The sequence below is a fragment of the Anomaloglossus baeobatrachus genome, chromosome 8 (genome assembly GCF_048569485.1).
Source record: "Anomaloglossus baeobatrachus isolate aAnoBae1 chromosome 8, aAnoBae1.hap1, whole genome shotgun sequence".
Lineage (NCBI taxonomy): Eukaryota > Metazoa > Chordata > Amphibia > Anura > Aromobatidae > Anomaloglossus > Anomaloglossus baeobatrachus.
The window spans coordinates 209,888,595-210,032,773 of NC_134360.1; the positions used below are offsets into that span (position 1 = coordinate 209,888,595).

At 47.4% G+C, this 144,179-nt stretch overlaps 3 protein-coding genes, 1 long non-coding RNA gene and 10 other non-coding genes across 14 annotated transcripts; 12 read left to right on the forward strand and 2 right to left on the reverse strand.

Annotated features, from left to right (window-relative positions):
* Nucleotides 1-27,420: 27,420 nt before the first annotated feature.
* ZBTB37 (zinc finger and BTB domain containing 37) lies at nt 27,421-41,139 on the reverse strand. The gene is made up of 3 exons (XM_075321082.1): nt 40,201-41,139; nt 37,577-37,676; nt 27,421-29,331 (listed from the first exon to the last, which is right to left on the reverse strand). The coding sequence occupies exons 1-3, from the start codon at nt 41,127-41,129 to the stop codon at nt 28,804-28,806; spliced, it is 1,557 nt and encodes a 518-aa protein (XP_075177197.1). The 5' UTR covers nt 41,130-41,139; the 3' UTR covers nt 27,421-28,803.
* Nucleotides 41,140-54,616: 13,477 nt separating this feature from the next.
* On the forward strand, nt 54,617-64,701 carry LOC142248826 (uncharacterized). Its single transcript, XR_012724948.1, has 15 exons — nt 54,617-54,660; nt 55,142-55,179; nt 57,219-57,249; nt 57,455-57,497; nt 58,420-58,448; nt 58,628-58,680; nt 59,944-59,988; nt 61,003-61,042; nt 61,226-61,301; nt 61,679-61,727; nt 62,554-62,582; nt 62,765-62,790; nt 63,625-63,678; nt 64,036-64,085; nt 64,621-64,701. It is a non-coding gene; the product is annotated as an uncharacterized LOC142248826 (long non-coding RNA).
* Nucleotides 54,941-55,021, forward strand: LOC142250214 (small nucleolar RNA SNORD74). The gene has a single exon (XR_012725148.1). It is a non-coding gene; the product is annotated as a small nucleolar RNA SNORD74 (small nucleolar RNA).
* LOC142250206 (small nucleolar RNA SNORD79) lies at nt 57,287-57,366 on the forward strand. The gene has a single exon (XR_012725140.1). It is a non-coding gene; the product is annotated as a small nucleolar RNA SNORD79 (small nucleolar RNA).
* On the forward strand, nt 58,268-58,350 carry LOC142250216 (small nucleolar RNA snR60/Z15/Z230/Z193/J17). The gene has a single exon (XR_012725149.1). It is a non-coding gene; the product is annotated as a small nucleolar RNA snR60/Z15/Z230/Z193/J17 (small nucleolar RNA).
* LOC142250205 (small nucleolar RNA SNORD79) lies at nt 58,483-58,562 on the forward strand. The gene has a single exon (XR_012725139.1). It is a non-coding gene; the product is annotated as a small nucleolar RNA SNORD79 (small nucleolar RNA).
* On the forward strand, nt 59,795-59,877 carry LOC142250217 (small nucleolar RNA snR60/Z15/Z230/Z193/J17). Its single transcript, XR_012725150.1, has one exon. It is a non-coding gene; the product is annotated as a small nucleolar RNA snR60/Z15/Z230/Z193/J17 (small nucleolar RNA).
* On the forward strand, nt 61,075-61,152 carry LOC142250218 (small nucleolar RNA snR60/Z15/Z230/Z193/J17). The gene has a single exon (XR_012725151.1). It is a non-coding gene; the product is annotated as a small nucleolar RNA snR60/Z15/Z230/Z193/J17 (small nucleolar RNA).
* Nucleotides 62,425-62,487, forward strand: LOC142250188 (small nucleolar RNA SNORD78). Its single transcript, XR_012725124.1, has one exon. It is a non-coding gene; the product is annotated as a small nucleolar RNA SNORD78 (small nucleolar RNA).
* Nucleotides 62,623-62,699, forward strand: LOC142250213 (small nucleolar RNA SNORD47). The gene has a single exon (XR_012725147.1). It is a non-coding gene; the product is annotated as a small nucleolar RNA SNORD47 (small nucleolar RNA).
* Nucleotides 63,056-63,117, forward strand: LOC142250191 (small nucleolar RNA SNORD75). The gene has a single exon (XR_012725127.1). It is a non-coding gene; the product is annotated as a small nucleolar RNA SNORD75 (small nucleolar RNA).
* Nucleotides 63,807-63,882, forward strand: LOC142250212 (small nucleolar RNA SNORD47). The gene has a single exon (XR_012725146.1). It is a non-coding gene; the product is annotated as a small nucleolar RNA SNORD47 (small nucleolar RNA).
* Nucleotides 64,702-69,611: 4,910 nt separating the features above from the next.
* Nucleotides 69,612-89,510, forward strand: CACYBP (calcyclin binding protein). Its single transcript, XM_075321083.1, has 6 exons — nt 69,612-69,720; nt 72,751-72,961; nt 75,546-75,642; nt 76,467-76,566; nt 79,625-79,719; nt 89,022-89,510. Exons 1-6 carry the CDS (start codon nt 69,700-69,702, stop codon nt 89,182-89,184), a joined length of 687 nt encoding a protein of 228 aa, XP_075177198.1. The 5' UTR covers nt 69,612-69,699; the 3' UTR covers nt 89,185-89,510.
* Nucleotides 89,511-92,022: 2,512 nt separating this feature from the next.
* Nucleotides 92,023-110,081, reverse strand: MRPS14 (mitochondrial ribosomal protein S14). The gene is made up of 3 exons (XM_075321085.1): nt 109,973-110,081; nt 105,606-105,773; nt 92,023-92,276 (listed from the first exon to the last, which is right to left on the reverse strand). The coding sequence occupies exons 1-3, from the start codon at nt 110,015-110,017 to the stop codon at nt 92,094-92,096; spliced, it is 396 nt and encodes a 131-aa protein (XP_075177200.1). The 5' UTR covers nt 110,018-110,081; the 3' UTR covers nt 92,023-92,093.
* Between the last annotated feature and the right edge of the window lie 34,098 nt (nt 110,082-144,179).

Genomic DNA, 144,179 nt, shown 5'->3' on the forward strand with positions numbered 1-144,179 from the left:
CTGCTTCGTGGTCCTGGGGGTGGGCCAGGATGCGATGGCTTCCACTTTCTCAGGCTCGGGCTTCAGTGTTCTCCCACCTACCCGGTGACCGAGGTACTGGACCTCGCTCATGGCCAGCTGACACTTTCCCGGCTTGATGGTCAAACCTGCCCGGTGGATCCGCCTGAGCACCTGTGCTAGATGCTCTAGGTGGTCCTCCCAGGTGGGACTGAAGACGGCAATGTCATCCGGGTACGCGGCCGCGTACCCTTCAAGTCCCTTGAGCAGGGTGTTGACCATCCGCTGGAAAGTGGCAGGGGCATTCCTCATCCCGAATGGCATCACCGTGGACTCGTACAGTCCAAATGGGGTAATAAAGGCAGAGCGTTCCCTGGCCTTGCGAGTCAGGGGGATCTGCCAATATCCCCGGCTCAGATCCATGATGGTCAGGTACTGAGCCCCGGCCAACTGATCGAGCAGGTCATCGATGCGTGGCATTGGGTACGCATCGGCGACCGTGACCGCATTGAGCCCCCTGTAGTCCACGCAGAACCGAGTGGTTCGGTCCTTCTTAGGGACGAGGACTACAGGCGAGGCCCAAGCGCTGTTGGATGCCTGGATCACCCCCAGCTTCAGCATCTCGTCAATCTCCTGGCGCATGTGTTGCTGCACCTCCAGGGAGACCCGATATGCTGAACGCCGGATCGGGGGATGATCCCCAGTGTCCACGTGATGGACAGCCAAGTCAGTCCTTCCGGGCTGGTTGGTAAACAACCCCCGGAAGGGGTGTAGGGTGGCCCACAGCTGGGACCGTTGGTCCTCCAAGAGCTGGTGGCCAACCTCCACATCCTCAATGGATCCACCTGCCCTAACCTGGGCTAGCATATCCAAGAGGGTTTCCGCTTCTCCCTCCTCGGGCAGGTTGCACACGGGGAGCGCACATGCCTCCCGCTCATGATGTGCCTTCATCATGTTCACATGGAAGGGCTTCCGCCTTCCACGGGCAGGGTCCAGGGTGACCAGGTACGTCACAGGGTTGAGCTGCTGGTACACGAGGTATGGGCCTTCCCAGGCTGCCTGAAGCTTGTCCTGTGGTACGGGGACCAGTACCCACACCTCTTGACCCACTTGGTAGGTCCTCTCACAAGCGTTCTGGTCGTACCAACGCTTCTGATCGGCCTGGGCTTGAGCCATATTGTCGTGTACCAGTTGCGTCAAGGCCTGCATTTTGTCCCGGAAGCGCATGACATACTCGATAACCGACACTCCAGGGGTGGCCAAATCCCCTTCCCAAGCCTCTTTCACCAGAGCCAGGGGGCCCCGCACACGTCGCCCGTACAGGAGCTCAAACGGTGAGAATCCTGTTGAGGCCTGTGGAACCTCCCGGTAAGCAAATAACAGGTGTGGGAGATACCGCTCCCAGTCACGCCCATGGGAGTCGACCAACATCTTAAGCATCTGCTTTAAGGTGCCATTGAACCGCTCGCACAGGCCATTAGTCTGTGGATGGTACGGGCTGGCCACCAGATGTCGCACCTGGACTTGCTTACAGAGGGCCTCCATCAGCTGGGACATGAATTGGGTCCCCCGGTCAGTGAGCATTTCCTGGGGAAAACCCACTCGGGAGAAAATCTCCAGCAATGCGGTGGCCACCTTGTCAGCCCGAATGGACGACAAGGCCACTGCTTCTGGGTACCGGGTGGCATAGTCCACTACCGTCAGTAGGAAGCGTTTCCCGGAGCTGCTGGGGATGGCCAGCGGGCCGACCAGATCCACAGCCACCCTCCTGAAAGGCTCATCGATGATTGGCAGAGATACTAGTGGGGCTTTGGGGCGTGGCCCCGCCTTCCCCACTCTCTGACAGGTTTCACACGAACGGCAGTAGGCAGCCACATCGGCCCCCATTTTTGGCCAGTAGAAATGCTGGTTTAACCTGGCCTTGGTCTTAGCGATCCCTAGGTGTCCGGCCATCGGAATCTCAGGTGCGATCCGCAACAACTCCGTCCGGAACGGATAGGGTACCACCAACTGTCGGTCCCTGGGCCACGCCTCCGGTGAACCCTGCTGGACCGTGGCCCGGTACAGCCGTCCTTGGTCCCAGACCACTCGCTCCGGGTCCGAGTCCGAGGGAGGCTGTGCCGCCTGCTCCTTAAGAGCTTTCAGGCTGTCGTCAGCTTCTAACGCTGCCTGAAACCCCTGACTAGATGTGGCCAGAATCGACGAGACTGTCACATCTTCAGTCAGTACCCCGGGACCTGTGTCCTGGCCTCCACCTGACTCGGCTGCCACTTGGTCAGAAGGGGAAGAGCTAGCGGACCTCCGGGAGGCCCCTTGGCTTCCAGCACTCCCACTGCGGGTGACAGCGGCCACAGCCGCTGCGACCGTGGGTCGTGCCTGCTCCTCCTCCGTTCCTGACCAAGTCGCCGGTTCAGGCAGACCTACCTGGCTTCCTGACACCCCGGTTGTGGGGGAACCATGCACCGAGATCTTACCTGGGAGCACTTCCGCTCCTGGACCGGCCCCAATCTCACCTGCCTGTTCCCCTCCTGCAGCAACAGAACCCCGCTGTGAAATCTCTGGGGACCCCACATTTGCTGTGGTAGCCCCCACCCCACACACTGGTCCTCCCCCTGCAGCACCCTGCTCTCTGCTTATCCCTGCAGAGGGCAACAGATCCCAGCTCACAGGCTGATTACTTGTAGAGGCATTGTCACACCTTTCTCTGACCCCCTCCCCTGTCACAGCTGCAGCCGTGTGTGTGTCTATGGTGTCTATGCAAGCAGAAATATCAGAGTTCACTCCCTCCTCCCTCACATCATTCATAGAATACACATTAACATTGTTAGGAGTCATGTCAGTACTGGCTGAAGGTTCAGCCCTTGGTTGGGGCCCAAACTGGGAGGTTATCTGCCCCAAATCTGTCCCAAGTAGCACGTTTGCAGGGATCCGATCAGTTACCCCCACCTCCCTCACCCCTCGCCCTGCGCCCCAGTCCACATAAATGTCAGCAACAGGCAGCGCCGGGTCAGTGCCTCCAATCCCGGAGACAGCGAGGGTTTTTCCAGGGATCAAGTCTTGGGGGGACACCATCTCAGGCCGCACCAGAGTCACCTCCGAGGCGCTGTCTCGCAGTCCTATGGTCACAGACCGGCCGACGGTGACAGGTTGGAAGCTGTCCAGGGACCTACCACCACCCCCACCCACACAATACACCTTGGGCGGCCCTTGGGACGGGGATGGAGCCGGGGCCTTGGGACGCTGAGGGCACATGGCCTTGAAGTGTCCAGGTAGGTTGCACTGGTGGCACCGTCTTGGTTCCGCCACGGGCCTGGAGAGGGGAGTTGAGGGGGACACCCCCTGCAGTCTAGGGGCAGGTGGGGCAGTCGCAGAATTCATCTTACCCCCTCTCCAGGTGCTGCTGGTGGCCGCTCTCCTGGCCTCAGGGGCCCGGTTGTTGGTGTAGTCATCGGCAAGGGCAGCTGTAGCCGTGGACCCCTTTGGCTTCTGGTCTCGGATGAACTGGCGGAGATCCTCAGGGCAGTTCCACAAGAGTTGCTCCGTGATGACCAAGTCCAGGATCTCTGGTCCGGTGGAAAGCTGCAGGCCTTGGGTCCAGTGGTCGGCAGCTCGGGCAAGTGCCCGCCGGTGGTCAGCCCAGGAGTCCTTTGGTCCCTTCTGTAGGCTCCGGAACTTCTTGCGGTAGGACTCTGGAGTGAGGTTGTACTGTTGGATCAGGGCCCGCTTGATGGTGTCGTAGCCCTGATCTGCCTCAGCAGGCAAGTCCCCAAGGATATCCAGGGCCTTACCCCTTAAACGGGGGGTCAGGTATTTGGCCCACTGGTCCTTGTCCAGATGGTGCTGCAAGCAAGTCCGTTCAAAAGCAGTCAAGAAAGAGTCCAAGTCTCCATCCTTCTCCAGCACTGGGAAGTCCTCAACACGGACCTTTGGAAGTTTGGTGTCTCGAAGGTCACATGTGGCTGATGAGGGCCGGAGCTGAGCTAGCTGCAGCTGGTAGTCACGGTCTGCCTGTCGCTCTCGCTCTTCACGCGCTGCCTGCCGCTCTCGCTCCGCAGCCTCACGCTCTGCGTGCCGCTCCGCAGCCTCAGCGTCACGCGCTGCCTGCCGCTCTGCCCTGCGCTCTGCCAGGAGTTCCTTGTAGCCCTTCTGGTCTCCAGCCTGGAGAAGGGCCATAGCCATTTGAAGAAGGCTATCCGAGCCTCCCAGGCTCGGTGGAATGGCACGTGGTGATCTGCGGCACGCTGCAGAGCTAGGCGATTCACTGTCCCTTTCAGAGCGGAGGGCTGGCATCTGGCTCGTTGAGGAACCTTGGGTGAGCTCCTCCTCATCTTGTCCAGCAGTGCCAGGTTGCGCAATGTCCTCGGCAGAACGGTTTTCTGGCGTCGAGCTCCTGGAGGACTCGTGGGCAACCTCCTCATTGCTGTCCACAGCACCGTCCTCCCTCTCTTCGGCTCCTGCCTTAGCATTGGCCAGTTGCATAGCTCTGCTCCTGGTGCCATCAGCCATTCTTGCAGACTTTTGGTCACTGACACAGAACTGACACCTGATGCCTCCACACACCTTACAGTATCTGCACTCTGACACTCTAGTGTTGAGCTAGTCTGAAGACCCCAGCAGCCACAGCTGCTGCAGGCAGTCTTTAGTGTCTGGGAGTATGGGTCTCACACTCACACACACTATTATCTCGATCCCACCGCTATGCCACCAATATGTCACAAACCACCGGGGGGGTCACTCAGAAATCCCCCGCGCTGGCTACCAGTACGTCACAATCGGGGGGTAACAAGTGGGGGTCACCCCTCCTTTATACCTCCCGACCGACAGACAGAGCACGTGACGCGCTCTCTAGCGCCCCTCTTATAGTCAGGCCAATTATGGAATTGCCCGACAATAAGCAAGGAGGCCGCTATACTACTTATGCCGATTATTGAAGGGTCCCCGGTGAGAGTAGGGTATATATTCCCCCGACCTCCGCGGGCGGAATATATAAAATCTCCCCGAATCTCACTGGCCTCCCCACAATAATCCTTGGCACAACTCGCTGCCACCAACCGCTTCACGGTAACTATTAGCCGAACACACAGACGTGGGATTCAAGATCGAGATAACAGAACAGCCCAAGATTAATTATATAATTTAATCAGCCTAAAGCACACTAGAAACTACAATATATACAATAGGGAATCTACAGAATATACATATGTCAGAGTACAGTTACAATCAAAGCATGGGTTACAAACAGGCATACACAGTTCCAGCAGTTACCTTGTTGCGTCTGGCCACAGGGGGGCGCTGTAGGCCAGGTTTCTAGGATCCTTCCCACAGATGTTTCCTACACGTGCCCCCAGCGAAAAGAACACTGGAAAATGGCCGAAGTAGGGTTATCAACCTGGGCAAATCCAGGTCCCCTCCTACCTTCGTGACCTCACAGGGAGCACTGCTCCACCCCTGGCTTGAGTTATGGACAATCCACAACATGGAATATGGGCCATAACTTTGCCTGGGAGCGTCGTAGGCGGACGCCAATGCTCTCATTGTGACAGTTATGAATTTAGCTACAGAACGAGGGGACTCATGACCTGTCTGCCAGTTCCCCATTGGCTGATATCACGCCTGGGGCATTTCCCAATGTCCTGCTCCCATAAAAAGGGTGTGCCGGCATCGTCCGCATGCGGAGACACCATTTTTATGGTTGCCATATTTATCGGAAATATGGCTTGCGAGATATGAACCATTTTTTACTGGAGTCGTTCTGTCTGGCTATTTCCATAGCCTTGCTAACTAGCTAGCAGCCCCCACTACAGGGTGACGGCAGGGAGTCATCCTGTGTCCATTGTTCCCACACCACCTCATCTCCATATCACAGGACATGGCCATGGAGGTGTAAGTGGAACACTGAGAACAAGAAGGGAGGGGGCACTGCCAGGGAGTGATGAGGGACTATGACTGGAGTCATAATTCATAGCAAAAACCTGCTGATTCTTTTGAAATATTTATAGAAACATAAAGGGGAAAATAGATACACTGTTATGTGTAGTCCATGGTCCGCGGGGGCGGTAACATAGGATTTCTCTCCTTTCCCCCCGTGTCCCTCCCTCTGGCCCCGCATTAGCCATGCACTGTATCATTTGTATTTGGAGTGTTCCTGTCAGTCCATGCATCTGTACTGGGGGAGGGAAGAATTTGCAGTTTAATTAAAAAAAAATAAAAAAATAATTAAACGAGACAGCAGAGGTTGCACTCACATATATCTTTTATTCAGTTTTTTTGTGCCAATTTAAACCCCTTGTGAGACGCCTGGATACAAAGCTCCAAAATAAATGTTAGGGGGCAATGAAAATACAGTCCCCACCCATTCTAAATGGAAATTCAAACCACATCGTCCCCCTTCGGATAAGCCCGGCATCCTAATGTGTGGAGTTATTTTCTTACAAGAAAAAGCATACATTTTTCACAGTCGTAGAAGAGTTAAAGAGTCCAATAAAAACCGTGTTCATTATAAATAAGTGATAAATGGAGGTCTGGATCTTACAAAATGTACTCTGTACTCAAAAAAACACAAAAAGCATTGGTCAGGCAAATAAAAAAAATAAAATAAAATAATAAAATAAAAATCAGGTTTTAACTTGAGTAGTCGTATGCGGCAATATAGGAAGTCCTGAATAAATTATTCTCATTTCTCAGACTTGGCATGCAAATGTCAATATAAAGAATAAAGGTTATTCACTATGATGAGGCAGTACCAGTTATATAAGACCTGGAAAAAATGGGCTACAGCTAAAAGTAAACAAAAAAAAAAAATAAAACGCTCTCAGCTTTTTCATAATGGTTCTGCTGTGGAGAAAGGAAGAACATTCGTAAAGCAGTTCACCTGCAGCATACGAGAGAGGAAAAATGATTGTATCCAATGGATGTGTATGCAAATGAGTATGCAAATAAGTAAAAATGGACATGCCCCTTATCTAGTCCCGCCCATGAGGTTCTCTTGTGTGATTTTCCTGCTTTATTTCATATGCACTATTAATAATCTGACTATCAATTGCCAGTACTTCAGTCCACTATTAAAATAATGAGCCTGCTAATAAACAGACAAGGCCAGTAGCCTTTACCCCCTTACAGGCCACACGTCATGGATATACCATGGTTCTAATCAACCAAGTCTATATCAGCATATCAAGATACAAGTTTGGTTTAGGAAAACTGTGATGGTCCAACATTATGGTCAGTGTCTCACTGGGGTCCTGAGTTCGAATTTCACCAAGGATAATTGCTGAATGGAGTTTCTGTGTTTGGGTGGGTAGTCACAACCCACCCAACATACTAAAAGGTTAGCCGGCATAGGGTAAGTCCCAAATACAGTAGATTGTAAGCCCCATTGGGGACAGAGGTTAATGTGAATGGTGAAAACAGAATCTTTGCACAACACTACAGAATATGTTGGCCCTACATAAGGAACAGGTAAAAAAAAAAAAAAAATCATAAAACTGGCTTCATGTCTTTGGCCAACTTAAAGGGGTTGTTCACTAATTTTACATTGATGACCTATCCTAAGGATAAGCCATCAATGTCTGATTGACTGGGGTCCAACACCCCGCACCCCCGCCGATCAGCTGTTCTTGGTCTCTGCAGCAGCAGGTAGCTAGAAATGCTCAGTTCCGGCGCTGCTGCGTCTTCTGGCTGCAGCCGGGTATTGCACATCCATCTCCTATTGATTAGCCTTGACCGCTATCAGAAGCCAGAGCAGCTCCAAAACTGAGCATTTCCTGCTGCCGCTGGGATCGAGAGCAGCTGGTCGTTGAGGTTGCGGGGTGTCGGACCCAAGCCGATCAGACATTGATGACCTATCCTAACAATACGCCATCAATGTAAAAGTAGTGGACAACTCCTTTAAGTAGGACGGGTGTATAGAGTTGAGTGAAAAAGTTTGCTGGACCAGTAGCTGTGTTGATAGTCCGTGTCTGATGAACCAGAGCACGGAGAATCCCCGACTTACTGCTAGTATTCCCAACATAGCGTCATGCCGGACCCTTGGGTATACCGACAGGTAAAAGAAGGTTCGCAGGGTTCAGAGCTACGGACTACCGGTATGGCCTTATGGGACAAGGTCCAGTGAATCTTTTTGCTTAACTCTGCCAGTCATCTGTTTTACAAGATAGGGTACTTTCTTTCTTCATAAGATGTGATGTTCTTCTGTTATCTGTCCTCAAAATTTGTGAATACAATGGATTTCCATTTTCAAAGGGGCTTGTACCTGCACAATATGACAAGGTCAGCCATGATTGGGACATTGTGAGTTTGTAGAGAACCTCCATATTGACAATAGGAATGGTAACACCCAGTTGTCAATTTATTCACACATTTCCAGGAAGACAGAGGAAGAATTCGAAGATCTAAGGGAAATCCAGGTACTTACCAAAATAGACCTAGGAGTTGACCGGTCTTTTAATAATCAACAGAAAACCTTTGATTACCATCAGCATTAAACTCTACGGTGACCATGAACCAGTAGACTGATAGCCACCATTATTGGTATCCTTTTTTACTTACTGGTTTATTCAGACAACCCATAATAATATAAGCTAATATTGGAAAAATCAAGACGTTTCCTCAACTTACAAGTTATTCAATTCGCATCCCGTATCGTGAGGACGACCCTGTCCTACAAGCTTCATTTTTGACTTCCCAACTGGATCAATGACCGATGTTATAGATTGAGGCCTAAGATGGATCCAAATAGAATATTATCGGCCACGTTCATCATATGATGGTCACTTACAAATGTCCCCAAAAACAACTGACTTTTTGGATAGAGTTGTTCATCATATCCCATTATTTTTATGCATCAGTTGGCTAAAGATTGGTAAGAACCTCAATCCGGATCGGTAATGGACCGTTGTCTATGGAAATCTACAGAAAGAGAAAGGCTAAAACAGCGTGAAGAGTACAGTAATACGAGACCATGTACTGCGTGGCCAGAAGCGTTATAATCTCATCGACCCAAGCGAGGATGCTCGTCACGTGAATATTATACAGATATTTTTTGTAAATAGAGCAGAAATGGTCACAGATTTGCTGAACTTACTAAAGCAAGAAAGCCAATGTATGAGTATATAAGCAGCGTGAGGTCAATATTGCAGGATCAGTCCCTGAATTTCCCTAATTCTAGGTCCATGCAGGTCCCACACTGGTTCATCACCACATAAATGCTGAGGTTGAGTCGCACGGTCTGTGACACTGACTCTGCTGCATCCGCGAAGCTCTAAGGAAAGGTCGGTCCAGCAAAATGTCCATTGACTCCTATGAAGTCGTACATATAAGATACTGCACACAATTCATTTTGCTCTCTGTTGTGGTCTTTTAATAGTCAGCGATGCTCATTCCCTTTGTATACTCAGCTGACGTCAATGTATTAATGAGATTGTCTTAGATTAGGAAAAAAGAATCAATTTATATTACAAAAATAGCACCACCCATGACCACAGGCTTGGTCTGGTACTGCAGCTCAGTCACTTTTAAATGAATAGGACCTGGGCCAGATGGCTGTATCATAATGCGTCTCTGTGTGTCTGACCATATACCACACAGGTGTAGACGCTGCCTTCTATTGCATACCAGAACAGTGGATGCTGTGGGGGGTTTTTTTTTTGCATTTTTTTTGTAGTCCACATGGAAAAATATTGGCTACAATTGGATTGTGTGCTGTCCTTGTGTGGTCCGTCTCACACACAGACCTAAAACACACTCCTGAATGAGCGCTAAGACTGAGCTGCAGTACCAAATTTAGCCTTATGTATGAAGATGGCGCTATTTCTAGAAGAAAAAAAAACGAACCTTTTTTTCTAATTTCAGATAACCCTTATTAGGCTATGAGTGCACATTGAGTATTTAGTGCAGAGATTTCCTGCATCAAATCTGCATCTTATGGCAGAAAATGCACCAAAAATGTGGTGCCTTTTTTGCACCGTTGTCAGTGCATTGTTTGCATGTGTTTTTCATAATGAAGGCAATGGGTGCATTTTTCAGACTAAATATATATATATATATATATGTATATATATATGTATATATATATGTATATATATATATATATATATACATATATATATACATATATATACACATACATATATATACACATATATATACATATATATACACACACATACACACACACAGTATATACATACACATATATATATATACATACACACACACATACAGTGTGTGTGTGTGTGTGTATATATATATATATATATATACATATATATATATATATATATATATATATACTCGCACACACATACAGTATATATATATAGACACAGTATATATATATATATATATATATATACACACACACACACACAGTGTATATATATATATATATATATGCAGTATATATATATACACACACACACACACACATATATATATATATATATATATATATATATGTATATATATGTATATACATACACACATACAGTATACACATACATATATATACATATATATATATATATATACATACACACGAGCACATATATATATATATATATATATATATATATATGCACATATACATATACATACATATATATATATATATATATATATAAAATCATCTAAAATGGTCTGAAAAAATGCAGGCACAAACGCCCCGAGAATTGACATGCTGGAGATTATTTTATGCACCAAATCTGCAAGTAAGCAACATACGCACAACACTTCAAAATTCTCATTGACTTTGCTGGCAGAAGTATAGACATGCAGATTTGTGGCAAATCTGCACCAAAAAATGCATCAAAAACGCAGTGTGTGCACATGGCCTTACATAAAGACATTTAAGGGTATGTTCACATGTTACATTTTTGCAACTTTTTTTCCTGTACCAAAAACCAGAATGTTGGCAGTAAAAACGTTGCATAAAATATGAGTTTTGCAGTGTTTTTTCCCCCCAATCATTAGAATAGATGACAAATGCTGCAAAAAAACACTGAAAGAATTGATGTTATGCAGATTTCAAAGAACGCCCAGGAGCCCAAAAAACACAAGGAAAGAAAATGGTGTGCACGAGAGTTTTGAAATCTCATTTACTTTGCTGACACTGCAAAACTCTGCAGAAAAAAAAAATCTGCAAAAACGGCACGTGTGAACATACTCTTATCTGGAAAGATCACTTCATACAGAAAATCCCTTTAAATCTTGGAGCTCTTTCCTCCTGCCAAGACCTTAAAACTCAGTGATCAGAAAGGGAGAGGTAAAACAGGAACCGGATCCAGTGTATTCTGGCAGAAGGAGCGGAGTTCCTTTCCACTCCAGTGAAATGTATCTGGATTATTAAATGTCACAGTGGCTAAATTCACAGATGAGAAGTGCTACAAGTTTTGCAAATGAAATAGGATACATCCAAAAATTCCATACAATCCGCTTCCCTATTCTAGCTTAAAAACCCCCACACTCTTATAGGCCTCAATGAGAAAATATCCCATGAGCGAGCCGGCCCCCGAGGACTGGATACAATGTCCACCTCACCGTATCGGGCAGACGCCTCCATTTAGTGTCACATGCATTCCAATCCCCCCAAAAACTGTTCAGAAGTGAGAGCTGAAAACTTGCTGTACATGGTGCATAAAAGCAGTGGAAAGCTTAAAGCCTAGGTACCTGTTCACACAGAACCTTTATTTTTATTGTTTATTTGCTTCCTAAAAGTAAACTTAAGCAACTTTGTAAATAATCTTTAGTAAACATTTTCTACCCTTTTGCTGCTGCAGAGAGTCAGAAAGTCCTTTATCTAGCGGAGTGCTCTGTAAAAATAGATACAAATATGTCAGAACTCTCTCTTCTCTCCCCTTTCTTGGGGTTACAGCTATAAGGAGGGAGGGGGCTGTATACACATCTGCAGGGGAGAGAGGAGAAAGGATCTAAAGATTTATGGAGAGGAGAGAAAAAAAAGGCAACAGACAATGAACAAAACAGATGATGGATGAAGTAAGTGCTGAGGATAGAAGCTGTGCTGATATATGGAAGTAAATGAAGACCGCAGCATCCTGGATACACATAGACCTCACATCCAGCCTGTGTTAATGTGAAGGGCACACAGACATCACATCCTGCCTATATTACTGTGAGGGACACACAGACATCACATCCTGCCTATATTACTGGGAGACACACATAGAGCTCACATCCAGCCTGTATTACTGGCAGAGACATGCAGACCTCACATCCAGTCTGTATTACTGAGAGAGACACAAAGACCTCCCATCCAGCCTATATTACTGGGAGAGACACACAGAGCTCCCTTCCAGCCTATATTACTGGGAGAGACACACAGAGCTCCCATCCAGCCTGTATTACTGGGGGAGACACACAGAGCTCCCATCCAGCCTGTATTAATGGGAGAGACACACAGAGCTCCCATCCAGCCTGTATCACTGGGAGAGATACACAGACCTCCCATCCAGCTTGTATTTCTGGGAGAGACACACAGAGCTCCCATCCAGCCTGTATTACTATGAACCACACCGTTGAAGATTCCTTGAGATATTTTTATTGAGCCATTCCAACGCGTTTCAAAGGCATAACCGCCTTCTTCCTCAGGGAATAGAAATATGGTTCATAGCGCGGCTGAAAAACCCGTCTTCTTTCACCCCCGTTTTTACAGTAACCATTTCTGACGGGGCCGCTGCTGGAACCAGCTCAGCACTCCCATACGCTGTTATAGGGGTTGTGACTATCCCAACCAGACCAGGTGAGTGCATCTCTCCATTTTTCTTATACCCTAAATATCGGGTAAGACCCTATTGCGCCCTTGTTTTTCCCTACCACAGATCTAGCCTGTATTACTGGAAGAGACACACAGACCTCACATCCAGCCTATATTACTGGGAGAGACACACAGAGCTCACATCTACCCTGTATTACTGGGAGAGACACACAGACCTCACATCTAGCCTGTATTACTTGGAGAAACACACAGACCTCACATCCAGCCTATATTACTGAGAGAGACACACAGACCTCACATCCAGCCTTTATTACTGTGAGGGACACACGTCACATCCAGCCTGTATTACTGGGAGATATACACAGACCTCACATCCAGCCTGTATTGCTGTGAGGGACACTCCCACAGGACATAAATTTGAAACCTGGATCAGGTTACAAACTGCATATCAGGGGGGTGACTGAAAAGAAGTGAAGGAATGAAGACTGCAGACTGAATCTTAGTGCAGTTTTACTAAAGGTAACCACCAATATATGTAAAAATTATGTCAAATGTGACCACAGCCTTTAAAAGGAATGTCCTCACATAAGGTCAACAGTGCAGAAAAAAAATCTGCTATACAATCTGCATACATTACATGTGAATTTACAAAGTGGATTTTTGTTGGTGAAAAAAAACTGACATGCGCTGATGGATTCTGCAGTTTGTGGATGAGATTTGGTAAATACCAGCTCACTTACCATTTACGTCCTGTTTGCATTAGTACTATTTTTTTATGAAGCCCGAGAAAGGGCACATGTCCCAGAAGACAAAGTGACATTTTTAGAATGAGTTTCCCTTTTTTTTCCTCTTCTAGAATCTATTCTTATTTTTGGTTATAAAGCCAAGAATTTAAATTACAGTATAACACTAATCCCGTCAGTGATCAATGACGAAATATCAAAAAGTAAGTGCTCAATGCTATTTATTATCTTCAGGCTGCAAACTACATTCAATTTCATAGGGGGGGGGCTCAGTAGGAAGAAACTTGAATTGCTGCAGCCCTTTACTTCCTCCCTGCCGCTGTCTGATATACCTGATTTATCTTATTTAGGCTGCTTCTGTGTTTGTACAGGGAATTTTCGAGCTTATAAAGTCCTGTTATTACTGCACAATTGAAACAAATCCTGTATTTGCTCTCTGGGGGTCTACAGGCGTGTAAGTGAGAGGGGAGTGTGGTAATTTTGTAGAAATAGTGACCGAAGACTGGACTGCAATGCCACATTAGCCGTAAACTTTTGTGTTTTTTTTTCTCTGCGGCACAAACTGCTCAGCTCTTAAAAGAATGGTAACGTTCTTTTTTATTTTTCACTGGAGGCATGCATTGTTCCGGTTAAGCTGCAAACGCATAGGAACGATGACTGTGTTTATCCCTTTATGCACAAATAAAAGGCAAAAATGAGGTTTAGATTCTTCAGTAAAGGAATCCTGTTACATAAAGGGAATCTGTCAGTGAGATCAACTCCCAAAAGCCACATATATTCAGATCTTTAAAATGTACATTCATCAACACCTTTATTTCTTCTATCTGCCGCTGCATTTCCCAATTAGTGTTTTAATTCACACGTATATAGGGCGTTAGGTGTTTAAGGAGCCACTGCTTTGTGAGGTTGTTTCCTTCCCTGCCCAGCACCAGCCTCTTTAGCTTGATAGTTACCTGCCTGTGTGATATCAGGTGCTAGGCAAGGAAATCAGCTTGTAATGCCTCATTTGCATATACATTAAAATGCTAATTACTTGTGAATGCAGCAACAGATAGAAGATATCAAGGTGTCCTCTGATTTGTATTTCCAAGACCTGAATGTCCATAAATGCAGTTTGTTGAGGTTTACTTTATGGAAGCTAACAATTAACAATTTGGGAGGAATCAAAAAATTGGTTAACAGAAAGAAATTTCTAAAACTTACAAATGTATTAAATATGCTTTAAAAACACAATAAAGCAAAGATATCATTGAAAAACTCCCATTAAAAAGGTAACAGAATGTTTTAGGGTGCCAACCTTCGCAGGAAGGTAGGGCCATCCCTTTGGGGCAGAGATCCTAATTCTCTGTGTTTTGCACTTTCAATAAAATTGGTGTTTTATCAGCAGGAGGTTATCAGTACATGACTAGGTGTCTCATACCTCCTGGTCCAACCATGCCCACACCACTGATTAGCAGCTTTCTGTCAATACATTGTCAATATACAGTGTAAAAACCTCCACAGCAAGGTAGGGCCATCCCTTAGGGACATTCATAGGGGCCTGCAGTATTTGTATATTGTATATGTTTACTCTCACTCCCTTGTATCGTCTAGTTTCCTGTCCGTTACCTTTTATAATGGAGTTTTTCCAATGATATCTTCACTTATTGTGCTTTTAAAGCATATTTAATACATTTGTAAGTTTAACTTTATGGACATATTATATTTGCAAAGTAATCTCACAGCAGCATGATGTAGGGACAGAGACCCTGATTCAATCTATCTGGGTGTACTGGTTGTGATACAATCACAGTTTTCTCTGCTGTATATCTAGGACAGTACTGAATGCTGAGCCCTGTATAAACTTACCCACGTCTCTGATTGGCAGCTTTCTGTGTACAATGTATATTGACAGAAAGCTGCTAATCAGTGGTGTGTGTGTGGTTGGACCAGGAGGCATGAGACACCTAGTCATGTACTGATAACCTTCTGCTGATAAAACACCAATTTTATTGAAAGTGCAAAACACAGTAAGTGAATTAGGATCTCTGCCTCTACATCATGCTGCTCTTAGGTTACATAGCAAAAACCTGGTCACTGATTCCCTTTAAGACTCTGGTATTTATACAACACTATAACAAGGGGATTTCTGGTTGTGTGTAAATGAATTAAACTTTTTAATATAGTTTATAGGTCTATATGTCTGTGCTTGTGGTGAGTGAATAAACATATTGCTTATATTGTATCTCAGAGGACTGGCTAAAGTAATGGCATATCCTACATCCGAAGAATGGATTGGCTGCAGCGCTGATTTAAGGGTGCACAGTTTTGCCCCGATCACTGGGGTGTATTACCCAGTACAAAGGGTGGCCAGATAAACCAAAAACAGTGAAGGAGCTACAGTGCTGTCATTTTTTTTCCAGCAGAAACCACTTTTTCAGGTAAAGTTTGTGGAGTAGTTTTTATTTTATGGAAGCAATTTTCAGGAAATTTATAAGAAAACTCATCATAGGAACAAGTAAATGGAAGATTCCTATAGACACGAATTAGAAGAGTTTTCCATGTGATTTTGATGAGTTTTTTAGGAGGATTTTGGGAGTGGATTTGTTTCAAAAACTCCTAAAAAAACCCCCTCTGTGTGAACAAAGCCTTAACGCAGCTTTACACGCTACAACATCGCTCAAGCGATCTCGTTGGGGTCACGGAATTTGTGACGTAATCCGGCCGCTTTAGCGATGCCGTTGCGTGTGACACCTATGAGCAATTTCGAATCGTCGCAAAAACGTTCAAAATCGCTCATCGGTGACCTGCCCCCCTATTCTCGAATATCGCTGCTGCTTGTACGATGTTGTTCCTCGTTCCTGCGGCAGCACACATCGCTATGTGTGACACCGCAGGAACGAGGAACCTCACCTTACCTGCAGCCGCCGCCAATGCGGAAGAAAGGAGGTGGGCGGGATGTTACGTCCCGCTCATCTCCGCCCCTCCGCTTCTATTGGGTGGCCGCATAGTGATGTCGCTGTGACTCCGAACGAACCGCCCCCTTAGAAAGGAGGCGGTTCGCTGGTCACAGCGACGTCGCTAGGCAGGTGAGTAGTGTGACGGGACTGAGCGATGTTGTGCGCCACGGGCAGCGATTTGCGCGTGTTGCACAACCGATGTGGGCGGGTACGCACGCTAGCGATATCGGTACAGATATCGCAGCGTGTAAAGCGGCATGTAGGATTAATGGAGATCCCAGAGATATATTGAAAAATATCACTTTAGAGGATTGGAATAACCTTATAAACGTCTCATGAGGGCTATAAAAAGGGAGCCTAGGTCTTTTCACCAGTGTTAAAAGGAAGCGGTCTCATGGGAAAGCTATTTAGGTGGGTGCAGATAGCCCCCCCAGTGTTACGACAGTAGCATTAATACATAGGGGCCTGTTACAGTGTTAGGTTTCACATTTGAAGCACCAATAAATGCACAGCCGTCTTATAGGATTCAGGAAGACGTATGTATATAATAACAGTACCTACATTCTGCATTTCAGGTTTTGCACCCATAGTTAAAGTCATGTCAGAAGTTTTAATTGCGAGTGGTCAGAGCGATAAGACCCCAAAATGATCCCTGAAACGAGGAGTGGGCACAGCTCAGCTATGCTCTTCTCCTCCTTCATTTTAACCATCATGTGTCTATCTTAGCACCCGGACCTCCAGCAATCAAAACTTCTGATATTAAAGGGACTGTGTCGGTAGGATCAACCCTCCTAAGCCATCTATACAGGAATGTAGGTCATAAGAAGCTGAATAAAATGACACCTTGATATCTTCGATCCGATGAATGGTTCCAGAGTAATCCACGTTTTTCTCAATATGTAAATGAGCTGTTAAGATCTCTGGGCGGGACATAGATCTCCCTGAGAATCTGCCTCTAGAGCTTATTTTATAGGACCACTGTGAGTTATTTTGTCATTTTATTCCTGAAGTAACTAATCCATTTAAACTAGGTGTAGTAAAATACTTACCGGCTGCCATCTTTTGCTATTCCTGGTGCCGCTCTGACCCTCTTCTGCACCACCTGGAGTCGTGACAGGCGAGATTGCTCCAGTGTTTGTTGGGCAAACTGGAATTCACTTCTCAGAACGAGGCTCACATCCATTAAAAAAGATAGCGACTGTTAGCAGTGACTTCTGGACAATTACAATATGGCGGTGAAGGACCAGAACCAGTAGAAGACGGCGCACGTTAAGCATTTTACTATATAAAAGGAAACATACATTACTGATGCCACTCCGGTGGTGAAATAAAAAAATACCCTTGGAGCGGTAATTTGAATGAAAGGGGGCGTTACCAGTGTAAGACATGTAATGACTGACAGTCTGCTCTCTGGAGCTCACTGCAGAGCGGAATGCGATGACAACTTACCCTTCTTCAGCTTCCATCTTAGAGGCAGACAGTGTTTGTGAGGAGGTGGGGTACAGCTGAGAAGACAGCCCTATGACAGGAGAGCTCAGATGTGTTTGTACTAAGACAAAGCTCAGCACTGCTGTACTGTGTTAGTTATAATCACACTCAGCTCTGCAGTCAGATCAGGAGAGCAGACTGTCAGTCATTGCATGTCTCCCTCTTTCATTTATAATAAGCTCTGGAGGCAGATTCTCAGGGAGATCTATGTCCGGCCCCTAGATCTTAACAGTTCATTTTTAAGAAAAAGGTGGATATCTCTGGAATATGTCATCGGATCGCCGATATGAAGGTATCATTTTATTCATCTTCCTATGGCTAGTTTCACACTTGCGTAGGGCAAAATCCGCTGGGTCGGTTGCTGCGTCGTTTTGACGCATCCGTTATTTTTGTGGTGTCAACGGATGCAATGGATCCGTTATTTCACAGTAATCCATTAGCTGATTCCTGTGAAATAACGGACCGTTGCATCCGTTTGGCATCCGTTTGGCGTCCGTCTAACGAAATCCGTCAGCTCTGTTTTTTTTCTTTTTTCATTTTTTTTATTCTGGGCATGCTCAGTAGAAATTAGCGGAATCCAGCAGCGGATTCCGTTGTTAAGCACTTAGCAACGGAATCCGCTACCATAAGGAACCATTATAAATTTTAACGGAATCAACGGAATCCGTTGGTCGGCGTCATTTTGACGCAAGCATTTAACGTTACATTCTGCGTTGCTTCCGCTCGGCGGAAGCAACAGAGCGTCGGCCAACGGAAGCAACGCAGGTACTTTTGGCACAATCCGTCATCAATGCAAGTCTATGGGAAACAGCGGAATCCGTTAATGGATTCTGCTGTTTCCCAAGACAGCGGATTGCGCCAAAACCCCCCAAAACAACGCATGTGTGAAAGTACCCTATGACTTACATGCCCATATAGATGGCCTAGGAGGATTGATTCTTCTGACAGATTCCCTTTAAGAGTTACTGCACCTGTAAAATACTTGCGACATTACATATAAGTCCTTTCCCCTAATAATTAACCTGGGATCCTGTAGAGCCTCATCCTTCACATGCAGGAAATAAATCTGAAGTATCATTAAAAAAAATAAAAAATGAACCATATATATTGATCAGTAATAAACAGTGATACCTGAAACTACAGTACGTCCAAAAGACAAAGCCCCTTTTGCGGAAGAAACAGTTTTCTGATACGATTATTAGACACTACTCTCAATCACCAAACTCAGAAAGGTGTAGACTCAATTACTCCGTAAAATTACAGGATATACTTATATTAAAGTTGAGTAAAAACATTTGCTCTCCCCTGGTTTGGTCGTCCATTGCAGCTGAACGAGGGCAGCCTTCCCTGGATGTCAATCTTGGTCCAGCATCCTGGGCACCTGGGTGTTTACCGCAATGTGGTGAGGCTTACAAAGGACAAGAGGCTCCCATGATACCGGGCACAGAAGTGGACACTGCCCTAGTCTGGCTGCAATGGAGGACCAGACTGGACGCCAAACCAGGACAGTTTTCCCTTCTGTGGATGGCAATTTTGGCCCGGCATCCTGGCCACCTTTTGAGTTTACCGCAATATGGTGAGGCTTATAAAGGACAAGAGGCTCCCAGGATACTGGCCTCAGAAATGGACACTGCCCTTCTCCGGCTGCAATGGAGGACTAAACTGGATGCCAAACCAGGGCACTCTTCTGTTCTGTGGATTGCAGTCTCGGCCCGGCATCCTGGGCATCTTTTGTGTTTACCGCAATGGGATGAGGCCTACAAAGGACAAGAGGCTCCCATGATACCGGGCACAGAAGTGGACACTGCCCTAGTCTGGCTGCAATGGAGGACCAGATAGGACGCCAAACCAGGGCAGTCTTCCCTTTTGTGGATGGCAATCTCGGCTTGACATCTTGGGCACGTTTTGTGTTTACCGAAATGTGGTGAGGCCTAGTAAGCACAAGAGGGTCCCAGGATACCGGCCGTAGAAGCGCAGATTGCCCTGGTACGGCTGCAATGTAGGAGCAGATTGGACGACGAACCAGGGCAGCGCCAATCTTTTTGCTCCACTCTAGTATAATATATATATATATATATATATATATATATATATATATATATATATATATATATATAGGGAAAAAAATAATAGAGACCAACATATTGGATGGAGTGCGGAGCTTTTTCATTCTTTCCCTTTATTAACATACAAATAAGGTGGCCATTGCCAGGATTATGGTCTGCTGAACTGGACCTCCTGAGTAGTGATCACCAACCTTCTGCTCTCCATAGGGAAAAGTAAATGGCAACGCTTTTTACATGGAGAGTGTTCAAGATTATTGGAAGTGCTTGATATCTCACCCTTCGGCCGGTTTCACACATCCACGTTTAGTGGACAGCAATGCACGGATTGTATAGCCTCATATAGATGTGTGACACGGGTCTTGAAGGTCTAATTATCTTGAGCGGTATATGGCCATCATTAGTCGACAGCTCCCAAAGAAACACCGTGGACAAGATGACATCTACATATTTCCGATTATATGTGCTCTCTTTCCAAGCTTGATCTTTTCCATTCTCTGTCAATTAATAATTAATTAAGGCCGCTTTCAACTGCATTATAACCTCCGTGGGCGGCATGGTGGCTCAGTGGTTAGCACTACAGCCTTGCAGCGCTGGGGTCCTGGGTTCAAATCCCACCAAGGACACCATCTGCAAGGAGTTTGTATGTTCTCCCCGTGTTTGCGTGGGTTTCCTCCGGGTACTCCGGTTTCCTCCCACACTCCAAAAACATACTCATAGGGAACCTAGATTGTGAGCCCCAATAGGGACAGTGTTGCCAATGTATGTAATGTATGTAAATAAAGTGCTGTGGAATTAACAGCGCTATATAAATGAATAAATATTATATTATTATTATATATTCACTGGTCCAGTTGGAGCTTCCGTCCGAACCCCCAGCAAAACGGGTTTTGGACGCATGCGCCGACGGGGCCATTGACAATAATGGTACAGACGGAGTCACACAGGCCCTGACTTGCACCATTTTTGGGTGTAAACACTTTCTGCAGGCAGACACCAAGACACAGTCTACTACGTCTGGTTGTCCGCCTGCAGAAAGCGTATACGCTCAAAAATGGTGCAAGACAGAGCACACAGTGACTCCATCTGCACCATTATAGTCCATGGCCCCATCGGCGCATACGTCCGAAACCCCTTTTGCGGGGGGAGTTCGGATGGAAGCGCTGACGGGATCGGTGAACGTAGGTTATAATGCAGTGTGAAAGCGGCCTTAGGAGTACGGGGTAAGGGGCTTCCACCACTGACCTTCTCTGGTGGCTTTTTGGTGATCCTATTTAGTGAAAAAAGAAAAGGAGAGGTGACCATGTTTGACCCTATCTGGAAATGAGTAAGTTGCCACCTTGGCTGTCATCATACCTCCAGTGGAGAGAGCCATGCACATACATGGGGCTGTGATAGGGGGTCCAAAAAGAATGGGGGCCTTCACCAACTTTAGTATGCTGCTGAGGCCGCTCATTAACATTACGATTCCCATCTTATTGCGTGGACCTTATCTAACCCCCAAAATGTCCTATCCCCCTATAGGCAAGACTTTGGGTGGGGGAGAATAACAACATAATATGTGAATCATATTAATTTTCTCCATGTGTCTAACACTATAAATACCCCTTATTAACCTTAATTAATATCTCGTTATGGGTTAAGTGCCATTTTACGTGCCTTCCATATGCAATTTTGTACATACACTGAAATGTGGTAGGACTAGCACCCCAGATTCATCCTGCAGAAACACCCGGGTATTTCTGCAGAGAAATCATTACATGACCACAAAGCTTTTCGCACATAAGGAGAAAGGCTATTTTCCATTTAAAGTGCTTTTTTTTCTTTTTTTTTTTACAAAACGATACAAGTTTTTTTGTTTTTTTTTTGCATCATTATAAGAAATTAGCAAAATTAGAATTAGGAAATTTATTTTTTTCCTTTTTTTTATTTAATTGGATTGAGCTTACTTTATGGATATTCTGGAAATACCCATTTCTAAGCCCCAAAAAGTAAACCCCCTCCTCTAATTCCCGGACGCGGCCATGTAACGTGCGAGGAGAGAAGAGGCTGTAAAATATCCATCCATACAACCTATATCTTCCCATTGCATCACGCCAAAATCCAGGACCTAGAGGAACGTGGTAAATAAAGGAGTCAAAACCCTGAACTTCCAGGGTCTATTTTTTTTTGGATACTACCACTTCATATACACTCTAGATAAAGCCATAGCGTCCGCCATTTTTTTTTTTTTTTTTTTTCACTTGGTCGTAGCGTCAAACAAAAAGGAAGACGTAAAAGAGAAATAATTCACCTCTAAGGATAAAAGAGCACAGAAGAGAAAAGCCATCACTCCTAGATGAGTTACTTCTAGAAGAACCGAATACTTTGACAGAACCCATGGCGTACATGACAGAGGCGTACATCATGGTGTGACCAGTGACAGCCATTCATGGATTATCCTTACATTAGGTAACCATTTTGGGGTTCACTGACCACAGTGTACAGAGCAAGAACCCTACAGCCCTGCACACTGTGTAGTGACCCCTCTTCGGTACTGCGGCTCTGCTCCAATTCAAGCTGAACTGCAGCAACCAAGAATGGCCACTATACAGTGTACAAACTTCATTATCAAGCCACCCTGGTAATGGTGGATCGATGGGAGGTGTCATACATCAATAGCCCTGAACAACCCCTTTAATTATAAAGCTGCTTTTTGAAAATTGGAGCAATCCCTTTAAATGGTTATTTCCCATCTTCATGGATAGATATTATCGGATAGTGCTTGTAAAAAGTAAGCATTTTCCCAATTTACTGCTTCTTAAAATTTGAAATCGTTCCTGAGATATTAACACTTTTCTTTTGTTTACAGCTCGTTGCCTAGGAGACCGACCACCCCACCGCTGCTGTCTTGCTTGTAAGTGCTGCACTGAAACTGGCCGGGATTAGCAAGTAATGGCGTCCGCTAGTGATCTTGACCTAATCGCATACTCCAGTGATCCTCACCAGCTTCAAAATGGTGTTTGCAAGCTCAGCAGAAAAGAAAACACTGCATATTCTCCTGTCTTATCAGTGGTGGTAGCGCAAATTCTGCTGTCTTATTATCAGCGGTGGTCGGTCTCCAAGGTAACGAGCTGTAAGCAAAACAAAAGAGTTAATATCTCAAAAGCGGCTGCAAATTTTAATAAGCAGTAAATTGCAAAATTGCTTGAATTTATAAGCAAAGACGGGCAATACCCATTTTATGATGATGGGAATAACCCTTTAAGCAAAAATATACCTAAACTAGAGTTTTTAAAGGGAACCTGTCAGATGCAATATGCACCCGGTACCACGAGCAGTTTTGGATGTATATTGCTAATCCCTGCCTAACTGTCCCTGTATCTAGTAGCATAAATAAAGAGATCTTTAGAAAAAGTATTTCTAAAGATCCTTTATGATATGCTAATGAGCGCAGGGACTAGTCCCTTGTGCGTTACTTCCTGCGCTCATTCCGCCCTCTTTGCATGGTAGCACATTCACAGGGGCGTGCTAACATGCTCTTCAATGCAGGATTATCAGCGGTGACGTGCGTACCTGTGTCCGCTGTCACTGCTGATCCGAAGTCCTGGCACTTCCGGTCATGCGCAGTATTAAGTCGGGTGTACGCGTCCCGGCTTCAGAAAGGTCTAGTGCACATGACCAGAAGTGCTGAGACTTTGGATCAACGATAACAGCAGACACAGATACACGCGTCACCGCTGATGATGCTGCATTGAATAGCAAGTTAGCACGACCCTGTGGGTGTACTACTATGCTAAGAGGGCGAAATGAGCGCAGGAAGTAACGCCCCTGTGACTAGTCCCTGGCCTCATTAGCATATAATAAAGGATCTTTAGAAATACTTTTTCTAAATATCTCTTTATCTACGCTACTAGATACAGGGACGGTTAGGCAGGGATTAATAATATGGACCGAGAACTGCTCATGGTTTTGGGTGCACATTGCACCTGACAGGTTCCCTTTAACAAAATAAAGAGGAGAGTTAAAGTCTAACTGCACTTTCAGAAAACTTTTCACATGTCATAGAGACACGTCCAAAGTTATAAGTGATCTGGGTGCAGTTGCCGTGACTGTATCAATCGCTAAAACTAAAAGGTGCTGAAAATTGGTCTTAAGGCCCTGTCACACACAGAGATAAATCTGTGGCAGATCTGTGATTGCAGTGAAATTGTGGACCGTGGCTGTGTACAAATGGAACAATATGTCCATGATTTCACTGCAACCACAGATCTGCCAAAGATTTATCTCTGTGTATGACGGGGCCTTAAGGCTACTTTCACACATCAGATTTTTGGCATCAGGCACAATCCGGCGTGTGCCTGATGCAACGGATCTGGTGCAGAATATGCAAAAACGGATGCGCCTGAGCCTTTTTTTTTTTGACAGCTCTGGTATACCTGATCTGTAAAAAAAAATGGATCCGGATCATCTGGTTTTTTTTTGCTGGGTCCGTTTTTTTTCAATAAATTGAAGCATGCTCAGTTTACAAAAACGGATCCGGTGGCCACATCCGTTTTTTGACGCATTACGCCGGATCCGGCATCCATTGCAAATCACGTTATATCGCGCCAGATCCAGCGTGAGGCGTTTTTTTTGTCAGAGACAAAAAACGTTACAAGAGACAATTCATCCGGCCGCCACATTAGCCAATTACGCCGGATCCGGCAGAAGCTGGATGCAATGCAAGACCATCAGGCACAATCCGGCACTAATACAAATCAATGGGGATAAAATGGATCCGGCGCGGGATCCGTTTTAACCGTTTTTTTTCTAGATTGTGCCTGATGGAAAAAACCTGATGTGTGAAAGTAGCCTAAGTCAAGTGTCTCAAGGAGACAATTCCAAAGTTTTGTGAAAGTGTAATTTTACTTTTAAGACTTTTAAAGGGGTGATCCTGTTTGGACAACCCTTCTGAGTGTCCTGCTGACAACAGTTTTGACGATTTTTATATGTTACGTCACGTAGTCTATTGAAATAGGATTCTCTACCTGCGGTTCTCCAGAACCAGACATGGCTGATAACTGCAGTTAATAGAGCGCAGTCAGAGCAGGTTTGGTTCAAGCAAACAACCCATTCACGTTCTGTCATTGTAGGTTTCTGAACATTGCAAAATCCTTTGCCGGAAAAATAAAAAAAAAAAAGCAGTTGCACATTATTGTCATTATTCTTGAAATAAACAAAAAATTAAATACAAATGTAACTAATAACGGTACAAAAAAACAACTGATACTCGGTAATATAAACTGTGTGTTGTAGGTAACAAAATAAAATAATAAAAAGAGAATAAATAAACATATGAAATACTGTCGCTGACCTCGTACGTGCCAGGAGATCGGCGACAGACCGGATGTACGCGCCCGCGGCATATAAGGGGCGCGATGGAGAAGTGCACTGAGAAAACGGCTGTGTTAAAGCGTATTCACTCATCAGGGTCGATGGCGCGCATCTCCCCGGTTCACGAAAAAATAAAAAAAAAAAATAAAAAAGTGCGAATGGAGCATGGATCATTTATAAATAAGCATCCAAAAAAAAATAAAAAATGGAGGGCCTTTCCGACAAAAACATGGCTCTGTCCTGCCGAGTTGGTGCCTCCACTTTATGTCTAAAAGTAGCTTAGTTGCACCCATGAAGCAGGCAGCGGGTAAGGCAATCGATGCTGGGGGAAAAAGAAAGGCATCGATTATTTTACAACTCAGTGGAAGGGCTGGATTTATCATGGGGCGCAGAAGACGTAGGACAAGTCAATCACCCAGGAGCGAAGGGGGGGTGAGGGGGGGTGTGAACGATTATCTCAGCAAGGTAAAATCATATATAAAGTGATTGATGAATGTTGGGGATTCTCCCATTAAAGACACAAGAATGGGGGTCCCGATCCCCCGTTATGCCTCACTGTGGTCAGGCGAAAAATATACAGCGTGGTGGTGCATGACTGTCGCCGCTTAGTGTCTTTACTTGCGTATGGAATGGGGGTACAGATCGGGACCCCATTCTTGTGATCGATGAGAATCCAAAGGATCAGACATAATCGTGGGGAATAGGTTATATATGTCTTTAAAGAGAATCTGTAAACAGGTTTTTGCTATGTAATCTGACATCGCCATGATGTAGGGACTGAGATCCTGATTCCAGTGATATATCATTTAGTTTACTGGGTGCAGCAGTTGTTATAGAATCAGTTTTCTCAGCTGCAGATTCCTGTATAACCTCGCCCACAGCACTGATTGGCAGCTTTCTGTGTACACTGTATATTGACAAAAAGCTGCTAATCAATGCTAGGAGGCACGATTGGACCAAAAGGCATAAGACATCTAGTCTTGTAATGATAATCTCCTGCTCATAAAACACTGATTTTATTAAAAAGCAAAAATTAGCCCAGTAAGGCCTCATTCAATCAGTATTTGTCTACCAAACACAGAAGAGTTGTTAATCTCTTAATTATAGTTTTTTCTCTGTAAGTTTCACTTCTGGCTTTGGCATACAAGCACCGATGAAAAATATTGACGTGTGAATGAGGAATAAGTGGCGCATCACTGGAATTAGGCTCCCTGCCCCTATATCATGCTGCTCTCAGATTACATAGCAAAAACCTGCTGACAAACTCTTTTCAAAGAGGTTGTCCAATCTTCTTTGTTCAGAAGCGCACACCGATCCTCTGCCTACCAGGTTCCCATTGCGCTCCTGAAAATTGAGAGTTTGGATCAGCGATATAGTGTGAACAGTGCACTCACTTATGCTGCTAGCGGAGGCATCACAGAAGCGCAGGGCGACTGAAACTCGCTGAATCCAGAGATCTGGCCAGCTTCAGAGATGAGACTGGAAGTGATAAATTGCAATCAATTCGCTCCTTGCTTTGGAAACCAGCCACCGCTGACTGACTACAGGGGTAGCCTGTAACCAAGTCAGCAAGCACTAAACTATAACATGAAAAATCCCTCCGTACTCGAGAACGGACAGGATATTTAATAAGAAGTAAATCGCAAAGATGTAATTTTACCCATTTAAGAAATTGAGACAATTTCTCCTCTTTAAAGGGAATCCATCAGCAGGTTTTTGCTACCTCATCTGAGAGCAGCATGATGTGGGTAAAGAGATCCTGAATCCAACGGTGTATCACTTAGATTACTGAGACATTCAGAGTTTTAGATTTAGCAATGCAGCAGAGCTCAGAAAGCTGCTCTCTATGTACAGTGTCTATTCACAGTGAGCTGCTAATCACAGCGGGGGGGGAGTTTGTGACTATCTGAACTCTAGCTGACCTAGTCTGGCAATGATAATCTCCTGGAGCTAAAACAAACATTGCAGGTAAACAACAGCACACAGTTTGATAAGAGATGCCAAAATCTTTGTGTTAAGGCCCCTTTACACACTGAGACTTTCTAGCAATCCCACCAGCGATCTCGACCTGGCCGGGATCGCTGGAAAGTCTCTAACAGTCGCTGGTGAGCTGTCAAACAGGCAGATCTGGCCAAGAACACAGCAGCGATACGGACCTGCAGAACGACCTCGCTGGAAAGGGAACGCTAGCACATCTATGGGCTGGGTTGCTAACGATGTCGTTGTAACTGTGTCAAACACAACGATACATGCTGCGCAGCGGGAAACAAAGGACCAAAGAATGGTCCTGAACGACTTGTAGCGATCAGCGACCTCACAGCGGGACCAGGTCGCTGATGCGTGTCACACACTGGGGAGGTCGCTATTACGTCACAAAACCGGTGACGTTACAGCGATATCGCTAGCGATGTTGCAGTGTGTAAAGGGGCCTTTAACCCCTGCTGTATTCAGAATACATAGTAAAAACCTGCTGACGGATTCCCTTTAATCTCCAACCCCTAGAACAAAACATGTTGGTAAAACCAATGAGACTGGCAACAGTTTCTGAAAAAAAAAATTACCATCGGCAGAGGAAAATTTCCCAACGTATTGGACCATTTTGATACCATAAGAGCTGGAACTATTGGCACGAACGCTCGTTACCATCCTTTTGGCTTGATTAAGTGGGCGTCTATGGCATCCGGTTCTAGTTATGTTCTGCAGCGTGGAAGGATTTGGCAAAGCTTCATCCCACTAATTGGCAACTTGTGGTCGCTGCATTGGGTGGATATTGGATGGGGGGGGTAAATAAAGCATAAATCCAGCCCTGCTCAGAGGGGGGTCTCCAAAAACAGTCGAGACGGCTCCGGCATCTAAAAAGGGTTACTTATTGCATCACTGCCTCCTAATCTCGCATTTCTGAGAGTTACCTAACGATTCACACTTCTCGCACATGCACAGGAAGAGTCTTTGACTCTGCTACAGAAGTATCTTTAAGCACCTTACTAATGTTCCTAGGACAGCACCATCAAGCTTCTTTAAAGGCCAGACCGGACCGTCTGATTCCGAAAAAAAAATAAAAAAATGCTTCATTGATAGGTGCCACGTCACCCCGAAATCCTCCTGTATACCATGATCTCCAATAGTCACCGACTGTACGTGATAAAAGGAAAGGGCGTATTCACCTAAAAAAAAAAAAAAAAAAGTCGCTTCTTTCCTTAGCGGATGAGATTGTTGTTTCTTTTGAGGTCTAAAAGGAAAGGAGCACGAAGGAAGCTAATTCAATCTCTCGGAATTTTGGCAATAAAATTTGCAAACTTCCCCGAAAATTCTGCATTCAGCAAACGCCCCAGGAGCCGATCTCATGAGAACTCGACTGGGAAAGACGGAGAGAGGAGCAGGAGGGAAGGAGAAGAAAAATGGTGTGAAGTTTTGCTGAGGTAAAAGGGAGGAAATTAGTCAACTTGTGTCCTCCTGTATATATAGATCTTTTTGTTTTTTTTTGTTTCTCAGTCTGGTCCGGTGGTGGACACAGAGCCGTGAGCCGTCTCACCGCCATATGCCACCTCGGCGGTTGCTGAAGGTGCCACTCCGCCGGCTTCCTCGTGAGGTGGAGACTCTTCTCCGGCGGGACCTCTAGAAGTAACAACTGTGGTGGTCTCGGGGGAAATGCTGTGAGGACCCTCAAGAGGAATACAACCGGGGTGGTTCTTCCGAAAGTGCTGATTGAGGATGGCCTGGAAGGGGAAGCTTTTCCCACACACGTGGCAATGGAAGGGTTTGTTGCCTGTATGCTTCCTTATGTGATATTCCAGCTGATCCTTGCGGGTGTACTTCTTACCGCACATCCGACACACAAAAGGAGTGATACCCATGTGAAGCCGCATATGGCGGTCCAGACTGCCCTTCTGGTTGAAAGATTTGGCGCAGTAAATACAGGTCAATCGTGGGTTGTAGCGAAACCATCGCTCAGATACCTCTTGCTCTCGGAGATATTCTACGTAACCGCTCACTCCAATCACCCCGCCTTCATCTCCCTATATGAGAAGGGGAACAGAAAGAAGGAAGAAAGGGGGTTACAATACCATATTTCTCGTTTTATAAGACGCACCCCAAATTTAGATATAAAAAAAAGGTAAAAAAAAATATGGGATCTGTTTTTATAATCCGGTGGTGTCTTACTGGGGCGGCAGCAGTGGTGTAGCAGGGTCCCAGAAGGCAGGGGTGGTGCTGGAGTACAGCAATTCTGCGGGCGGTAAACACCACAGAAAGAACACTTGGGAAGGTGCATAACCTAAATATATTCTTTTATTTCAATTATTCCAATCATAAAATTCCATATACAAACTGCACATATGTATACAACTGGGTCCAGTTCGTGATCACACTGGACTGGCTCCTATACCGCATTAGTAGGTTTCAATTGCTGCATAAACTGTTTATGTGCAGTTTGTATATGGAATTTTATGATTGGAATAATTGAAATAAAAGAATATATTTAGGTTATGCACCTTCCCAAGTGTTCTTTCTGTGGTGTTTGCAGTTATTAGGTGTTATTCCTACGTAATGTTGGTTCTAGAGTTGGACAAATGATGCAATTAATTCTGCGGGCGGTGCAGAGGGGGGGTCCAGATGCTCACTGCAGCGCTGTGCTGAGGCATCTGGCGCTGCTCTGTGCTGAGGCATCTGGCGCTGCTCTGTGCTGAGGCATCTGGCGCTGCTCTGTGCTGAGGCATCTGGCGCTGCTCTGTGCTGAGGCATCTGGCGCTGCTCTGTGCTGAGGCATCTGGCGCTGCTCTGTGCTGAGGCATCTGGCGCTGCTCTGTGCTGAGGCATCTGGCACTGCTCTGTGCTGAGGCATCTGGCGCTGCTCTGTGCTGAGGCATCTGGCGCTGCTCTGTGCTGAGGCATCTGGCGCTGCTCTGTGCTGAGGCATCTGGCGCTGCTCTGTGCTGGTGCTCGCTGCGGGTGGTGAGACACTGGCCATTCTGAAGATGTCGACGGTGGGGGCTTCAAAGAAATGGTGGCTGGAGTTGGTGCGTGCGCAGATGAGAGCTTGAGCCGAGAGCTCCATCTGCGCACACGCTGACTCTGGGTACCATTGTTTGAAGCCCACACCGCCGACATCTTCAGAATGGCCCGTGCCTTGCCACCCACCGCACAGAGCCTCGCCGCCGCCACCCGTGGCACAGAGCCTCGCCGCCGCCACCCATGGCACAGAGCCTCGCCGCCATCCATGGCACAGAGCCTCGCCGCCCGTAGCACAGAGCCTCACTGCCCGCTGCACAGAGCAGCACCTGCAGCACAGCATTGCCCCTGCCTCCTGTGACCCCTCTCCACAACTCCTCGGTAATCTACATTAGTATTTTAAGACGCACCCCTCATTTTCTTCCCAAATTTTTGGGAGGAAAAGTGTATCTTAAAATGTGTTAACACTAGAAGTTCCAGAAACTTCGAGCTCCCCCCTGAAGTCCCGAAAGAGGGTCAAATGACCAAATACAATAAACTGAATAGAACTAACTAGAAACTAAATGGCTAAACTCAATGGAAAACAACAACCTCCTGTGGTGCGACAGTAATGGCCTTAATTACAGAACAATAGACGGTGATTTTAGGATGTTAAGGTCCAGTCACACTAAGCAACTTACCAGCGATCCCAACAACGATAGGGATCGCTAGTAAGTTGCTAGGAGGTTGCTGGTGAGATGTCACACTGCGACGCTCCAGCGATCCCACCAGCAACCTGACCTGGCAGGGATCGCTGGAGCGTCGCTACACAAGTTGCTGGTGAGCTCACCAGCAACAAGCCCCCAGCGCCGCGTGGAAGATGCTGCGCTTGGTAACTAAGGTAAATATCGGGTAACCAACCCGATATTTACCTTGGTTACCACCGCACGGAGCTACACGGGTTAATTACCCGATGTGTGCTGCAGCTAAATGTGCACAGAGCAGGGAGCAGCGCACAATGCTTAGCGCTGGCTTCCTGCTCTCCTAGTTACAGCACACATCGGGTTAATTAACCCGATGTGTGCTGCAGATAAATGTGCACAGAGCAGGGAGCAGCGCACAATGCTTAGCGCTGGCTTCCTGCTCTCCTAGTTACAGCACACATCGGGTTAATTAACCCGATGTGTGCTGCAGCTACATGTGCACAGAGCAGGAGCCGGCACTGACAGTGAGAGCGGAGGAGGCTGATAACAAAGGTAAATATCGGGTAACCAAGGACAGGGCTTCTTGGTTACCCGATGTTTACATTGGATACCAGCCTCCGCAGAAGCCGGCTCCTGCTGCCTGCACATTTAGTTGTTGCTGTCTCGCTGTCACACACAGCGATCTGTGCTTCACAGCGGGAGAGCAACAACTAAAAAATGGCCCAGGACATCCAGCAACAACCAACGACCTCACAGCACGCTAGCAACGTCACAAAAGTTGTTCGTTAGCAGCGATGTTGCTAGTGATGTTGCTTAGTGTGACGGGGCCTTTAGCTAAACTCCTTCAGGTCATTCGACCCGTCTCTAGGTTCCAAAGGTAGAAATGTTAAATGACCCCTCTCTGGGACTTCTAGTGTTAAATACAGTAATTGTCATGCAACATGAAATGGCTCAGAACTTAAAGGGGTTGTCCGACATAACAAAAATGTTTGAGTTTAAGCTAATCTGTGCTGTATTGTCATATTAATCACACCTACATTGTTATTTTTTGTTTTCTAACTTTTGTTCCTCTTGAATTATACCTTTAGGCTATGTGCGCACTAGGCGTTTTTTTCACGCTGCGTTTTTATGTGCGTTTTTGTCTAAAAAACGCACCCGCGGCTAAAAAAACGCGGCAAAAACGCATGCGTTTTTGCCGCGATTTGGTGCGTTTTTTGCTGCGTTTTTGCTCACTGCGTTTTTAATCAGTGCACAATGCCATTAAAGATTGTTGATGAAAAAAAAAAAAAAAAGGTCTGATGTCATTTCCTTCTTCAAAATGTTCATTGTATGCAGGAGAGCAGACAGCTGCAGAACTACAAGTCTCAGCATCCTCCATTCACTAGTGTATGCAGGAGAGCAGACAGCAGCTGCAGAACTACAAGTCTCAGCATCCTCCATTCACTAGTGTATGCAGGAGAGCAGGCAGCAGCTGCAGAACTACAAGGCTCAGCAGCCTCCATCCAGGACTGTATGCAGTTTTTTGCCCAAAAAGAAAAAAAAATGACATGGGCTTCGCCATATTTTTGTATGCTAGCCGGGTACAGCAGGCAGATACGGGCTGCCCCCAACCCCCAGCTGCCTATTTGTACCCGGCTGGGAACCAAAAATATAGAGAAGCCCTTTTTTTTTAATTATTTCATGAAATAATTAAAAAAAAAAAATGACGTGGGCTCCGCCTAATTTTTGAGTCCAGCCGGGTACAACTAGGCAGCTGGGGATTGGAATCCACAGTGCAGGGTGCCCATGCTTTCTAGGCACCCCCACTGCGAATTGCAGTCCGCAGCCACCCCAGAAAATGGCGCTTTCATAGAAGCGCCATCTTCTGGCGCTGTATCCAACTCTTCTAGCTGCCCTGATGCCGGGTGGCTAGCTAGGTAATAATGGAGTTAGGGCTAGCTGTATATTATCAGCTAGCCCTAAGCCCGAAATTCATGGTGTCACGCCAATATTAGGCATGGCCACCATGAATTTCTAGTAATGATAAAAAAAAAACACAACACACAGAAAAATATTTTTATTAGAAATAAAACACAACACAATTAGTGACTCCATATTTATTGAAATAAACCCCCCTCCGCAGTAATCCTGGGTCAAGGGTCCCGCGCCGTCCAATCAGGATCCAATATCATCTGATCGGTTTGCTGGAAGGCAAAGCGATCAGATGATGTGTCAGGATCAAGTGCCTGAATCCCATCACACATCAGCTGATTGTATAAAAGCCGGTTATACAATCAGCAGATGCATCAGTAGAAAAAAAAAAAAAAAATAATACTCACTTATGTGCTGTGGTGATTACCGGCAGCTCCTGGAGCGATCGATTGGACAGGAGTCTGATCCTATACGATCGCTGCCGGAGCTGCCGGTAATCAGCTGATGAAGTCCCCTGACGGCAGGATCAGCTGATAGCCGGCCGGGCGCGAAAAAGCCGGCGACACCGCGATCAGCTGATGCGTCAGGTGACTGCATCAGGTGATCAGCGCCAGGTCCTGCAAGCAAGGTCCTGCCCCGGGGAGACTGCACACAGCCAGAGCGGCGGTACCGGGAGGAGCTGGGAGCGGGCATGGCACCGGGACCCTGCAGACAGGTGAGTATATGACATTTTTTTTTTTCTACTGTTCACTTTGGTTTTCGCCGCTGCCTCCACCTCCCGCCCAGACATGGCGCCGCACGGAGCTGACATGCACAGGACGGGAGGTGGAGGCAGCGGTGACGGTACCGGGAGGATTCATGCTTCTGTGTTTACCAACAGAAGGAATCCTCTTCCTGTACACGTCACTGTACTGCCCACCCCTTGCGTTTATAGCTGCGTTTTTAGTCATAGAAACGCGGCTATATGCGTTATTCATTGCGTTTTTAACATCTCATTGAATTCAATGAGTGAAAAACGCAGTGGAAAACGCAGAAATAATTGACATGCTGCGTTTTTGTGGTCACCACAAAAACGCAGCTAAAAAAAAACGCTGTGTGAGGACAGCACTTCTGAAAACCCATTGACATTGCTGGGGAAGCAATGTCACTGCGTTTTCAGCACAAAAACGCGCTAAAAAACGCCGCTAAAAACGCGGCAAAAACGCCTAGTGCGCACATAGCCTTATTCTGTGCAGCTTCTTGTTTCCATTCAGATCCAGCAAACATGACCACTTCCTGTGCAAAACCTCCCAGTCACAGCTGGCACCGCCCGGCCTCAGTGTCCAGCCCCACCCCAGTGTCCAGCCGCACCCTCTGCCCGCCCCCTGCACACACATTCCCTGTCAGTATATTCTGCCCCAGCACTGACCTCTCATCACTACACGGCAGGACACTGCAGGGCAGCACATTACAGGACACTACAGGACAGGACACTACAGGGCAGCACATTACAGGACACTACAGGGCAGCACATTACAGGACACTACAGGGCAGCACATTACAGGACACTACAGGGCAGCACATTACAGGACACTACAGGGCAGCACATTACAGGACACTACAGGACAGGACACTACAGGGCAGCACATTACAGGACACTACAGGGCAGCACAGTACAGGACACTACAGGACAGGACACTACAGGGCAGCACAGTACAGGACACTACAGGACAGGACACTACAGGGCAGCACAGTACAGGACACTACAGGGCAGCACAGTACAGGACACTACAGGACAGGACACTACAGGGCAGCACCGTACAGGACACTACAGGACAGGACACTACAGGGCAGCACATTACAGGACACTACAGGACAGGACACTACAGGGCAGCACATTACAGGACACTACAGGACAGGACACTACAGGGCAGCACATTACAGGACACTACAGGGCAGCACAGTACAGGACACTACAGGACAGGACACTACAGGGCAGCACATTACAGGACACTACAGGACAGGGCACTACAAGGCAGCACATTACAGGACACTACAGGACAGGACACTACAGGGCAGCACATTACAGGACACTACAGGACAGGACACTACAGGGCAGCACATTACAGGACACTACAGGACAGAACACTACAGGGCAGCACATTACAGGACACTACAGGACAGCACAGTACAGGACACTACAGGACAGGACACTACAGGGCAGCACATTACAGGACACTACAGGACAGGACACTACAGGGCAGCACATTACAGGACACTACAGGACAGCACAGTACAGGACACTACAGGACAGGACACTACAGGGCAGCACATTACAGGGCAGGACACTGCAGGGCAGCGCACAACAGGACACTACAGGACAGGACACTACAGGGCAGCACACTACACGGCAGATCACTACAGGACACTACAGGGCAGGACACTACAGGGCAGCACAGTACAGGACACTACAGGACAGGACACTACAGGGCAGCACATTACAGGGCAGGACACTGCAGGGCAGCGCACTACAGGACACTACAGGACAGGACACTACAGGGCAGCACACTACACGGCAGATCACTACAGGACACTACAGGGCAGGACACTACAGGGCACTACAGGGCAGGACACTACAGGGCAGCGCACTACAGGGCAGCTCACTACAGGGCAGGGCACTACAGGGCAGGGCACTACAGGGCAGGGCACTACAGGGCAGCGCACTACACTACAGCATTGCAAATAACAGCCCCACATCGGGCTCTGCACCCCACACCACATCAGGCTCTGCACCGCATACACACACATCGGGCTGTGCACCGCATACACAAACATACACACACACACACACACACATCGGGCTGTGCACCACACACACACACACACACACACCACCCCATAGGGAGTACATACTCACCCGTCATCGGTCCCCGCCGCTCCTGCACGTTCGCGCGCTGTCTGTGCTCTAGACATATCAGCACAGTGGTGACGTCACCGCTGTGCTGAAGAGAGCACAGACAGCGTGCAAGATGAGAAGCAGCGCTGCGCTGCTTCTCATCAGCACTTTCAAATGTACCGGCATCGGTGATCTGTGATGCCGGTATATTTGAATGTGTGATCCTGAGCAGGGGGGCCGGTGCTGGAGCTGTCACCATGGCAGCCGCCGCCAGGCCCCGCCGCCAGGTCACGGACCCCCACAGCAGTGCAGGGGGAGGTGCGGGGGAATGTGTGGGAGGGTGCAGGGAAGGGGGCGGGGCTCATCGCACTGTACAGCCCAGCAGGGAGGCGACATGCTGTTTCCACATTTGCATGTCAACATGGCCCTGGCCATGTAGACATGAAATGACCGGAAGCAGCAAAATCGCGGCAGGAGCGGTCACATGACCGCTCTGAGCCGGGGGAGAGGGGCTGATAGCAGGGCAGGTAAGTGGTCTCTATCTACTTACCTGCCCCAATGTAGCCCAATAGGGAAATAATAAAAAAAAAGCAAATTAAGCCGGATAACCCCTTTAAGCAAAAAGATTTACAGGACCCTCTATGGGAGATGGACCAGGGCAGTGGCAACCTCCTCAGCCAGCACTCGAATGCCGACCCAACGAGTCCCTGCTGCAGCACGATGGGCATCACAGGGGTCCAGTAGGCACAAGAAGGAGGACAGCAAGCTTGCACTGCTCTGGTCCAGCTCCCGTAGAATATCTGATGTGAACGTTGCACAAAGGTCCTGCAAATCTTTTTGCCCAACTTCACTCAGAACCTATAACCCTTTCAAAATATCCAAAATTTACAAACATTGCAACTATGCAAAAAAATGACGTTTGTGGTGGAAAGAGGAACCAATGCTTATTCATGACGGGTGGAGCTCTGGAACCCCCGTGATGTGGAGAAGGGGTTGCAGCACTTGGTATAAGGTCCACCTTACAGTTTTTCTGCGTCATTTCACTCCGGTCTTCTGCGGTTCACGTGAATGGGGCTGGTTCCTGTATCCTGTACAGCTGGAGGTGGCGTACGGGAAAGTTAAGGTGTTTTGTAAAAAAGGAAGAATCATACTCACTTATTGTCACTCTGCTAGATCCAGGACAGGCCACCCCATAGTGATGACATCAACATTAAACCAGCCACAGGACCGCTGCTGCTTGTGACAGACTGCAGCTGTCAGGCGTTAAGTCACCTGATTGTTGCAGCCAATCACAAGCTGTGGCGGGTTGAACGATGACTTCATCACTTACGGGACAGCTTGTGCTGGATCAAGGAGGGCGACAGCAGGTGAGAATGATTGATTTTGTTATTTTTACAGAATGCAACCCCCAGGTAATGAGCATCATTTCCCGGATAACCTCTGTAATAGGAAGAACGCTGATGGGTCTCAGAGGTCCAGGACACGGTGATCATAAAGTGGTGGTGTGTACTAACAATGGACCATCAATTTACAAGATCAGAAGCACAGGAATCAGAAGAAGTGCTGCCGATCACAGAACAAGAGAGGTTGTCATTCCCTGCTCTGCAGCTATTGCATAGAGCTGCGCCTGACACCCCCTCCTCTGTGCGCCCCCGGCACGTACCCCGCGTATAATACCGGTAATAGTGAGCGCTCATTTTACCTACTGTCTATGTGAAGAATAGTGTACTGCATATAACAAAAAAATATTTCCACAAATTGCCCAATCTGACGACAAGTTCTAGAACTGAATGTCCATGATGTAAGGTATGGTTCGCTCCAGCGTAATGACTGGACTCCACTCACCTGGTTGTTATGTTGCTTTGGTTCCTCCAGCCGCCGGGGAGATTCGCTCTTTGCTCTGTGTCTTTCCGGCATGGCGCCCACACTACCCGAGGGGCTGAATCTTTAAAAAAAAGGTAAAATAAATGTTAGGAAAGTTCTCAAGGAATATAACACTATATATAACTAGTGATGAGCGAGCATTACCACACCTGGGTGTCCGGTGCTTGTGTGGAGCCGTTGGACACTCTGATGGGTACCACTCGAGCACCTGAGTATAATGGACGTCAATGGGGAACTAGAGCATTTTTCCGGGAAGTCTTATGCTCGTTACCAGTACCTGAGCACCTGAGCATGGTAGTGCCCACTCATCACTAGTTACCAGTACTGAACACCTGAGCATGGTAGTGCCCACTCATCACTAGTTACCAGTACTGAACACCTGAGCATGGTAGTGCCCACTCATCACTAGTTACCAGTACTGAGCACCTGAGCATGGCAGTGCCCGCTCATCACTAGTTACGAGTACCGACCACCCGAGCATGGTAGTGCCCGCTCATCACTAGTTACGAGTACTGAGCACCCAAGCATGGTAGTGCCCGCTCATCACTAGTTACCAGTACTGAGCACCCGAGCATGGTAGTGCCCGCTCATCACTAGTTACGAGTACAGAGCCCCTGAGCATGGTAGTGCCCGCTCATCACTAGTTACGAGTACAGAGCACCCGAGCATGGTAGTGCTCGCTCATCACTAGTTACAAGTACCGAGCACCTGAGCATGGTAGTGCTCGCTCATCACTAGTTACCAGTACTGAGCACCTGAGCATGGTAGTGCCCGCTCATCACTAGTTACCAGTACTGAGCACCCGAGCATGGTAGTGCCCGCTCATCACTAGTTACGAGTACTGAGCACCTGAGCATGGCAGTGCTCGCTCATCACTAGTTACGAGTACAGAGCACCTGAGCATGGTAGTGCCCGCTCATCACTAGTTACGAGTACAGAGCACCCGAGCATGGTAGTGCCTGCTCATCACTAGTTACGAGTACTGAGCACCCGAGCATGGTAGTGCCCGCTCATCACTAGTTACGAGTACTGAGCACCTGAGCATGGTAGTGCCCGCTCATCACTAGTTACCAGTACTGAGCACCTGAGCATGGTAGTGCCCGCTCATCACTAGTTACCAGTACTGAGCACCCGAGCATGGTAGTGCCCGCTCATCACTAGTTACGAGTACTGAGCACCTGAGCATGGTAGTGCTCACTCATCACTAGTTATGAGTACTGAGCACCCGAGCATGGTAGTGCCCCCTCATCACTAGTTACGAGTACCAAGCACCTGAGCATGGTAGTGCTCGCTCATCATTAGTTATAACTTCTTTCTCCAGATACTTTTTTTTGTTTTTTCTTGGTACCAGGAGACTGGAAAAGGGGTCCCACCTATTCTGCTCTCAACTTTTCATTTGTGACCACATGGATGGTGAGTTTTCTTTAGATCACTTCGCTCAGTGTGGGTACTGTGTGGAGGCCATTGTCGCTGTGTCTGTGGGCTCGTGTGGCCCCGAGCTGCAGTGGCTTAGCCTGGCAGTTTGGGTTTTGTGGGGAAACAATGGCTGTTCCTACTACTGGTGCGGCGTCGCCGAGGTGGTGGGTGCTGCACAGTGCTAGTCTGGACAGGACAAGCAGCGGGCTTATATACTTGATAAAGATGTTAACTCACAACTTTGTGCTCAGGTTTTGTCAATTTTGCTTAGCTGCATCTAATTGTTGTATTTTTGAAAAAGCAGTCCATGTCTTTTATTTTATTTTTTTGCAGTTATGGTTATGGCAAAAAGACATGTCCGACACTGAAGCTCATAAAGCATGAAACCCAATTTAATGTTCTTTAAGCCCCCACTTATATCTTACACTGGGGATGCAATAATGAAAAAAAAAAAAAAAAAAAGTTTTTCTGCAACATAGCAAGATCACTTGGATTTTATTTTGTGCCATGGGATACCACTATGGGTGTGTTACATTAACGCTGTGACCATAGAGAGGTTGCTCAGGACTTATATAATGATGATCTGTCCTATAGAGAGGTCATCAATATCAGTTTGGTGGGGGATCTACACCCAGAACCCCAACTGGTCAGCTGTAGTGACCGTCTTTGGTTGCAGCAGCTCACAGTGAAGAATCTGACCTGAGCTGCAGTACATGAGAATGGCCACTAGTTGGTGTAGGGAGTTGCGCTGTTTCGGCTCTGTACACTGTGCACATCTGATTGCAGCGGCTGGGGGGGGGGGGGGCTGATTTCTGGGGGGATTGAGGGGGGTCTGGGTGTCAAGCCTATACTGACCAGATATTGATGACCTATACAATGGACAGGTTATCGTTATATAAGTCCTGGACAACCCCTAAGCTGATGTATAACTATGCAAGGTAGAAATCTCCAAACTATGGTACCTCTGGGCTGGATATTGGAGCTCCTCAGTACTTAATGGCATTTGGGTCAGTACTGAGACACTGCTGCAAAAATCACATGACACAAACCAAATACTCATTCTCCGCATTGCATGGGAACACCCAGTAGACACAGCCTATTGCTTTACCACCTGCTGTAAAATATCTGACCCATAAGAACTGCAGTAGTCTGCTTAATGTTTCACTTACCTGTCCATCTCACTGCTTGTTGGCCTGGACACTTTGGTGTTGGATGACCCCAAATTGTAGCTTTCCTGCCCGGTGGCACTGTGCCCAGTTGTATCAATCACCATGGCGTTCACCTCTTCGGCGCTGCTTCCATCTTCTCCAGACGGTTGGTTCTCTGGCCCCAGCCACTCATCCAGGTTCTCTGCCTTGATACGGAGGGCCCCCATCACCCTGACGTCGTCGTCGCTCCGCTCTCCTCGGTCCGCTGACCCCGTTTCCACGTACCACTGTCCGGCTCGGTTGATTCGTAAAATGGGCTCTCTGCTCTCCACATCTGACCCCTGCTCCACCATCTGAGGACTTGTGGACTCCTCTGCTGGACTCAACTCTCTAATGTCCAGGACAGTGCTTACCTGACCCCTCCGATTCCCTGAGGGTCTTGGAGTGCTGTGCCGTGGGCTTATCGAACGAGTCAAGCTCTGGCTGACGCGGTGGGAATCCTGGACTCTTTCTTGGTGTTTGGGTCGGCTCTGGCTTAGCTCTTCCTCAGATTCGGGTGAACTAATTTTTAAATGGATGCCCTCGAGGATCTGCGTGCACTTGTCAATGATGTGCTGCATCTGCAAAAAGCTGGCGGCTGTCAGATAGCTTATGATGTCAGCCAGCTGCAAGCAGATACGGCCCGTGTAGCAAAAGGAAAGCAGCTGCTCAAACACGCCGGGGTTCTTGATGACCGATAAGGACACTGCGCTCATCTCGTTTAAGGACATGTGGTCTCGGAAGTAGGGCGAGCTGGCAGCCAGGACCACTTTGTGCGCTCGAAAAGACTGGCCTTGTACATTGACCACGATGTCGCAGAGCCGGCCCTGCATCCGCAGCTGGTTCAGGTGGCTCAGGACAGAGTTACTGTACTCGGGAATCTCCAGCTGGATATTGCCTCCTTTCTCCATGGCTGCCCCTCTCGTAAGCACTCAACCCTATGGGAAGAATTAAGATAAGAAGAAAAATGTAAAATTTCTCAAATAGGTGACTTGAAGTAGGCATTGTGCATGCACCAAATGCGATTTTTGGACTAATAACCATTAATGTGCATGGTCTTATAGGTTATATTCCATGGGATGAGACTCACTGCATATGTATATGCAGTGGTGTAACTAGAGTTTGATGGGCCCTGGTGCAAAATTTGGACCGGGGCACCCCCCTCCACGTATACCGCCACTTAGGGTACGGGATAATGACACTGACACTTGGGGTACAAGATAATGATGCTGACACTTGGCTATTAACCTCAGCACCCAGCTTTCCGATGTTCTGATATCCATCTTGCCCTTGGCACCCAGCTTTCCCATGCTCTGCTATACATCATTCCCTCAGCACCTAGCTTTCCCATATCAGACCATGGGAATACTGGGTGCTGAGAGATGTACAGCAGAGCATGGGAAAGCTGGGTGCTGAGAGATGTACAGCAGAGCATGGGAAAGCTGGGTGCTGAGAGATGTACAGCAGAGCATGGGAAAGCTGGGTGCTGAGAGATGTACAGCAGAGCATGGGAAAGCTGGGTGCTGAGAGATGTACAGCAGAGCATGGGAAAGCTGGGTGCTGAGAGATGTACAGCAGAGCATGAGAAAGCTGGGTGCTGAGAGATGTACAGCAGAGCATGGGAAAGCTGGGTGCTGAGAGATGTACAGCAGAGCATGGGAAAGCTGGGTGCTGAGAGATGTACAGCAGAGCATGGGAAAGCTGGGTGCTGATAGATGTACAGCAGAGCATGAGAAAGCTGGGTGCTGAGAGATGTACAGCAGAGCATGGGAAAGCTGGGTGCTGAGAGATGTACAGCAGAGCATGGGAAAGCTGGGTGCTGAGGGAAAGAGCCCTTTTCCCTCAGCACAAAACGTTCCCATCCCATGCTTGTATCTTTGTCCTCCCTCGTATATAGTTCTCCAAATACTATAATGGCCCCCATATAGCCTTCCATATAGTATAAAGGGTCCCACATAATCCTTCATATATTAGAATGCACCTCCATAGTCCTCCATGTATTATAATGCATTTACCATAGTCCTCCATGTATTATAATTCACCCCATAGTTCTCCATATATTATAATGCAGCCCATAGTACTCCATATATTATACTGCACCACAGTCCTCCATGTTTGATAACGCACCCCCATAGTCCTCCATGTATAAAGTAGCCTCCATAGTCCTCCATATATTATAATGTAGCCCCCATAGTCCTATATGTATTACAATGCAGCCCCATAAACCTTCATATTGTATTATGCAGCCCCATACTCCTCCATGTATAATGTACCCATATAGTCCATGTATAAGGTGTCCTTCATGTTTATTATGCAGCCCCATAGACCTCCATGTATAATGCAGCCCCATAGACCTCCATGTGTCATGCAGCCAGCCCCCCCAGGGCCTCAATGTGTCATGAAGCCAGGCCCCCCAAAAAAATCCCCCAGGGGCTCCATGTGTCATGCAGCCAGTTCCCCCCAAGGGCTCCATGTGTCATGCAGCAAGCCCCCCCCCCCCCAGGTCCTCCATGTTTCATGCAGCAAGCTCCCCGCAGGGCCTCCATGTGTCATGCAGCCAGTTCCCCCCAGGGCCTCCATGTGTCATGCAGCCAGTTCCCCCCAGGGCCTCCATGTGTCATGCAGCCAGCCCCCCCAGGGCCTCAATGTGTCATGTAGCCAGGCCCCCCCAAGGACTTCATGTGTGATGCAGCCAGGCCCAGGCCCAAACATGGTGGCATGTTCCTCTGTGTGCTGTATATTTCGAAGATATTTATTGCCCTTTGGTGAAAATATCTCCGCTCTCCTGTGTGCATGACGCCCAGAACTTAATTGACTAAAACTCTAGTTATGTCATGGCTTGTACTAATAACCACTGTCCATCCTGGAGTGTCCAGATCAAAACCTCTCTCACTCTCTCTTTCCCTGTCTCCCTGTCTCCCTCTATCCGTTTCTCCACAGAAATCATATTACCTCACACATAAGCTTCTTATACTAAGAATGTCCTTCGTTGCCTATAGCAACCAATCACAGCTCCTATTAATGACCTGTAGCTCCCAGCTCCATTGACTATAATTTAAGCAGGTTTTTTGAGGTGAATAACTGTAAAGCGCGGGGTTAAATGTTCCCCTCAAAACATAGTCTATGACATTCCCTGAGTCAAATGATGCGTCTGCGTTAAATTTTGTGATTGTAAATGCAACGGTGCGGATTCCTTTAGCGGAAAAACTCACACACATGCACATAGATACACAGATACATACACACAAACATACATACACACACTCAGCTTATATATATATATATATATATATATATATATATATTAGATAAAAACATAATAGATATTTTGGGGGGGGATACTTTACAAAGGAGGTTCTACAGGTTAGGAAATTGATTTTCCAATGCATTAAGGCTATGTGCCCACGCTGCGGAAAATGCGCGGATTTTGCCGCGGATTTCTCGCGGAAAACCCGCGGATTTTCCGAAAATCTGCAGCAGCGGCACTTCCAAGCCATTTCAATGGCATTTTGGAAATGCTGTGTCCATGCTGCGGATTTTTCCGCGGATTTTGATCCGGAAAAATCTGCAGCATGTCAATTATTGTTGCGGATTTTGATCCGGATTTTGGCTATAGAATTGGGGAAAAAAAAAAATCTGCATCAAAATCCGCGGCAATTCCGCGGTAAATCCGCGGCATATAAAAGGTGCGGATTTGCCGCGAATTTTCATGCAGAAAAATCCGCAGCAACATTCTACCGTGGACACATAGCCTTATACTCTCGCTTGCACTGTGGGGGGTGAACTGCGCTCATGAGGTCCTGCGTACAGGCATCTGTCGTGGCGCGGGTGCCGCGATCATTCTCAAAACCTACAATGAATTGGTAAGGTGCAGGATGCCTGACGGCACACATGCACTGGCAGACACCTGTCAAAGTGAGATCAGTGCTGCTCACCTCCTGATGAAAAGAGCGGCGATAGAGTGCCGTAACATTTTAAATATTTTGCACCTAACAGAGACCTGTAAAAGGTGTACTATGATATTAGTGATCTATACATTGGAGAAGGCATCAATATAAAATTGGTGGGGGTCCGACACGAGGTGCCCTTTATGATCAGAGCTGTGCAGCGCAGCCGGTGATAGCTGGTCAATGTGCAGCAGCTGTGGCCAGGTCCTGCAGATCAGCTCCTATTCATGAGAAGAAAAGAAGTTCTGCAGGACCCAGCAGCTGCTGCTACACATCAAATGGATCCGTGCAGAACTAATAACAGCTGATTGATTGGGGTCCTGTGACTCTGTCCCCCACTCGGATATTGATGACCTTTCCTTTGGATGCCGGAGAAACGCTTCAAGGATCCTCATCTCTTGGCCACAGCAAAGAGCGTCCTCTCCGGAGTACGTGTCTGGTCCTGCATCATACAGACAGTTCATTCATTGGAATAGGCACTGTGTAATACAGTGGAACCTTGGATTAAGAGTAACTTGGTTTGAGAGCGTTTTGCAAGACAAGCAAAGCTTTTTACAAATATGTAACTTGGTTTAAGAGCAATGATTTGCAATAAGAGCAAATACTCGTCAAGGACACTTCTGGTTCTGTCCTTTCACCGCGCTCTGACCCGCTCTGGAGGTAACTTTCTATACATATGTACTGTATACAGTACACCATTATACAGTACAGTATATACTATACAGCATATCTATCAATTTGCATTTATGGATACAGTACTGTACTTTCTTTCTGATAACCAGTGCAGCACATTGCTTGTATTGTATGTCCCGCACACAAAACAATTCTATTGTAAGTTAAAGTGCAGTTTAATTTGCTTTATATGCTTTTACTGTACAGTATTTTATATTAGTGCACTGTAATCATTTTATATGAATACAGTACATTATATTGTGTTACTGTAATAAGTTTCTATAAATACAGTAAATATTTTTGGGTTGTGGAACGAATTGTCTGCTTTTCAATTATTTCCTATGGGAAAATTTGCTTTGATATAAGAGTAACTTGGTTTAAGAGCTCAGTCCCGGAACCAATTATGCTCGTAATGCAAGGTTCCACTGTACTTAATTTCCATTGTGGAGGCGCTACAGGGAAATTGAGCACTGACAGATCCCTACTGATCATGGGTGATCACAACAAGGAAATCTTTTGTGAACAGCTTATTGTCAAGGGATCCTTAGGGGTACTTTGCACGCTGCGACATCGCTAGCCAATTGTAGTGTTGCCGAGCGCGATAGTCCCCGCCCCCGTCGCACTTGCGATATCTTGTGATAGCTGCGAGTAACGAACATTATCGCTACGGCAGCTTCACACGCACTTACCTGCCCTGCGACGTCGCTCTGGCCGGCGACCTGCCTCCTTCCTAAGGGGGCGGGTCGTGCGGCGTCACAGCGACGTCACACGGCAGGCGGCCAATAGAAGCGGAGGGGCGGAGATGAGCGGGATGTAAACATCCCACCCACCTCCTTCCTTCCTCATTGCAGCCGGGACGCAGGTGGTAAGGAGATGTTCCTCGCTCCTGCGGCTTCATACACAGCGATGTGTGCTGCCGGAGGAACGAGGAACAACATCGTACCTGTCGCTGCCTGCCGCGAAATTATGGAAATGACCGACACTACACAGATCACCGATTTACGACACTTTTGCGATCGTTTATCGGGGCATCTAGGCTTTACACGTTGCGACGTCGTTACTGGCGCCGGATGTGCGTCACTTTCGATTTGACCCCAACGACATCGGAGTAGCGATGTCACAAAGTGCAAAGTACCCCTAAGTGCTCACTCAGACGTCCATTTTTCGTGTATAAGTGCTATCTACGTTTTTCACAGATAGCACAACTTCGAAAAATCTTCCAAGAATTTAAATTCAAAGTTTCGGTCATCATGACACACATTACAGGCCACTTTACAAAATGTGTGTTCTACTAATTTCCATTGGAACTTTTTTTTACTCAAAGGATTGGTGGGCGTCCAGTGATTTGACCCGTCCCCTTCCCCAATAATCCCACTTTTTCCTACTTTTGAGACCCGCAACACACATCCGTTTTTTTTGTACGTGTGCGGTACGTATTTGCACGTACCGGAGACACGTACACACGGAGACCCATGTTAATCAATGGTAGATGGCACACACACGTAAAATCACACGGAACGTGTGTCCGTGTGGTAAGTACGGTACGTGTGTCCGCTTTGGTCTATGGGTCCGTGCCTGCACGGAGCGCACACGGAGTATGTCCGTGTTCAGCACGTATCGTCCGTGTCCGTTTGTCATCACCAAATCTGCAACACTTGTTTCCAATCTATCAGGTCAATTGAAAGCAAACAACAACACCAGGATCTCATGATGAATGATTAAAATCGTTAATTGGGTAAGAATGCGGGCCTTTAAAAACGGACAGCACACGGACAGCACACGTACGTATTTTATGTCAATACGGACATTCCAAACGCACACACGGCTCGCATACGCCATCACATGGATGCCATACGTACCGGAGAAACGCCCCTAAAAAACGGAACATGGACCCGAAAAACGGACCGTAAGACACGTACGTTTTTTTTTGCGGAAGTGAGTTTTAGGCCTGACACAAAGCTCTGCTTCATCTTTACCAGCAGAAATGAGAAAAGTCATTATAAATTGTAATGAGAACTGGAGGCTTTTCCAGCGCTGAATAATTTTATCACAAAAGATGTCACCGCAGCTGCCGATCTGTTCTCGCAGACAATGATACATGCAAGTAAGATGTAGGGGAAAGTAACCGCGCTGCACATGTCTACAAAGAGCAGACACGGCTGAAGGCGTCTTATAGGAAGATCTGTGTGCAATGAGATTGCATTATACCTGAATCTGGGACGACATGGAGATTATGGCCGAGACACAGGTCACACGGCCAAAGAAAAATCAGAATTTTTAATGCAGGTGAATGGGGTCACATGGCGGCCAGCAAGCTATGGAAACCAAACGATTCATTCACCTGCATTACTCTGCGATGCGGCAGAGATCGATTTCTAGGCACATGAGCTGTGCAGCCACAGATTAAAACTCACAATAATATGAACACACACTAATGGCAGTGTCTTAGGGGCACTTTGCACACTACGACATCGCAGGTGCAATGTCGGTGGGGTCAAATCGAAAGTGACGCACATCCGGCGTCGTTGTCGTCATCGGAGTGTGTGAATCCTTTTTACTACGAATAACGAGCGCAAAAGCGTCGAAATTGTATGATCGGTGTAGTGTCGGTCATTAACATAATTTCGGAAGGACCGATGTTACGATGTTGTTCCTCGTTCCCCTGCAGCAGCACACATCGCTGTGTGTGAAGCCGCAGGAGCGAGGAACATCTCCTTACCTGCGTCCCGGCTGCAATGCGGAAGGAAGGAGGTGGGCGGGATGTGTACGTCCCGCTCATCTCCGCCCCTGCGCTTCTATTGGCCGCCTGCCGTGTGACGTCGCTGTGACGCCGCACGACCCGCCCCCTTAGGAAGGAGGCGGTTCACTGGCCACAGCGACGTCGCAGGGCAGGTGAGGCTGCTTTCACACTACGTTTTTTTAACATGCGTCATGAACGTTTTTTTGCTGTAAAAGTGGATCCTGTTTTTACAAAGAAAAACGCATGCAAACGCATGTGTTATTTTGCAGGATCCTGCCACTTGAAGTTTATGGGCGGGCATTGAAGTCATGTGATTGGGAATGAGGGGAACTGAACGTGATAGACTGGGAGCTGGCATCTGACAGCTGCAGACGCTGGTAACCAAGGTAAACATCGGGTAACTAAGCGAATAGCTTTGCTTGGATACCTGATATTTACCTTGGTTACGAGTGTCCGTAGCTGCTAGGAGCCGGGCTGCCTGCTACCTGCACACGTAACCAAGGTAAACATCGGGTAACTAAGCGAAGCGCTTTGCTTGGTTACCCAATATTTACCTTGGTTACGAGCGTCCACCGCTCTCAGGCGGGGGAGAAAGAGGGAGGGGGAGAGAGAGACTGATCACGCCAGGCTGGTTTCTGGGCATGCTCAGTAGAGCAAGCAGGATTCTGTCTATCAGCATGCCAGTGTTCACATGCGTTTGCGTGCAGTATAGTCAGGATCCAGTGAAAAACAGTATTTGGACGCAGCTCAAAAACGCTACAAGTAGTGTTTTTGAAAAAAGTTAAAAAACTGCAAGTCGCTGGATCCTCACAATAACGCATGTGAACGCATGTTGACGCGAGTCCATTGCAAATGCATTGAAATGAAAACGCATTTGCACTGGATCCGTTTTTGCGTTAAAAAACGTTCATGACGCATGTTAAAAAAACATAGTGTGAAAGCCGCCTAAGTGCATGTGAAGCTGGCGTAGCGATAATGTTCGCTACGGCAGCTATCACAAGATATCGCATGTGCGACGGCGGCGGGGACTATCACGCTTGGCATCGCTACAATCGGCTTGCGATGTCGTAGTGTTCAAAGTACCCCTTAGGCTCTGTTCACACTGACGTCCGTTATTTTACATGTTTTTGTTGCTTTCTCGCAGAATAAGGTAGCGGACTGCGCTATATCATATGGAATAGATAACCTAACAAACATGAATCGATGGAAAAGAAAAGTGAATTGTTGCAATGTGATGCTACGTTTACTGCACATTTTGCAAGGGTAAAGCGGTTATCCTGAGTTCAAAAATGGGTAGAATTACAAAGTGCTAAGTGTAAAAACAAACAAATGTAACCTAATCAAAGATCCTCTCCAGTTCCAAGAACAGAGGGATTTTTAATTTTATAGTTAGTCCATTTTTATTGCGTTTTTACAAATCAAAATAAACAACAATGTGGGAGAGGGAAAGAAAAGAAGAGCGAGAAAAGAGGAAAAAGGGGGAGGGAAGAGACATCAAAAATAGGCCCTCTCAGGGTCCAGTGGTCAGATAATCTCAAATACATTCGTTGCATAAATGCAAATCAAGATCTTATCATATACTCTAAAGAAACAACAGCTCCCCATATTACTAGTTCCGAAAGAGCTTTGGCCAAATGACATTTTGCTTTCGGGTGCAGATCAGATAACGATAATCTAAATTCTCTTTTCTGTCCCCATAGTTGTCTTATGATGAGAATATTTATGGGATTTTTAATTTTATACTGTACAATTCGCCTGTTTATGTGCACCCGCGTATGTCACTTAGGCTACAGTAATAGAACCGTAGATTTCCTCACTCGGATGTCATCCGGGTGCAGTCCGATGTTTCTATGCACCCATACACTTGAATGGATGAGTCTCGTCCGACTGACGTGTTATACGGCAGTGTGCTGAGGGTTTTTTTTATGATGAATCAGCGTAAGAAACACAAAGCATTGATCATCACTGGCACCTTATATATAGTTGGTCCGAGCGCTGTCAAATAAACATCAGACAGAATTCATCTGATTAAAAGAGTGGTGTGAGCGAGCTCGAAGAAGAGTGGCGGCACTTATTTGTTTGGTTTTGCTGTACTCAGTACATTTTGATGTGAGCCCCCCCTTTGGTTTGTGCACCTTATACATTTATTAGTGATGAGTGACCACTACCATACTCGGGACTTTTTAAGAGTAAGGCTAGGTTTGCACACTGCGTCTTTTTGACGCTGCGTTTTTGGCCGCTAAAAACGCACAAAAACGCACCTGCGTCGAAAAAAAACGCATAAAAAAACGCACGCGTTTTTACCGCGATTTGGTGCGTTTGTGTCTGCGTTTTTGATCTCTGCGTTTTGCTGCGTTTTTCCAATGCATTGCATGGGGGGAAAACGCAGAAAAACGCAGGAAAGAACTGACATGTCCATTTTTTTTTTTAACTCAAAAACGCAGGTAAAAAAAGCAGATGTGTGCGGACAGCAAAAATGAAAACTCATAGACTTTGCTGGGGAAGCAAAGTCCTGCAGTTTTAAGGCCAAAAACGCACCCGAAAAACGCCACGAAAAACGCACTGTGCGCACATAGCCTTAGACGCAACTCAACCACCTGAGTATAATTGAAGTCAATGGGGGGGACTCCAACATTTTTCCTTCCGGAAAAATGCTCAAGTTTCCCAGCGACTTCCATTATACTCATCACTAGTTACGAGTACTGAGCACCTGAGCATGGTAGTGCTCGCTCATCACTAGTTACTAGTACTGAGCACCCGAGCATGGTAGTGCCCGCTCATCACTAGTTACGAGTACTGAGCACCCGAGCATGGTAGTGCCCGCTCATCACTAGTTACGAGTACTGAGCACCCGAGCATGGTAGTGCCCGCTCATCACTAGTTACGAGTACTGAGCACCCGAGCATGGTAGTGCCCGCTCATCACTAGTTACCAGTACTGAGCTCCCGAGCATGGTAGTGCTCGCTCATCACTAGTTACCAGTTCTGAGCGCCCAAGCGTGGTAGTGCCCGCTCATCACTATTTACGAGTACCGAGCATGGTAGTGCCCGCTCATCACTAGTTACCAGTACTGAGCACCCGAGCATGGTAGTGCCCACTCATCACTAGTTACCAGTACTGAGCACCTGAGCATGGTAGTGCTCGCTCATCACTAGTTACCAGTTCTGAGCGCCCAAGCGTGGTAGTGCCCGCTCATCACTATTTACGAGTACCGAGCATGGTAGTGCCCGCTCATCACTAGTTACCAGTTCTGAGCGCCCAAGCGTGGTAGTGCCCGCTCATCACTATTTACGAGTACCGAGTATGGTAGTGCCCGCTCATCACTATTTACGAGTACCGAGTATGGTAGTGCCCGCTCATCACTATTTACGAGTACCGAGCATGGTAGTGCCCGCTCATCACTAGTTACCAGTTCTGAGCGCCCAAGCGTGGTAGTGCCCGCTCATCACTATTTACGAGTACCGAGCATGGTAGTGCCCGCTCATCACTAGTTACCAGTTCTGAGCGCCCAAGCGTGGTAGTGCCCGCTCATCACTATTTACGAGTACCGAGTATGGTAGTGCTCGCTCATCACTAGTTACGAGTAGAGTTGAGCGGACTTCTAATAATCCGGGTCCGGCGGATCCGTCGCGAGTTGGAAAAGAAGTCCGGATCTGAAAGAAAGAGAGGAGAGAGAGAGAGGAGAGAGAGAGAGGAGAGAGAGAGAGGGGAGAGAGAGGGGAGAGAGAGAGGGGAGAGAGAGAGGGGAGAGAGAGGGGAGAGAGAGAGAGGAGAGAGAGGGGAGAGAGAGAGAGGAGAGAGAGGGAGGGGATAGGGAGGGGAGAGGGAGAAAAAAAAAATTCGGATCCAGATCGGACGCTGAAACCGCGCAGATCCGCATTTTTACAGTTTGGATTCGCTCAACACTAGTTACGAGTACTGAGCACCCGAGCATGGTAGTGCCCACTCATCACAAGTTACCAGTACTGAGCACCCGAGCATGGTAGTGCCCGCTCATCACTAGTTACGAGTACTGAGCACCCGAGCATGGTAGTGCTCGCTCATCACTAGTTATGAGTACTGAGCACCCGAGCATGGTAGTGCCCACTCATCACTAGTTACGAGTACTGAGCACCTGAGCATGGTAGTGCTCGCTCATCACTAGTTACCAGTACTGAGCACCTGAGCATGGTAGTGCTCGCTCATCACTAGTTACCAGTACAGAGCACCTGAGCATGGTAGTGCCCGCTCATCACTAGTACCAGTACTGAGCACCCGAGCATGGTAGTGCCCGCTCATCACTAGTTACCAGTACAGAGCACCTGAGCATGGTAGTGCCCGCTCATCACTAGTTACCAGTACAGAGCACCTGAGCATGGTAGTGCCCGCTCATCACTAGTTATTAGTTCTGAGCACCCGAGCATTGTAGTGCTCACTCATCACTAGTTATGAGTACCGAGCATGGTAGTGCCCGCTCATCACTAGTTAGGAGTACAGAGCAAACGAGCACGGTAGTGCTCACGCATCACTAGTTACGAGTACAGAGCACCCGAGCACGGTAGTGCCCGCTCATGACTAGTTATGAGTATCGAGCACCCGAGCGTGGTAGTGCTCACTCATCACTAGTTACGAGTACAGAGCACCTGAGCATGGTAGTGCCCGCTCATCATTAGTTACGAGTACTGAGCACCTGAGCATGGTAGTGCTCACTCATCACTAGTTACGAGTACCAAGTACCTGAGCATGGTAGTGCTCACTCATCACTAGTTACGAGTACAGAGCACCCGAGCATGGTAGTGCCCGCTCATCACTAGTTACCAGTACTGAGCACCTGAGCATGGTAGTGCTCACTCATCACTAGTTACCAGTACTGAGCACCCAAGCATGGTAGTGCCCGCTCATCACTAGTTACGAGTATGGAGCCCCCGAGCATGGTAGTGCCCGCTCATCACTAGTTACGAGTATGGAGCCTGCGAGCATGGTAGTGCCTGTTCATCACTAGTTACGAGTATGGAGACTGCGAGCATGGTAGTGCCCGCTCATCACTAGTTATTATAGTTTTACATAGTCATACTATACTATTCACCTACTGCAGGGTTTCTATGCATTGTTATGACTTTAGGTTACATTAAGGCTATGTTCCATTTCTGCTGCAGGTTTTTTTGCATGTTGTTTTCAGTAGTTTTATGCAAATTAAAAACTGATTTTTACAGCATCAGCAAAACCTATGAGATTCCAGCAATCTCCGCACACCATTGTTTTTGTTTCTTGACTAAAATGGAAACTTCTGCGTTTTTGAAAGAAGCAGAATATCAATTCTTTCAGCGTTTTTGCTGTGTTTTCTTTATCATCATCGAAAACAATAATAAAGTGCAAAAATGCTGAAAAAAATGACACAGTGTGAACACAGCACCTATGGAGAGATTATTTATTTGTATTTAATGCATCTGGGGCTAAAAACGATCTTTGAAATTCTGTTACGTTAAAAACTTTGCGGCGCCTGCCTTCTACATCCTCTGTGTTGCATTAACTATGGCTGGCTGCAGAATGAGTTAAGTAAGGATCTGTCAGTGAGCTCTGTTGGACTGCAGAGCTTTTAACTCTTTGTTCTTTTCTGAGCTCCTCTGATTAAGTTGAGCTCCACTTTCAGTGGTCATAAATTAGCTAAGAGCCACTAAGAGAAAAAAAAAGAGAGATAAAAGAGTTCACAAAACCTCCCCTCACACTGAGCTCACTGACAGATTCTTAGTTAACTCGTTCTGCAGCCACCAATAGATAATGCAACACAAAGGAGTATTTGTTTAATGAAATCCAAATGCAAGAATTATTTTTAGCACGAAATACAAAAAAAGTAAAAGAAAGAAAAAAAATGTCCCCGAACGCGTCCGCAGGGGCAAAGTCGTACAGGATTTGCAACAGGTTTGTATTATTTTTTTGCAAAGTGACTCAAAAATTGACGCCGGACCCTAAGGACAACACTGAAGTATCACTGGACGGGCGCAGCCGTATTCCAGAGCCCCCCATAATCTATAGGGCGCCATTCTTCGCCCCCATACGAGCTGTGACCCTGGGGCAGCCTGTGCCTCTCTGGCTGCTGGGGAACTACTACTCCCAGCATTCTCTGGCAGGCTGGGGGTGCAGCTGTGCAGCGCTGGCCTTTGGCCTCACACATCTCAGCACACGGGCTGCTGTGGCAGGGTGGAGCACCGGGCACAGCTGTCTGGGGTGGCAGGGGGCGGGCTGCAGATGGACTGGTCCCTCCCCCCCCCGGGATAATGACGTGTAAGCTCCTCAGGCCGCGCCCTGCGCTCCCACCCCCCGAGGACTCTCCCCTCCCTTCTGAATTCTGCCACCTACCTCCGGGGGGCGCGGACGGGCCGGGACGGGGCCGCCGCCGGAACACAGCGCTCCGGAAGTGCTATGTCAAAATACCTTCACTCTCCTGCCGCCTTCACCCGGAAGTGAACTCTGCCTCCCTGTTACTTCCGTCACGTTGTGGAGGCGGGGCGACTGGGAGCCATATTGGTTGGGGAATGGAAACGAAATCCTTGTGCGCTAAGGGGCCTCTACGACGTCATGCCCATGTGACCACGAGGGGGCGGGGCCTCTACAATATAGCGGATACCAGGAAGCAGCAACATTATTGCTTTTAAGACCACGTGGTCATGGAGTTTAGGATAGAAGCGGTAATTTGAGGGTAAGAAAATCCCAAATAGGAGAGTGTAGGGGCCCTTTGCATCATTATGGTGGACGGGAGGAAACCACCACGCCCACCAACCTACCCGGCCACTCCCACTAACCAAACCGGTCACGCCCATGTTTTTCTAGCCATTAGTTTGGAGCTGCGGAGCCATAGTGCATGGGGTGCTGGTTATTGCAGGCGCCACCCTACACATAGGTCACCCAATCACAGTTAAGTTTTCAACTTTTAAAACCAACAATATGGCGCTTACTATAGCAGGCGACAATTCTAAAGAGAGGCTCCACCTTCTACATGCCACATCCGGGATTCTATATGACGTCACATCCGGTATTCAGTTTGATATATAATCTGCTGCCGCGGCTCTGGGCCGTCCTTTTCGTACCGGTCACAGGCTGGGGTAGGTGAGTGTCACTGGCCTGAATGCTCTGGGGGTCGTCTATATGGCGTTAATATGTCTCTGGTCACGTGTCTCCCGTCTCCCTCCTGCTTCTCCCTCTCTCGGCCGCCGCGCTGCTCCTCTCCTGCAGCAGGATGGGCCCGGATTGTGCGGCTCCCTGCTCGCCATCTGCGCGGCCATGCTGTTAACCCTTCACCTGCTTGTACCTCGGTTGATAATGGGAGTATGGTGATTTCTGTTACTAATATAATAACCTGCTGGAAATTCAGGTTTATATTCTCTGATTTGCCTGATTGTGATGAAAGCTATGTTGGTAGGGACATCAGAGACATAATGATGATTACCAACAGCTCTGACCAGGCTGCAATATTGCGGAGGGGGGCTCCTGTGGGCAGCGGCGGAGGGGGGCTCCTGTGGGCAGCATTCATTTATATTGCTGCCAGACTGAGACTGTATGTATAATATTTTTATTTTTTTTTCCTTAGATACTTGAAGCCTTGACATGGACTTGCTGATGCATGCTGTAAGTTGGATCTGCAGTTCTGCTCCTGACATGCATCTGTACATTATGCTTCTTGCTTAATTCTGCTATGTTTAATCTCAGATCCTCCTTTATTGGGGCTGTGCTCATTTAAAGGGAACCTGTCACCAGATTTGTCTCATCCGCTGCGGCCACCACCAGTGAGGCTTTATATACAGCATTCCAGAATACTGTATATAAGAGCCCAGGCCGCTCTGTGTAACGTAAAAGTTCTTTTATTTTACTCCCCTGCGGTCTGGCGCCTTCTCTTCTTGCGATCGTCGGTCTACTTACCTGCTGAGTGTGGATGATTTGTCCTACATCATCCACACAGATCTCCATTGTGCACTTCTTGCTTCCCTGCCAAAGGCAGAGGAAAGTATTGTAGTGCCATAGCACTCTTTGACCTTTCCTTACACCTGGGCACTGCAGTGCTTTGTTCTGCCTTCAGCGGGTCAGAGAGAAGTGTGCAATGGAGGACACTGGCTCACAGTGGACGTGTCATTCACATGGAGCAAGAAAAACTGTGATTGCAAGCAGAGTAGGTGCTGGATACATAACAGCGATTCCCACCGAACCGCCCTGTAGGTGGGTATATAATGAAATTGATATATAGAGCGGCCTGTATTCTGGAATGCTGTATATAAGGGCTCAGTGGTGGTGGCAGTTTATATGAAGGAAACCTGGTGAAGAGTTCCCTTTAAATTAATGTAATCTATTGCGTGTGTGTATTTGATACCTGGGACCCCATTGGTTCTGAGGATAGGGGATTCAAAGTTTGAATGGAGCTGTAGTTTACTTAGTAGCCAATGGCTCTCATTCACTCCCATAGGACTAAAACAAGTAGCTGACTTTTTGGTCCTGTAAATGGTAATATTAATCATATTGACATTTTGGACTCGGATGTAACCCTATTCTGTGATTGGATGTTTTCCTGAAACTGGGTCCAGCAGATTTGGCCAACACCAAAGCAACGCAGACAGGCTCTATAGCAAAGAGCTTGTAAGTGCCTGCTCCTTGCTAGAAAATGGGTTGCTGCTGGGATTACATTGGAGACCTGTAAACCTAAGCAATGAAAAAATTGTAACCTGTTGGGATCCTATATTCTCTTAAAGCAGTGGTGACTTAGGTCTTTGTAAAACATGATCTCTCATGAATGTAAGGGTGGCATTTAGTAGTATACTCCTCCTGGATGTGTTGCTACCCATAGATTTCAATGTCCTCTCTGACCAGCGGCCAGATGTTTCTCCTGGCGTAAAGTGTTTCATTATAAATACATTTTTGGTCCTGACAATAATGCAAATTCTCTAATCTTTGACTTTGTAAACCTGAGATCTGTGATATCTTTGATGGTTTGGCCACTTATAATAAATTACTAAAGTGCCCTAAACTGGTACTTTGCGTATATACAATAAAAGCTTATTACTGCAGCACATGCCAGCTCTTTTCTTGCAGTGGGTACAGTATGCGGTGCATAGCTCCAAAAGAGTCTGTACAATGACTGCCCCACCTCATGTGCCCCAAAGCATAAACCACCAAGGAAGCCATCATGTGGAGGGAAAACTTTAGTAATCAGTTTAAGCCACTTTAATGCATTTAATACCTAGCCACCTCCAAAATGGGCCAGATCATAGTGACCACCGCTCATCAAATATGACGCTGTGCCATAAATCTTACTCCAGCAGGGACTAGAGTAGGATTTGTGGTGAGGCGAATGCTGCTCATTCAATGCCTCTTCATGAATCGGGAGCTTCCGATTCCAACGCATCACCTCAAGACTGGAAATAAGAACGCTGGTCTTGATTTGGGCCCAATCTGTCCAGTTGGGATAGTATCGACCAATGTTTGGTTGGGTCCTGGAAACTATCCATCTGCACAGGGCTGATCTAATGCCGCTGATGACGCCATTTGCTACTCTTGACTGTCAGGATGACGAGAGAGCTTACCACCAGTACTTATTCTGAGGCATTAGATACTGGATATTCTTACGCTGTGAACAGACATTTCCGCTTTGTAATATTTTTTTTTTTTTTTTCTCCCAGGTGAAGAGTCCAGCGAGCGATGGGCATATAGGTACATTTACTGCTTGTGATAACTGGATATCTAGTAATGGTGTACGTGATGAAGTGATATAATCAATGGGAATCTCTCTGAGATAGAATGAGGGACGACTCTTGTACTGATACACTGCAGGGAATGGAGTTGGATAAGTAGTGTGCGCTGTTAATTCATATGGTCTTATGATTTTTTTTTTATTTTTTTTTTTCCTTACATCAAGGCTAGTGGCCAAGACCCCAAGACGGCGGGTTCTGAACTAGAAGGTGGGTGTCCCAAACTCTCAATCATGTCGCACATTTCAATGAAAGCCTCGTCGTATGGCCGGCATGGCTTAGTGGTGCATTACTATGCACCCCACCTATGTCAATGGTTGCAGAATTGAGTCTGCTGCGGCAGGGAGTGGCACATGCTGCGGCAGGGAGTGGCACATGCTGCGGCAGGGAGTGGCACATGCTGCGGCAGGGAGTGGCACATGCTGCGGCAGGGAGTGGCACATGCTGCGGCAGGGAGTGGCACATGCTGCGGCAGGGAGTGGCACATGCTGCGGCAGGGAGTGGCACATGCTGCGGCAGGGAGTGGCACATGCTGCGGCAGGGAGTGGCACATGCTGCGGCAGGGAGTGGCACATGCTGCGGCAGGGAGTGGCACATGCTGCGGCAGGGAGTGGCACATGCTGCGGCAGGGAGTGGCACATGCTGCGGCAGGGAGTGGCACATGCTGCGGCAGGGAGTGGCACATGCTGCGGCAGGGAGTGGCACATGCTGCGGCAGGGAGTGGCACATGCTGCGGCAGGGAGTGGCACATGCTGCGGCAGGGAGTGGCACATGCTGCGGCAGGGAGTGGCACATGCTGCGGCAGGGAGTGGCACATGCTGCGGCAGGGAGTGGCACATGCTGCGGCAGGGAGTGGCACATGCTGCGCCCGTTACCCTGTATGTTTCTATACGCACAGCTGTTGATGATGAGAAACTATGCAACTAGTTTGCAGTCCCTGTAGTTATACTATTAGACCAGTCCATTATTGGTTGACCTGTCAGACACAATGATGATCACATAGTTCAGCAGATGACCACTGATGAAGAACTATTATGTCTTTCGCTCCTATCTGATGTGTCTATAATGGATGTGACATAATGACTATTAGGCTTCAGAATCTGTTGTAATGTAGTTTTATTATTTTCCCTAGGCCAGAAGTCATTATGCATGGGCATATGGGTAAGTTTATGGAGTGTGATATATGGATATATAATTGTGTACATGATGACTTAATATAATCAATGGGAATCTCTCTGAAAAAGAATGAGGGACGTCTCTTACACTGATACACTGCAGGGAGATGGGTTGGAGTAAGGAGCGTGTGCTGCTTATTCATGGGGTTGTCTTTTTGCTTTTAGACAACATTTGGCATCCAGGACCTATAGATCCATGATGGTGGACTCTGTACTAGGTTTGTATCAACAATTCTCTTCATGAAATGCCTTGTGATGTATTTTAAATATAATAGAAAATTTATATTTATATTTTGTGTGCACAAAATCTGTAAGCCAGGATAAATAGTGCATTACTACACAGTGCAGCCATTAGCAGTTTCTTAAAGGGGTGGTTCACTAGTTAGTAGTATTCATAGGCATATCGATATTATCTTGAGAAATAAGTCTTCTCCCAAATAGCTTGTGTTGTCAATGGTGCCTGTCGGCTGTGCTAGTGCGGTCTGCTCATCCCCTTTCCCGGGCTCCCTGACATCTGCTGTCCGGTAATGTCACGTTGACCTGATATCACCGCGGCCGGCCACAGTCTTCCTGAGTGGACTGTGGTTGGAGTTTCATTGCACAGCATCTCCCTACTCACTGCAGAGCGCTGCAAACGGGAGCAATGCTGGGCTGTGATGAGTCTTGAAACTCCGCCCACATTCAGTCACTCAGGAAGACTGGGGCCGCCTTGGTAGTGTCAGGTCAACAGGAAGTTGACCTGACATCAGAGGTCAGAGCCCGCAGGTCACGCGAAGGGGATGAGCGGACCTCAATAGCTCTGCACACAGACAATAGTGGCAACACCGTTTCTCAACATATATCGATGTGTTAACTTGTGAACCACCCCTTAAGTGTTTGCAAAAGCAAAAAAACACTGCAGGGAATCTGCAGCTGTGTTCTCCCTGCAGCTGCTCAATTTGGCCAACAGGTGGTGCTGGGTACCATGAGCAATCTCGAGTGGTGTAATCATACTGAATAGTCCTTTAGTGATCTGCCCCTTGGCATGCACACGTGGGTGATTACACCATACTCCCTGCCCTAGTGCCACCCACTGAGCAGCTGCAGGGAGAACATTAATCCTTAGGTTTGCAACCAAAAGAAATCAAATTTAAACAGATTGCCTAGAATTGTATCACATGCAAGTAACTATTTTAGATCATAAAAAAAATAAAAAAATTTGCATGGGGTAATTGCAGAAGACTTGTATTTGATGCACCTTATGAATTTCTTGCTGCGGTGAAATGTACATCAGTTCTGTGGCTACTTTTTATACCATTTGGGCTAATATTACCAGTTAATCTAAAACTTCTTCAGACACAATGATGATCACATAGTTCAGCAGATGACCACTGATGAAGAACTATTATGTCTTTCGCTCCTATCTGATGTGTCTATGGACATGATGTAACAACATTGTTGGCTGCAGAACCCTTTGTAAAATTACATTGTCTATATTGCAGGTCACCATCGTGAAGTTGAGGATGAAGATGCCTGTGGATTTGGCAGTGAGTATTTGAGGTGTACTCTTTTTGATTCACTGAATTAGAGGACTTGGGGGTCTACAAGATGCGGCATACAAAGTTCCCTACTACTTGGCCTTAAATTAGATGTATCTATGGGACTAGACTGCAAAATGTAGGATGTGTTTGCTTTAAGGCTGTGTCCACGGGAGAAAGTAACTGCAGATTTTGCCATGGACCCCCATCCCCCCCCCCCCCTCTTCCCCCGAGTTTTCTAGATTTTCCAGATAAATCCGTGGGTTTACGCAAGTACATACACTACCAATGTTACCCTATGGGATTTGGGGAGTGCTGTATAAATGCTGCGGTATTTGCGGCTGCGGATTTTCCGCAGCAGCACATAACCGCATGTAAATTATTCATGCTGAATGTCCGCTCCTCCACTATGGAGATACAGGGCGGGAATTCCGCACGGTTGCCACAGGTTTACCACAACAACGCCACAGATATACCGCAGCAATAGATAGCTGTGGATTTCTGGGGAGCTGCTGCGTGAACATGCAGAAATGTCCGCAGGTACGTTCTCCTGTGTGCACACATGGGATTCACCCCTTTGCAATGATTGGGCAGTAAATTAGAATTGGCCCCTGCACATTATTGGCAATTAGTTTGAAAACTCACATTTTAACTATGTTGCTATGAACCAAATAAAATCTGCCCCATATATCACTATTGGTAAACCTCGCAGTGCCTCGGTCATCACACTAATGTCAAGTAGTAAATGTCACCACTTCTTTAATGCTTGTGGATTTGCAAACTATACTCTGCCTAGAAGCCTTTACTAGATACGGTTACATGATGATTTTTATTAACAAACTTGACTTCCCCATGGAGGTTTGTTATTAGCTCTATCTGACTCGTCAGCCGTACAATGTGTGCTTGCAAAATAAATGGTCACGTTGCTGGCCTTCAATCTCTCATTTCCAAAAAATGGCACTTAACACTGATGCATCTAAAATAATGTAACCAATGTTAACTTTTTTTTTTTTTTCTTTGCAGACCTCACTTGTTGTTTGAGCGGTCTGGACTGATATATCCGGTAAGTACAATCTGACAAGTCTGCACTGGTTCTGGAGGATGTTGTGATGAAAACATAGTTCAGCTGATCTTCTGTGAAGAACAGTCTTTCGCTCCTATCTGAATCCTCCCGAGGTGGATGTCTTCTTGTCTTGTGGTCCCACTACTGTAACTAATTACATCTATTTTATCTATTTTTCTTCAGTGTCCTGTATCTAAGAAGCCACCTATGAAGAGGAATGTGTAGATCTGTAGTCTGCCCTGTATCCAGAGCCCTATCGGTGAGTGTATAATCCAGCATGCCTTGCAAAGACTCCACCAGATTCCAAAACTATGGCGCCTATTGGAGGCCCAGTTCTGCTGTCTTGCAATGTAATAATGCTGAGATCCCTTTAATACATACCATTAAATTAGAGATCCGTCATTTTTAGCCTCCCTCCATGCCTACTTGACTGTTGGGGAAGTTCCCGGTCTAGTTGATGCTGGCAAGTGTCATCTTAATGTCTGGTTGCAGTAGTCTGTAAATGATGATTTGTGAAGCAGGTCTCCAATTACTTGTGAGGATAACTTTATCCACACTGATACAGGCTGTGTAACATTGCTCTTCAGTGGGATTATTACTAAACACTGTGTAACTTGATAATCTGTCTTCTTCTAGGGCTGCAGCTTGTATGTCCTGCAAGATGAAGAATCTGTCACTGCACCAGGTAGGTAATGTCGCCCATAATCACTCACACTTGGGCAGAACAGGCCCGTACATCTCACGTCTCTAGACACCACCACTTCTAGTCGGGGTGTGTTCTGCTATGGTGATTAAGACCAAAATCTTAAGTGGTTGTCCACTACTTTGAGGTTAATGACCTATCCTTAGGATAAGTCATAAATGTCTGATCGGCCGGAGTCTGACACCCCATAGCCTCACAAATCAGGTGTTCTCGGTCCCGGCAGCTGGAAATGCTCAGCTTCAGCACAGATCAGTCTTCGGATAGCAGCCGGGTGCTGCTGCACATAGGCCTTCCATTCTAATAGGGGGCGGATGAGCAGTACCTGGCTATTGCCACTATCGGAAGACGGCGCAGTGCCGAAGCTGAGAATTTCTGGCTGCCGAGACCAAGAACACCTGATTGAGGGTATGGGGTGTTGGACCTTGGCCGATCAGACATTGATTACCTATCCTTAGATTTTCCAATACTTTGACACAGATTACCTATCCTATTTAAAGTTGTGGCTAATGGCTGCACAATTCTGTAGCATATATCTTAATTGTACCCCAGTTGGGTGCCCACTGCCCACAAGGTACTTTGCCTACATGCTGCAGTATTGACTCAGGTTGTCTTAAAGGGCCGACATGGCTGTGTACATTGCAATACCCAATAATTCAGGACACGATGTGTGATCTTGGGGTTATAATGATGCTTCAAATGTCTGACCTGAAACAATATGTGGAATAACCTAAGTACTGATATGACCCCTGACCCTTATTACCATCTGTTACCTGTGATTGGCAGCACTGACCTGCTTTTCTAATTGTAGGTTGTGAATGTGCAGTGCGGCTAAACCTGGTAAGTACAAGTGTTTGTATAGCTTTAGTTGGAAGTCTTGGTTACAGTGATGAAACTGATTCTGCCATATGATTAAGGATGATTACATCTTTAACCGTTCCACTTTTGTCTGAGAACCTGCCTGGATAAATGCAAGACTCCGGCCATAAACGACTCTAATCCTTCACCTCCTATTCTTGCAGGTCAGAGTCTGAAGATGCTGCACTAGGTAAGGCTGCACCTGCAAAGTGTGAACGGTTATGTCTTAAGTTCACATTTTATTTCTTTTTTTTTTTTCCCCATGGAGAGAACCTATACAATGCTTGTCGAGAGGTTGTGGTATTGGCACTGAGCTTTTACCAGATAATGCCCACAGAGAATTTTTAAGATTGCAATATTTTCTGTTGACCACTAAATGGTGGTTTTCTAGTTTCAGAAACCCCTTGATGGAATCAGTTAAACGGTTTAAGAAATGGAGACTCTGATCCGATATAAGCCGATGATGGTTTAAGAGTAGTGGACAGAAGTGATTTCTGACAACACTAATGCTGAGGCTTATGTTTGTGGCCGCCCCTCTATTCTATTAATGAGGATTTTAACCTTATCCCGTTTTGGCCACTTTTTTTTTTTTCTCTTCTCCTTTCAATTTTCCCCTGTTCTCTAGGGGAGTTGAACCAGGGTGTAAATCACCAAAACAATCGCATGATGGCCACATGGGCATTGAACTGGCCCCCTGCTATATAAACACATTGGCTTCTTGTGATAGTGGCATAGGGGAGCCGATGGGCACCTGAACTATTATGCTGGTTGGATCATGCTGCTTATGCCACTGTTGGTGATTGAAGGGCACCCCAATCTATCATATATAATTCCTGGCTATATAAGTTGGGCTCTGCTTCTGAGCCTGCTCTAAAGTCAACGTCATGCTTTGTGATGTAATGGGACATTAAGATGTTAATCATACAGCAGTGAAAAATATATATATATATATATATTTTTTTTTTTTGTTACTCTAGCTGGTAAGAATATTGTACTTATTACAACCTGTCTTCTTTTCTTACAGGCCTCAATTTGTCAGCATTCACTCCAGGGCACGGGACTGGACTTGGTTTTCATGGTACGTTGTCAGGAAGCTTGTGATTCATCTAGCGGATCTTCTGCAGACAGTCTTCTCCACTTATACTCCTATACTGTAAACCATGGCAATTTAGAAAATCCCCACCCAATGCTGCTCTAAACCCCTATAACCAGTGATGAAACCGATTCTGCCATATGATCTATACTGATATAATCATCAACCGTTCCATTTATTTCTGAGGCTATAGCGGGAGAGCTCTGGCATTATGCAATGATACATTGGCCTTATTTGCTTTAAAGGGGGTTTTATTTCTTCCACTAGATGTGTCAAGTTCTATTTAGTTCTAAGTGACTATGACTTGACTGACTTTTTTTTTTGTTTTCTTTAATTTTCCAGGTGTGACATGATAAACCACGGAGATGAGACCTGCACACAATCCACTTATGGTATGTAACAATGTTAAAGGGGTTGTCCAGTACTTTTACATTGATGAACTGCCCTCAATGTCTGATCTGCTGGGGTCCGACATCCGGCACATCCACCGATCAGCTCAGTGCTGGCGATGGCTGCAGATAGCCAAAAATGGTTGGTTCTGGAGCTGTTTCCATTTCTGCTAGCAGCCGGGTACTGCACATCTGCCTCCTATATAAAGCAATAGGAGGTGGATGTGTCTTACCCGGCCAATATCCGAAGACTGCACTTTCTGACACAGAGCGGCTGATCAGTGGGTGTGTTGGACCCCGGATGATCAGACCGTGAAGGTCTATCCTTAGTCATCAATGTTAAAGTAGTGGACAACCTTTTTTAACCTTTTTATTGGCTTTTGCATTGAATGCTGTGGGGAGGAATGATGACAGTTACTTTGAACTCTCTCCCTGATACAAAGATGAAAACAAAAGTACTGACACCCCGCACCAAAGCTGTCACCTGTAAGTGTGTATGGGTAATGCTGATCACTAACAGTGTCACTTCTTGTTTTAGGAGCTGAAGATCTGTGGTCTCATGAGTTACAGGACCATCATGGATAGAATAGCTGATGTTTGATAATAAAGTGACTTTTTTAAAGAATAAAGTTTTTTGTTCGTTATTGCAAATATTAATTGTTGGTAAGGTGAAACGTGTAGTTACATCTTTGCAGGTACTAAATAAATAAATCTTCATATAGCGCTATCATATTCCGCAGCACTTTACATACAGGAACACTGTACATACAGCAGGGACACTGTCCCCATTGGGGATCTCTCTGTATGTCTTGAGTGTGGGAGGAAACCAGAGAACCTGGAAGAAACCCATGCAAACACGGGGAGAACATACAAACTCCTTGCAGATGGTGTTCTTGGTGGGATTTGAACCCAGGACCCCAGCGCTGCAAGACTGCAGTGCTAACCACTGAGCCACCACAAGACTACAGTGCTAACCACTGTGCTGCAGGTACTACATGTTTTATAAACCTGCTCAGCCCCACAATGGTCATCATGGCAGCCAGTTATGTGGTTTCCCCACCCTTGTCCTGATCACAAACATTTTATTTTACTAAATCGAGGTAATGAATGAGCAATAGTTTACTACATAAGGACAGTGGCCTAAAATGGTTCAGCAATTGCCAAATATTCATGACCTGGTCAGAAGTGAAAGACCATTGGTAGGGTATAGAAATTAGTCTATTCTGAGATGGGGAACACATTTTTCGTTTCGCGACTCAAGGTTTCTCTATTGATTTTGTAAACTAATGCTTCTGGCTAAGAATTGCTTTCAATAAGCAGGATATCATTCCTCTGATAGGTAGAGGATCTGAGGCAGGCAGAGGTTCATTGTATTGCAGCCCTGGTCTAGTATTGGGGGTAACTGTACACCCAGATATTGCAGATAAGGGGCTTTATTTCCCCCCCCCCCCCAAAAAAAAAAATAATAATAAAAATGCATACATAGGGGTTTTTTTTTTTAACTCTCTTCTACTAAAGTCCTTGTTGGAGCAGCCACACAGTTCATGAATCCCATCAGCTTACTACAGAATAGAGTGCTGCATGCTGTCAAATCCCAAAAAACAATATCTGCAATAATGCTGGGCAGGTACGGCGCTTCTCACCAAAAAGTTGGTTCCATGGATCCCTGTTAATATGGCTGAAACCATGCCCATCTGCAGCTAGCCAACTGAGTGTGTGAGGTTTCATCCATCTAAATGACAATCTTATACACAGTGAGGGCCATGAAGAGAATTTAGTGTCGGCTCCCATGGTGAAGCAGACTCCTTGATGAAAGCAGAACGCTGACTAGTGCCACACCTTCCAACCATGAGGAATGGCTGCCTATAAATGCACACTGAGGAGAATTTTACAAGGCACCAGTCACGTGTAGTCCATTGTGGTGGCTTACCGCCTACTGGTGAGGCCCATAAAATTAAGTCAGGCACTGGGTGTACACTACAGGCACCAGACAGGATGGGAGCTACAATGCTTCAAACCAACATTAAAAAGCTTGGCTGCACCCAAAAAGGAAAAAATGCACACAAAAAAATATACACAGTCTTTTTGGTTATTTTACCAAAAAAAAAAATAAATAATACAAGCCCACAGCAAGAGACCTTACGGTTTTTGTTATTGTCTACACTAAAAATGACACTATTGGAAGGGCCTTGCACTATACAATGAGGACTGAAAAATTTTGGCTCTGTACTAATGCATTGCTGAGGGGCTGTTGATGCCAGGGGCGCTGCTCCGCTGTGACTGAAGCTCCCCTGGCCACTTCCCTATGACTGAAGCTCCTCCGGCCGCTCCCCTATGACTGAAGCTCCTCCGGCCGCTCCCCTATGACTGAAGCTCCCCCGGCTGCTCCCCTGTGACTGAAGCTCCCCCGGCCGCTCCCCTGTGACTGAAGCTCCTCCGGCCGCTCCCCTGTGACTGAAGCTCTGACGGCCGCTCCCCTGTGACTGAAGCTCTGACGGCCGCTCCCCTGTGACTGAAGCTCTGACGGCCGCTCCCCTGTGACTGAAGCTCTGACGGCCGCTCCCCTGTGACTGAAGCTCTGACGGCCGCTCCCCTGTGACTGAAGCTCTGACGGCCGCTCCCCTGTGACTGAAGCTCTGACGGCCGCTCCCCTGTGACTGAAGCTCTGACGGCCGCTCCCCTGTGACTGAAGCTCTGACGGCCGCTCCCCTGTGACTGAAGCTCTGACGGCCGCTCCCCTGTGACTGAAGCTCTGACGGCCGCTCCCCTGTGACTGAAGCTCTGACGGCCGCTCCCCTGTGACTGAAGCTCTGACGGCCGCTCCCCTGTGACTGAAGCTCTGACTGCCTCTCCGCTGTGACTGAAGTCCGAGGCTGCCCAGGGAATAACGTTCATCTCCTTCTGGCTGGTGGGCTTTCAGTGTGGCCGTCAAAACACTAATAAACAGCAGATAACCCCATAGCTGCATGGTAATAGTATTTTTTTTTTTTTTTTTTACATGACCTGTTCCTTTGAACGACTAAGGCTATGTGCGCACTAGAGATGTGAAGTTTCTCGAGAAAATCTTCTCGAGAAACTTCTGGGAGTGAAGATTTGCTGAACTCCGGAAAAAATCCGCGGCAAAACCGCATGCGGATTTACCGCGGATTTGCCGCGATTTTCCCGCGGGTGGTTCCCTGCGGATTTTTGCAGGCTGTACTGCAGAAATCCGCGGGATACCTGCGGATTTAATGGACATGTTCATTTTCTCAAGAAAGTTTCTCGAGAAATTTCCGCACCGAAACTTTCTTGAGAAAAATCCGCACCAGTGCGCACAGCTTTTTTTTTTTCTCATAGAATTTCATGGGAAATGTCTGCACAAAGATTGCAGACATTTCTCAAGAAATTTCCGCGGCAAATCCGCGGGTAAATCCGCGGGTATTTTGCTCTAGTGCGCACATAGCCTTAGGCTAAGTTCACATTTCCGTTGTTTTGCATCAGTCACAATCCGTAGCCTTGAGGAATTACGGTATCCTGCAAAATATTTTGCAGGAATCCTGTTTTTCCCCATAGACTTCTATTAGTGACGGATTGTGACTGATGATGCTGCGTTGCATCCGCTGCGTCGTTCTTTAACTGACCGCCGGGCGGGAGCAACGCAGCATGTAACGTTTTTTAAGCAGCGTGATCTGTAGGATTTCGCTGCGCATGCGCTCTCTGGCTTCCCGCCCCCGTAACCAGGATAAACATCGGGTAACCAAGCAATGCGCTTTGGTTAGTTACCCGATATTTACAGTGGTTACGGGTGCAGGGAGCCCGCGCTAAGCTGGTATCCAAGATAAATATCGGGTAACCGAGCAAAAAGTGCTTTGTTTTTAGTTACCCGATATTTACCCTGGATACAGTGTGCAAAGAGGCTGACACTTCACCACTCGGCTCCGCCCCCTCCCGCACTCTGCATGTGTACACACACACTCACTTGTCCCCAGCCCTGCAGTCCCCGCGGCACTGACGCCCTCAGCTCCACGGCTCCGCCCCCTCGCGCTCCGCATGTAGACATACACTCACTCAACTCACGCAGACCGCGGCACTGACGTTCTCAGCTCTGCCCCCCGCACACAACAGAGTCCGACAAAGAAATTATTTTCTTTGTCACCGTTGTCATCCGTTGTACAACGCATCAGTCACATGCGTCAAGCAACACATGTGACTGATGCAAAACAACGGAAGTGTGAACTTAGCCTTATAAGGTCTGGTTCCCTCCCAAAAGATACATTACAATATATTTTACACAACAGTTTTCCTGCCAACAGTAAGACGCTGCGTGTTTTGTGCTGTGAAAATTGAAAAAGAGTGACATTTCCAGTGTGAACTAGGACTGACGCCTCCGCACGCGGTTTACAGAGGAAATGAAAGTGAATGAACTAGATCAGTTGCGCGCGCACGGCCGGCCGCACTAACCTGCTATAATCCCGAGCACGTGATCTCTGCGGGCGCGCTCACCGCTAGAGGTCCAACCCTTCCTCATGTTTTCGTCTCTTTCCGGGCGGCCATTTTTCCGTATCTATTCTACTTACTCTGCAGAGATTGGTCTTTAAGAAAATGGCCGCTGCGAGCGAAATTTCACAGAGAGTGGCGCTGTGCTAGAGTTTGTCTCCTTTACTGGAGAGACAATTTGAATATTTCCCAGAGGGGCATTGCAGCTATAAGTCCCCTTACCTGGCAGCCAGACTGGCTTGCAAAGTCTCCTTAAGGAGAATAGTGTTCCCCCGTGGAATTTTAGGGGCATTGCAGCTATAAGTCCCCTTACCTGGCAGCCAGACTGGCTTGCAAAGTCTCCTTAAGGAGAATAGTGTTCCCCCGTGGTCCCCACATAGCTTTCTCATGAGCCAGATCAGACACCCCCATACTTTGCACTGACGAGGGGCAAGCACCCCGAAACACCGTGTCTGCAAATTGGGATTCTGATCTGGCTTATATATCCTGAGTCATATTGCAAAGGATTGTCGAAAATCCACTTGTGACTTTTAGGATCGCTACTTCCAATAGGTGGCGCTGTGCTAGAGTTTGTCTCCTTTACTGGAGAGACAATTTGAATATTTCCCAGAGGGGCATTGCAGCTATAAGTCCCCTTACCTGGCAGCCAGACTGGCTTGCAAAGTCTCCTTAAGGAGAATAGTGTTCCCCCGTGGAATTTTAGGGGCATTGCAGCTATAAGTCCCCTTACCTGGCAGCCAGACTGGCTTGCAAAGTCTCCTTAAGGAGAATAGTGTTCCCCCGTGGTCCCCACATAGCTTTCTCATGAGCCAGATCAGACACCCCCATACTTTGCACTGACGAGGGGCAAGCACCCCGAAACACCGTGTCTGCAAATTGGGATTCTGATCTGGCTTATATATCCTGAGTCATATTGCAAAGGATTGTCGAAAATCCACTTGTGACTTTTAGGATCGCTACTTCCAATAGGTGGCGCTGTGCTAGAGTTTGTCTCCTTTACTGGAGAGACAATTTGACAGAGAATCAAGACATTTTTACACACAAGCTAGTCATGTTACTGTCAGCTGCGGAAGGTTCCAGAATGCTATGCTTCTGAGTGGCCGTTCATTCAGTGATCCGAGACTACATCGCCTTCTCTGCCATGGATTCCGCCCTGCTGGAGGTAAGGAGGCCGGGGGCAGCATTACTGGACACGTGATATTTGCTGCCATCCAAGTTAATACCTAGTGGCTGCTGGCTTTGCAATGTTTAACCCATTAGTGGCCACCAATATGAAGGGTCCATCTGGAATCTCCCATCTGGGCCTTTTTAACTCTATGACTTCACGTGGGATTTTTTTTTTTTTTGGAGGCAAAAAAAATCATAATTTGGATTTTTCCATTGAAATGATAGAAAAGGTTTTCAGGGGGTATTTTCATTGTTGAGCTTAGAAATGCTCCACAAAAACTTGTATTTGCCTATTAGTGAGTGATAAGGTGTGACGGGAACACACGGAGCTAGAATGACCCACAAAATGACGCTCGCTCCCCTGAAAATCCCGAAACTGAGCGTCAATTTCCACTGTGTGGTTTGCAGTTTGCGCTGTTGAGGACCTGCTTGCTGACTGGCTCCATCCGCTGAGGATGATCCACACCAGTCTGCCGTGGCGGACTCCATGCGCTTTTTGCGTAGAAACCTTTTCAAGAATGAACATATCATTTTTTTTTTTTTTTTTTTTTTACTATGCCTATTTGTCTTAAAGCACCACTCCAGCTTTAATTTCTATCGCACCCTTGGAGTGGCGCTTTAAGCCCCCCTTCCCCTCTTTTATACACACTTTCCTCCATTTTTATCTTTTTCCATCATCACTCTGGACGGTCTCTGGTGATTTGTGACCTGCCGGCAGCTCCGGAGATCACAACTCAATACTAGTCTATGAGGGCCTCATTCTGGTTCTCATAGACTTGTACTAGGAACTTGTGATGTAACTTCTGACTTCCGGCCAGTCCGACGTTACAGGCACATCATGGCGCCACGGGAGCGCAGCAACACTGGAAAAGGATGAAAACGCCGGAGGGCGAGTATGAGACAGGGAGAAGGGGACTTAGATATAAAGTACCACGCCGGCGCTGACAAAGAAGGCAAAACCCTGGAGTGGTTCTTTAAAAAACAAACAACAAAGCATTTACTCCAATTTTGGAACAGAAAATGCGTTGAAATTTCCATGAAAAATCCACTGTGAATGGAGGTCGTGCGGTGTATCAGTGATGTAATCAAGGGATCACACAACCCCAAAATAGATATATAAAAAAATGTTATTTGTTCTGATACGTGAATACAAAACTATAGAAGAATGAAATACAAGCCAAAAAAATCACTAAAAAGTAATCAAAATATGTATGGTCACCCTGATCCTGCCATATTGGGCAGCACGGTGGCTCAGTGGTTAGCATTGTACTATATATACAGTATCATGATGGCTCAGTGATTCGCACTATACTATATATAGGGCTGCACGGTGGTTCAGTGGTTAGCATTATACTATATACAGAGTAGCATGGAGGCTCAGTCGTTCACACTATATTATACTATATTTAGAGTAGCTCAATGGTTAGCACGATACTATGTGGAGTAGCACAGTGGCTCTGTGGTTTGCACTATACTATATATAGAGTAGCATGGTGGCTCAGTGGATAGCACTATACCATATATAAGGCAGCACGGTGGCTCAATGGTTAGCATTATACTATATACAGAGTAGCTCAGTGGTTAGCGCTATACTATAGAGTAGCATGGTGGCTCAGTGGTTCACACTATACCATATATAGAGTAGCATGGTGGCTCAGTGGTTCGCACTATACCATATATAGAGTAGCAGTGGCTCAGTGGTTTGCACTATACGATATATAGAGTAGCATGGTGGCTCAGTGGTTCGCACTATACCATATATAGAGTAGCATGGTGGCTCAGTGGTTCGCACTATACCATATATAGAGTAGCATGGTGGCTCAGTGGTTCGCACTATACCATATATAGAGTAGCTCAGTGGTTCGCACTATACTTTATATAGAGTAGCACGGTGGCTCAGTGGTTAGCATTATACTATATACAGAGTAGCTCAGTGGTTTGCACTATACTATATATAGAGTAGCAGGGTGGGTCATTGATTTGCACTATACCATATATAGGGCAGCACGGTGGCTCAGTGGTTCGCACTATACTATATATAAAGTAGCACGGTGGTTCGCACTATACTATATATATATAAGTAGCATGGTGGCTCAGTGGTTCGCACTATACTATATATAGAGTAGCACGCTAGCTCAGTGGATAGCACTATACTATATACATATAGAGTAGCATGGTGGCTCAGTGGTTCGCACTATATATAGGGCAGCACGATGGCTCAATAGTTAGCATTATACTATATACAGAGTGGCTCAGGTTAGCGCTATACTATATTTAGAGTAGCACGGTGGCTCAGTGGTTGGCACTGTTGCTTTGCAGCGCTGGGGTCATGGGTTGAAATCCCACCAAGGACAACATCTGCAAGGAGTTTGTATGTTCTCCCCATGTTTGTGTGGGTTTCCTCCAGGTTCTCTGGTTTCCTTCCACACTCCAAAGACATACAGATAGGGACTCTAGATTGTGAGCCCCAATGGGGACAGTGTTGATTACATCTGTAAAGTGCTTCAGAATTAATGGCGCTATATAAGCAATGCATAATAAATAATAGTGGAGGTACGACCTCTTGGCTCACATCTATGTTGTATATGCAAGGGCAGCCAATCACTGAGCTCTGCAGCTCCGCTAATGTAGACAGCACATGACACTGAGGTCAGTGATTGTCTGCAGCGGTGATGTGCACTGTAGACGTGATGTCACCATTGCAGCTGAAACCCTGAGACCAGAGCCAGGTGGAGTTAGTACCATGTGAGTTTTATATTTTACATGACTGCAAGCATTTGTTGATGTCCCCATTTCACGATTGCTGCACTCCAAGCCCCGTCTGTGGAGCACAGGAAAGCATCTCCATCACACACAAAAATCCTGCCTTTTGATCACTGTCTTCAGGAAAGCAGTATAAAGTCATGTAGGTTTTCCCTGCGCAAAGTTAGCCTGATCACTCCCCAAAAATAAGACCTATGATTTTTGGAGTATGGTTGAAATATAACTCTTAAGGCCCTGTCTGACTTTCTTACTGTTTTTCTAGCTCCAGAAGGATCTTGAAGACGTGAAGCAGCTGCTGGAGGTAGCCACCAGGAAGAGGGTCCGTGATGTCTTGGTTGTGGAGCAGCGAAAGCTTGAGACCGAAATTTCCAACAGGCAGCAGCAACAGGCAGGGGAGTCTACGGACGTTCAGAAGCCGTCGGCCATCGTCCCTCCCATGGCCAGCACGTATACAGTGAAGATTAACAATTATGGTAAGTAGCAAATGAGATCCATCCTTGTAGCCTTCACTGTATTATCTTACAATCTGGCGCTGAGATAGTCGTTAAGGCTATGTGTCCACGCTGCGGAAAATGCGCGAATTTTGCCGTGGATTTCTCGCGGAAAAGCCTTCCGAAAATCTGCAGCAGCGGCACTTCCCAGCCATTTCAATGGCATTTTGGAAATGCTGTGTCCATGCTGCGGATTTTTCCGCTGCGGATTTGCCGCGGATTTTGATCCGGAAAAATCTGCAACATGTCAATTTTTGTTGCGGATTTTGATCCGGATTTTGGCTATAGAATTGGGAAAAAATAAATAAAAAATCCGCGGCAAATCCGCACCTTTGAAAAGGTGCGGATTTACCGGGAAAGTCGCGGATTTTCATGCAGAAAAATCCGCAGCAACATTCTACCGTGGACACATAGCCTAAGGGTGCGGCACCCAGATACCAGCTCATCATTATCCGGAGGAGCAGAATGTTGGACCTGAGCCCCTTGAATGGAGAGGCCTGTCAATCATGCATCTGACCACTTAAAGGGAATCTGTCACCAGGTTTTTCCTTCCCCATCTGAGAGCTGCATAATGTAGAGACCGAGACCCTGATTCCAGCGATGTGTCACTTACTGAGCTTGTTTGCTGTCATTTTGATAAGACCAATGTTTTCTCTGCTGTAGATCTAGCAGTTATTTGAATGTAGAGGAGGATTATAGCGAGCTCATGCGGCTGCTGGACTACCTGGCAGTGCACAAAGTAGTCCTCTAATGATGATCTACTGCTAATTAAACAGTGATTTTATAAAAGCTACACTAAGCAGCCCAGTAAGTGACACATTAGTGGAATCAGGGTCTCTTCCACTACATTATGCTGCTCTCAGATTAGGTGGCAAAAACCTGGTGACAAATTCCCTTTAACCCCTTCACGACCGGCCGATTTTTCGCCATTCTTTTTCTGAGAGATGTAACTTTTTTATTTTTCAGTCAATATGGTCATGTGAGGGCTCATTTTTTGCGGAACGAGCTGTACTGTTAAATGAAACCCTCAGTTTTACCATATAGTGTACTGGAAAACGGCAAAAAAATTCCAAATGCAGAAAAATTGCAAAAAAAGTGCAATAGCACTATGGTTTTTGAGATTTTATTCACTGTGTTCACTATATGCTAAAACTGATGTGTGGGTGTGATGCCTCAGGTCAGTGCGAGTTCGTAGACACCAAACATGTATAGGTTTACTTTTATATAAGGGGTTAAAAAAAAAACGGAAGTTTGTCTGAAAAAAGTGGCGCCCGTTTTACGCCATATTCCGTGACCCGTAGCGTTCTCATTTTTTGGGATCTATGGCTCAGTGACTGCTTATTTTTTGCGTCTCGAGCTGACGTTTTTAACGGTACCATTTTTGCGCAGATGCTACGTTTTGATCGCCTCATATGGCATTTTGCGCAAAAGTTGTGGCGACAAAAAACCGTCGTTTTGGCGTTTGGAATTTTTTGCCGCTACGCCGTTTACTGATCAGATTAATTGATTTTATTTTTTCATAGATCGGGCGTTTCTGAACGCGGCGATACCAAATGTGTGTATATTTTTTATTTTTTTAACCCTTTAATTTTCAATGGGGTGAATGGGGGGTGATTCGAACTTTTAGGTTTTTTTTTTTTTTTTTTTTTAACTTTTTTTTTTATTTTACTAGTCCCCCTAGGGGGCTATTGCGATCAGCAATCCGATCGCTCTGCACTATCTGCTGATCACAGCTACAAGGCTGTAAACAGCAGATACGCTCTCTCTCTTTAGCTGTGCCGCTGGCACAGTGAAAGTGAAAGCAAGTCAGGTGTAGTACAGGAGTCATCACATGACCCTGTGCTACCATGACAACTATCGGAAGTAACGTGATCGCGTCACGTGACTTCCGGTATCGGGCGGTAAGTAAAATTTTACCGCGACCGTGCTTATAATGGTGCTGTCACATATTAACAGCGCCATATAAGGGGTTAAACGGCACGAGCAGATAACGATTCTGCTCGTGCCTAGCAGGCACACATCTCAGCTGTGAAAATCAGCTGAGATGTGTGCCGATCGCAGCATGCTGCTGCCAGCAGACCGCGGGCAGTAACGTTATGACCGCTAGGACGTAATTTTACTGCCCGCGGTCGTGAAGGGGTTAATCTAAGGCCTGTGGGACTGTTGCATATAAATGAGCACAACGCTCGGCTCGCTCAGTCAGTCCCACAGACAATGGCAGTTCTTGTGTGCAAGCATCAATTCTTTGAAGGCTCCTGTGAACATCAATCTGCTAGTTTTTTTGTGTGGATACCCTCCATTAAAACCACAGTATGTTTTTGTCATAGAAACATTTATAAAAAAAAAAAGTTTCACACATTCCAATTTTAATACAGCCAAGACCATGTGTGGATCCCAAAAATAAAAGTGTAAAATAAAGCCAGGAACTGATTCCAGATCAGAGTAGAAGATGTACAGTTCTGGCTCCCATGCATGTTTGCCGCAGTCTTTTATTTATTAAAGGCACGATATTAAGTCGCAACTCCACTGTTGGCACCTAAAAATGTGACCGATTCTCTATCGGCAGGATGGGACCAGTCTGACAAGTTTGTGAAACTCTACATCACTTTGAATGGAGTCCAGAATATTCCTGCGGATAACGTACAAGTCCAGTTCACAGAACGGTGAGTGACAATGCTGGGTGGTGATTTATGTATGCTGCACACATGCCTATAGGGTAACACAGTGGCTCAGTGGTTAGCACTGAACTACCATGCTACCCTATATATAGTACAGTGATAACCACTGAGCTACCATGCTGCCCTATATTATCACTGTACTATATATAGGGCAGCACAGTGGCTTAGTGGTTAGCACTGTACTATATATAGGGTAGCGTAATAGTTTGCACTGTACTTTCTATAGCACTGCGGCTCAGTTGTTAGCACTGTACTATATATGGGACAGCATGCTGGCTCAGTGGTTAGAACTGTATGTAGGGCAGCTCAGTGGTTAGAAATGTACTCTATGTAGGACAGTACAGTGGCTCAGTGGTTCGAACCCTACTCTATGTAGGGCAGCACCTTGGCTCAGTGTTTAGAACTATACTATAGAACTGTACTCTAGGGCAGCATAGTGACTCATTGATTAGAACTGTACTCTAGGGCAGCACGGCGACTCAGTGGTTAGAACCCTACTATGTAGGGCAGCATGCTGGCTCAGTGGTTAGAACTGTACTATAGGGCAGCACAGTGGGTCTGTGGTTAGAACTGTATTATATATAGGTCAGCACGGTGGCTCAGTGGTTTGCACAGTTGCTTTGCAGCGCTGGGGTCCTGGGTTTATCCGCATAGAGTTTCTCTTCTCCCTGTGTTTGTGTAGGAGCCCCACATCTCATACCCAGAAAATCCCACGGTCCTGGTATAGAACCAGCAGACCCCACCTGGCACAGGCATTCCACAAGTGCTGTCCTTGGTCAGCCTGTTTTATGTATTCTTTACCGTTGCAGGTCATTTGATTTATTAGTGAAGGATCTGAATGGGAAGAACCACGCCATGACTGTGAACAACTTGCTGAAACCCATCTCTCCTGACAACAGCTCCAGGAAAGTGAGTACACCTTCCCTAAAAGTCTGGGCACTTATTTGGCTGTGATCTACCTACAGGAAACCTAACAAGACTTTAGGACGCCTTAGATTTAATTTCAAACTGATCTTTTCTGGCTCCTGTAAAAACTGGTGGCTGGATGTCGACCAATGTGGATGTAGTCATAGCAAAAAGGAAGAATGCAGCACGCCGGCTAGTTCACCATGCGCTGGAGGCGTTATACATTGCACATTAAAGTCCTCTTGTGGTCCAGTTACTTTCTATGGGTGAGGTCTGACGTCTGTAGGAGAAATAAAAATTAGTTATACATTGATAACAGCTGATTGTGAAGGTGGCCCTGGAAATGGGATCTTCAGTGTAAGAAAAGGTTGTCCTAAGTGGACACCCCCCTTTAAATTCATGAGCAGCAGTCTATGGAAAGAATCTTAGTGGCCAGAACATTCAATTTCCCTGCTGATTTCACACTTACAGTGAGATGAGTCCAGTACACCGGCAGATACTGGCCGATTGTACACCATACACTTGCAGCAGATACTGGCCGATTGTACACCATACACTTGCAGCAGCAGATGCCGGACGATTGTACACCATACACTTGCAGCAGCAGATGCCGGACGATTGTACACCATACACTTGCAGCAGCAGATGCCGGACGATTGTACACCATACACTTGCAGCAGCAGATGCCGGCCGATTGTACACCATACACTTGCAGCAGCAGATGCCGGCCGATTGTACACTATACACTTGCAGCAGCAGATGCCGGACGATTGTACACCATACACTTGCAGCAGCAGATGCCGGACGATTGTACACCATACACTTGCAGCAGCAGATGCCGGACGATTGTACACCATACACTTGCAGCAGCAGATGCCGGCCGATTGTACACCATACACTTGCAGCAGCAGATGCCGGCCGATTGTACACTATACACTTGCAGCAGCAGATGCCGGACGATTGTACACCATACACTTGCAGCAGCAAATACCGGCCGATTGTACACCATACACTTGCAGCAGCAGATGCCGGACGATTGTACACCATACACTTGCAGCAGCAGATGCCGGACGATTGTACACCATACACTTGCAGCAGCAGATGCCGGACGATTGTACACCATACACTTGCAGCAGCAGATGCCGGACGATTGTACACCATACACTTGCAGCAGCAGATGCCGGACGATTGTACACCATACACTTGCAGCAGCAGATGCCGGCCGATTGTACACTATACACTTGCAGCAGCAGATGACGGACGATTGTACACTATACACTTGCAGCAGCAGATGACGGACGATTGTACACTATACACTTGCAGCAGCAGATGCCGGACGATTGTACACCATACACTTGCAGATGCCGGACGATTGTACACCATACACTTGCAGCAGCAAATACCGGCCGATTGTACACTATACACTTGCAGCAGCAAATACCGGCCGATTGTACACTATACACTTGCAGCAGCAGATGCTGGACGATTGTACACTATACACTTGCAGCAGCAGATGCCGGCCGATTGTACACCATACACTTGCAGCAGCAGATGCCGGCCGATTGTACACCATACACTTGCAGCAGCAGATGCCGGCCGATTGTACACCATACACTTGCAGCAGCAGATGCCGGCCGATTGTACACCATACACTTGCAGCAGCAGATGCCGGCCGATTGTACACCATACACTTGCAGATGCCGGCCGATTGTACACTATACACTTGCAGCAGCAGATGCCGGCCGATTGCAAGTGTATAGTGTACAGCAGCAGATGCCGGCCAATTGTACACCATACACTTGCAGCAGCAGATGCCGGCCGATTGTACACTATACACTTGCAGCAGCAAATACCGGCCGATTGTACACTATACACTTGCAGCAGCAGATGCCGGACGATTGTACACTATACACTTGCAGCAGCAGATGCCGGACGATTGTACACCATACACTTGCAGCAGCAGATGCCGGACGATTGTACACCATACACTTGCAGCAGCAGATGCCGGACGATTGTACACCATACACTTGCAGCAGCAGATGCCGGACGATTGTACACCATACACTTGCAGCAGCAGATGCCGGACGATTGTACACCATACACTTGCAGCAGCAGATGCCGGACGATTGTACACCATACACTTGCAGCAGCAGATGCCGGACGATTGTACACCATACACTTGCAATCGGCCGGCATCTGCTTCTGCAAGTGTATAGTGTACAATCGGCCGGCATCTGCTGCTGCAAGTGTATAGTGTACAATCGGCCGGCATCTGCAAGTGTATAGTGTACAGCAGCAGATGCCGGACGATTGTACACCATACACTTGCAGCAGCAGATGCCGGACGATTGTACACCATACACTTGCAGATGCCGGCCGATTGTACACTATACACTTGCAGCAGCAGATGCCGGCCGATTGCAAGTGTATAGTGTACAGCAGCAGATGCCGGACGATTGTACACCATACACTTGCAGCAGCAGATGCCGGCCGATTGTACACCATACACTTGCAGATGCCGGCCGATTGTACACTATACACTTGCAGCAGCAGATGCCGGCCGATTGCAAGTGTATAGTGTACAGCAGCAGATGCCGGCCAATTGTACACTATACACTTGCAGCAGCAGATGACGGACGACTGTACACTATACACTTGCAGCAGCAGATGACGGACGATTGTACACTATACACTTGCAGCAGCAGATGCTGGACGATTGTACACTATACACTTGTAGCAGCAGATGCCGGCCGATTGTACACCATACACTTGCAGCAGCAGATGCCGGCCGATTGTACACCATACACTTGCAGCAGACGCCGGCCACTGCTGATCCAACCATCCCGGCTATAAACATGCAATCGGCTGGTGGATATTTTTTTTTTTATCGGTGACATGAGAACGAGCCGCGACCTTACATCTATGACCTGCGTGATCTCGCAGGGAGCCATGTAATTCTGTACATTGGCACAAAATGAAATCTTCAGTGCAGGGAATGTACTGACTCGTTGCATGTGCGGGGTATAGAGTTTTATACTTAATAATGTTTTCCATTTGCCAGGTAAAAACAGACACTGTGCTCATCATGCTGAAAAAGAGGTCCGAGAGCAAATGGGATTATTTAACACAGGTTGAGAAACAAACAAAGGAAAAGGGGTAAGTGTTCGTTTTGTTTTGTTTTCTTTGTCGCTCCATTGGGAGACCCAGACAATTGGGTGTATAGCTATTGCCTCTGGAGGCCACACAAAGTATTACACTTAAAAGTGTAAGGCCCCTCCCCTTCTGGCTATACACCCCCAGTGGGATCACTGGCTCACCAGTTTTGTGCTTTGTGCGAAGGAGGCAACACATCCACGCATAGCTCCACTTTTTAGTCAGCAGCAGCTGCTGACTATGTCGGATGGAAGAAAAGAGGACACATATAGTGTCCCCAGCATGCTCCCTTCTCACCCCACTGTATGTCGGAGGTGTTTGTAAGGTTGAGGTACCCATTGCGGGTACGGCGGCAGGAGCCCACATGCTGATTCCTTCCCCATCCCTTTTTACAGGGCTCTGGGTGAAGTGGGATTTACCGGTCTCCAGGCACTGAGACCGTGCTCCATCTACAGCCCCTGGAGAAGATGCTGGATGGAGCGGAGTACATCAGGGACATGGCCCTGCTTCCTCAAGGTACTCTGTGTCCCCGTGCATTTGGCGCTCACACCGCAGCATGCTGGGTGTTGTAGTGCGCCGGGGGACATCAGCGCTGCGGCGCCAAATGTGCCATGGCCTCATTCAGCTTTGCTGAAGCAGGCTCACTTATGGGAATTGGTCGCGCCGGCCGCTGGGACTGCGGCGCGGCTGGCACTTGTAGTGCGCCGGGGACTTCTAGAGTCCCCGGCTTTTGCGGCCTGCTTCCGTTCGTTCCCGCCCCCAGACCTGCCAGTCAGGAGAGGGGCGGGACGCTGGCCACTTCCAGGAATCGGTCACGCCGGCCGCTGGCAGCGGCGCGGCTGGCACTTGTGGTGCGCCGGGGACTTCAGCGCGGCCCGCGCTTTTACGGCGGCCGCGCTGATAACTAGAGTCCCCGGCTTTTGCGGCCTGCTTCCGTTCGTTCCCGCCCCCAGACCTGCCAGTCAGGAGAGGGGCGGGACGCTGGCCACTTCTATGAATCGGTCGCGCCGGCCGCTGGAACTGCGGCGCGGCTGGCACTTGTGGTGCGCCGGGGACTTCAGCGCGGCCCGCGCTTTTACGGCGGCCGCGCTGTTAACTCGAGTCCCCGGCTTTTGGGCCTAGTCTCCCTTCGTTACCGCCCACAGCCCTGACAGTCAGGGTAGGGGCGTGACGCTGCATAGAGCAGAGCTGAGAGCTGGAGTATGTTTTGCATACTCCACCCCTCTCACTGTGTGCACTGTGAATCCGGATTCCCGCACTTTCTTAGGCACGCCCACGGCTTCCTTCTCTACAAGGACACCGGCAGCCATTAGTGTCAGTTTCTGTACGATACAGAGACAAGTGTGGAAGACCCTGGCATTCTGATAGTCACACAATCGCTGTAACAGGCGTTAAGCAGCACCTGTGGTGCTAACCCCACTAGTGCAGAAGTGCACTTATAGATATGCTTGTACTATATACATTGCACTGTTTGGTCGCACGTTGTATATACCCTCCTGGATTATGCGGAGGAGTTATCAGCATATTCTCTGTGTAAAACAAAGGTGCAGAACCACATGTTTTTCTATACAGCTGGTGCAGCATGTACGGCTATTCGGCCGGCAGGTACATAGACTCCCATTGTATGCACTAATGGCCAGGGGATGAGGACGGTGTCTGCAGTATTTACTGACAGTTTTTCTGAGACTATGGCTATGATACTAGAAGCCTAGCAGTCCGGACATGTCTCTCACAATATGGGCACTGTTGAATCATTGATCCATGGCCCCCCTCAGTGTGAATAACTAACAGCTCCGGGAATGTCACACGCATCCCAGAGTCACGGCTCTGCACGGACGTCAGTCCCAGACAGCCTAAGTGGGCTCGCTATGAGCGGCCTCGGTTTCATCAGGGTCCTAACAGAAAGACTCGCTGTGTAATGAGGCGGAAGTAGCGGCTCAGGATTCTGATCCTGAGACCGCTCTCAATCTGGATACACCTGATTGTGACGCCATAGTAAATAATCTTATAGCGTCCATCTATAGAATGTGGGTTATTTCTCACAGCTCCTCCAGTGGAGGAGTCAGCTTCACGTATTTTTCTGGACCACTCTGCCTTCAGACAGGCAGTCCAGGAACACCACGCTTATCCAGATATGCGCTTCTCCAAACGGCTTAGGATACACGTTATCCCTGTCCCCTGACTTGGTCAAGGACTGGACCCAATGTCCCGAGCGGCATCCTCCAATCTCCAGGCTTGTAGCTAGATCCATAGTTGCAGTGGGAGATGGAACTGCACTCAAAGATGCCACTGACAGACAGATGGATCTCTGGTCGAAAGCCATCTATGAGGCTGTCGGCGCACCGTTGGCTCCGGCATTCTTCCCCTTGGGGCACTCCAAGCTATTTCAGCTTGTCTTACACAGATTGACACGGTTACACGTACATCTGTGCCGCAGGTGGCATCCTTAACCTCTCAAATGTCTGCATTTGTTTCTTACGCGATTCAGGTTGTCCTGGACTCTGCGAACCGTGCGGCGGTAGCCTCCGCTACTCCGTGTTTTTAAGCAGAGCCTGGTCTGCTCGTTAAGTGAATGGAAGGCAGATTCTGCTTCCAAAAAAGGTTGCCTAACCAGTTGTCTTTTTCTGCTGACCGACTGTTTGGTGAGCGTTGGATGTAACCATCAAACAGTCCAGGGGTAAGGATTCATCCTTTCCTCAGCCCGGACACAACAAACCCCAACAGAGCAAGAGGCAGTCGGGGTTTTCGGCCTTTTCGAGGCTCGGGCAGGTCCCATTTTTCCTCGTCCAATGTGGACTCAAAAGGATCAGAGGAGCTAAGATTCTTAGCGGGCTCAGTCTCGCCCAAAAAAGCGACAGTCTGAAAACCCGCTTCCAAGGCGGCTTCCTCATGACTTGCGGCCTCGGTCGGTAGCAGGCTCTCCCGCCTTGGCGATATTTAGCTGCCATAGGTCAATGACCATTGAGTGTGAGACATTCTGTCTCACGGGTACAGGATAGAGCTCACTTCTCGTCCTCCAACTCGATTCTTCAGAATTTCTCCACCTCCCGGCCGGGCCGCTGCTCTTCTGCAAACAGGGTGCACTCTATAGGCAGAAAGAGTGATGACCCCCGTTCCTCTTCAGGAACAAGGTCACGGTTTTTACCCCAAATTCTTTGCGGTACCTATAACAACGGGCCGTTCCGTCCCGTTCTGGATCTAAAAATGCTCAGCAAGCTCGTGGACACCAGGCGGTTCCGGATGGAATCCCTCCGCCATGTCATCGCCTCAAGGTCCCAAGGATATTTCCTAGCATCATTAGGCATCAAGGATGCTTATCCACACGTGCCGATTGATCCAGAGCACTAGCGTTTCTACGCTTCGTTATAGGAGACGAACACCCTCTGTTCGTAGCTCTACCTTCCGGCTAGCGACAGTCCAACTGGTCTTCGCCAAGGTCAGGGCAGCAGTAGTCACAGTCCTGCACTCTCAGGGTCACTCTGTGGTCCCGTATTTAGACGATCTACTTGTCAAGGCACTCTCTTAGGAAACATGCCAACACTGCCCGAACGTTGCGCTGGAGACTCTCTAGAGTTTTGGGTGGATCATCAACTTTTTAAAGTCAGATCCGACCCCGACCCTATCGATAACATATCTAGGCATAGAGTTTCTTACTCTCTCAGCGATAGTGAAGCTGCCGCTAGACAAACAGCATTCACTACGGGCTGCAAGCTCTTCTTTAAGAACCAGTCGCACACATTGAGACGCCTCATGCACTTCCTACGTAAGATGGTAGCAATGGAGGCAGTTCCTTTCGCGCAGTTTTACTGCGTCCACTACAATGGGACATTCTCCGCCAATGGGACGAGGAGTCGACGTCCCTCAACAGAGTCGTCGTTCTTTCTCAGGCGGCCAAGGAATCTCTACGGTGGTGGCTTCTTCTCACCTCTTGGTCAAAAAGAAGGTCCTTCCTATCCCCGTCCTGGGCGATAGTTACGACAGACGCGAGTCTATCAGGGTGGGGAGCAGTTTTTCTCCACTACAGCGCTCAGGGTACGTGGACTCAGCAAGAGTCCACTCTTCAGATCAATGTTCTTGAACACAGAGCAGTGTATCTTGCCCTACAATCCTTCCAACAGCGGCTGGAAAGCAAGCATATCCGACTTCAGTCGGACAGCTCCACAGCGGTGGCATACATCAACCACCAAGGAAGAACGCGCAACCGGCAAGCCTTCCAGGAAGTCCGGCAGGTTCTGATGTGGGTGGAAGACACGGCATCCACCATATCCACAATTCACATCCCAAGTGTGGAAACTAGGAAGCTGACTTCCTAAGTCGCTGAGGTGTGGTCGAAAGAGTATGGTCTCCTCACCCGGACGGGTTTCAGGAGATCTGGCGCCGCTGACAGAGGCCGGACGTCGATCTAATGGCGTCACGGCACAACAACAATGTGCCAGCTTCATGGCACGGTTTCACAATCATCGAGCTCTGGCGGCAAACGCCTTAGTTCAGCATTGGTCGCAGTTCCAGCTACCTTAGGTGCCACCTCTGGCATTGTTGCCCAGAGTACTGCGCTAGATCAAGACCGACTGCGGCCGCGCCATCCTCGTCGCTACAAATTGGCCGAGGATGTTGTGGTACTCGGTTCTGTGGTGCCTCACGGTAGGCTAACCGGGGGCACTACCAGACCAATCAGACTGGCTGTCTCAAGGGCCATTCTTCCATTTGAATTCTACGGCCCTCAACCGGATGGTGTGGCATTGAGTCCTGGAACCTAGTGTCGTCAGGATTACCTCAGGACGTGGTTGCCACCATGAGACAGGCTAGCATACCAACGTCCGCCAAGATTGACCACAGGACGTGGAAGATGTTCTTATCTCGGTGCTCGGCGCAGGGTGTTTCTCCCTGGCCGGTTGCATCGTCTATGTTTCCTTCCTTCCTGCAATCTAGGTAGGAAAATGGGTTGTCGCTCAGTTCCCTTTAGGGACAAGTCTCAGCGCTATCTGTATTTTTTCAGAAACGACGACTTCCTCAGGTACGCACGTTCCTACGGGGAGTTTGTCTTCTCAGCACTCCGTACAAGCGGCCGTTAGAGCCCTGAGATCTGAACAAGGTTCTAATTGCTCTCCAGATGCCGCCTTTCGAGCCTTTGAAGGATGTCTCCCTTCCCGTTTTTCACGGGAAGTGGCCTTCTAGTAACGGTCTCGTCTCTTAGGAGAGTTTCCGAGCTAGCAACGCTCTCATACAAACTCCCTTCCTGGTCCTTCACCAGGACAGGGTAGTTCTGCGTCCGGTTCCGGAATTTCTCCCTAAGGTGGTATCCCATTTTCATATCAATCAGGATATCACCTCACCTTCTTTGTGTCCTCGTCCAGTCCATCAATTTCAGAAAGATTTGCATCTGTTGGTTCTGGTGAGAGCACTCAGGTTCTACTTCCCGCATGGCGCTCCTGCGCCACCCGGATGCACTCTTTGTCCTTGTCGCTGGTCGGCGTAAACAGTCGCAAACTTCCAAATCCACCTTTGCTCGGGGGCTCGAGGAACCAATTCTTGAAACCTACAGTTCTACTGGGCTTCTGGTTCTCTCAAGGCCGAAGGCCCATTCTACCAGAGCCGTGGGTGCATCCTGGGCATTACGGCACCAGGCTACGGCTCAGCAGGTGTGTCAGGCACCCACCTGGTCGAGTCTACTTACTTTTACCAAGCATTATCAGATGCATACCTACGCTTCGGCAGACGCCAGCCTAGGTAGATAAGTCATTCAGGCGGCGGTTGGCCACCTGTAGGAGAGGGCCGTTTGACGGCCCTATCATGAGGTATTCTTTTACCCACCCAGGGATTGCTTTTGGACATCCCAATTGTCTGGGTCTCCCAATGGAGCGACAAAGAAGAAGGGAATTTTGTTTACTTACCGTAAATTCCTTTTCTTCTAGCTCCAATTGGGAGACCCAGCACCCGCCCTGTTTTCTCGGGGTTTTTCTGTTTTTTCGGGTACACATGTTGTTCATGTGGTATGGTTCAGTTCTCCGATGTTTCCTCGGATTGAATTGGTCTTTAAACCAGTTATTGGCTTTCCTCCTTCTTGCTTTGGCACTAAAACTGGTGAGCCAGTGATCCCACTGGGGGTGTATAGCCAGAAGGGGAGGGGCCTTACACTTTTAAGTGTAATACTTTGTGTGGCCTCCAGAGGCAATAGCTATACACCCAATTGTCTGGGTCTCCCAATTGGAGCTAGAAGAAAAGGAATTTACGGTAAGTAAACAAAATTCCCTTCTTTTTCTGCTAACGTATCTCCAGTTAGATGGAGAAATGATTAGTATTGTAGCAATCGTTTTTCTAAATACCTTGCATTGCAGATTCTGTCTCGAAATATCAGCACGGGCCAGCTCCAGGCGGTGCTCATATCTGTGCACCAGAAGAAGTATTGTTCTGCATTGTCTCCCGTTTACAGTATCGGAGTTTGTACTGTACTATTTTCTCCCATACTGGATACGAAGACACTCATCCAAAAAAGGGACAATTTTATGCAAATTTTTTTTTTTTAACCCAGCAGCTATTGATCTTTTACAGTTTCCCATCTTACAGAATTATAATGTATCCGTAAATCTGATTTTTTACTGTACCATTATTGAGTCAAATCGCAGCATGCTGAATACAGCCGAGAGTAAAAATGCAGATCTGCTCTGCCTCATTGAATAACATTGCTCTGAGTGCAATCTTTTTTTTTTTTTTGTCGGATTGCAATCATCCGATTTATAGGCTGATGTGAGCTCTGTCAGCACAGAATGACTGCTCAAACCAAGTACGAGCGCTCAGTACCGTATTTTTCGGACTATAAGACGCACCAGACCATAAGACGCACCCTGGTTTTAGAGAAGGAAAATAAAATTAAGCAAAAAATGTGGTCATGACATGTTGTTATGGGGCGAGTATCTGCTTCTGACACTTATGGGGGTAATGTCCCCAAATTCTCTACTAAGGTACCCCATCCTGGTAATAATCCTCCTGCCTTGTGTGTATATATATGTCCCTCATCCTGGTATAGCTCCATATTGCTATACGCCATAATCCTGCTATGTCCTGCATCCTGTGGCACACAAAAAAAAAAATAAAAAAAATAAACGTTTACACTCACCTTTCCTCACCCCACGCAGCGTCGCTCCTCCTCCTCCTGCTGGCAGCGCTGTGTTGAGCCGGCTACGATCCCTGTAGCATCGCGATGTCCTCCTGTCTTCCGCCGCGACTATGTGGATACGTGCGCATAGCGATGACATCATCGCTGTCAGCACAGCTAGTTTCCATACAGCCGCGGCCGCCACAGACAGGAGGACATCGCGGTGCTGCAGGGGAACTGTGAGTACATTGATTCACTGTACCCCGCGCTGATGATGATGCGCACAGAGCAGTGAATACAGCCGAGCATGATCACTCCAGGCTGTAGTTGCCAGGGGTGATCACGCAAGCTGGCTGTTTACTATTCACGCGTCCCCGCCCATCCTCCCACCCACCTGTCAGCACCGGCTTCAGCGCTGAGAGATGGGCGGGAGGATGGGCGTGCATATGGAATGAGCGGGCCCACGGCATGCGCTGCTCGTGCCCCCGATGACCCGCTCCACCGCAGCACCCTCATTCCCTGCAGCCCTATATTCAGACCATAAGACGCACCCCACACTTTCCCCCAACATTTGGGGGGAAAAAAGTGCGTCTTATAGTCCAAAAAATACGGTACATCATGATGTGGCCAAACATTTAAGTGCACCTTCCCATCTGCTTGTTTTCTGTCTATCCACCTTTCTTGTTTACTTGACAGCTCTGGCTTCATAGAGGAAGAGATGGAAAACAAGCAGGTGGATTGGTGCACTTAAATGTTTGGCCCCGCCCTGACACACAGAGCTTGGTTTGAACAGTCATTCTGTGCTGAAAGTCCTTTTATTGCACTGGGTTTTTTCCCTATAGACTATAGAAAGGACTGTACATAGAAAAGGCCAAATTGTATAAAAGATGGATAGCGATTAGAGGAATTGTGAAATGAGCGACCAAGTTTCTCTGGGCTGCAAACAGGCCAGACCCAATAATAGGTTGTTTCCAAAGGACAATCCCTGTCCAATGTGCTATTGGGGTTTATGGTTGGCAGAGAGGTTCCCCTATTTAGGACCCCCTTTCATCATCAGCCAGCGCTGCAACCTTAGGCTATGTGCCCACGGGACAGTGTACCCGCAGATATTTCCGCAGGTTTACCGCAACTGCTCCCTGGAATCCGCAGCTATCCATTGCTACGGTAAACCTGCGGAAACAGTGCCGATTTCGTGCAGAATTCCCGCCCTGTATCTCCATAGTGGAGGAGAAGGAATTCCGCATATATTTCCTCATGAATAATTGACATACTTACGTGCGGCCGCAGGAAATCTGCAGCATATTCCGCAGCCGCACATACCGCAGCATGAACACAGACACTCCCCATGTCCCATAGGATAACATGGGGAGTGTCTGTATTTGCATATACCTGCGAATTTATCTGGAAAATCCAGATAAATCCGCAGGTTTTCCGAGGCAAAATCCGCAGGTACGTTGTCCCGTGGGCACAGCAATATAGCTGTAAAACTGTGTTCCCCCTCCAATGGTCCATTCTGGGGAGATTATCATTACGTAGCAAATTTTGTTAAGACACAATTGAAGGGTATCTCTAATTAAATAAACCCTTTAGAATGGGTAAATAACTTTATATGCAACATTGTTTGAACTTTCTAAGGCTAGTTTCACACTTGTGTTGGGCGAAATCCGCTGGGTCCGTTGCTGCGTCGTTTTGACGCATCCGTTATTTTTGTGGTGTCAACGGATGCAACGGATCCGTTATTTCACAGTAATCCATCAGCTGATTCCTGTGAAATAACGGACCGTTGCATCAGTTTGGCGTCTGTCGGTTTTTTTTTTTATTTTTTTCATTCTGGGCATGCTCAGCAGAAATTAGCGGAATCCAGCAGCGGATTCCGTTGTTAAGCACTTAGTAACGGAATCCGCTACCATAGGGAACCATTATAAATTTTAACCGAAGCAACGGAATCCGCTGGTTGGCGTCATTTTGACGCAAGCATTTAACGCTACATTCAGCGTCAGCCAACGGAAGCAACGTAGGTACTTTTGGCACAATCCGTCATCAATGCAAGTCTATGGGGAAACAGCGGATTGTGCCAAAATAAAAATAAATAAAAGAAAGTGTGAAAGTACCCTTATTCATAAACCAAATTTGCAAGGAAATCATGGCTTTCTACTTTTACAGTGGTGCACGGTTATGTTTTTGTCATTTTTACCATCTCCCTTTCTTTTAGCAAACCATCATTAGAGCCAGAAGCGGATGGAGACCCCAGCGCCGGTCTAATGAACGTTCTGAAGAAGATCTACGATGATGGAGACGATGAGATGAAGAGAACGCTGAATAAAGCCTGGGCCGAGTCCCGAGAGAAACAGTTGAAGGGCGAAGCGGATTTTTGAAGGAAGCGGCGTCGTGCCCCCCCTTTCGCCTTAACTAATTCCATAATACAGGGACAGGCCTGTGTTTCACCGCAGTGGAGTTGATCTCTACATTTTCCATGGTTTACAATCAATTACTTCCCAGCATGAACGCTGTGCAGTTTCTACAGCCCCTTCTGATTGGACTATCAAGGAAGACGTGGTCAGAGCCCTGACCGGCCGATTTCTACTGTCACAGACCAGTCTTCATAAAATTTGACTGCAGCTATTTTGTCTGGAATGATTCATCTTATTTTGGAATATTTGTAAATGTTTTTTTGGTTGTATAATAAATTCTGCCAAATGCATTTAGGTTTGATTTTCTCACCTGGGGGGGGGGGGGGGTGTCTATCCAAATTTTGCAGCCATCACTTAAGGCCTCTTTCACACGTCCGTGATTCTGGTACATATGAGCTAGTTTTTATATATACCAGAATCACGGACGTACGCAGACCCATTAAAATCAATGGGTCTGCGCACACATCAGTGATTTTTCGCTGACTGTTTGCTCCGCACGGAAACATGTCAGTTTTTTTTCTGGCATCACTGATGTCCCCACGGACCACACTATATAGTGTGATCCGTGAAACACGTACCAGAAAAACACTGACATTGAAAATAAAAAACATTTAACTGTCCTTCTCCAGCGATGCTTGTCTCCAGCCTATGCTGGCTGCTGCTTCAGAGTCTGCTAATTAAAAGGCATGCATATTCATATATGCAGTAGGAGCCGACCCGGAAGTAGCTGCAGTGGGGGCGGAAACGAAGCGTTCAGCACCAAGGACAGCAGGAGCTGGGACAGGCGAGATTCTCCTCGTGCAATCACGGATTGCAAATGGACAACCCATGTGTGCCATGAATCACGGCACACGGAGGGACATATGCGTTTAACACATCAGTGAAAAAAGTGTTTTTCACTGACGTGTGAAACAGGCCTAAAACAGTATATTATGGTGGTGAAGGGAACCAGAGACCAACTACATGCAAATGTTTTTGATCAGATTTGAACCTAGGAGCCCAGTGCTGCAGGGGAACCATCGTATAGAAAATGCACTATATTTATGATTGGACTTTCTGCTCACATCTGTTTTATGATCATACAGAAACTAACAGCACCGATTCTGAAAGCAGAATAAATGACCACCATTGATACCCAATCATAGACTGGTACCAGTAGAGCCCAATGGGAAATAAGATTGATGGTTTGGAAGAGTCTATGGTAAAATGTCAACTGCATCATATTGACTGTAAAAGTGGTTGTTGCCCACTACAACATCCATTTCTACAGAAATTGTTCGGTCTCCCTGCAATGATCATCATATCTATTCTGTGGACGACAGAAAATGTTTGATAGTCACCATTGTAAATGCACTCTCTTGCTTCGGAGCCTGTGGACTCCACCAACCCTTGCAAAAAGGGTTTCCGAGACTTGATATTAAATAGCCTATTCAAAGTCAAGGAAAGCCTCTTCAAAGGAATTGCCCACTGCTCTGACAACATAATCGCAATCTGAGTGTTTACCCCTGTTAAAAATAATAAACACCTTAACTCTCCTCTAGTGCTGGCTCCAGGGGCTCATGTGAACTATGCCACATGAGCCCTGTGCCCAGTCAGCGCCGCTGCACTCCCCCACCTTCGGAGAAATCAATCATCAAGAATTAATCAGGGCTGCCGCTGCCCAGTTACTTAATATGTATGTCTGATACATCTGAAGGTGAGCCATGAGAGAGCGAGCTAAAGGGGTTGTCCACTACTAGGACAATCCCTTCTAATTCTACACTTCCCCCGGTAATAAAATAAAAAAAAAACCCTATACTTTTCGGTGCTCATGTGAGGTTGTGACATACGAGCACCGCATCCAATCAACAGGAAGTGAGTGGCAGCGACAGCTCTCACTTCCTGTTGACTGTCTCTCCGCCTCCGGACAAATGAGTTAGTCAGTGGTGACTGGATGTGGAGCTCTGTAATGTCACATGAGCCCTGAAACTACGTCGGTGAGTATAGGATTTTCATTTTACCTGGAGGAAGCATGCAATCAGAAGTTGTCGTCCTAGTATGCTAACAAGGGCAAACTCTGAGAAGTGGTTGCCCAAAGAGTGGACAATCCCTTTAAAAGGGAACCAATCACCAGGATTTTCATATGTAACCTAAAGCCAGTGCTATACTGGCACTATCAGGCGGATTCTATACATACATTTAGTGGTCAGCTTGGATATATAGGTGTTGAAATCCAAGAAAGTAAAGTTTATAAAATCATCCGCTCCTTGAGTGACAGCAGCTGAGGATCAGATATTGGGGGGTGTTCATAGTTATCCCCTCCCTCTGTTAGAATGAGCATAAGTATTATACAACCAATTTACTTTGACTTGCAGGACCTGTGGTGAGGTTATATCCATGTGACCAGAAGGGGTGGGGCCTCAGCCAACAAACATGTTCCTTCCTGGTATCAGCTTTGCTGGCTGAGGCTCCGCCCCTTCTGGTCACATGGGTATGACCTCACACAGGTCCTGCAAATCAAAGTAAATCGATTGTATAATACTTATGCTAATTCTAACAGGGGGAGGGGATAACTGAATACCCCCCAGATATTATCTGCTCCTCAGCTGCTGTCACTCAAGAAGCTGCCAATTTTATAAACTTTACTTTCTTGGATTTCAAAACCTAAACATCCGAGCTGACCACTACAGGTATGTATAGAATCAGCCTGATAGTGCCAGTATAGCACTGAATTTAGGTTATATAAGAAAATCCTAATGATTGGTTCCCTTTAAATATAAACCACATTAGGTACAATACCCTGTAATAAAACAGGACACGTAGTGAACAGCAACTTTTTTTTTTATTACAGGCATAATGTAAAAAAAAAAAAAAAAATAAAATAAATTCTCCATCTACCACATGGCTCTTTGAATTCCAGACATTTGATTGTGATCTGCTAAGTGGCGGAAAACTATTCTGCTGAGGCGCCATCTCCTCTTCACACCGCGTGGTCGGGAGGTGAGGACACATCGGTTCCGGATTCTCACTGGACAGCTGTCTCTTGGTAGTGCTGCGATCTCTTTATCTGCCACTTCCTGCAAGACAGAAAGCCATTAGCCGCTTATTCTTTGTGCATGATAGACCCTCACGGCAGGGACATAAGCAGCAGCCTCTGTGTGTGGTTGGGGCTATCTGGCCACCTGCCACATACCTCGCTGGGCTAGTTTGGTTTCCTAAGCTTGCCATTACCTCTTGTCAGTTGGTGCTCACCAAAAATCAGGGTGTTGCTGGCTGGGGTAACTAGTTCCAGAGAGCCAGGGGAAAGGAGAGACTGTCACATTCACCATCTTGTGTCCTTGCCTGGGAGCGTACCATAAAAAGTCTTACCGGAGCGTGGTACCCTGTGTTGTCCGAATAGTATTCTGCCCACGGGAAAGGAGTACGGGCATTAGCCCCAATCTGTGAAGTCTTTCTAACGACAGCCAGGCCAGAGGATGAGAGCACCCTTTGCCTCATCTCCTCACCCTTCATGGCCACTACCTGCATCTTAAAAGGGACTATCGTCTAATTTTTTTTTTGTAGGCCAAATCAGCTAACAATATTATAATTGTGTAACAACTATTTTCTTAATGTAATTAAACTTTTAAAATATGTAAAATAAAACTTTATTTTAAAAATACTTATAATTGCCAGTAGGGGGAGCATCTTCCTGTGTACACATCAAAAAGCTATAGTAATCCTTGGTAGAATTACGATAGCTGCAAATTTGGGCAGTCACTAGATGACATGCCTATTCTCCTCCCCTTTTGGGTGCAGTGTATTTCATAGTAATGTGTCGCCATTTTCTGGGTGACTGTATATGAATTGTACAGCTCAACCCGGAAGTAAAGTGGAAACACATTTATACATAATACACACACACACACACACACACACACACACACACACACACACACACACACACACACACACACACACACACACACACATACACATACATACATACATACATACATACATACAAATAATAATTATATACATACATACATACATATATACACAGACTGCGGTCATTGGATCCTCCCGGTACCGCCACTTCAATCTCCCGTGCGGAGATTGAAAAGAAAAAAAAAAGGACATACTCACCTGTCTGCAGACTCCCGGTGCCATGCCCGCTCCCAGCTCCTCTCCCGGTACCGCCGCTCCGGCTGTGTGCCGGCTCCAAGGCTCGTCCAATGGATGCAGGACCTGGCGGAGGCTCACCTGACACATCAGCTGATCGCAAGTCACGCAGTGATGCTGGCTTTTTACCGTCCGGCTATCAGCTGATGCAGTCAGGAAACTATCAGCTGATCACCGGCAGCTCCTGCAGCGATCAGACAGGAGCCAGCACGCAAGTGTGCAGGTTTTTTTTTTCCACCGATGCATCAGCTGATTGTATAAAAGCTGTTTATACAATCAGCTGCTGTGTCATGTGATTCAGGCCCGTGAACCTGACAACATCTGATCGGTATGCCTTCCAGCAAATCGATCAGATGATATTGGACGGCGCGGGACCCTTGGCCCAGGATTACTGCGGAGGGGGGTTCTTTATTTCAATAAAGATGGAGTCACTAATTGTGTTGTGTTTTATTTCTAATAAAAATATTTTTCTGTGTTTTTTTTTTTATTTTATCTTTACTAGAAATTCATGGTGGCCATGTCTAATATTGGTGTGACACCATGAATTTTGGGCTTAGGGCCAGCTGATAATATAAAGCTAGCCCTAACCCCATTATTACCTAGTGAGCCACTAATCAACAGGGCAGCTGGAAGAGTTGGATACAGCGCCAAAAGATGGCTCTTCTATGAAAGCGCCATTTTCTGGGGTGGCTGCGGACTGCAATTTGCAGCGTGGGTGCCCAGAAAGCTTGGGCACTCTGCACTGCATATTCCAATCCCCAGCTGCCTAGTTGTACCTGGCTGGACTCAAAAATTGGGCGAAGCCCACGTCTTTTTTTTTTTTTTTTTTTTTTAATTATTTCATGAAGGTCATGAAATAGTTAAAAAAAAAAAAAAAAAAAAGCTTCACTATATTTTTGGTTCACAACCGGGTACAAATAGGCAGCTGGGGCTTGGGGGCAGGCCGTACCTGCCTGCTGTACCTGGCTAGCATACAAAATTATGGCGAAGCCCATATCATTTTTTTGGGGGGAAAAAAAAAACTCCTGCATACAGTCCTGGATGGAGGATGCTGAGCCTTGTAGTTATGCAGCTGCTGTCTGCTCTACTGCATACACTATTGGATGAAGCATGCTGAGCCTTGTAGTTCTGCAGCTGCTGTCTGCTCTACTGCATACACTATTGGATGAAGCATGCTGAGCCTTGTAGTTCTGCAGCTGCTGTCTGCTCTACTGCATACACTATTGGATGAAGCATGCTGAGCCTTGTAGTTCTGCAGCTGCTGTCTGCTCTCCTGCATACAATATTAGATGGGGTACGCTGAGCCTTGTAGTTCTGCTCCCCCTGCCTCTCCCTCCAGCATACAGTCCTGGATGGAGCATGCTGAGCCTTGTAGTTCTGCAGCTGTCTGCTCTCCTGCATAGTGCATACACTAGTGGAGAATGAAGAACATATTTAAGAAGGAAATGTTAGACCTTTTATCTTTTTTTATTTTTTAAACAATCTTTAATGGCAATGTTCACTGATAAAAAACGCATAAAAACGCAGTGAGCAAAAACGCAGCAAAAAAAGCGTTAAAAAATCATGCGTTGTTGCCGCGTTTTTTTGCAACAGGTGCTTTTTTTGTGTTTTTTGCTACAAAACACACAAAAACGCATCAAAAAAAAAAAAAAAAACAAAAAAAAAAACGCATTGTGTGAACCTACCCTTACTTTCAGTTACAGTTTAGTGATGAGGGGGTGTCATATAGACGCCTGCCATCAGTAAACTATGACTTAGTGGCAGCTATTGGCTGCTGCCATTAACTCCTTCATTACCTCGATTGCCACCGCATCACGGCAACGGGAAGACCCGTGAAAAGTCCGGAACTGTCGCATCTAATGGATGCTGTTTTTGATAATTTTTTTGGTTTACTGTACGCTATGGACCCGCCAACCGGCAGCTGTGATTGGTTTGGTTGCACTGAGACAGCTGTCACTCAGCATTGGGGTGTGTGTGCCTGCAACCAATCACAGCCACTGGTGAGCAGGGAAGGAGTGAATACGAGATAGAATAATGAGCCAGCTTTGGAAGATGAAAGCCACCGCCGTGAGAGCAGTGTGACAGCCGCCCGGTCATCGGTGAGTATGAAGCGCTTGCTCCTACCCCTTTGGGCCAGATTCTATTCCCCATAAACTTTATATGGGAAGCAGCATCCAGCCAGATACCGGGGATCAATCCTCCGCCGACCCAGAATCTGCGGGTGATTAGTCTGTCAGCCCTCGAAAGCGCAGGGACCTGAGTAAAAGAATTGTCATGCAATTGTTTTTGCTGTGGGGAATCCCACAGCAAAACATGCAGCTGTCAAAATCCACATAGTGCGCACAGCATTTTTTTTCCCATAGGTTTTGCTGGTAAATCACTGCAGAGATGTTATGAACGTTTTCTGCAGCGAAACATGCAGCAAATCCACAGCAAAAACCGGCAAGTGCGCACAGAGCCTTACACATATATACAGTGACTTTTACACATATATATATACAGACTGCGGTCATCGCACCCACATATATACACTTGTTGAGGAGGACCTTTCCATCAAATACTTAATTAACCTCTTGACAAGGGATTGTGGGAAATATGTCGATTTGCCTTACATAATTCAGGTTTCAGATCATATACATGACACAGATATAAAGATGGCCGCCATTTCCTGTTATCCACACCTTGCTTGGAATGCAAGGAATGTCCAGATGAAAGAAGACCACCATATAAGGGAAGACCCCTGGTCAAGCTAGAAGACCAACCGACAGATCAGATGACATCACAGACCAAACCATCAGCATGGATCCACTAAATGACGTCCCTCCCATCGTCATGGTTTCATCCACTGGAGTCAGACCTGCCCATCAACAGCAACACGGATCTCCCCATTCGCTAGCCCATGAACTGTCCCACTAAATGGGCATATCTGAACTTGTGTACGCCCCTAGCCTATATCAAGAGGACGCATGAGTCTCCTCAGTCTGTTCGGTGCCATCTTTACTGTGACCAAGAAGAGACTTCATATCCGACTGTGTCTGGTGTGAATTCTTTTATGCATGCACTTGGCTCATATCAATTCGGCCAGGCAGTAGGCAGCTAGTGATCTCTGGTTAAGAGTTCACCCTAACACACTGACTGTTACACATACAGTATACGCTGTATGGCACTTTATGGTGGCTCTCTAGTTGGCACAGTATGGTGGCTCAGTAGGTGGCACTGTAGTTCAGCAGACAGTATCACACAGGACAGGATTAGATACAGCTCAGCAGACAGTATCACACAGGAGAGGATTAGATACAGCTCAGCAGACAGTATCACAGGAGAGGATTAGATACAGCTCAGCAGACAGTATCACACAGGACAGGATTAGATACAGCTCAGCAGACAGTATAGCTGGGTTTACACACTGCAACATCGCAAACAACATCGCTGTAACGTCACCGGTTTTGTGACGTTACAGCGACCTCCCCAGCGACATTGCAGTGTGTGAAACCTATCAGTGACCTGGCCCCTGCTGTGAAGTTATGATCGCTACAAATCGTTCAGGACCATTCCTAGGTCCTTTGTTTCCCGCTGTGCAGCATGCATCGCTAGCAAGTTTCAGTGTGTAAGGCTAGTTTCACACTACGTCTTTTTAACATCCGCTGAAAACGTTTTTTTAGCGGAAGTACGGATCCTGCTTTTACAGCAAATAACGTATGCAAACGCATATGTTATTTTGCAGGATCCTGCAATGGATGTTTAGGGGCGGGCATTGGAGTCATGTGATCGGGAGTGAGGGGAACTAGACTGGGAGGAGGCTTCTGACAGCTGCAGACGCTGGTAACCAAGGTAAACATCGGCCTTGGATACCCGATATTTATCTTGGTTACGAGTGTCTGCAGCTGCTAGGAGCCGGGCTGCTACATGGCCGCTGACAGCAGACACAGACAGCCATGTAGCAGAGCTGAATGGCAGATGACAGCAGACACAGACAGAGCCGCACTGTCAGAATGAACTCGGGTGAACTTCACCCAACTTCATTGTCATGCTGCGGCTCTGTCTGTGCCGCGTCCTGATTAGCGGTCACCAGTGAAGGACTCACCGGTGACCACTAATCCCCCGATTGACTGAAGTGTCCCCCCCTCTCTCATACTCACCGATCCCCGGCGCGGCGCTGCACGGCTTTCTCACTGCTCCGGCGGCTTTTACTATTTTGAAAAAGCCGGCCGCTCATTAAAGAATCTCGTATTCCCTGCTTTCCCCGCCCACAGGCGCCTATGATTGGTTGCAGTGAGACACGCCCCCACGCTGAGTGACAGGTGTCTCACTGCACCCAATCACAGCAGCCGGTGGGCGTGTCTATACTGTGCAGTGAAATAAATAAATAAATAATTAAAAAAAATGGCGTGCGGTCCCCCCCAATTTTAATACCAGCCAGATAAAGCCATACGGCTGAAGGCTGGTATTCTCAGGATGGGGAGCTCCACGTTATGGGGAGCCCCCCACCCTAACAATATCAGCCAACAGCCGCCCAGAATTGCCGCATACATTATATGCGACAGTTCTGGGACTGTACCCGGCTCTTCCCGATTTACCCTGGTGCGTTGGCAAATCGGGGTAATAAGGAGTTATTGGCAGCCCATAGCTGCCAATAAGTCCTAGATTAATCATGTCAGGCGTCTATGAGACACCCTCCATGATTAATCTGTAAGTGACAGTAAATAAACACACACAAACACATGAAAAAATCCTTTATTAGAAATAAAAAACACAAACACAATCCCTCATTACCAATTTATTAACCCCGACAAACCCTCCATGTCCGGCGTACTCCACGGACCTCCAGCGTCGCTTCCAGCATGAAGGTGACAGGAGCTGCAGAAGACACCGCCGCTCCGGTCACCTCCAAGCAGCAACTGAGGTGAGTAGCGCGATCTGCTGAGGTGTCACTGAGGTTACCCGCTGTCACCGCTGGATCCAGTGACAGCGGGTAACCTCAGTGACAGCTCAGCTGATCGCGCGGCTGTCTTCACTACCTGCGTGGAGGTGACCGGAGCGGCGGTGTCTTCTGCTGCTCCTGTCACCTCCATGCAGCAGAGCTGGAAGCGACGCTGGAGTCCGTGGATTACGCCGGACATGGAGGGTTTGTCGGGGTTAATAAATTGGTAATGAGGGAATTTGTTTGTGTTTTTTATTTCAAATAAAGGATTTTTTCATGTGTGTGTGTTTATTTACTGTCACTTACAGATTAATCATGGAGGGTGCCTCATAGACGCCTGACATGATTAATCTAGGACTTATTGGCAGCTATGGGCTGCCAATAACTCCTTATTACCCCGATTTGCCAACGCACCAGGGTAAATCGGGAAGAGCCGGGTACAGTCCCAGAACTGTCGCATATAATGTATGCGGCAATTCTGGGCGGCTGTTGGCTGATATTGTTAGGGTGGGGGGCTCCCCATAACGTGGAGCTCCCCATCCTGAGAATACCAGCCTTCAGCCGTATGGCTTTATCTGGCTGGTATTAAAATTGGGGGGGACCGCACGCCATTTTTTTTAATTATTTATTTATTTATTTCACTGCACAGTATAGACCCGCCCACCGGCTGCTGTGATTGGGTGCAGTGAGACACCTGTCACTCAGCGTGGGGGCGTGTCTCACTGCAACCAATCATAGGCGCCTGTGGGCGGGGAAAGCAGGGAATACGAGATTCTTTAATGAGCGGCCGGCTTTTTCAAAATAGTAAAAGCCGCCGGAGCAGTGAGAAAGCCGTGCAGCGCCGCGCCGGAGATCGGGGAACGGTGAGTATGAGAGAGGGGTGGAAACTGACCGACAGACTGTGAGAGAGGGACAGAGATAGTGACGGACCGACAGAGAGAATAGAGACCGAGAGGGAGAGACCGACTGACAGGGAATAGTGATTGACAGACATTGGGAGACATCGCTCGTTTCCAGTGTTTTAGGAAACATGCGAGAAATGTATTTAGAAAATCGGATGTCACAAGATGGTGTGAGTGCCGTCCCGTGACATCCGATTTTTTACACGCTCCCATAGACTTGCATTGGAGAAACTCGCAGTAGAAACTCGCAAAAAAGCAGCATGCTGCGATTTTTTTCTCGGTCCGATTTGGACTGAGAAAAAAATCGCAGATGAGAGCTGAATCATTCACTAATGTGTCCGATTCCAATGCGAGTTTTTCTCGCATTGCTCTACTGCGAGAAACTTGCAAGTGAGAAGCAGCCCATAGAGAGAGAGAGGGTGAGGGAGGGAGTAGAGAGATAGACAGATCACGCGAGACTGGTTCTGGGCATGCTCAGTACTTTCTGGGCATGCTCAGTACAAAAGCAGGATCCTGTCTATCAGCACGCCAGCGTTCACCTGCGTTTGCGTGCGTTATAGTCAGGATCCAGCAATTTGCAGTATTTGGACGGAGCTCAAAAACGCTACATGTTGCGTTTTTGAAACATGTTAAAATAACGCAAAAGGACGGATCCTGCGTCTAACGGACGCAAACGCATGCGAACGCAGGTGGACGCAAGTCCATTGAAAATGCATTGAAGTGAAAACGGATTTGCACAGGATCCGTACTTCCGTTAAAATAACGTTTTCAACGGATGTTAAAAAGACGTAGTGTGAAACCAGCCTAAAAGGGGACTTTACAGCGACTCCGCGGCTCTGTCTGTGTAGCGTCCTGATTAGCGGTCACCGGTGAAGGATTCACCGGTGACCGCTAATCCCCCGAGTGACTGAAGTGTCCCCCCTCTCTCATACTCACCGATCCCCGATCACCGGCGCTGCACGGCGTTCACTCTGCTCCAGCGGCTTTTCCTTTTTTGAAAAAGCCGGCCGCTCATTAAACAATCTCGTATTCCCTGCTTTTCCCCGCCCACCGGCAAATATGATTGGTTGCAGTTAGACACGCCCACACGCTGAGTGACAGCTGTGTCACTGCACCCAATCACAGCAGCCGGTGGGCGTGTCTATACTGTGCAGTAAAATAAATAAATAATTAAAAAATCCGGCGTGAGGTCCCCCCCAATTTTAATACCAGCCAGATAAAGCCATACGGCTAAAGGCTGGTATTCTCAGGATGGGGAGCTCCACGTTATGGGGAGCCCCCCAGCCTAACAATATCAGCCAACAGCCGCCCAGAATTGCCGCATACATTAGATGCAACAGTTCTGGGACTGTACCCGGCTCTTCCCGATTTGCCCTGGTGCGTTGGCAAATCGGGGTAATAAGGAGTTATTGGCAGCCCATAGCTGCCAATAAGTCCTAGATTAATCATGTCAGGCGTCTCCCCGAGATACCTTCCATGATTAATCTGTAAATTACAGTTAAAAAACACACACCTGAAAAATCCTTTATTAGAAATAAAAAACACTAACAAATTCCCTCATTACCAATTTATTACCCACAACAAAGCCCTCCTTGTCCGGCGTAATCCACGGTCCTCCAGCGTCGCATCCAGCTCTGCTGCATGGAGGTGACAGGAGCAGCAGAAGACACCGCCGCTCCGGTCACCTCCACGCAGCTAATGAAGAGAGCCGTGTGATCGGCTGAGCTGTCACTGAGGTTACCTGGATCCAGCGGTGGCCGCGGGTAACCTCAGTGACAGCTCAGCTGATCGCGCTACTCACCGCCGCTCCGGTCAGCTCCACGCAGCAAATGAGGTGAGTAGCGCGATCAGCTGAGCTGTCACTGAGGTTACCCGCGGCCACCGCTGGATCCAGGTAACCTCAGTGACAGCTCAGCCGATCACACGGCTCTCTTCATTAGCTGCGTGCAGGTGACAGGAGCGGCTGTGTCTTCTGCTGCTCCTGTCACCTGCATGCAGCAGAGCTGGATGCGACGCTGGAGGACCGTGGATTACGCCGGACAAGGAGGGCTTTGTTGTGGGTAATAAATTGGTAATGAGGGAATTTGTTAGTGTTTTTTATTTCTAATAAAGGATTTTTCGGGTGTGTGTGTGTTTATTTACTGTAACTTACAGATTAATCATGGAAGGAATCTCGGGGAGACGCCTGACATGATTAATCTAGGACTTATTGGCAGCTATTGGCTGCCAATAACTCCTTATTACCCCGATTTGCCAACGCACCAGGGCAAATCGGGAAGAGCCGGGTACAGTCCCAGAACTGTCGCATATAACGTATGCGGCAATTCTGGGCGGCTGTTGGCTGATATTGTTAGGCTGGGGGGCTCCCCATAACGTGGGGCTCCCCATCCTGAGAATACCAGCCTTCAGCCGTATGGCTTTATCTGGCTGGTATTAAAATAGGGGGGACCGCACGCCGGATTATTTAATTATTTATTTATTTTACTGCACAGTATAGACACGCCCACCGGCTGCTGTGATTGGGTGCAGTGACACAGCTGTCACTCAGCGTGTGGGCGTGTCTCACTGCAACCAATCACATTTGCCGGTGGGCGGGGAAAGCAGGGAATACGAGATTGTTTAATGAGCGGCCGGCTTTTTCAAAAAAGGAAAAGCCGCCGGAGCAGTGTGAACGCCGTGCAGCGCCGGTGATCGGTGAGTATGAGAGAGGGGGGGAAATCACCAGCAAATGAGGTGAGTAGCGCGATCAGCTGAACTGTCACTGAGGTTACCCGCGGCCACCGCTGGATCCAGGTAACCTCAGTGACAGCTCAGCCGATCACACGGCTCTCTTCATTAGCTGCGTGCAGGTGACAGGAGCGGCTGTGTCTTCTGCTGCTCCTGTCACCTGCATGCAGCAGAGCTGGAAGCGACGCTGGAGGACCGTGGATTACGCCGGACAAGGAGGGCTTTGTTGTGGGTAATAAATTGGTAATGAGGGAATTTGTTAGTGTTTTTTATTTCTAATAAAGGATTTTTCGTGTGTGTGTTTTTTAACTGTAATTTACAGATCATGGAAGGTATCTCGGGGAGACGCCTGACATGATTAATCTTGGACTTATTGGCAGCTATGGGCTGCCAATAACTCCTTATTACCCCGATTTGCCAACGCACCAGGGCAAATCGGGAAGAGCCGGGTACAGTCCCAGAACTGTCGCATCTAATGTATGCGGCAATTCTGGGCGTCTGCTGGCTGATATTGTTAGGCTGGGGGGCTCCCCATAACGTGGGGCTCCCCATCCTGAGAATACCAGCCTGCAGCCGTATGGCTTTATCTGGCTGGTATTAAAATAGGGGGGGACCGCACGCCGGATTTTTTAATTATTTATTTATTTACACGGCACACAGAGCCGCGCGGCATTAAATGAAGTCGGGTGAAGTTCACCTGCTTTTTTGACACGTCCCCAACGACCAGCTAGTCGTTCTGCAGGTCCGGATCGCTGTTAGGTCGTTGGCCAGGTCTGCCTGTTTGACAGCTCACCAGAGACTTTGTAGCGATCCCGGCTAGGTTGAGATCGCAGGTTGGATCGCTAGAAAGTCTCAGTGTGTAAACCCAGCTTATCACACAGGACAGGATTAGATACAGCTCAGCAGACAGTATCACACAGGACAGGATTAAGATAAACAACCATGCAGACAGTATCACTGATATACAGGGTAGCAAGCAGAAGGGTTGACACACACACACACACACACACACACACACAGTCAGCATATATATGTGGGTGCTATGACCGCAGTGTGTGTGTGTGTGTGTGTGTGTGTGTGTGTGTGTGTGTGTGTGTGTGTGTGTGTGTGTATGTATATAATATATATATATATATATATATATATATATATACACACACACACATATATATATATATATATATATGAGGCTCAGTGGTAATCACTGTACGATGGCTCAGTGATTAGCACTGTATGGTGGCTTTGTAGTTGGCACTGTAACAAACACACACACACACACACACGCACGAACGTGGATGGGGAAAGCGGAGGGAGGGGCTTTCATTACAGACGGTAACGGCAGGGGTTGGTGAGAGCAGAGGGAGGACACACACCGACGACAGCCAGAACGGGGCTGGGGACAGCGGAGGGAGGGGCTTTCATTGCAGACGGTAATGGCAGGGGGCTGGTGAGAGCAGAGGGAGGACACACACACAGACACACCGGCGACCGCCAGAACGGGGCTGGGGACAGCGGAGGGAGGGGCTTTCATTACAGACGGTAACGGCAGGGGGCGGGGCCTTGTGAGAACAGAGGGAGGGAGGGGGTGTTATCGGTAACGGGGGGGAGGGGAGACGGCCAAGACTCACATCCCGGCCGTTGACAGGTGTAAAGTGGAGAAAAAAGCATGGCTTTAATCTCCACAAAAATGGCGCTGAGATCCTCCCTCTGCTGTGATCTGGACAGCCCAGGGGGCGCGTCCAGGTCACAGCATACGCCCACTGTAACGTTACACATAGGGTCGGATAGCGACCACTATTCTCTATACACAGGGGCTGCCATAAAGGAGTGTGTAACTGTGATTATAAAATATAAATCCAGCGCAATCACATGGAATATTAAAAAGTTGTCTTCTTTATTGATAGTTTTTCATAAAATCCAAAAGGTACATGCAGCATAAAAATAAAGGATGCCCAGGTCAGAGCGAAGCGTTTCAACAAACTGTCTTAATCATGGTCTGAACCAAGACTGACCAAATCCTTCCTTAAGAAGGCAATCCACCCAAAAGTAATTGCTCACCTGTGAGGTTAGCTACTAGGGGGTTAACACAGAAATATACATACATAGTTAAAAACACATATACAAGTATACAAAATACCATATTAATAGAGATTGTGAATAATATTAGGAATCATAATAGTCTTGTCTCAAAAGGGAGATGAAACCTATTAATTTTATAAATATTAACATTATACTTATAATTAATTTTTTATTTTTCAATTTTATTATTTAATTTTGTCACTTAGGATTCCATAATAAAGAGTAATATAAAGATTAATATTACAGACACGTTTTTCATATCCAGAAAATAGGGAAAGGAGGGGAGAGAAAAAAAAAAAAAAAATAAATTACACACACAGCAAATCCAGCATGGCCCCCAGTGCATACAGTAAAATTAGAATAACAGAAAGTAAATAAGCTACGATTTTCATTTTGTATTAAAAATACTTGATTTCAGAAACACTATTTTTAATACAAAAATAAAAAAAACACAATACAGTCCCTTTAATGGACTGGTTTTGTGCCACCACTACTAGCATCAGATCATTTAGCTGGTGCCCACACGTAGCACTTGTTCCATGTTTCTTGATACAAAACTAAAATTGGCAACTCTAAAACCTCATGTGGATTTGTCCCGGATTTATTTCCACTATTCAAAAGGGCCACATATCAATGGTACTGTTAATATTAAGCAAATTGCCCACTGGAATGATATACCCATGTGCCTGGTTCTCCCGTTATTGTCTTCTGCACATACCATCACTGCAGTGGTGGCCATTCGTGTCACCTATGCTGTCTGTTCATCACTGGGGAGCGCACAGTAGCTTCTATCCCATTCAGTTTGCTCCTTGTTTAGTCACATCTATAGGACGGGTACTGGCTATGTGCAGTGGCCCAAATCCAGTTCTGTAAAATGAGGTGTACGTGCTATTTTCAAGCAGATACAATCTGATCTGTCAGTCAAGCAGAAGTAGTGCGCACCCGTCTGGAAGTTGACAAGGTGGGCAGTGGAGCGCCCCTGAGCAGGCTTGTTAGGAGTAACCCTTTATTTGTCATACCTTTGTGGTGTGATACTCTGCCACACAGCAAGGTGTGATAAATACACCATTGGATTTTTAATTTAGGCTGCTTTTACACATCCGTTTTTTGCTGTGCGGCACAATCCGGCTCTTTGCAGGAAAAACGCAATCGTTTTTTCCGCATAGACTTTTCATTAGCGCCGGATTGTGCCACATGGCCTTGCGTTCGGTCCGGTTTTTGCCGGATGCGGCATATTTAGCCCATGCGGTGGCCGGATGGAATGTTGCCTGGCACGTTTTTTTGTCCGGCAAAAAAAAAAAAAAAACGCATCGTGCCGCATCCTACCGATGCGGCGCTTTTTCCAATGCATGCCTATGGATGCCAGATGCGGCAAAAAACGCATCTGGCCGCCGCATGCGTTTTTTTTTGCACTGCGCATGCTCAGTAGCCTGCCGCAACCGGCAAAAACCGGACGGGCCGCATGTAAAAAACTTATGCAAAGGATGCGGGTTTTTTTGCCGCATCCGTTGCATAGGTTTTAGAGCCGGATTTAGCCGCACTGCAAAAACCGGAGGTGTGAAAGCAGCCTAAGCAAGCAGTTTTCTAAGTACATGTGGAAAACCATTCCTTACCCGAAGTTCTCTAGGGAGGATGGAATTTTTTCGCAAGGCATTGATCCTCAACCTCTCGTCTGCATATTCGAAGGCCATCTTCCTCCTCTTCACATCTCGCCACATTCTCCAGTCTACATAATGGGATCTTACTTGATTTGAGCAGGTCACCGGGGAGAAAGAGAGCAGCTGCACGGAAGAAAGGAAATAATGGGGGTTATAAATTCACCCTTATGATATAAGTTGTCTTAAAGCTTCCACATTGTTACACTGCCTTGACTTTTGGGTGTCTGGGCAAAAAGTAAATGACTAGTTTAGATACAAAGAGTGAAATATAAGTAAACATGTTACCAACATTCTAAGTAAATATATTTCTAAACCTGCTACTGATATGGATTTCTCACCAGATATCAGTAACAACCCATCCAATCCACACAGGCAAGGAAATCAAACCACAGATGTCCATAAATTAAATAAAGGATATTACTTTTACATTGATGGCCTATCCTTAACTGATTGGCTGGCATCCCCACTGATCAGCTGTCCTTGGTGCCGGAAGCAGGAAATGCCCAGTTGTAGAGCTGCTCCGTCTTCGGATAGTGGCTGCAGCCGGGTAGTACGCATCCGTCTCAGAAATTGATGACCTTTCCTAAGGATAAGCCATCAATATAAAAGTAGTGGATAACCTCTACGTTGTGTGTAATAATGAGAAATGACAGGGGAAAAAGTATTGAACACATGCAGAAAAAGGTGCAAAAGCCATGTAAAGTCATGACACCAGCTAAAATCTATCAGTAATTAGAAAATAATCCTGCCACAAAGTGAAAAATAATATCAGCTGGTACAACTGACCAAGGGACCGCACAAGAAAAATCTCATAATGGGTAAAACCAGTGAGCTGTCCCAAGACCTTTGTATCCTTATTGTTGCAAAACATACTGATGGCATTGGTTACAGATGAATTTCTAAATTACTAAAAAGTTCCAGTGAACAGTGTTGGGGGACATAATCCAGCAATGGAAAGAAAATTTCCTCATAAACCAGCTATGAGCATGTACTCCCTGCAAGATTGAAGTTATTAAAGAGAGCTACAAATAAACCTGGAATCAGCAGGTACACTTGTTTTAAAGAAAACAATAAGTAATGCACTCCCCCCTCCATGGCCTGTATGCACGCTCACCACACAAGACTCCATTGCTGAACAAAATGCATATTCAAGCTTTTAAAGTTTGCTCAACCACATTTAGAGAAGCCTGTGAAATACTGGGAGAATATAGTCTGGTCAGATGAGACCAAAATTGAGTTCTTTGGATGCCATAATACACACCACGCTTGGAGGCCAAAAGGCAAATCATCCCAAAACGCTGTTATCCACCCTGGAAATGTAAATGAACAACTACTTGTTACCATTGTCCTTGCCAGTAAAGGTACCGTCACACTTTAGCGACGCTCCAGTGATCCCTCCAGCGATGTGACCTGGTCAGGATCGCCGGTACGTCGCTACATGGTCACTGGTGAGCTGTTAATCAGGCAGATCTCACCAGTGACCAGCCACCAGCGACCAGCCCCCAGCGACGCGTGCAAGCGATGCTGCGCTTGGTAACTAAGGTAAATATCGGGTAACCATGCGCTTGGTTACCCGATATTTACCTTGGTTACCAGCGCACACCGCTTAGCGCTGGCTCCCTGCACTCGTAGCCAGAGTACACATCGGGTTAATAAGAAAACCGCTTTGCTTATTTACCCGATGTGTACTCCGGCTACGTGTGCAGGGAGACGGCAGTGGCTGCCTGAGAGCGGCGGACACTAGTAACCAAGGTAAAGATCGGGAAACCAAGCAAAGCACTTCGCTTGGTTACCCGATATTTACCTTGGTTACAGCTTACCGCAGGCTGCCAGAAGCCGGCTCCCTGCACATTCAGATCGTTGCTCTCTCGCTGTCAAACACAGCGATGTGTGCTTCACAGCGGGAGAGCAACGTCCAAAAAATGAACCAGAGCAGTGTGTAACGAGCAGCGATTTCACAGCAGGGGCCAGATCGCTGCTCAGTGTCACACACAGCCAGATCGCTAATGAGGTCACTGGTGCGTCACAAAAACCGTGACTCAGCAGCGATCTCGCTATGCGAGAAGTACCCCTTAGTGGCGATATCACTCTACTGACAAGGAGAATGATAAAATCCCATTGTCAATTTCCAGGAGGAATAATAGAGGTATCTAATGCCGATCATGAGTGATAACCCCCTAAGGCTGTGCATCCTATGCTGATCATGTGTGATGACCAGGGTGTTGGTCAGATATTATCTGAGACAAAGAGGTGACTCCCTGCTGGGACAGATAGGAGCCGTCACCCCAGTGAAAGCCATTAAATTGTCTTAATGGCTCTCTCTAGGCATAGAAGTCATGTGGTCAGTGGCTGAAACCCCATCCACTTAATTTAATTGTCCGGATGTTAATGGGCGGGGTTTCGGCAGCATTAATAGAAACTTAAATATGTGTTCACCTAGGGTGAACATGTTTTATAGGGATGCATTTAGGATCCAAGAGAGCAGACTCTTTTGGTGAGTGGAGCTATGTGAGCCGGATCACCAAAAAGAGCCGGTCTGCCCATCACTATTGCAAACACCCAGAAGTGGAAGAAAGTAGATATCACACACACATGGAGAAGACCCCACTTACATTTACCGCAGTCATAATGCAGGCTAGTTGTACACTAGGCCTTTAAGGCAAATTTCAGCAGTTGCTCCCCTTAGTGTGTTTTTTTTTTATTAAACCAATAATATTTTACAATTGTTGAAAACCTTCCCTTTAGACACCAGGATGGGCAGAGAAGTCTGATTTGTAGTCACTGTCAGGGCTGAGCTGCAATACTAGATATTCAAGAAAGGTGGTGCTATTTTTATTACAGAAATGTTTTTTATTTTATTTTTTTTTAAAAGGGAACCTGTCAGGTGCAATATGCACCCAGAACCACGAGCAGTTCTGGGTGCATAATAGTGATTCCTGCCTAACTGTCCCTGTATACACTAGCATAGATAGATTTTAGAAAAAGTATTTCTAAAGATCACTTCTAATATGCCAATGAGGCCAGCGAAGTCATAAGGGCGTTACTTCCCTTGGCTAGTCGGCCCACATAGCATGCCCTTGTGGGTGTACTACATGCTAATGAATGCAGACCGACGCGCACACCTCACTCTTCATGGCGGCGGCGGGCGGAGCATGGATGCGCACTGGGCATAATCCAGAGTCTCCAACACTTACGATCATGCGCACGATACCACACTGAAGCTGGGACGCTTACACCCGGCATCAGTTTATTGCGCATGATCAGAAGTCCCAGGGACTCTGGATTATGCCCAGTGCGCATCCATCCTCCGCCGCCATGAAGATTGAGGTGTGCGCGTCGGTGTGCATTCATTAGCATGTAGTATGCCCACAGGGGGCGTGCTCGAATGCTATGTGGACCGGCTAGCTAAGGGAAGTAACGCCCTTGTGACTAGTCCCTGGCCTCACTGGCATATAAGAAGCGATCTTTAGAAATACTTTTTCTAAAGATCTCTTTACTTATGCTACTAGATATAGGGACAGTTAGGCAGGGATTAGCAATATTAATCTAGAACTGCTCGTGGCTCTGGGTGCATATTGCACTTGACAGATTCCCTTTAAATCTTATGGTGGCTCAGTGGTTAGCACTGCAGTCTTGTGGTGGCTCAGTGGTTAGCACTGCAGTCTTGTGGTGGCTCAGTGGTTAGCACTGCAGTCTTGTGGTGGCTCAGTGGTTAGCACTGCAGTCTTGTGGTGGCTCAGTGGTTAGCACTGCAGTCTTGCAGTGCTGGGGTCATGGGTTCAAATCCCACTAAGGACACCATCTGCAAGGAGTTTGTATGTTCTCCCAGTGTTTGCGTGGGTTTCCTCCGGGTTTTCCGGTTTCCTCCCACACTCCAAAGACATACAGATAGGGACTCTAGATTGTGAGCCCCAATGGGGACAGTGTTGCCAATGTATGTAAAGCGCTGTGGAATTAATAGCGCTATATAAATGAATAAAATTATTAATAATTATTATGGTTTTCTCAATGATTTTTTTTGTGCTCAGTATAGCGCACATACATATATATAATGAAATACATATATTATACTGAGCCCAAGAAAAATAAAAAAAGTGCAGATTATTCACTTAATTGCATTTTCACATAAGGCACCTAGGAGCGAACAGGAAGAAAGCACGGGGTGCCATAGACACGATCGATACTAGAGCTATGGAGGTGACAGCCGCCATATCGGCCTTTCCTACACCGTCCATGGAGCTCTAATGCCCGTGCACCCTCCATCCTCCTCCGCCCTTCGTTATTCTCTCTCCGGTGACTTTCCTCCCCGTCCTTGCACTCACCTGCCGGGCGCTGCGCAGCACAGACCCCAACATGGATGCCGCCATCTTGTCCCCGCGGTCAATTCAAATGTTTACAACTTTATTGCCCGTGACACCAGCAAGTCGCTGCAGCCCTCTGATGCAGTGTGCTGTATAACGTGACCGTTCAGTGCTGCTCCGTGCACGGTGCCTCCTCACCTCACACACCCCGGACTGTGGTGAAATGCTGGTCAGGGCATGCTGCAGGGTTGACAAAATTAATAAAAAGCAGAAATGATGTTGTTATGCATAAAGTGCTGTGGTTGTCAGGTGACTTTAACTCCTTCATAGCTAGGCGAATTTTTTCTCACTTCTTCCATAACTTTTTTTTTCCACTTATGAGGAAATGTGTTTTTTTTTGTTGTTTTTTGTTTTGCACGGGACGCGTCTTGCATGTCCCCAGTCACTTCTCCGTATGATGAAAATTGGAATAAATTAGGATAAAATAGAAAAAAGATAGAAAAAAAACACCGTTTTTTGTTTTCTTTCTGCTTTTACGGAGCCCACTGGGCACAAAAAGTAACCCGAAATCCTGAGTGATTACAGCGACATTAAACAGGAAGGGTGTATTTTTTTTTTATATTTTAGTGGTATAAAAAATATTTAAGTTTATGAAAATAAAAGATTTTATCGCCATTAGTAAGTTTTTCATTTTTTACATTTTTTTTCTCTACGTAATACTATTTTGTTGTTGCTTTTTAGTGGTTTTTTTTGGGGTGGTGGAGAAATGCTGCTGTTCTGGCGTTTTAATTTTCCTGTTTTTGGGTGTTTAATGTCGGCTCAAATAATTTTAGAATTTGATGGATCAGACATTTACCGGTATGAACAACACCACTGAATATATATATCTATATATATAATTGCCTTATTCTGTCTGTCTGTCTGTCTGTCTGTCTGTCTGTCTGTCTGTCATGCTCCAAAATTGTGTCCTTACGGTGACACAAAGCTGATTGGCCGCTGGGCTCGCCATGGCCCCGCCCCCCCACACCGATTGGCCGCTCGCCCAGGCTGCGCCCCCACACGGATTGGCCAGCCGCTCGCCCAGGCTCCGCCCCCCCCACAGATTGGCCTCTCGCCCCGGCACCCTGCAGGCATTGGCAATTCGGCCACGCCACGCCCCGCCCCCCTCACGCAATGCACGCTAGCTCTGGCCCCGCCCCCTCCCTCCCCCCGCGCATTCCCCGAACTGACACGGCTGTCACCGAGGTGAGTACTGTACTTCCCCCCCCCTCCCCTCCCCGCGCATTCCCCGAACTGACACGGCTGTCACGGAGGTGAGTACTGTACTTCCCCCCCCTCCCCCCCCCGCGCATTCCCCGAACTGACACGGCTGTCACGGAGGTGAGTACTGTACTCCCCCCCCCCCCCGCTCGCACGGGAGTGGTGTGGATACGTTGGTAACCATGCTCATGGTTACAAGCGCATCAAGGTCCTGCTGCGGCGGAAGAAAACATACACACACATCAGATCACACTCACTCTCACACACACCTCACACACACCTCACACACACCTCACATACACCTCACATCGCATCCACACACTCACAGCATCCGGCGATATCGCTTGCTTCTCGGCCTCGATACTGTGCTGTTGTGACCTTCCAGGACCTGACGGAGGATCACATGGCCAGAGGCATGTGGTATCTCCGGATGTTGTGAGTGTGAGCGCGTATGTGCGATATCGTCAGTGTCTGTGTGTGTGAGTGTATGCGATCGGGTGTGTGTGAGTGTATGCGATCGGGTGTGTGTGAGTGGATGCGATCGGGTGTGTGTGAGTGGATGCGATCGGGTGTGTGTGAGTGGATGCCAAATGGGTGTGTGTGAGTGGATGCGATCGGGTGTGTGTGAGTGGATGCCAAATGGGTGTGTGTGAGTGGATGCGATCGGGTGTGTGAGTGTCGGCAGAGGAGCACGGCGTGCTGGAGGAGGCTGGGAGCAGAGAGGCTGATCATGGGGAAGGCTGGGAGGGGGAGGCTGATGCTGGGGGAGACTGGGAGGGGAAGGCTGATGCTGAAGGAGGCTGGGAGGGGGAGGCTGGGAGGAAGGAGGCTGGGAGGAGAGAGGCTGATCCTGGGGAAGGCTGGGAAGGGGAGGCTGATGCTGAGGGAGGCTGGAAGGAGAGAGGCTGATGCTGGGGGAGGCTGGAAGGAGAGAGGCTGAGGCTGGGAGGAGAGAGGCTGATGCTGGGGGAGGCTGGGAGGGGAAAGCTGATGCTGGGGAAGGCTGGGAGGACGGAGGCTGGGAGAAGAGAGGCTGATCCTGGGGAAGGCTGGGAGAGGGAGGCTGATGCTGGGGGAGGCTGGAAGGAGAGAGGCTAATGCTGGAGGAGGCTGGAAGAAGAGAGGCTGATGCTGGGGGAGGCTGATGCTGGGGGAGGCTGGGAGGAGAGAGGCTGATGCTGGGGAAGGCTGGGAGGAGAGAGGCTGATGCTGGGGACAGAGAGGAGAGGCTGATGCTAGGAGGAGAGAGGCTGATGCTGGGATGAGAGAGGCTGATGCTGGGAGGAGAGAGGCTGATGCTGGGGGAGGCTGGGAGGGGGAGGCTGATGCTGGGGGAGGCTGGGACGAGGGAGGCTGATGCTGGTGGAGGCTGATGCTTGGGGAGGCTGATGCTGGGGGAGGCTGGAAGGAGAGAGGCTAATGCTGGTGGAGGCTGATGCTTGGGGAGGCTGATGCTGGGAGAGACTGGGAGGGGAAGGCTGATGCTGAGGGAGGCTGGGAGGGGGAGGCTGGGAGGAAGGAGGCTGGGAGGAGAGAGGCTGATCCTGGGGAAGGCTGGGAACGGGAGGCTGATGCTGAGGGAGGCTGGAAGGAGAGAGGCTGATGCTGGGGGAGGCTGGAAGGAGAGAGGCTGATGCTGGTGGAGGCTGATGTTTGGGGAGGCTGATGCTGGGAGAGACTGGGAGCGGAAGGCTGATGCTGAGGGAGGCTGGGAGGGGGAGGCTGGGAGGAAGGAGGCTGGGAGGAGAGAGGCTGATCCTGGGGAAGGCTGGGAAGGGGAGGCTGATGCTGAGGGAGGCTGGAAGGAGAGAGGCTGATGCTGGGGAAGGCTGATGCTGAGGGAGGCTGGGAGGGGAAAGCTGATGCTGGGGAAGGCTGGGAGGACGGAGGCTGGGAGGAGAGAGGCTGATCCTGGGGAAGGCTGGGAGAGGGAGGCTGATGCTGGAGGAGGCTGGAAGGAGAGAGGCTGATGCTGGCGGAGGCTGATGCTGGGGGAGGCTGGAAGGAGAGAGGCTGATGCTGGTGGAGGCTGATGCTTGGGGAGGCTGGGAGAGGGAGGCTGATGCTGAGGGAGGCTGGGAGGAGGGAGGCTGGGAGAGGTAGGCTGAGAGAAGAGAGGCTGATGCACACACACACACACACACACGCGCGCGCACTGCACAACACACCACACACCACACACACACACACTGGGAACCACAAACAACTGCCCTACACAGACACCCACACACACAGACAACGCTGCACACACACAACACCCAACACACAAACACCGCGGCACACACAAATATACGCACATACCGCACAACACACACATTGCACAAAACATACCTCCCCCCAAAACACACCACACACACACAAACCGCGCAACACACACAACGCTACAGACACACAGCGCTCCACAAACAACGCAACACACGCAACACACATACAACACCGCTCTCACCCCCCGTCACACCCAGACAACACCCAGAACATGTACAGCGCCTACACAAACACTTGGTAACTACACACAACAACATCTATGTATATATATATATATATAACAAAAATCATACATGAACTACACAATACGTAAATTCTAGAATACCCGATGCGTAGAATCGGGCCACCTTCTAGTATATATATATATATATATATATATATATATTATTTTTTTAATTTAAATTTGAACTGGGATGAGAAGGGTGATTGAAACTTTTATATTTCTTCTATTTTTTTAAAAAATTCTTTGCATATTTTTTTACTAAAGGGCACTTTACACGCTGCGATATCAGCACCCCGTCGGTTGTGCATCGCGGGAAAATCGCTGCCTGTGGCGCACAACATCGCTAGGAACAGTCACATATACTTACCTGCCTAGCGACGTCACTGTGTCCGGTGAACCGCCTCCTTTCTAAGGGGGCGGTTCGTTCGGTGTCATAGCGACGTCACTAAGTGGCCGCCCAATAGAAGCGGAGGGGCGGAGATGAGCAGCCGTAACATCCCGCCCACCTCCTTCCTTCCGCATTGCCGGCGACCGCATGTAAGGAGATGTTCGTCGCTCCTGCTGTGGTACTCACAGCGATGTGTGCTGCCTCGGAACGAAGAACAACCTTGTTACTGCACATACAACGATATTTGGTGTTTGAACGCCCTCTCCAAAACCAACGATTTTTACCACTTTTGCGATCGTTGAAGGTCGCAAGTACGTGTCACACGCTGCGATGTCGCTAACGGCGCCGGATGTGCGTCACAAACACCGTGACCCTGACAATAAATCGTTAGCGATGTCGCAGCGTGTAAAGTACCCTTTAGTCTTCTTAAGGGTGCTTTACACGCTGCGACATCGCTACCGATATATCGTCGGGGTCACGTCATTAGTGACGCACATCCGGTACCGATAGCGACATTGCAGCGTGTGACACCTAGGAGCGACGATCAACGATCGCAAAATCGTTCAAAATCGCTGATCATTGACACGTCGCTCCTTTCCTTAATATCGTTGCTGCTGCCACAGGTACAATGTTGTTCCTCGTTCCTCCGGAAGTACACATCGCTATGGGTAACACCGCAGGAACGACGAACATCTCCTTACCTGCGTCCACTGGCAGTGAGGAAGGAAGGAGGTGGCCGGGATGTTACGTCCGCTCAACTCCACCCCTCCGCTTAGTGACGCCGCAGTGACGTTGCTATGACGCCAAACGCACCTCCCCCTTGAGGGAGGGATTGTTCGGCGGTCAAAGCGACGTCGCTGAACAGGTATTTGCGTGTGACGCTACCGTAGCGATAATTTTTGCTACGGCAGCGAGCACCAAATTTCGCACGAACGACGGGGGCTGGTGCTATTGCGCTCGACATCGCTAGCAATCGCTAGTGATGTGGCAGTGTGTAAATCACCCTTTAGATACGCAAACAGGTAATATTAGTATGATATGTAGTTAGGTGAATTAAAAAATATTCCCTGGGTTAAGACAGATGTATTTCTCAGGCCTTGGATGGACCAAAATTGCCAGAGTGACTGAGGGTCTGCCCTCCCGAACTTACAGGGGGTTTTCCCTACCAATAAAATTTCTCCCCTGGCTACAGTTTGCTATAAAGGAAAAACAAACTTCACTGTAGTAACTGTCCTTGGTTCAGCCGGTGAGTCTCTGTCGCTGATCCCAGCATCTGGCATTGGTGCTATGTTCACAGCACAGCAGCCAATCAGTGAGCTCTAAATGGGGCTTTTGTCTACACGGGAACACCCCAGCAGAGCTACGGAGGATTTTCTGTCCCGCAAAAAACACAGTGGGAAAAATAGGGGGATCAAAAAGAGTTTTCGCCACTTGAGCTTGTTCACATGCAGCATTCTTCAGTGACCACACAACAAAAGGAAATTTCTAATATCTCAATCACACAATGCTTTTTTTTCTTAGCATTTTTTGACATATGCCTTTAAACAATATGGGCTGTCCCATATTGTTTAAAGACACAGTAGTCTTCTGCGGGCGTCACACGAGACGATATATTGTGCGTAAGTGTCGTAAGTGACGCACATCCGGCATCGTTTGATATATTGTAGCATGTGACAGCTACGAACGATGGTTAACGAGCAAAAATACTCACCTTATCGTTGCTCGTTGACACGTCGCTCATTTTCAAAAAGTCGTTTCTTCTTCTCTGCGCCGATTGTTCATCGTACCCGGGGTAGCAGACATCACTCCGTGTGACACCCCGGGAACGATGAACAGATCTTACCTGCGGCCGCCGGCAATGCGGAAGGAAGAAGGTGGGTGGGATGTTACGTCCCGCTCATCTCCGCCCCTCCGCTTCTATTAGCCGGCTGCTGTGTGACGTCGCTGTGACGCCAAACGTCCCACCCCCTTCAGAAAGTGGATGTTTGCCGCCCACAGCGACGTCGCTCAGCAGGTAAGTGCGTGTGACGGGGGTTTGACGTCTTTGTGCGCCACGGGCAACTAATTGTCCGTGACACACAAATGACGGGGGCGGGTACGATCACTCATGCGATCGCACGATAGATCGTATTGTGTGATGCCCGCATTAGTGTATGTATACTTTTGACTTTGAAGAAAGTAATAAAAATGACTTAAAACATTCTCTCCCTCTCTCATTATTCTGGCATTTGGCAAATATAAATAATTTTGGTTCCTAATTGACCTAAAACGGGAAAGGTTTATTCTGATTTCATGTCAGTTAGTGAGAAAAACCTGCAGAAGTGTCTTTATAGAGATTGGAGGGAAACTTCTGGTTTCAGCTGCAGATGCATCAGTGTGCAAATCATGAGTAATCTGTGATTAACACTGTTAATAGACAGGAGAAACTTTGTAATTAATAAAAAAAAAATAATATGTGAAAAACATTGATGGTAAAAACTGTCACTGACCAAACACAGACGACCATGCTTCCGGAAAACTCCGGTGGTGTTATTATTGCTGAAGCGATTTTATGTGACGACGTTGCCACTGGTGCCTTTCTTGTTAACTATATAGACAGTAAAGTAGTACATAAGGGCACAGTCAGACATCTGTGGAAATCAGTCCATGCCCTGACCGCAATGCATAGACAGATTGATGGCTCGTGAAAAATTCCATGCCTGTTGCTGAACAGGAGTGATCTATGAAGCCTCATTTGAGAACAAGTCTCCATAAGATTTGATGAACATCGTGGGACACTACACCATTGAATTACATCGGAACTTCAAGGATATCTTTTTAATTAATAAATTGGTGAGCGAGGAAGTGTGGGGGAGTCTTTATTCAAATGAACTATTTTTTCCTGTGTGTTTATTTTCTTTAACTGTACACTTGCCGAATTGATAATGGGGGTGTCTGACAGATGCCTCTCTATTACTAACCCCTGGACTCAATGGCAGCTGACAATTCACAGCTGACATGAACTCCAAAAGTATTACCCTGATTGCCATCGCATCAGGGCAATCATGAAGAGACGGACAAAGCGCCAGAGTTGGTGCATCCAATTTTTGGGCTGATTGCAGGCTTCTATTGTTAGCCTGGGAAAGGCCAAATGACCATGGACCTTCCCTGTCTGGTAATACCAGCCCCCACTTGTCTGCTTTGCCTTGGCTGGTTATCAAAAATAGTGGGAGCACAAGCTGTTTGTTTTTTTTTTTAAAGGTATTTAAATAAGTTTAAAAAAGGCATGGGGTTCCCTCTATTTCTGATAATGGCCAAGGCAAAACAAACAACTGAGGGCTGCAGCCCCCAGCTGTCTGCTTTACCTGCGCCGGTTAACAAAATTGTCATTTTTCTTAATTTATTCCCTATCCACATTTGTTTGCAGGGCAATTGTCCTGCTCTTACCCCAATTGTGCTTCCATTTGCAACCCCGTAGCCATAACTATGACCGTTTTACAGCACCAAAGTTCAGGTCCCATTTGAGACCTTTAGGGTCTGGGATCAAGTTTGGGTCAAGTCTGGGTCACAAACTAAACTATTACCTAAAGGCTGGCCGAACCCTGTGAACTCGAACTTCCACGGGTCTGATCACCACTAGTATGGACATTTGAATGTGCTCGAAAGTTGTGAGCAGCTTTCTAATGGAAGCCACCAGAAGAACAAACTGGACAATTCTTTGATCCTGAATTTCGAAGCCTGAGGAAGTTAAAAGAAGCTGAAATAGGCTGAACATGTGCACAAAAAAAGATTTTCGGGGCTCTGGATAATTTCCTACAGTCATTTTAATGTGTTTGGAGTCCATCTGAAAAGGGTCAAGCATGTCGAATTTCAATGCCTGATCCTTTTGTTTTTGGAGGAGGTAAGCTACCCACAGATGAACCTGGCAGTGGTTTATACCACTCTCTCTATTGAAAACAAGCATGCTCAGGCTAAGTAACTGCATGTCTTAGGAAGTCAGGTAGGTGCTATGGGCTCCTTACAAATATTCCATGTGCCGGCATGTACAGATGCATCTCAATAAATTAGAATATCCTCAAAAAGTTAATTTATTTCAGTAATTCAATACAAAAAGGGAGACACTTATATAGAGCCATTACAAACAGAGTGATCTCTTTCTATATATTATATAGAGTCATTACACACAGAGTGATCTATTTCACATGTTTATTTCTGTTAAGTTGATGATTGTGGCTTACAGCCAATGAAAACCAAAAAGTCATTATCTCAGAAAATTAGCATAATTACCACAAAACACCTGCAAAGGCTTCCTAAGTGTTTAAAATGGTCCCTTAGTCTGGTTCCGTAGGCTACACAATCATGGTGAGCTGCTGACTTGACAGATGTCCAGAAGGCAGTCATTGACACACTCCACAAGGAGTGGTGTAAGCCACAAAAGATCATTGCTAAAGAAGCTGGCTGTTCACAGAGTGCTGTATCCAAGCATATTAATGTAAAGCTGAGTGGAAGGAAAAAGTGTGGTAGAAAAAGGTGCACAAGCAACCAGGATAATTGCAGCCTTGATAGGATTGTTAAGAAAAGGCCATTTAAAAATTTTGGGGAGGTTCACAAGGAGTGGACGCTGCTGGAGTCAGTGCTTCAAGAGTCACCACACACAGACGTATCCAGGATATGAGCTACAACTGTCGCATTCCTTGTGTCAGCCACTCATGACCAATAGACAATCCCAGAAGCGTCTTACCTGGGCCAAGGAGAAAAAGAACTGGACTGTTGCTCAGTGGTCCAAGGTGTTGTTTTCAGATGAAAGTAAATGTTGCATTTCATTTGGAAATCGCGGTCCCAGATTCTGGAGGAAGAGGGGAGAGACCACAGTTCAAGCTGCTTGAGGTGTAGTGTGAAGTTTCCACCATCAGTGATGGTTTGATCAGTGATGGTTTGGGGAGCCATGTCATCTGCTGGTGTAGGTCTGCTGTGTATTATACAGACCAAAGTCAACCCAGCCGTCTACCAGAAAATTTTAGACCACTTCATGCTTCTGCAGCACCCTGGGGCCTCAGTGCTCACCTTTCACTGGGCCAGTGGAATTTTGGGGTTGCTGTGACTGGCCTGAATCACAGAATATGTAATATTCTAAAGTGCAAATAATCCAAAACTGACCAGGGAGCAAGCTCCTTTTCTTGCTGGAGGGAGTGCCCTGCTCACAAAAGCAGAAAGACAGATCCTCACATACAAGAAACCAAACACAGAACCAAATGGAATAGGCAGAAACACTCTTAAGTGCAAATCCAGCAATTAAGCACAGAAACAGTAAACTTATCTGGAGTAGATTCATGCACCAAATAAATGGAAAAATCAGAAGGGAAAACTCCCAGCCATCTGCAGAAGCAGGCAGGAACATTTATCACCGGCAAACGCCAGGCACACAATGCTCTCCTAAATAAACTAGGCTGATCTGCAATAGGATTTCCTGGATTCCCAATTAATTCCATCACCTGTCTGAATCACTAATTCCAACTCAGCTTCATTACCATCCCTGGCCACCAGAGGGAGCTCCACACCAGTACCCACTCGGATGACATTCACAACAGCTGGCACTGTGGAAACGGTTAGGCTCGACCTCAGCTACTATGTTCTCCTCTGTATCACCAGCTCCGCCTGGTCGTCTCCTGCTTCTCTCTGTCCTCCTGGTTTCTTCCAGTCTGCCCGGTCATAGTTATAGAAGCTCTCAAGCACTCTCTATTGCAGCCGTGGTACTACAAGTCCCATGATGTTCTGGCACTTTCTCCTTTCCCGAGATAGCTCTGAAGCACGCATCCCGGGCGGTTTCTCCCTTAGGGGTGCTGGGTCGCACACCCCCCAGGGACCTGTTGTTGCTTCTCTGTCCCAGACTAATCTGACTAGAAACTGTTTCTGTTTGCTCACTTCCCCAGGCGCCCCCACCCTTGGGATGTCTCTTAGTGGCTGCTGCCCTGCTAACCTGGAATTCCCCAGGCTATCTGGCTTCCTGTGTTGTATAACTAGCTGGCTCATTTGCTGTGGTTTGTGTAAGATATGAGCTCAGGATGTGTGTAAGCTCCAAACACCAGTGGTTAACCTCTTCTTACCTGGATCAGTACCGCACCTTAAGACAGATGCAGTACCCTGTGGCGGCTGAGGCGCCACACTTCCCTCTGCTGTCAAATTTTTTGGAGATGGAAATTTCATTTTCCAGCATTACTTGGCACCTGTCCACACTGCCAAAAGTACCAATACCTGGTTTAATAACCACAGTATCACTGTGCTTGATTGGCCAGCAAACTCATCTGACCTAATCCCCCATAGAGAATCTATGAGAGACACCAACAATGCAGACGAGCTGAAGGCTGCTATCAAAGCAACCTGGGCTTCCATAACACATCAGCAGTGCCACAGGCTGATCGCCTCCATGCCACGCCGCATTGATGCAGTAATTCATGCAAAAGGAGCCCCAACCAAGTATTGAGGCATTTACTGTACAGACTTTTCAGTAGGCGCAAACATTTCTGAGTTTAACATCATTTTTTCAATTGGTCTTCTATAATATTCTAATTTTCTGAGATAATCACTTTTGGGTTTTCATTGGGTGTAAGCCATAATCATCAACATTAACAGAAATAAACACTTAAAATAGATCCCTCTGCGTGTAATGACTCTATATAATATATAGAAATAGATCCCTCTGTGTGTAATGACTCTATATAATATATAGGAATAGATCACTCTGTGTATAATGACTCTATATAATATATAGGAATATATCCCTCTGTGTGTAATGACTCTATATAATATATAGGAATAGATCCCTCTGTGTGTAATGACTCTATATAGCATATAGGAATAGATCACTCTGTGTGTAATGACTCTATATAATATATAGGAATATATCCCTCTGTGTGTAATGACTCTATATAATATATAGGAATATATCCCTCTGTGTGTAATGACTCTATATAATATATAGGAATAGACACCTCTGTGTAATGACTCTATATAATATATAGGAATAGATGCCTCTGTATGTAATGACTCTATATAATATATAGGAATAGCTCACTCTGTGTGTAATGACTCTATATAATATATAGGAATAGCTCACTCTGTGTGTAATGACTCTATATAATATATAGGAATAGATCACTGTGTGTAATGACTCTATATAATATATAGGAATAGCTCACTCTGTGTGTAATGACTCTATATAATATATAGGAATAGCTCACTCTGTGTGTAATGACTATATAATATATAGGAATAGATCACTGTGTGTAATGACTCTATCTAATAGATGTGTTTCCTTTTTGTATTGAATTACTGAAATAAATTAACTCTTTGATGATATTCTAATTTATTGATTAGCACCCGTATTTTGTGTTTTCGTCTTTGTGCCGTTGTTTATAAATATACTGAGCGGATACGGAATATCTCTGTCTGACTTATATCTGACACACATCTATTTCAGGAGATGTTTTCTGGTGGAGTGAAACATTGTAATATTTGTTGATGGTGACGATGCATTCTGGTGTGAAACAAATTAATTCCAAGTTTGATCTAATGATTATAGGCCAATTAGATAAAAAAAACCACACAGGCAATCATTAGTTAACCTGATAAAGCTGAAGAGTTTCCTTTAGGGAGACTGTAAGTTTAATTAACTGTAATCACACAGATAATGATTGTGGAATAATATGGCGTCCCGTGCTGCATCCCGCCACCTATAATTATCAAATTCACCGCATATTCCTTCAGCTCAAATGCCGACCAATCACACAGGCATCACCGGAGGACAAAGTGTTAATAATGCACAATGGCCAAATGAGTTTATATGGAAGGTGTACAATTTGGCACAGTTTGATTGCATGTAATATACATATTAATACCAACATTGAAGCAGTTTTGGAGCCCCCTCCCCTCTGATTAATGCAATATTCCAATAGTTTAGGGTCTGTAAATTATAAAAGCAGGAATGTCTTCCATCGTGAGGGTATATGCATATGACGTCTTTAAGGCAGATTCCACATGGAACCCACCTGAAAAAGCGCCACATAACCGTCGTAAAAAAAAGGGTCATAATGCATACTAATGTAAAACGTCATTGCGGTGCACATGTTCAGTGTTTTGCTACTTTTTTTTTTTAACTGTTTGTAAACCGTGACGCAGTTAAAAGAAGTAGCATGTCCACTTTTTTGGGCATCTTCTGGTAGGTAGCCACTTGCTAGTTATTGTTTAAAGCATAGAAAAAATATACTATAAAAACATTGGCAAAACCGCAAGCGAAGCCACTAGGAAAATCTCGGCAGATCCACTGGCATCCTAAAGATGCTACATGCACCCAATACTCATGAAGAGAAGAAAGAATTCCAGCTCCCGCAGTAATATAATAGGATGGCATTCTGGACTTTTTATATTAAAAACATCTTTGTATTTTAATCATTAATCTGGCCTTCATCACCAATGATGTACCGGTACGTCATTGGTCATGTCGCAGTAATCCCCACCGGCTGCTACGATGAGCCAGCGGTGATCCCACACATGTCTTCTGATTTAAACAGCAGACATGGGGGTCTATCAGGTGTAGGTGGATCCACAATCCACCCATGCCTGCATGCCACTTAGATCATGCTGTCAAAATATGACAGTGCGAGTTAAATGGCCACGGCGGTGATTGCACCATTCTCCCCGCCATCGACGGCACAATGATGCAATCATGGTAGCAACAAGTTATGTGATGACTCCTGTCGCTATCATGACATAGTTCCTGTAACAGCTGACAGAGTAGTGGCTTACACAGGAATACTGCATTTCTGCTGATCAGAGCTGTGCAGCTCTGATCAACAGAAATGAACAAGTGATCAAACTGCTGTTCCAGAAAGTCCCTGGGGGACTAGTAAAATAAATAAAAAATGTAAAAAAAGTTTTAAAAATATGAACCCCCCCAAAAAAAACCCCTAAAAGTTCAAATCAGCCCCTATTGAAATTTTTAACAGTTGATAAAATTAAAAATATTTAGATATTTGGTATCACCATATTCTATCCATTTATCTATCTATCTATCTATCTATCTATCTATCTATCTATCTATCTATCTATCTATCTATCTATCTATTTATCTATCTATCCAATCTATCCATATAGGCCTCTATCTATCAATATATCCATCTATCCATCTATCTATCTATCTATCTATCTCTCTATCTATCTATCGATCTATCTATCTAACTATCTATCTACCTATCCATCCTTCCAGTCCATTCATATATCTATTTATTCTGTCTATCTATCTATCTATCTATCTATCTATCTATCTATCTATCTATCTATCTATCTATCTATCTATCTATCTCTCTATCGATCCATTTATCTATCCATTCCTCCAATCTATTCATATATACATCTATCTATTTATCTATCTATCCAACCTTCCAGTCTATTCATATATCTATCTATCTATTCTGTCTATCTATTCTGTCTATCTATTCTGTTTATCTATCTATCTATCTATCTATCTATCTATCTATCTAAAAAAAAGACAAAAAAGAGAAGTCTTTGGATTTGCCTCATATACCATTATATCCCATGGCCCAAAAACCACCAACAACAATGCAAATTGCACATAGAAAAATCTTTAATTGATTGGGTCAAGCATATAATTTTACATGGGATATAAAACATTATAACAGGTAAGGAGGTAAAAAGACACATGAGAGCGAACAAGAAATCCCCATGTGAGGCTGCATGGATCTAGCAGGGTAAACACAAGGGTATATTCCCAGCAGGGCCAGTGTAAGTGCCTTCACAGCAAACAGATTCAATGTGAAAGACAGAGCAGTACTAAGTAAAGAATCATAGGCACATTTACCCAAACACATAGCCCGGCAAGGAATCCACCAAATGTAAAACTCACATGCAGACGCACAGGGGGAGCAGTCCCAACTGGACTGGGACTGCTCCCCCTGTGCGTCTGCATGTGAGTTTTACATTTGGTGGATTCCTTGCCGGGCTATGTGTTTGGGTAAATGTGCCTATGATTCTTTACTTAGTACTGCTCTGTCTTTCACATTGAATCTGTTTGCTGTGAAGGCACTTACACTGGCCCTGCTGGGAATATACCCTTGTGTTTACCCTGCTAGATCCATGCAGCCTCACATGGGGATTTCTTGTTCGCTCTCATGTGTCTTTTTACCTCCTTACCTGTTATAATGTTTTATATCCCATGTAAAATTATATGCTTGACCCAATCAATTAAAGATTTTTCTATGTGCAATTTGCATTGTTGTTGGTGGTTTTTGGGCCATGGGATATAATGGTATATGAGGCAAATCCAAAGACTTCTCTTTTTTGTCTTTTTTATATGTTCCTGAAGTTGTTGCCTTTCACTTCATTGAAGTCTGTTGTGACTGTCTTGGGTGTTGTTAACTATCTATCTATCTATCTATCTATCTATCTATCTATCTATCTAACTATCTATCTATTCTATCTATCTATCGATTGATCCATTTATCTATCCATTCCTCCAATCTATTCATATATACATCTATCTATTCATGTATCTATCTATCTATCTATCTATCTATCTATCTATCTATCTATCTATCTATCTATCTATCTATCTATCTATCTATCTATCTATCTATCTATCACACTATCTGTCTGTCTGTCTCTGCCAGTGGTGCTTGGATAGAGTTTTTCCTGAGATAGCATACATGGCAGAGATGAGTATACTCTATTACGGGGGTATATTTATGCTTAGAACCTTCAGAGGGCACTCATGGCACATGTCATAGAACCCTTTGCCCCATGGTATAGATATTCACAATGCAAATTTGTTAAAGGGATATTGGTCTAAGGAGAGATTCTCTTAAAAGTCAAATCCAAGATAGCTATAATTATTTTGCATCACAGGTTGCCCATGTTTTTTTTTTTTTAATAATTTTTCAGACTATCACAATTCCAAACAACATATGAAATGCTTGAATGTCATTCTAATTTCCAATGGAAGGCACAATATTTATATCTGACACTAGATGGCGCTATCTACTTTTCTATTCAAAGACCTTATGGGCTCCAAAGATTCACCATGTTCAGACCTATCTGTAGATAACAGTATAATAAAATACAATTAGAATTTACCTGCAAATAATCTTATCTAATCTATTATAGGTCCTTATCCACTCTGATATTATGTATTGTCATATTAAAAAAAGGAGCATATGGCAGTGATTCATAGTTGCTCAGAAATTAGCTTTAATTATATTGGTAAAAATAACTAATAAAGGAAGAATAAAAAAATGAAAATCTGACATTAAAAGTTTCTATATAATTGGATAGTTCAAATTAAAGTTGTGGAAGTCAATTATAGTAAGGGACTATGAGAAGCCGAATAATAATGTTCTGGTCTGAAGCTAATAAGATAAAAGACTCTCCGGTGTATCCATTATGGACAGATATAGTCTCTGTAAACCACGCGGGGGAGTCAGCGCGGGGTGAATATCAGAATAATGGATTGTCCATCCCATAACAAGAATTGGAAATGCCCTAAATTGTATGAAATGGACATCCAAAGTTATATGTCCCATAATGGGCTCAGATATAGACAAAGCACAATGTAATTGATATCAGAGAGTGGTTTTAAATTGTACCATATACATAATCAGGGGCGAGTATTGTGCACTATATATCGGTAAGAGGGTGGAAGTGAACCCTGCTCACCATCTCATCCAATATGTTGGCTTAATGTTGGGCCAAAAGGCAACCCTCTGGTAATTTGTGTTTTTTCCTTGTTCCACAATGTGGCATTAGTCTTTTGTTGGCAGCGTCGCCTTATATAACGCATTGTTTTATGATCTTATTGCACTAACATGATGTGTGTGGTATATTAGCGGACATACAAGGAATCCTTGGATGAGCGAGGTGATGTGACCTGTGATGTGGCTTCTGCCACTGTGAAGCCCCGCTAGTATGTGTCGGTGCAGTACCTTCAGGGACTCCACGGGATGGGACGGTCTGGTCACAGGTAGGAAACCTTCAAAATAGGATTGTCGTGACGCCACTTTCAGTATTGCGGTCAGCGGGGACCGCCACTGCAGATTAAGGGATGCCTGGGGCTGATGGTGGGTGCAGTCAGTATATTAGCCCCCTGAGAGTGAGGCAAGCCCCAGGCCCCGGTGTATGTGTGTGGGACCACAGGTCGCAGAATGACTCAAACACAGTCCAAGAAGTCTTTCAACGTGTTTACTCACTGTTTGGAGGTCACGGTGAGATGCCCGGGCGACACTGTGATAACCAGGTTGAACCAGGAATTCCAGGAGGCCGTTCTGAGGGTAGCTGTCCACTCGCCTTCCTTGCACTCTTTCTGTTTTAGGAGGATCCTTTGCTTGAAGCGTGCTAGGACCCCTCCAGGGAAGCTGTTACCACCCTGCTCCCCTCTCTCTGGCTCGTCTGCCGGCAGCGTGGCCTTGGTGGGATGGCTTCTGGCCCTGTCCCCTTATGGGCCCGATGATTGCTGCTTGGCCCGAGCTCTGCGTAGTAGTGGTGAGGGCATGAAGTATCCCCACCTGTGAGTTGAGCAGCTCCGAATGATTTGCTGCATGAACTGGGGATCTAGTTCCCCTTGTGTGCTCGGATACCGGGATCTCCGTACTCAGCCACCCTTCTCTCTCTGGATGATTTTCAGGCCGACCCACGGTACTCCTTTCTCCCCCGCTTTCAGCTACTGCACTCCTCAGGACCTGTCTGACACGAGAGCTCCTCTGCTCCCTTCCACACACTTCAACTTCTTCCTCTAGACTTCTTCTTCCTCTCTCTCTCTGCCCTGCTTCCTAGCAACCAGCCCCTGAACACACCCCCAGCTGGGAATTGAAAGTTAACTCCTTCTGGCTACTCAAGGGTCCCCTCTGGTAATGTGGGAGGCCTGGTCACTATATGTTTGTGTGTGCACCTCATCCTGGCCTTTGGAGATTACCTGGAAGCATTGCTCCCGCATGGGTGCAATACTCTGTGGTGCCTGACCAGGTCAGGGGCGCCACATTCCCCCTTAGTTATCATCAGCACGTCCTCGGGCTGCAAAGACAAGAGAAAAGGTAAATACAAACTTTTCCCACACAGGGGCAATTATTTACATTTAAACATGCCAGGTACCATTCCACTACCAACCACCCACATGTCCGAACCCCACCCAAAAACCTCCAGGAGGTAGGTCGCCGGTCCTTTTGGTGACCAGGGCTGGGCCATCACATTCCCCAGACCTTTCCTCCAATCTTCCTCTCCTGAGGGGAGTGGTGTAAGGTAGGCCCCATAAACAGGCGTACCCGCTTCCGAGTGTTGGAGGGCAGGCCCCATAAACAGGCGTGCCCCCTTGTTGGTGCAGAGCCATGCCCCTCAACAGGCAGACTCTGGGGTTGATACCAAGGAGGCAACTTTTTTTTACAATGCAAAAGTTTGTGGTTAAAGCCAGTTCATAACCAGTGGTCTAACATTTTAAGGAGGTCTCACAATAGTCCTTGTGGGCACATTTCACTTAAACGTTACTTAACTATAAACAGGTTAAACATTACATTTCATACAGTCACTTTGAACTAAACTGTACTTTCTCTATAGCGTAATGGGAGCTGACCAAAGTTGCTGCGGGTTGATCTACGCAGTACTATACTGTCATCTGTCTGAGGTTGTGTCCTCCCACCCGATGTATGTGTCTCAATGTGAATAATAGGTGTACTAGGTATTGATACCAGTGCATGGTCTTCTGCTTCAGCTACATTTGGCTCTTCCAGGTTTTGAACAGGTTCTTCTGGGTCTCTTACTTCTCCAGATTGAGGGAATGTAATAACCGGAATAACTACTGCTCCATTGTATTGAGGCCAACTTGCTGGAAAATCTCCAAGTACAGTATGAATCATCTTTTCTTTTGGTTCTTGAACTGGCAAAGGGTTGGGACTTTCTTCAGGGGTTCTTAGTTGTTCAGGACATTTCTTTAGGCGATCTCTAGAAACGACAGCTGTTGTTTTTCCTCCATCTTTGCTGATAAGGCATGTCTTTTCATTGCTAAGCGTCGATGGTAACACAGTATAGGGTTCTTCTTCCCAGTGATTGTCAAGTTTATGACGTCTTCTCTTTCTTTTGAGAACTATATCTCCTGACATCAAAGGAACAGCAGGTGCTTTTCGATTGTAGGCCTTTTCTTGTTTCTCACGCTGCTGAGTCAGGCTTCGCTCCACACACTCTTGTACTTTCTTGTATTGGGCTTGGCGGTTGGAATCCCAATCAGCACCTTGTTGATGGTCTTCAGGGGTCTCAACTCCCATTTCCAGATCTACTGGCAATCTCCCTGGTCTGGCCCTCATCAGGTATGCCGGTGTGCAGTTCGTGGAACTCACAGGGATGTTGTTATACATGTCCACTAGATCGGGCAGTTTTTCCGGCCACTGACTTCGTTCTTCTAATGGGAGAGTCTTCAGAAGGTCGAGAATGATGTGGTTCATTTTCTCACACATGCCATTGGTCTGAGGATGGTAAGGCGTAGTACGGATCTTCTGGCAGCCGTATAGGTTACAAAACTCCTTAAACACTTCAGCTTCAAAGGCTGGTCCTTGGTCAGTGAGCACTTGATCTGGATAGCCATGTGGTCGACAGAAGTGTGTCTGGAAAGCTTTGGCTGCAGTTTGACCTGTCAAGTCCTTGACTGGTACTACCACCAGGAATCTGGAGTAGTGGTCAACCATAGTGAGAGCGTAGTTGTAGCCTTGTCTGCTGGGTGCCAACTTTACATGGTCCAGGGCCACGATCTCCAGGGGCCGTTTAGTTTGGATTGGCTGGAGTGGTGCTCTCTGGCTGTGCTGGTCTTTTCTTCTAAGATTGCAGGGCCCGCAGTTTCGACACCACTTCTCTAGGGCAGATCTCATGCCCACCCAGTAGAATCTTACTTTAAGTAGGGCCTCCAGTTTCTTCCAACCAAAGTGGCCTGCACCATTGTGATAGGCTTCTAGCACCATCCTCGTATCCTTCTGTGGTACAATCACTTGCCACACCTTCTCATGCGTCCTCGGGTCAATGATGCTCCTGTAAAGTTTGTCTTGATAGATGAATAATCGACCCCTCTCCTTCCATAGGTACTGTGCCTCAGGTGGGGCTCCTTTGTCAAGGCTGGCGCCCGGCTGGCTGATCAGTTTCTTTACCAAGCCTACCGCTGGATCATTTTCCTGGGTCTCCTTCCAGTTGTAGTGAGGTAGTGGGTTCAGGGTCACCTCTTGGCGGTTGGCACGCGACTGCCGACACTGTTTTGCTCCATGGCGATGGAACGCTGGCAGCTCAATCTCTTCAAGATCATCTACATCTTCACCCTCGTCTGCTAGGTGAGGCATCCTGGACAGAGCATCTGCGTTGCCGTTCTTGCGGCCAGCTCGATACTTGACAGTAAAGTCATAATTCGCCAGTCGGGCTACCCAACGCTGCTCCATGGCACCCAATTTAGCAGTATCCAAGTGGGTCAGGGGGTTGTTGTCCGTGAAGACAGTGAATTTGGTGGCTGCCAGGTAGTGCTTGAACCGCTCTGTGATAGCCCATACCATGGCCAGGAACTCTAGCTTGAATGAGCTATAATTCTCCGGGTTTCGTTCAGTAGGCCTGAGCTTCCTGCTGGCGTAAGCAATCACACGCTCTTTGCCTCCCTGCACCTGTGAAAGCACTGCTCCCAGTCCCACATTACTGGCATCTGTGTACAGTACGAATGGCAGACCGTAGTCAGGGTAGGCTAGGATCTCTTCACCCGTCAAGGCCCCTTTCATTTGTCTGAAGGAGTGTTCTTCTGCTTCTCCCCAGTGAAATGGCGGGCCGGAGATATTTCCTCTCTTCTTTGGGTGGCCTACCAGGAGCTCTTGCAAAGGCGCTGCCATTTTCGTGTAGCCCTTGATGAACCTTCTGTAGTAGCCTACCAAGCCAAGGAACTGACGTACCTCCCGGACGGTAGTAGGTGTGGGCCATTCCTGGATGACTGTGACCTTCTCTGGGTCCGGTGCTACTCCTTCTGCACTGACCACGTGACCCAGGTACTGGACCTTTGGCTTCAGTAAATGGCACTTGGATGGTTTCAGCTTCATTCCATATCGGGATAGTGCTTCAAAGACTTCAGCCAGGTGTTTCAGGTGGTCCTCGTAGGTCTTGGAGTACACGATGACATCATCCAGGTAGAGCAGGACGGTTTCAAAGATGAGGTGCTCTAGGCAGCATTCCATAAGCCTCTGGAAGGTCCCGGGGGCATTGCAGAGTCCAAATGGCATGCTGTTGAACTCACAGAGGCCCATTGGGGTGGTGAAGGCCGTCTTCTCCCGATCTTCTTCTGCTACAGATACTTGCCAGTAGCCACTAGTAAGATCTAGGGTAGAAAAGTAGTTAGAGGCTTTCAAGGCAGCGAGGGATTCCTCTATCCTTGGCAAAGGGTAGGCATCCTTGTGTGTTATCTGATTTATCCGTCTGTAATCCACACACATCCTCATCGTGCCATCCTTCTTTCTTACCAGGACCAGGGGAGCCGCCCAGGGGCTACAACTGTCCCTTATGACGCCTGCCTCCTTCATGTCCTTCAGCATGTCCTTTGTGCGCTGGTAATGGGCTGGTGGAATAGGCCTATGTCTTTCCTTAATGGGAGGATGACTGCCTGTGGGTATGTGATGTTGCACCCCTTTGATCCTACCAAAGTCTAGTGGGTTCTTACTAAAGACCTGCTCATATTCCTGCACGACCCTGTAAACCCCATGTTTCTGGTAGTCGGGTGTAGAGTCAGTCCCCACGTGTAGTTTCTGGCACCAATCCTCTAACTGCTTTTGGGAGGTCTCGCCCTCTTTTGAGTCAGCTTGTGTCAGGGGACCTACAGGTGTTATGGCGTCATCTGAGCATGTAAACAGTTTGGCTATGGTAGCGTACCTTGGTAGTCTGGCTTCCTCCTCCCCACAGTTCAACACTCGTACAGGCACTCGTCCCTTGTGTACATCAACTACCCCCCTGGCTGTCAGAATCGTGGGCCAGTGGTCTGAATGAGTGGGCTCTAGTACAGCCTGGTAATCTTGTCCTCTGAGACCTACCGCTGCTCTACACCACATCATCATTTCACTCCGTGGGGGTATCACAATGGGGTTAGCATCCATCACCCGTACACTACCAATCTCACCGCCAGTCTGTTTTACCTGTTGCTTCCTCAGAATGATTCGGATCTCCTTTTGCAAGGCTCTTTGCGACCTACCCTCAGCACCTTCAGCAATCTGGTGAAGCAACAACAACACTTCCCCTAGGCAATTTTCTATGACATTAGTGCCTAAAATCATTTGCGGGTTCCTTTCTCTAATATCAGTGTCCACAACAATCAGTCCTTGTCCCTTCATTTCCTGCCTCCCCACCTTTATGGTTACCTCTTTGACTCCAATCTGGTCTATAGGTTGTCCGTTGGCAGCATAGATGGTGAGGGAGGGGTCCGGTGGTCGGAGATCGTCGTCCGACCAAAACCTACGATAAAGGACATACGGGATCGTGGTGACCTGAGAGCCGGTGTCCAATAATGCCGGGGTAGGGATCCCGTCCAGGACGATGGACAGGACAGGACGTCCACCCACGTACTGATCACAGCAGCGACTTGGGCCTGATCTTCTTAATCCTGAGGACTGGCCCTCGGCCCCAGGTTTGGCTCGTTTAAAGGACAGGCCCTTGCATAGTGTCCTGCCTCCTGGCAACGACGACAGATGGGTTGTCCAGATGAGTCATAGCGATCACTGCTCCTGCCTCGGGTTGGGGGACCTCTTCTCCTCCGCATCCAAGGGACGTCCTCTGGGCTGTCAGCTAGCAGGATCCGATGAGGGACTTTGGTTTCTGAGGGCAACTGCATTGCTTTCAGGATTTGTGCGACATCCTTAGTGAGCTGTTGCACCTGGGAGGATAGTGTATTTATAGTCTCTGCTGGCGCGTTGAGTCCTTTTGCAGTTACCAGGGACTGCGAGGAGGATTCCGCTCCTGCAGCCGTGGAACTGGCAGGCCATGCTGGTGCGACGGGGTCTGTGTCCACAGGAGGTTGGAGTGCTTTCACTGCCCTGTCTTTCAGAATGGCAAAGTCCACGTCAGGGTGTTCCAGGGACCACAGCTTCATCTGCTTCCCATCCTCAGGAGAGCGCAGGCCCCGCAAGAATTGTTCCTTCATCATCCGGTTTCCTTCCTGATCACTGACAGGGTCCACCAGCTTGAGAGCCCGTAGTGCAGCCTGCAGCCTGAGGGCATAGTCTCTTATGCTATCTTGGGGCTTCTGACGGCAGTTATAGAAGTCCGTCCTCAGCTCTCCCTCTGTGCGGTGTTCAAAAGCAGCTGCTAGTTTGGCAAAGATGGTCTCAACAGAGCTCCGGTCATCATTGGTCCAGGACTCAGCCTCCAACTCTGCTGCTTCAGTCAATTGTCCCAGCACCACAGCGGCCTTCTGCTTACCAGTCATCGCGTGCATGTCTAGCAGGGTGTTGATCTTCTTCTTAAACCCGGTCAGCGTGTCTATTTTACCGGCATATTGGGGCAGCCATTGCGCTCCTGGGACATACAGCAAGGAAACTGGCATTATGGGGGAGATTTCAGCCGGCGCGGCTGCGACCGCGGCACCGGCACCAGGCGCTGCTGCGTCCAGCGCGACGGGGGCTGGCATCGCTTGGGCTGCGTCGCCCTGACCAGGGGCATTACCTCCTGCAGCGTCCATTTTTCTTCAAAAATCCCCGCGCCCCCTTTCCACTTCCTGGATCAGAACGCTCTCTGAATTGTGGGGGTTCTGGGGCGGCCACACCTCTTCGTGGGCGGTGCTCTTCTCCCTCGCGCGGGCTGCAGCGCGCGCTTTTGAAGATGGCAATATGGCGGCGGTTCAATTTTTGCGGTCGGACCTCTGAGGCACACGGTCACCTGTCTGAACAGGTCTAGTCCTTATCCTGTTCGTGACGCCAGAAGTTGTGAAGCCCCGCTAGTATGTGTCGGTGCAGTACCTTCAGGGACTCCACGGGATGGGACGGTCTGGTCACAGGTAGGAAACCTTCAAAATAGGATTGTCGTGACGCCACTCTCAGTATTGCGGTCAGCGGGGACCGCCACTGCAGATTAAGGGATGCCTGGGGCTGATGGTGGGTGCAGTCAGTATATTAGCCCCCTGAGAGTGAGGCAAGCCCCAGGCCCCGGTGTATGTGTGTGGGACCACAGGTCGCAGAATGACTCAAACACAGTCCAAGAAGTCTTTCAACGTGTTTACTCACTGTTTGGAGGTCACGGTGAGATGCCCGGGCGACACTGTGATAACCAGGTTGAACCAGGAATTCCAGGAGGCCGTTCTGAGGGTAGCTGTCCACTCGCCTTCCTTGCACTCTTTCTGTTTTAGGAGGATCCTTTGCTTGAAGCGTGCTAGGACCCCTCCAGGGAAGCTGTTACCACCCTGCTCCCCTCTCTCTGGCTCGTCTGCCGGCAGCGTGGCCTTGGTGGGATGGCTTCTGGCCCTGTCCCCTTATGGGCCCGATGATTGCTGCTTGGCCCGAGCTCTGCGTAGTAGTGGTGAGGGCATGAAGTATCCCCACCTGTGAGTTGAGCAGCTCCGAATGATTTGCTGCATGAACTGGGGATCTAGTTCCCCTTGTGTGCTCGGATACCGGGATCTCCGTACTCAGCCACCCTTCTCTCTCTGGATGATTTTCAGGCCGACCCACGGTACTCCTTTCTCCCCCGCTTTCAGCTACTGCACTCCTCAGGACCTGTCTGACACGAGAGCTCCTCTGCTCCCTTCCACACACTTCAACTTCTTCCTCTAGACTTCTTCTTCCTCTCTCTCTCTGCCCTGCTTCCTAGCAACTAGCCCCTGAACACACCCCCAGCTGGGAATTGAAAGTTAACTCCTTCTGGCTACTCAAGGGTCCCCTCTGGTAATGTGGGAGGCCTGGTCACTATATGTTTGTGTGTGCACCTCATCCTGGCCTTTGGAGATTACCTGGAAGCATTGCTCCCGCATGGGTGCAATACTCTGTGGTGCCTGACCAGGTCAGGGGCGCCACACCACTTTATTATCCAGCTGACCAAAATACAGTGGAACCTTGGTTTACGAGAACAATCTGTTCTGGGACTGTGCTTGTTAACCAAGTTACTCGCTCAGCAAAGCAAGATTTCCCATAGGAAATCATTGCAATGCAGACAATTCGTTCCACAACTTGTTAAATGTCCCATCCTGGTCCCCTATTGTGCCATTCCACACACGTACTGTCACGCTCCCCGTGTCCCAGCACCACTCCTTACCCACTGATCCACTCCATGTGTCCACCAGTCATGGCTGCCGCTCCCGCTCCTGCTCCCCTGAGTCCTGCTCCTGGTCTCAGGAGTCTGACTCTGAGTATTGGCCTCATGGTTCTGTATAGGACCAGGCCGCGCCCACTCTCCTGGTCTTATAGGCCCAGCACACCTGTAGCAGGAAATGACATGGGGCTGTGCTGGGTATATAAGACTTGCCTTTCCATGTGGGTGGGGCCTGATCAACGTGTCCTGAAGCTTGTCTTCTGAGCTAGGTGCTCAGGTCCCTTGTGCTGTGCCCTGTTACTGTTTGTCTTTTGCTACCGGGTACCTGAGCCTGTTTCCTGTATTATCCTCAAGAACTCCGTGACCCTGGTGACCTGGTCATACCCGTCCCGGCCACGCCAGTGCTCCGGCTGCCGTATACCCTGCCCCCCGGTGGGGTACTCGGTCCAGTGGATCCACCTCCTGGGCCCATCAGTCCTCCCGGTCCTGACAGATTGATCAGGCCATGGATCCCGCTGGAGCGCAAACATCCGAGCTGGCTGAGCTGCGCCAGGAGCTGGCACAACAGCGTGAAAACCACTATACGAACCTGTCCGGTACACCACCGAACCCGTGAGACTTTGTATTGGTTCCCTGCACACTGAGACTATTGCGTTATACGTCATCCCGAGAATGACTCCTGTGCTCCTGCTGGGTCTGCCCTGGTTACAACTCCATGACCCTGACATCAGTTGGCGCTCTGGCGCAATCTCTCGCTGGAGTCCCTCGTGCCATGATAACTGTCTACAGCCCGTTCCTCAGCCCCTGGCACCTGACCCTATCATGTCACAAGAAGAGGAGAATATGACGCAGTCCAGCGTTGTACCACAGCTCCTGGCACTTATGCCTGTGGTGCCACCAGAACCCGAAGTGACGACGAACTCCAGCGTCGTTCCACCGTCCCTGACGGTTGAGACTCTGATACCACCGGCTACCGGGGATGAGTCACTGTCCTGTGCCCGGTCCGAGATGCCCGGGCCGGTCCTCCACGATGCCAGTCCTGTTTCTGTCGGTCCTCCTCTTCCCGTTGCCCCCGTTGCCACTGCTGGTAGATCGGCTAAGCGCCGTGCGGCTAAGAAGACGGTACGGGGTCAACGGTCCTTCCCCGCCTTTGCGCTGGGTCCCGGTCCGGTGTCTCGATCCGGGGTGCCCCTGGGGTTCTGTGCTCGGAGGGGGGGGCTTAGAGGGGGGGGTACTGTCACGCTCCCCGTGTCCCAGCACCACTCCTTACCCACTGATCCACTCCATGTGTCCACCAGTCATGGCTGCCGCTCCCGCTCCTGCTCCCCTGAGTCCTGCTCCTGGTCTCAGGAGTCTGACTCTGAGTATTGGCCTCATGGTTCTGTATAGGACCAGGCCGCGCCCACTCTCCTGGTCTTATAGGCCCAGCACACCTGTAGCAGGAAATGACATGGGGCTGTGCTGGGTATATAAGACTTGCCTTTCCATGTGGGCGGGGCCTGATCAACGTGTCCTGAAGCTTGTCTTCTGAGCTAGGTGCTCAGGTCCCTTGTGCTGTGCCCTGTTACTGTTTGTCTTTTGCTACCGGGTACCTGAGCCTGTTTCCTGTATTATCCTCAAGAACTCCGTGACCCTGGTGACCTGGTCATACCCGTCCCGGCCACGCCAGTGCTCCGGCTGCCGTATACCCTGCCCCCCGGTGGGGTACTCGGTCCAGTGGATCCACCTCCTGGGCCCATCAGTCCTCCCGGTCCTGACACGTACAAACACACACAAACACGTACAAACACGTACAAACACATACAAACTCACACAAACTCACACAAACACACACAAACACACAAGCACGCACGCACACGCACATATTATGCTCACCTTACTTTCCGTTCCATCGCCGGTCTCCTGGGACTTGCTGTTCTCCGGTACGGGCTGTGTATCGGGTTACCATAACGACGAGGGAGCAACTTCCGCTGCCAGAGCGCTGACGTCAAAGGCAGGAGTTGCCAGCGCGCTGCCTTTGAGTAGCGTCTGACAGCGGAAGTTTCTGCTTCGTCGCTATGGTTGCCGATGCACAGCCTGGAGTGGAGCGGTGAACTACAAGACCCAGGAGGCCGGTGATGGAACTGAAGGTACACATATTATGCTCACCAGGGGCGTAATGACCGCGGTTGCAGCAGTCGCCACTGCGACCGGGCCCGGGCAGGTTTGGGGCCCGCGGCCGGCGCCCGCCGTTCATAGAAACAGCCGGCTCCTCTCAGCTGTTACTTTACTTTCAAACAGTAGCGCAGCTACCGGGGGAGGGGGGGGGGCCGTGCTCAGAGGACGCCCAACCGGAGCTGCGCTACTGTTAACTATATCAGTGCATACAGCGCACAGATGTAGTTAACCTCTGCGGTAGTGCTGGGAAATATGATTTCCCTGCACTGCTGCATGAGCGCAGGCGCAGGACATCACAGTCCCAGTGTGGTGACATCACCGCAAAGAGCCGGGACTTTGATATCTTGCACACGCGATGAGACTGCTCTGATCCGTCGGCTCTGGGGCCACCAGGAGAACCCTGAAGCAGGTGAGTTTGAAGGCTTTATTTGTTCAATGCAGTATGGGGGGTATATATATATATATATATATATATATAGCAGCGTAGGGGCCAGCCTGGGGGACATATATATATAATGTATATAGATACATCCAGTGCATACACACACGCTAGGCTGGGATAAATATATATACTGTATATATATATATATATATATATATATATATATATATATAAGGATAGGCCCACACCCTGGGGACAAATATATGTCACAATAGGGCCTAGTCTGGCAGACAAATATATATATGTATATATATTTGTCTCCCAGACTGGGCCCTATTGTGACGTATATTTGTCCCCCAGGGTGTGGGCCCATCCTGGTGTGTATATATATATATATATATAGCATGTAACTTTGTTTTGAGCAGCGGAATCCTCTGGATTTCACTGCGCATGCTCTTTTTTTTTTTAAATCACAAACTTTATTTTAGCTCGCGGTGGCCGAACGTTCAGCTGAGCGTCCACCCGCCGGCAAGTGACAGCGGTCAGCTGATCACCCGGCGGCCGGCTGCAGGGAGCGATCAGCTGATCACCCGGCGGCCGGCTGCAGGGAGCGATCAGCTGATCACCCGGCGGCCGGCTGCAGGGAGCGATCAGCTGATCACCCGGCGGCCGGCTACTGGGAGTGATCAGCTGATCGTTCACAATAGTCTGCCGCCGGTAAAATTGTAAAAAAAAAAAAAAATCAAAACAGATTCCGTTGTTTTGCAGCATCTGTTGCATCCGTTGTGCCACTATATGCAACACATCCGTTGCATCCGTCACACAACGCAATTCAACGGATACCGTTCAACAAGCAAGTGTGAAACTAGCCTAAGAACTCTACTGACCAATGTCTGGAGGGGGGCCCAGGTCTAAATTTCGCACCGGGGCCCATCACGCTCTAGTTATGCCACTGATGCTCACCTTACCTTCCGTTCCATCGCCGGCCTCCTGGGTCTTGTAGTTCGCCGCGAGGATGTCACGATGTACCGGTGGACTACAAGAACCATGAGGCTGGCGGTGGAACGGAGGTAAGGTGAGCATAATACTGTGTGTGCATGCGTGTATGTTTGTGTGTTTGTGCGTGCTTGTGTGTGTTTGTGTGGACTGCAAGTGCAGGTCAGAGCGTGGTGGATGGACATACAAGGAATCCTTGGCTGAGCAAAACCGGAAGTGTGTGCGGTGAGGATTTTGCTCTTACAGCAAAGCTTTCTCGTAAACCGAGTTACAAATTTAGAGAAAGCTTTGCTTGTTAAGCGAAATTCTCTTATAAGCGGGCTGTACAAGCTGCGACATAGCTAGCCGATTCTAGTGAAGGCGAGCGTGATAGCACCCGCCGCTAAAGTTATGCCGATATTTGGTGATCGCTGCCGCAGCGAACATTATCGCTACGGCAGCGTCACCTGCACTTACCTGGTCGTCGTTGTCGCTCTGACTGCCGAACAATCCCTCCCTCAAGGGGGAGGGACGTTCGGCATCACAGCGACGTCACCGCGACATCACTAAGCGGCCGGCCAATCAAAGCGGAGGGTCGGAGATGAGCGGGACGAACATCCCGCCCACCTCCTTCCTTCCTCATTGCTGGCGTGTGGCAGGTAAGGAGAGGTTCCTCGTTCCTGTGGCGTCACACGTAGCGATGTGTGCTGCCGTAGGGACGAGGATCAACTTCGCCCACGCGACAGCAGCGATATTTGAGAATTGACCCCCATGTCAACAAGGAGCGATTTTGGACGTTTTTGCAACGATCCAAAATCGCTCCTAGGAGTCACACACAACGACATTGCTACAGCAGCCGGATGTGCGTCACAAAATCCGTGACCCCAACGAGATTGCTGTAGCTATCTCGTAGTGTGTAAAGCCCGCTTAAGTGGGTTACTCGTTAAGCGAGCTTCCACTGTATATATTTTCTTAGGTTTTTATATATTTTTCTTTGCTGCATTTGGTGTCTTTGGGGAGTGCTGAGTCATACACATACTGCAGCAAGGGGTTAGGTGTGTCGATAACCAATGTGAGTCCAGGTGAGAAGAAGGAACCTAAGTTTATTAGCAATTGGTTTTCAGCAAGTTTGGGTCAGTTGCAGAGAGCATGTAGAGGGAACAGCAATTACAGAGGGGAGATTGCCTCTGTGACTGTTCTAGGCAGAGGAGGCCATGCCAGCCATAAGTTGAGGGTGGAGAGACTGACCCTGAGAAGACTGCAAGGTATAGTCACCAGGAGAGTGTGGTTAGTGCGTGTTACTGCAGGGGGAGGAGAAAAAAGAGTGACAGAGACAACGATGAGTGATCACCCCTTGAATTAGAAGAGAACCAGTCGCACAGACCATGTAAAGGGAACAGAAGTTACAGAGGGGAGATTGCCTCTGTGACTGTCCTAGGCAGAGGAGGCCATGCCCAAGCATAAGTTGAGGGCGGAGAAACTGACCCTGAGGAGACTGCGAGGTATAGTCACCAGGAGAGTGTGGTTAGTGCGTTCTATTGCAGGGGTGGAGGAAGAAGAGTGTCAAACACAACGATGAGTGATCACCTCTTGAATTAGAAGAGAGCCAGTGGCACAGAGCATGTAGAGGGAACAGGAGTTACAGTGGGGAGATGCTTCTGAAGACAGTCCTAGGCAGAGGAGGCCATGCCCACCCATAAGTTGAGGGTGGTGAGTCTGACCCTGAGGAGACTGCTTAGTATAGTCACCAGGATAGTGTGCTGTGCATGTTTTTCAGGGGGTGGAGGGGGAAGTGTGACAGAGACAGTGATTAGTGACCACCCCCCCGAACTAGCAGAGAACCAAAGCCAGGTGGGAAGATTGCATCCCTGGAGATGACTGTACTGCAAGTAAGGAAAAAGTCACTGCAGAGAAAAGGGCGTGGGGTACAGATTAGAGATGTGCAGAGTTCCCAGGGGACAGAATGAGAGAACTGGAGTGAGAGGACACCTCACAGAGAAGTTTTAGTCAAAGACCCAGAATATGTTGTGACCAGTTAGGATAATGGTCATTTTTCTGTTGCTACTTGGCAAATAAATGAGGTCTCGGATTTTCTAATATGTTATTCCAATCTCCACTGAATGGCTATACCGTATTTGTGAGTAAGACTATTATACAAATAGTTAATATCTGCTTTACTGAGTCTGTACCAGATCTTTTCACTATCCCCATCCCTCTGTGTCATTTTTCATGTATTGTCTTTATTTTTGCACTGTGCACTTTGGATTTATTAATAAATATTTCTCTAGATCAGCAATTTTGCTCATTGTTTTTCTCCTGCTTATCACATCCTGATATACTGTAGGTGACACAAAGCAGATAATATATAGTTTTGTGGGAAAAGATACATTATAACTTGTAAATTATTGATTGAAATCTCTGTTCATTCTAAGCTTAGGAGTCCAGTGGGAGGAGTGACCTGATGACAGCCTTTTGGAGCTGCCGCCCCACCACCGTGCGGAGCTGCCGCCCCACCTACACCCCACCTACTGTCTCCTCCCCAAAATCCTTTAGGATGTAAGCCCGCAAGGGCAGGGCCCTCTTCCCCCTGTGCTAGTCTGTCTATTGTAACGTGTACATGTATTCTGTATGTAACCCCCTCATGTACAGCACCATGGAATCAATGGTGCTCTATAAATAAACAATAATAATACAAAGATAGCTGTCAATCACTGATTTAGAACTGCCCACTGGACTCCTAAGTGCAGAATGAGGAGAAAATGAAATGATTAAAATGTAAGTTATTTTGAATCTTTCCCTGCAAAGGTATATGCCAGTCTGCTGAGCCTCTTCTCTATAACATGACAATCAGACGTCATCTTCAACATGAAGGACATCCCTTTACAAATGGCAGAACAATTAATGGATGGCAGAGATCAGGAGTGTAGCACCCCTGAGGCTTTGGTCGCCACAGGGTACTGCAGCTCATTTAAAGTGCAGTGTCCATCCCGGGTGTGAGGAGGTTAATGTCTGGTATGTCTCACTTACACCACACAGTTAGAGAATGAGTCAGCAGTTTCCTTGCATAACACATACAGCAGGTGCTCTCCACTAATTAGGCTGAAGGTGATCACCATAACAATGGGACTTCCCCAGCTTGGTCATTCATCCGGAGGGAGGGGGAGCACTGGTAATATACAGGAGCAGGGAGAGAATTACCTCAGAACGTCTGGGACACAGAAGAACACATTCACCTGAAGGGCATGCTTCAGAGCTCCTCCGGGTAGAATCGGCCAGTCCGGGGGCAGGCTGGAGACCTCGAGAGGAAATTATCCCGATTCCGGTAGATCTTGTGGGACAAATGAGTTTACATGGTTGCTAGGGAGAAGCAGGTGGCTGCTTCCACAGGGCCGGTGCTACTACAGGGTGCAGAGCCCTAGGGCTAGCTATACTTCACGCTGGCAACCAAATCTGCAGGACAGGAGAATTCCATGTCTTCCCGACCAATACCAACATAGCTCGAGGCACAGTGATACATAGGGTCCGGGGTCTAGATCCAGTCAGACTCTTTCACGGGCGGAGGGGCCGCGCTCGCTACGCTCGGGTCCGCGGCTGCTGCTGCTGCTCGGTGGCTCGAGCGGAAGGCTGGACCCGGGGACTCGAGCAGAGCTCCTTGCCCACGAGTGAAAAGGGGGTGGTTTGTTTTGGGAGATAGTTCGTGACGCCACCCACGGGTCGTGGTGATAGTGGGCACCACCGCTGCTGGTGACGGGGATCCCGGGAGCGATGGCAGGGAGCAGCTAGGATGTTGTCCCCTCCGTGGGTAGGGGTTGGTGATCTCGGGGCCCGGTGGTGTAACGGGGAGGCAGGATGGCTGGGATGCAGGGTTGCAGGGGCAGCGCAGCGCGGTGACGGATGGCACTGGGATACTCACTCAGTCACAAATGCACAGAGTCTCTGGTAAACCAAACGGCCGGATGGACGGGTCCCGCAGCCGGCTGCAGTGTTTGTACTCTCCCCGGAGGGCTGATGGTGGCTGTCTTCCCTGCACCTTATTAGAATGTTCTGACTCCTGTGGTTGCCCACCGGTAGTCCGCTCCCCGGCGTATAGGTACCGGAGGAGCCCGTTTTGCCCGCAGGCGCTGGCCCTTGGATCTCTAGCCTATGGCGGTGGCTGTGTATCCTCACGGTGTGGACTGTTGCCTTCTGTCGGGTCTTGGTTGTCACTTTTGAGTTTGACCGTTGTCGGCGGCTCCAAGCCTAGTCGGGGTCCGATGGCCCTGCCTTTGTGCTTAGCTTCACTCCGCTCCCCGGTTCGGTACCGGCGGGCCACCGCCCGACCCCGGTCCTATGGTTCCACAGAGATCCACTAACTCCTGCAGATGGCCACCACCGTCTGCCAACCTTGCTGTTTGTGTCTGGGCCCCTACCCAGACACCGACAGTTTCTGACCTCTCACTTTCACTGTCTACTCAAATCTGTCTCTTTTCCCACCTCCAGACCTGTGAACTCCTCGGTGGGTGGGGCCAACCGCCTGGCTCCGCCCCACCTGGTGTGGACATCAGACCCTGGAGGGAGGCAACAAGGGTTTTGTTTGACTGGTGTTAACTATCCAGGGGAGGGGGTGTGTGTGTTGTTATGTCTGTGACTACCTGGCTAGTCCAGGATGTCACAACTCCACGGTGAGGATCCGCTTCACCTGCGACAGAGCTGGGACACTTAAACAACCAAGGGGGTCCCCAAGGTGCTTTATGCCACAGAGACCGACACAGCGCACATGGAGGAAGGGCCCACAAACTGCTATACCGGACATACCTTTAACCTGCCCGGGATCGACCGGAGCCCATTACAGCAAAGACCAGTACCTGGGGTTGAACCAGTAAGTAAAGACCGGGAACCCACACCTATTGACTCTGATATAGAACCAAAAAAGGTGTTTCTGCAGTTAGGGAATAATTCATACAATATCCATCATGATTAGAAAAAGTATCAAATTTTATTCAGTCATAATTGGAGTACAATATTATAATATTTTATTAAATGCTGGTGTACACAGAATTTTAAAAGAACCCTACCCCATAAAAACAACAAAGAAACAACTGGTGCGTTGTGGAACAGTCATAATATCAATAATTCATATATCATACATACATATAAATTCCTGGGTATAGATAGGCAAGGGCGCATCCAATGATTGCCCACAGTTATAATGGAGTGCCACTAAAGCTCAAAAAGTTTAAATCTTAAACCCGCAGTTTGCGTTTCATATTGCGGACAGATCTATAATTCATAACCATATGGGTGGAATACAAAATAGGATTATGCTGTTATTCAGTTGACAACAATGATATATTATTAATGGAAAACAAGACACAATATTCAAAGGCAATATATATATATAGCCCAATCCACTACACAGGGGCACAAGGCTTCCTGTTAAGGGTAAAAAGGTTTTCCAATTGTTAATGAAATTGTATTATTACAAGGGATAAATCCCCACATTCAAAAATATCTTATCAACCTGATATTTGCCTTATATCCAAGATAAATCACCCCCATTAAGGTCAAAAGAAATCAGAGGGTCATAATTAGTGTACCCAGATGGTGGACCACAGCGCCCAGCACCTAAATACAATCACTGGTGCGCTATAGGACAACCATAATATCAATAATTCCCATATCCCATATATAGATATAGATTCCTGGGTGTAAATGAGTAAAGACACCTCCAAGTGTTATCCGCAAAAATCTTGTACCAGGGGCACAAACACCTCCATTGAGGTTAAAATAGTTCAGGGAGCCATGAATAGTATACCCGGATGGCGGACCAACACGCCCAGCACCTCGACGCGCGTTTCGCCTCTCGCTTCGTCAGGAGGTGCTGGGGTAGCCGTGGGGTCACTCTTATGTAATAGGGAGCCCACCTGGTGTCTAATTCGGCGCGCGCCGCACAGCGGAGATCGCATCGTCCACTTCCGCCGGCGTCCCGGAAGGCGTTCTGCGCATGCGCAAAGAACAACCCGCAATTGGGCGCCGGCAGAGGGGGCGAGGCAGACTCCGATATGCAGAGCGCGCTCTGACATCAGTGTGGCCGAGTGGCCATATTGGAAGAGGGCATAAGTACTGGCAACATTCAGACAGGATCCACATGCATGTTATATCTTTCACGGCGGTGATTTTAGTAAACAAAATTATGTACCATACAATCTAATAATACATGGGAAGGAAAACCTTATAAGGTATAAAGAATTCAGTATGGATTAATCGGAGAACATAATCAGACATGTTTCCAGAAGTCTGACATCTGGTGGACGAACCCCTATATAGCATT

What these genes read in the sequence shown, in the direction of transcription:
- CACYBP (XM_075321083.1), top strand. Translation starts at nt 69,700, where the DNA reads ATGGATTCCGCCCTGCTGGAG. An exon ending in AGTGAAGATTAACAATTATG is followed by an intron (nt 72,962 to 75,545) that starts GTAAGTAGCAAA and finishes CTCTATCGGCAG; the next exon opens with GATGGGACCAGTCTGACAAG. An exon ending in AAACAAACAAAGGAAAAGGG is followed by an intron (nt 79,720 to 89,021) that starts GTAAGTGTTCGT and finishes CCTTTCTTTTAG; the next exon opens with CAAACCATCATTAGAGCCAG.
- ZBTB37 (XM_075321082.1), bottom strand. Translation starts at nt 41,129, where the DNA reads ATGGAGAAAGGAGGCAATATCCAGCTGGAGATTCCCGAGTACAGTAAC. An exon ending in ACAAGCAGTGAGATGGACAG is followed by an intron (nt 37,677 to 40,200) that starts GTAAGTGAAACA and finishes TTTTTTTTAAAG; the next exon opens with ATTCAGCCCCTCGGGTAGTG. An exon ending in CAAAGCAACATAACAACCAG is followed by an intron (nt 29,332 to 37,576) that starts GTGAGTGGAGTC and finishes CTTCTCATATAG; the next exon opens with GGAGATGAAGGCGGGGTGAT.
- MRPS14 (XM_075321085.1), bottom strand. Translation starts at nt 110,017, where the DNA reads ATGGCGGCATCCATGTTGGGGTCTGTGCTGCGCAGCGCCCGGCAG. An exon ending in TGCTGCGCAGCGCCCGGCAG is followed by an intron (nt 105,774 to 109,972) that starts GTGAGTGCAAGG and finishes TCTTCCGTGCAG; the next exon opens with CTGCTCTCTTTCTCCCCGGT. An exon ending in TCCTCCCTAGAGAACTTCGG is followed by an intron (nt 92,277 to 105,605) that starts GTAAGGAATGGT and finishes TCTGTCTTGCAG; the next exon opens with GAAGTGGCAGATAAAGAGAT.